This window comes from Epargyreus clarus, unplaced genomic scaffold (genome assembly GCF_041222505.1).
Source record: "Epargyreus clarus isolate Ecla_fem2 unplaced genomic scaffold, WU_Ecla_fem_2.2 ptg000006l, whole genome shotgun sequence".
Taxonomy (NCBI): Eukaryota; Metazoa; Arthropoda; class Insecta; order Lepidoptera; family Hesperiidae; genus Epargyreus; species Epargyreus clarus.
Window position 1 is genome coordinate 8,398,925 of NW_027332214.1, and position 144,179 is coordinate 8,543,103.

Sequence of the window (144,179 nt, forward strand, 5' to 3'; positions counted from 1 at the left end):
ATAACGACTAATACTAAAAATAAAAAAGCGTGAAAATAAATAGGAGTCACCGCCAGGGCCGGATTTAAGGGAGGACAACCGAGGGGGCAACCGGGGCGGCAGCCCCGAGGCCTCCACAAAAGAGGGGCCCCCGCAATAGAGACGTCGGATGTTTTTTTTTAAATTGCGACTAGTAAACACTAGTAAAAAAAATATTTTCCTTTGATATTTTTTTTCGCTGTTTTACCTTTATCTACAGTACTTTGTACAATTGAACACTAGAAGAATCTACCTGCGTTTCATAATAAAATATTTATTGAAAAAGTCAACAGAAAAAATTTTTCATTTTATTCGGAAAATAATTTGGGGCCAGGGGGCCTGCACTCCTTTGTTGCCCCAAGGCCTCTAGACCTCTAAATCCGGCCCTGGTCACCGCAAAGAAACCGCAATTTCTTGGAGATTTTTGTTTACCTATTCGAACTGTACGTACGCTACGGGTAGACAATTAAAATTTTTACGATCCATTTTCTTCTACGATAACAAAATTAAATATTAAAAATTTAATTAGCTTAATTTGAGAGTACGATAACCTCCGTTGCGAGTTCGAGTCGTTTGGTCAATTATTTGCGATAAAAGAATATAATTAAAACAAAGACAACGTATCAACGAAGCAACATATAAGGTCAGTGTCTATCAATATTAAATAAGGCTATCACTGGAATAAGTTAGACCGGTATGATGTCATATGGGAATTTTATAAATCTTGAGTTTCTTTTAAATATATGTTTCGTAGTCACCTTAGTCAGTGATTGTCGGTCGGCACTTGAAGACGATCGTGCATTTTCTCAACATCCTTTAATATTCATATAAAATGTATACCTTTATAGCATTAAGTGCGTTTTTGGTTACTATAGGCGTTACTTTAGTTCAGAGCCGTAAGTATTTTGATTTTGATTGTAATAAAAAATTAAGTATCTATATAAAATTATCTAAATAATTAACCCTTAAAAGGCAAGGTAATAGGTACCTATAATGTTTATTTATAAACAGCTTTAAGCGTTTTGTTTATAAATGTTTGTTTTTTTTATATAAAATGGTGTTATATACCTAAATAATGTAAATATCTCATATGTTTATACAGTTTTTTGGTTTAATTTGAACATTTTTGTTTTGTTCGTAATAACAGTTTTGTGAATAACATCAGATGTAATGTTCTTTGTTTATCGATACTAAATATAAATCTAATTAAAATTTACATCGTTGTATGTTCATCTTATAGTGTGTGAAATTGTATTAGTAATCGTGAGGTCAAAAACAATGAATATACTACGGTTATTAGACAACCTTATAAAATTCAAGGCCACATACGTAAATATATAGCAAATATATACCTACTCATACATACGATTTCTATACAAAATAATCTAAAAAATGCCGTATAATCACATTAAAATTTGCATTTATTACAATTTAATAACAAACTAAATATAAGTATGCATGATCTTCATTATCATCTCAGTTAATCAAAATGAACTGTGTGACCTGATCTTGTAGAGTTCGAGACGTGTAAAAATATTTATGTGTGGAACAAAAACTGGATTTCCCAGTACAACAGCTAAGAGGAAAATAATTGAATAAATTAAGTACCAACTCAACACGTATTGTATGCAGGCAACTTGTGGAGTTTTTAGATGAGAATTTTAACCTCTCGAAGTATACTTTAGGTGGTTATGTTAATTAAATTATTGTAAGAGGATAAAATTAAAGTAATTGATCAGTTGGTCTTTGCAGTGAAAAGACACAAAATTAAAAAATAGAGGTAGCGTTTTTATGCCGTTCATGTAATAAATGCTATCCACCTTATGGTGAATAGCACCCATGGACACCTTTATTCCAGCCCGAATAGATTTGGAGCTCTACCTACCCGTCCTACCTGAGGTCGGCCACAATTGCATTCCTGTGAGGACTAAGTAGGAATGTCTCGTGAATCCATTCCTTACCACACCATCCAAACCAAAACATAACACCGTTTGACACTATTATTATAACTATATATTATGTTATACTAGTTAGGTATAACAAGTTGTGGAACCACAAAGCATCGCATACTATCCCCCTGGACATAGTTCTCAGAGTAAAAAGCATCTGTCAATAGTCCACCACGTTGGCCAAGTGGGTTGGTAGACTTCACACACTTTTTGTTTAAAAATTCTCGGTCCTCTCTATCCTTACGATATTTTCATTCACTGTGTTAAGCAAGTGATATTTTTTTTTATTATATAAGAGTAGCAGACAAGCATGCACTCCATCTGATGTTATGTGGCTACTACCGCTCATGGACATCTGTAATCAACCCCAGATAGGATTAGATATTCCTACCTGAGGTCGGCACAGATGCGCCGCTACCCCTGAGGACTAAGCTGAAACGCCTCGGAAAAGTCTGTCTCCCTTACCACACCCTTCAAACCGGAACACAGCAGCGCCTAACACTGCTGTTATTAGGTAGAAGTAGGTGTGGCGGTGGTGCCGCCGGAGTCGAACCACCAAGGGTTCTACCACCTTAAACTTCGAAACTTCGAATTAAGTTCGAAAACTCAATTGCTTAGGTTTCGAACATGTCATACCCAAGTGGAAAGTAATTTCTGTCATCACTGCTTATAACTGAATCATCACATATTTAAAGATGATAGAACCCTTTGTGGTTCCACTCCGGTGGCACCACCGCCACACATATTTCTGTATAATAACAGCAGTGTTAAGCACTGCCATGTTCTAGTTTCAAGGGTGTGGTAAGGGAGAGATACTTTTCAGAGGTATTCCAGCTTAGTCCTCAGGGTTAGCGGCGCAACTGTGACCGACTTCAGGTAGGAATATCTAATCCTATCTGGGGTTGATCACAAATGTCCATGCAGCACTGGCCACTTACCATCAGGTGGACTACACGCTCGTCTGCTACTATGTTATACCTATAAAAAAACTTAATAACCTTTGTTTCTGTGGTTCTCAGAAGTATGCAGTGACTGCATGCATTACGACAAGTGCCCTCCAGCCCTCTACCTTGCAATAAATAAAAGAGACCAAGCCACGACACAGTTATTCAAACTTGCGTCATGTGGATTTGACCGAAGCACAAGACGAATAATACCAAAGGTGAGTATTATTGATCAATTCGCTTCCATACACGCTCAGTACAGTAATATCTCGAACTTACATGATTGGTGGGACCGAGTGATAACCGCGTAAGTCGAATTCGCGTAAGTCGGGGTATGCATGTATATACCATCGTATTGTATGGTTTCGAATGTTTTGTCTTTTTGTGATTGTGTTGACTTCGCGCAACAGATACACATGATTACATGAATAATTGTAGGGTTAGTAAATTTATTTTTTATAATATGGAATATCGGGACACACAAACCATAGGCGTATCGACGGGATTTGAAAATCGCGTAACTCCGAATTCGCGTAAGTCGGGGTAGCGTAAGTCGGGGTATTACTGTACTAATAAATCATTTAGCGCCTATCCCCAATCGTCCTATTAAACTGTTGCCTACCAAAAAAGGAAATTTAACAATTTCTGCCTACTAAAAATTTTCTTCGTAGGCAAATAAGTTAAAATAGTGAGATAGACAAAGCAGTTTAATAGGCAAAACATTAGATGGACTGAATATTATTAATAAAGGGTGCGTTATGTATGTATGTAATTTCGCTTGTGATCTTGCATACAAGGATCATCAGGTCATCAGATCAATCAGAATTATAAAAGGATAATTCTGATTTTTCTCGATCCTTATTGCTTATGAGCAATGTAGAACCTTTTTTTTTTTTTGTTAACGAGAGGGAAACCTTCAAAAGGTACCCGGTGCCGTGGGAGCGATACGGGGTTATGTGGGACTGTTACCGCACTAAAACCCTCCCGGTGGCCGTCCTCGGCGCTGCGTAGAGGACTCCGGGATCTCCAACGGAACGCAACCGGAGTCCTCTTAGCGCTGTGCCCCGTCGGGCTCCGCCCAGGTCAGCTTGATGCTCACCACACCGTCTGGTGTGCACGACGGTATGCGACCACACATACCGCCGTCCTTCCCGGGGTCGCTGGCCGGGCGGTTTGATCTCCCACTCTTGCCGTCCGCAACCCCGGAAGCCCCCTTTTAGTCACCTCTTACGACAGGCAGAGCAATGTAGAACCTGCCTGTCTAACATCTGTCAGGACGTTAAACACTATTCACCCACTCACACTCGCACAAGTCTATCAATTCGCACTTGGCCAGCGCGGTGGAGAAGACCGTACCCAACTGTGGTACAATAATGAGTTAACGATGACAATGTATTTAATACGATTCTACTAAACAGGTATGCTGCTCGAGATTCCCGTCAACAGAACAGAAAGTACCAGCAACCGGAACAACTGAAGATACTCGAATAGATAACCACCCAAACTTGAACCTTTTGGCTACTGCATGCGGGGATATCAAAGGCCCACGGATAGTTGGGGGCAAGAAAGCAGACCTATTCGAATATCCGTGGATGGCTCTCATCTCACACAATACCCGTAAGATATTTCTATAAAACCACGAAACTTATAGTATGTTTGATTTTCAATATTTTTATTCTTTTATATTATATGAGTAGGAAAGGTGCATGCTGTCCCTGTAGTCTCGGGACTAGAATAAGGCTACGGTATCCCCTGCCTGTCGTAAGAGGCGACTAAAAGGGGGCTTCTGGGGTTGCGGGTGGGAGGTCGAACCGTCCAGCAAGTAGCCCCGGGAAGGAGGACGGTGTGTGTGGCCGCATACCGTTGTAAACACCAGGTGTGTGGGAGGAGCGTAAACTGCTCGCCCAGGAAAGAACCCGATTGGGGTATCGGAGATCCCGGAGTTCCCCACCAAGCGATGAGGACGGCCGACCGGGGGGGTTTTAGTGCGGTAAGAATCCTACATAACCCGGCGTCGCTCCCACGTCGTCGGGTACCTTTTGATGGTTTTCCCCTCGTAAACAAAAAAAAAGGATAGGTGCAGTCCACCTGATGGTGAGTATCCACTACCGCTCATTAACATCTGTAGTCAACCCCAGATAAGATCATAGTCTTACCTAAGCTCGACCAGGTGCGTTGCTACCACTGAGGACTTTGGATCACCACGGATAGGAATGTCTCCCGTACCACAGCCAGTACCGCTGTTTATTGAGCAAAACGGCGGTGATGCCTCCAGAGTCCAACCATATTGTTGACTTCTTAAGGTAAAATAACTCCACAAATTATTGAATATTCATTTAACTTTAACGTTATTTAGCTAATTACTTACCTTATACTATCATTATTGGAAAACACGCCGGTTAACTTTATATGTAATTACTCACATATATGTATAATATAAACACTGTTTGTCCTTATTGTTGAATTTATGTAGTGACGCACAGGTTTTCCTTCAATGGATGAAAAATATAGCCCCTAAAGTCACATAAGGATACTTGCGCAAAATAGGTGTTCATGTTCACATATTATTCTATATTGTATAAGACTGGATTCAACTGACAAAACTTATTTATTACAAACTTTAATTTAACTTGCTTTGTTAGTCCTTTGTTTGTAAGGATGAATTTTTTCAACTCAATTTAAAAATTCTTAACCCAAACCGAAAAGTTGATTTTTTTATATACGTTTGGTTTGGATGGCAATGCACAGCTATACATTTTAAACATAATATGGCGGATAGCCCAAGATGGTGTAACATTATTTTTTTATCTACACCAAATAAGATAACATTCTCACCTGAGGCGGGGCACATATGCGCCGCAATCCCTGAGAGCTAAGCTGGAATGTCTCGGAAAAGTTATCTCTATTACCACATTTGAAACTAGAACACAGCAGTTGAACACTGCCGTTTTTATAATAATATAACTTTTTTGTACCCACGAAATGAAATAATAAACAAAGATACAAATTTACGACAATACCAAAGACGGCCTTATCGCTAAGCAGTGACTTCTTCCAGACAACCTTACGGTGGGGAGATAAAGTTGGGATGAATTAAAATAGTAGCGTGCAAATTAGAGTCCAGTTTCAAAACAACATCTTCAATTTACTCTCAATCTTTGGTAAGTTTGGGAGTAAATTGAAGATAAGATAGAACATACAACAATTACAGGAGAAGGAACAAAAAATATAAAGGAATTATAACCATTTTAAAATTAAAGAAAAGTAATGGAATATTCAAGCAATGAAACAGGGATGAAGACAAAGTAAGAGCTGTGGATAATGCGATTTAACGAGATTTTTGAAGGAATGGAATGATTGTGCATTACGTAAGGTATCTAGGTATCTTATATAAGTATACAATTCTTCCAGGTGATGGCTTTGCGTTCAAATGTGGAGGCAGTATAATCAACAAACGTTACGTCCTCACAGCGGCGCATTGTGTATATAATAAGAGCATCGCGGGAGTACGTGTTGGTGAATACAATATCGATGAAGAGTACGACTGTCAGGACGGCACCTGCACAAATTATATTCAGGTACTTATTTACCCGCGGAGGGTAATGTTTTTCGGTACATTTCATTCCCATGTAGGTATGTCTAATTCTTTAGTACGCGAACTAGAATAGAAGCGCGAACTAGAACAGTTAACACCACTATTATTAACCTGAAATAGATCTTCGCAGTTGAAACACAAAATGTTTCAACTGACTTCCTTCTTGAATTTGCTAACAGTACACATTACTTGTCTATATAAATAATAAATAAGTAGCAGATGAGCATCCAGTCAACCTGATGTTAAGTAGCAACTGCCGCCCATGGACATCTGCGATGGACCCTAGACAAGGGCAGATTTCCATCTAAGGTTAGCCTCAGGTGCATTGCTATTCCGGCGGGCTAAACTGAAATGCATCGGCAAATTATGTCTCCCTTGCCACACCCTTCAAATAGTTTCAAATAAAAGCGCTAAACATTGCTGTTATTAGACAGAGATAAGAGTGGGGGTGATGCCGTCGGAGTCATATCACAAAGGGGTTTATAGGCTTCTCTCAACATCAGTCCTGTATAATTAAGGTTCATAATTTCCTGATCTCGTCAAATTATTTATTTACTTTCAGGATGTTCCAGTAGAAAAAAGCATAGTACACAAAGATTATCACGGCTTGCCTAGAGTAGTCAATGATATTGCGCTGCTTCGAGTTGGTGTTCCTATTGAGTTTGGACACCGTAAGTATCACTCAAAGCGTATTCAGACCACAACTACGTAGTTATAGGTTTCATAAATCATTTAGCCTGAATGACTTGTTTATTGCCATTTTAAGTTCCGTACTCAAAGGGGTAGTGATAGCCTAATGGTTAAGAAACCTGGCCTCTCGATCGCGGGGTCCGAGGTTCAAATCTCAGGCACGCATCTCTGATTTGTCGAAGTTATTGGCATATTAGAAATTAAATAGCACTTACTAAACGGCGAAGGAAAATATCGTGAGGAAACCTGCTTACCTGAGAGATTTATAAAAAAAACTTAAAGGTATGTGAAATCTGTCAATACGCACTTGGCCTGCGCGGTAGACTATGGCCTAATCCTTCTCATTCTGAGAGGAGACCCATGCCCAGCAGTGGGGCAATAATAGGTTGATGATGTTGATGTTAATCGATCCAAAATGTTGTCAGTAGAAAGCGGGATGAAAATCTTTTGAATGAAAATCTGGAATGTCCAATAGCCTTAAGCTACTCACACACTTGCCGTAGAGGCAAACTAGGGTGTAAGGGTGTGGATGACCCTTAATTGCCTTCTTAATTGTGTTGTGTGTAGGCAATCTCCTAGATTTGCCCTACGGCAGGGTGGCAGTGACCACCCTTGGACCCTAGATTGCCCCTGCCGCCATAACTTAAGCTCCCACTGCTAAGCACGGGTCTAAGAGAAGACACGATGGAGAAGGATTATGCGAATTGGCACCCAGAATTCACATTTCCAGAACTTTTTTTAGTTCCAATAATTTTTCTTTTGTACGTCGTTTTACAGCAAACGTCGACCCTATCTGTTTGCCGAAAACAGCACAGTTACGCAGCAAGCCGCTGGCTAATGAGCAAGCTACTGTCACTGGCTGGGGGATCACTGAAAATGGAAGAGATTCTCCAATTCTCCTCGAGGTCTCCATCCCCATTAAAACTGCTGAAGAATGCAGCAGTTTATATAATAGGTACGTAGGTTTTGTTGGATTACCGAATTGGTAGATATGCATTTCAGATTGACTGGAGCGAATTAGAATACACTTAACCTGGTGTACTAAAGCCTAGCTTTAAATTACTACAGCAGCACCAGAATTTAAGCCTTGACTTGACGATTGTCAGATGAATAGAAAAAAGAATCTCACACAGACTTCCTAAAATTACGCTGTAAAAAATTTTAAATATTTCACCCAATAACATGTTTACTTGTCAAATTTTGGTACGGGCGTCCTCCCGGCTGACAGGAATTTAAGGACACAGTCCATCGCACTAACCAAGTGCAAATTATTCTCTACTTACCTCTAAGTACTCTTGTACAGCATTATAATAAGGGATAATTATTTTATGATATGCTAATAACGTTGATAAGTCAGACGTGCGCCTGGAAAGCTCAGATTCCGATTAATATGCAATTATATATGTATGTTTTAACTACTAGCCTAACATCGTCAATTCATTTAAATTTTTAGATACGCAAAACCTGGGGCACCGGACGCGACTGAAAACCAGTTATGCGCTGGAACGTACAACAAGGACTCTTGTAACGGCGATTCAGGCGGTCCGTTGATTCTTCCAGCGATGTATAACAATGTGAACAGATTCGTCCAATACGGCCTTGTTTCACATGGACCCGGCAGATGCGGATCAGACTTCCCAGGAGTGTACACTGACGTAACGAAGTTTATGGGCTGGATTCTAGACAATATGGAACCTTTATAAATGAAATATTTGCTTTTACACATGTGACGGTAATAAAAGAAACGTTTCAATTATGTGAGGTAAGTTAATTACTGCGTTCAAAAACTAAACTTTTTCGGTTAACGTAATAAAAACGAAATAAAGACTCTTTATATATTAATCTTTATTATTTCCTTTTTCCTTTATAATTATCCTTTCTATTATAATATATTTTATAGTAAGAATATGTATATTTGCTAAAGTATCGTTAAATTCAAAGTTAAATCAATCAGTCAAAATCAAATGAAAATTTGGTGGTACAGAACCCTTCGTGTGGGATACGCATTTGTCCAATTATTATAAGATTGGAGTAGCAAATGAGCACTTTACTTAATGGTAAGTGGCCACTTTCGTTTATGGACATATTTTTTTCGAGGGGGAAATCTTCGAAAGGTACTCGGTGCCGTGGGAGCGACATAGAGTTATGTGGGACTTTTACCGCACTAAACCCCCCTTGGTGGCCGTCCTCGGCGCTGCGTAAAGGACTCCGGGATCTCCAAGGGAACGCAACCGGAGTCCAGGTGAGCATGCTGCTCGCTACATCGTCTATTGTATACGACGGTATGCGGCCACACACATCGTCGCCCCGCAGCCCCTTTTAGTTGCCTTTTACGGCAGGCAGGGGATACTGTAGCCCTATTCTGGTCCCGGAACCACAGCGACGACGTTCATGGACATCTGTAAACCATGGAACGAGGGTTCTACTTGACCCAATCACAAATGCGTTGCTACTCCTGAGGACTAAGATAGTCGTTGATGAGTGTAAAAAGCAGTGATAACCAGTGGTTAAGAAACTTGGCCTCTCGATCGAGGGGTCCGAGGTTCAAATCCCAGGCACGCATCTCTGATTTCCGGTGTCGATTGACGTCATCGCGATGGTGCTGCCATCTATCGAAACTCATGCCGCGCTTCGTTTACGTCCAAACTAATGACCGTTTCCGACACATAAATAAGAACATAATATTATAAAAATAAGGCATCATGATAATAACACGAAATAATTAATTAAAATAATCCTATATAATACTAAAATAATTTAAACTGGTTTATAACACAAGGTATATTTAAGATTGTAGTAATAACCTAAATTGTGAGGAAATAAATTGGGGAAAAATATATATGGTCGTCAGATACCCATAAAATAATAATAAACAGTAGATAATTAGTGGCATTTAACTGAAAATAGGCATATATATGATATTATTAGAATCGGAGATAAATTAGGGGAAACATGACCATAAACCAGAACAATATTTAATGGTGCGGTATTATTACAACATTGACATATCCAACACGCTTTTCTATGAACAATAAGCCAATTCTAAAGAAACAATTCTCAATAACCACGCCACAGTTTTTAGACATCTGTCCCATCTGTCATTCCTGTTATCGTCATCGAGGTCGTCAACCATTTCTTCTTTCTATTCGGCCAGCTTAGCATCGTAGTGGTTATATTCTCTTTGCTTAGCATTTTAGACACAGTAGTGACATCTATGTAGTTTCCCATTTATAACACGGCCATCCTGACATTGTGGCGTTCTCGCATCTGTCTGCGCACAGCTGATTGTAGAGTTTTATAGACATAAATCTCTACTTTTTAAGTCTGAAAATAGAAAACGAAAAATAGAATACTCAGTTTTCCCACTGTAATGACTGTGTAGCATAGTTACTCACAATCGCGCAACTAGACATAAACCATAGGCACGACGTTAGCATAGTTTAGGTACATAGTACTGCAAATAAAAAACAAATTACCACATGACATAGGCACGTCGTTAGCATATCATGGGTTACCCACATGTGTATAAGAGACAAAATAAAAGTAAATTACCACATGACATAGGCACGTCGTTAGCATATCATGGGTTACCCACATGTGTATAAGAGACAAAATAAAAGTAAATTACCACATGACATAGGCACGTCGTTAGCATATCATGGGTTACCCACATGTGTATAAGAGACAAAATAAAAGTAAATGACCACATGACATAGGCACGTCGTTAGCTTATCATGTGTTAGCTAAATATGTATAACAGACGAAAAAAAATAAAAACAAATGACCACATGACACAGGCACGTCGTTCGCATATCATGGGTTACCCATATGTGTATAACATAGGCACTTCGTTAGCTTATTATACACATGGAGGAAAAATAAAAAATCTGCAGCGCCCGTCAGTTTTCACACCGGCTATTGGCCCTCGACAGCGCCCCCAATGCTGCAGCTTCTAGTGCAGCTCACAAGCATTGGGCAAGCTGCACCCGCAGCACATGGCAACGCTCAACAGCGTGTGACAGGGACCACTGCACTCGGCAGCGCAGCGCCCGCGCAGACCTGCAGCGGATAGTGCACATCCATCAGCGCACGTACAATTCGGCGTAGGCACCACATGCCAATGTGTCATATACCTGTACATTGAGAATAAATTATTACAACATGGTTTATGTACATTACACGAAAGTAGTGTGTAATAGGGAAATAGTGCAAGTCAGCTTACACAAGCTTCTTGGTTCGTCAGGCTCTTAACAAGTAGAAACTCATATGCCAAAATTTGATGGTTGGGCTACACATAGCACTGTATGTCATCGGTGTAATATAGTTGAATGCAGAGTAAAAAATAATAGTTTAAAAAAACTAAAAAAATACACTTTTTATAGAAAATCCATCTAAAAAATAGAAAACATTTTTTTTTAAATTTGAATTAAGAATAGTGTAAATAAGATAAAAATATTTTTTATTGTAAAAAAAGCGTGTCAAATCTTTCGAATCAGCATCAGCACCTTTGCTTAGCAGTGCAAAAATGAATATTGGGTCATTGTTTAACACAGCTGTATGAAGTGGTGTTTTACATTGGTGTTTATTTTTATTGTTAACGTGAAAATCCCAGAGGAGTTGTTGAATGACATCCGAATTGCCAATGCTAACTGCTTTCTTTCATAGTTTATACCATATCCCAGGTCCTCTATCTTGGATAAAAGTAATCACGGAAAAAGGATGATAGAGCATCTTTAAAAAACAGGCGCTGATGGCAATACTCAAGAGAAAAACGGTCAACTGCTTTATATCTAGCCATTTCAAAAGGACGTCGTCCAATCATCGATTTAATATTACAGCATGATGATGTTAATATCAAAAATAATTCTAGAATTTCTTCTCTTTGTGTTGCTGTTGCCTGCAGAGATTTTAAAACTGTTAGTAGTTTAATTAATTTTACAGCTCGAGTTAATAATATAAGTTGTGACTATGACGATGAGCTGAAATCATATATGTCTTTACATTTGGCAGCAAGAAATGGGAACAATGAAATAGTGGAAATCTTGTTAAAGGAAGGTGCAGATGTTGAAGTGCTGAATGAATAAGGGTGATGAGACACCGCTTCATGATGCTATTAACAACGGACGCGTCGAAGTTGAGGTCAGGTCAGGTCAGGTCAGGTCAGGTCAGGTCAGGTCAGGCCAGGCCAGGCCAGGCCAGGCCAGGCCAGGTCAGGCCAGGCCAGGTCAGGTCAGGTCAGGTCAGGTCAGGTCAGGTCAGGTCAGGTCAGGTCAGGTCAGGTCAGGTCAGGTCAGGTCAGGTAAGGTCCGGTCAGGACAGGTTAGGTTAGGTTAGGTGATCGGCGCGCCTGGTAGATTCCTTTATTGGTCTTACCGCAGACCTTCCGGGTCTCAGGAAAACAAAAATCGCTGATCCTGATTATCCTAGTAAGGATAACGGGTCAGAATGTTTAAAATATTGAATTGTCATCGGTCCTTAATAAGTATGCCAAATTTCGAGTTAATCCGACGTTTTGAAGGGGGTTAAAATCATGTTCAAAGATTCCGTTACATACTAACATACCAACATACATACGTCTGAAGCTAATAAAAGCGTATTAAAAAATACAAGTGAATGGTCATTTCCGTCGTGATGTTGAAAATGAAGTACAGTATACTCACTACTTTTGACCATGACAAGTACTGACAACACCCCTGTCAAAACTATAGTTTAGGTTTGACGCGTTGCATATCACAGACTTGCTGAAAGAGCCAATTCACAAATTTCGGACGTCACTACATATTGCATTTAACAATTAACGCTTTATAACTCACCAATCTCTCGTCGTTAAGTCAGAAACAAGGTAAGTTTTGAAAAACACCTATCTTTATCTAGAACCAACACGAGCTCGGCCGTACCTGACCAAAACTTATGTTTGCCAATGTACACAATTTAGATGTATAAAAACGAACAATTTAAATTTTACCAAAACTTGCAGTTGTCAAAATTGTACGAAACTTCCTTTCAAAGAGACCATCGAATAATAATATGACCGGTAGTTCATTGAAGTTTTGGTAGTAAGCCATGCCATCCATGTAAATGTTACATGGAGTAGTACGGCTCACTAAATAATGAGAATTAATGTTTACAGTTTCATCAAATTTAACAAAGAACAAGAATAGTAGAACGAACGATCATACTTTATTCATATAAATGACACACAGTACATGTTAAACTTTTTTTTTAACGATGCTGTGAAGTATTTTTAAATTCACAAGTTCAATAAATGAACCAAGAAACGAACGAGTTCAATTCAATTTAATTAATAATGAGAAAGAGTGGTTGCGAGGAAGCTGTGCTGTCACTTTGACCTTACAAAAGTATCTCAAAATTCCAACCCGTTAATAATTAATTTAGCGGCAGGCATTAAAAACATTTTACACAGAAAATCCCCATATGCAGGTTCAGAACTTAATAAAATAGCACTAGCAATAGTATAGCGCTATTATAGCAATTAAAATTAAATAGATGGTGAAGAATTTCGTTTTAACTTCTATGAAGATTCGACGATTGCATCATACATCATACATGGACGTTTTGACGTTTGGCGACATGGTAAATGTCCATAAAAACATGAGTACAAAAGCCCAACTCCAGCAACATACATTACAGGTTGTTCATAATGAAAACTATAGCGGAAACATAAAGACACCACTCTCCGCACCATGAATGGTGTATTTCCTCAACACTTGTCTTGAATTGCCATAATACCGGGGATCTCAACTCGAACCGCCCATGCAGCATAAATACTACCATCTGATGATGATCCACATGCTAGCTTGAAACGTTTAATATGTCGACTGAGCTTGTTACCTGCAAACATAACTAACCAAGCATACGAACTATAGAAGTTATTAAACATTATTTGGTGCAGCGGATTCAACAAAGGCTTTAACATCATCATAGCTCGGCCAATCCTGACCTTTACTTATGTCGGCAAGGTACAGAATTTCGGTGCATAACAATTATCGGATATTCATAAATCATTTTTAAGGTATTTGTAATTGACCATCTAAAAGTTAACTGGATAATTGTATTTTTGTAATTATTACATCTTTCGGGCGCGTTCACACGTGAAATGCATTATTTCGACGAATCCTTACAATTTTCACACACCACACACACAATAAACATGTTTGGACCAATAGCGGAAATATGAAAATGTTGATTTGATTTTACCGTGTTACCAATCCAATGAATGGCGTTATGTTACCATGGATGATGCCGCAGTAGAAAGCATATCCACTTTACCAGCAAATACATCTTACTTAAGTCTCAAGCGTCAGTGATCGCGTGACCGATTCAGACAAAGGCAGTATCATCCACGCCGGCGCAAGTCCACCCGTCGTCTCTCCGTTGAGCGGACCAATCTATCCTTGAGCATACGGCCACGATACCAGCTTCTCTGTTGGTCTCGACTTTGCCGATAAACGCGGTCTGAAATCTTTAAGGGGCGTGTGGGATAGAATCACGTGGATCCTATCCCACTTCTGATATTAGAATAGGAGATAAATTAGGGGAAACATGACCATAAACCAGAACAATATTTAATGGTGCGGTAATATTACAACATTGACATATCCAACACGCTTTTCTATAAACAATAAGCCAATTCTAAAGAAACAATTCTCAATAACCACGCCACAGCTTTTAGACATCTGTCCCATCTGTCATTCCTGTTATCGTCATCGAGGTCATCAACCATTTCTTCTTTCTATTCGGCCAGCTTAGCATCGTAGTGGTTATATTCTCTTTGCTTAGCATTTTAGACACAGTAGTGAAATCTATGTAGTTTCCCATTTATAACAATATATATAATCCAAAAGTTTCATTCAGTTATTACAAGTGTTGCTTTGAGGACGAGTGTGTGATATTTCATAGAAACGATGTATTCTCTTATAGCATTAAGTATACTAGTTTTAGTTATATCAGGAGGAGTCGAGGGCCGTAAGTTGTTCCTTATTTAACACGTTCCCAGCGGCACAGAATTTTCTGTACTTTCCATTAATGCGTTACGAGTTGTTTTAAACCTCGTCCTATACCCGACATTGTGGCGGCACGAGGCATATTAAGTCCCACCGCCCGAAGGAGACTAAAATCCTTTTTTTGGCGCCAAATAAGATAAAATGGACGGCTTTTGTCTTGATTATTATTAACAATGAGTTGATTAACCTAGATCTGCCGCCGCCCTTGGTCAAATTAGTTAGTTTAGATTCTATGGATCAAATAAAAAGTGGGGTCTAATGCACCTCGGACCGCACTGAAAAATGGCAGGTTTCGATATAATTTAGTGATGGAAAAATAAATATCGATTCATTGAAACATGTCAGACAATAAGGTTTTTTGCAAACAGTGCATTCCGTGAGATTTTTTTTTGTTTTTTTTGTCTGCCTCACGGCATGTCAAGAATGTGCGGAGTTTTTCGTAGCATCCGACACATCTCTTCTTCTTTGGACCCTTATCGAGATGATGTGCTTTCTTTGCAGTGGATTCTGAAAAGTAGGAGCGAGTAGATTAGGGTAAAGAGTATCGGAGTACTCGGTAACTATTTGCCTACGTTTCCTATATCAATAATGTACGACGCCACGGGAGTGACGCCGGGTTATTTGCTTATACCGCACTAAAACCCCCCCGGTAGCCGTCTTCGGCGTTTGGTGGAGAACTACGGGATCTCCAGCGGAACACAACCGGTATTTTACGTGCGAAATACATATACACATACACATAATTATGTATAATGCCTAATGTAATTTGTCACCAATCGATATTTGAATAGCGAAAATATATTTTACGTGCGAAAAACAAGCCATCAAAGTTAAATGATAAAAGGTTATCTTAGTTGCAAATTGTATTAAAAACAAACATTATCTAAAAAACCCAAGTGCTCATAACGCACATGTCAAAATATAATGAGGAAAATCATTTATTTTATAACAAATTATGACGTGTTTTGTTATGCAAGTGATGATATCATATAAATTATAGTTAATTAGTTGCATACCTTTGTTTTCCTGTTTCCTTGCCCTAAAGAGAAGCATATTCCAAGCCATGCTATAAAGTAAATTGTTTGATTAACGTTCGCACGACGAAGGTGTGGTAAGGGAGACAGACTTTTCCGAGGCGTTCCAGCTTAGTCCTCGGGGGTAGCGGCGCATCTGTGGCCGACCTCAGGTAGGTATATCTAATCCTATCTGGGGTTGCATGCTCGTCTGCTACTCTTATATTATAAAAAAAAGTGTGGGGATCGATGTCTCTGTAATCTCGGTACCATAATAGAACGGATTAACCTGCTTGTTGTAAGAGATGATTAAAAGACGGTCGTCGGGGTTGCAGGAAGCAAGAGTGACAGCCTCTGCCGCCTAGCCAGCAACCTCAGGAAAGACGACAATTATTGTGCCTGCATGGCATCAAATCAATAACGGTATTTAAAGGTATCATATTTAAAGGTGGTAGAACTCTCTATGGTTCAACTCCGGCGGCATCAACGAAAGACCTTTTCTGCCTAATAACAGCTGTGTTAAACGTTGCTGTGTTCCGGTTTGAAGGGTGCGGTACTTATTCCTCAGTGGTAGCGGCGCATCTGTGGCCGTAGGAATCTAATCTTATCTGGGAAAGATCACAGATGTCCATGGGTGGTAGTAGCCACTTACAATCAGGTGGACTGCATGCTCCTCTGCTACACTGACATTATAAAAATAATAAGAATAATAACACATGAATGAAGGTATGAGTGTAAAGCTCTCCAGGTCAGCGTCCGACATTGGCACCGCGTTCAGAGGACCGGTTGCTTTAAGATAAAAATGTCGAGGTCCTCTACTTAGCAATGAGGATTGCAACCGAGGCTTAACATAACCTTTTTTTTGTTATCGAGAAGACAGATTTATGTAGGATTCTAACCGCCGATCCGAACCGATTCTAACGAAAGGTCGATCACTATCACAGACCTGTACTGTGATCACTTACTTTACCTGAAGCTTACTTTACCTGAAGTTTTTAATTCTGGTATCAAGTCACGTCAAGACATGTCGCCACATGTTTCTGAATCACGCTATCAATGTTTTCTCTATGTCTTGTATGCAATGCAATGTCCGTAATCCATAAATGCAATATGCAAGGTCCGTACTGAGAATGTCAGATCACGACAACTTTCCAAGTATCACCTAGCCTAGGGGGAGAAAATCATGTTTTAGTCCCTTTGCGAAGAGGGTCTGAGATATATGATAAACGTGGCTGATATACTAAGTTTTTCGAAAACTGTGCTAAGGCAGCACCACTACACTAATTTGTACTGTAGAACAACAGAGACCAACGCTGCAGTGTTCTGATTTGAAGGGTTTTGGTAAGAGTATCCTTGTAAGTACCAACGGCGGCGGTGGCCACTTACCAACAGAAGGACTGCTCGTTTGGTACCTCTATGTAATATAGTGGTATGTTTGTTACCAAATTGAATAATGTTCAAAAATATTTTTTTAATAATTAAATAATGTTTGGTGCTGGTTATTATATCTAAGTTATCAGAACGGACCTTCAATATTGATTGATCCGGTCAATAAGAGGCATTAACTAGTATCAACTGACGATCGACATTGATCTAATTTCGAATCGATCGATCGATTGATGTGGGCCCACCCTTGCACGCCTTTGAGAACAATAGAACTGACCAAGATTTGCAGATATGTTTAATTATTTATTCCATAAATAAGTATATATATCTCGCCGCGTAAGCCGTTAAATAGCTGACATGTATCAGCCATTTTATCGCTGTCATGGTGTAATTTACGCGGAACAATGCCGATATGTGCAGTAAGGTGGTGCAAAAACACGAAATCGAAAAAAAACTGCGGAGAAATATCGTTTCATTCGTACATGCTCTAAAAACTACATTTTAATATTTTGTAATATTTTTCAAATACGAAAATAGACAATTTCAATTGTCAAAACTGGTTATATTTTCCTGTTAGGAGTGATTAATCTTTACTAATCTATGATTTATTCATACTTTATTGTAAATATAGGGGATATAAAAGGTGAACTTCTCGAATGTTCTCATCAAGTTACTTTCACAGTGTTCCGATTCGCTAATCTTATGTATAAAATGATCGTGTCACAATGTTAGTTACCGTACTCCTCCGAAACGGCCTTACCGATATTCACCAAATTTTATATGCATATTCAGCAGGTCTGAGAATCGGCTACTATCTATTTTTCATACCCCTAAGTGATAAAGGGTGAACCTTAACATTTTTTTATTTATAACACGTTTGCTGGGTCAACTAGTGACATAAGAAAAATATTGTAACTGACAAATTGACTTACTGTGTCTCCACAGGCCTTTACAAAAATTTATACATTTTTATTTTATGAATTCTTTTATTGTAAGAAAACTGTTTCTCACTCTGTGTTTAGGGTACCGTGCTCTTAAGGCTAAAAACGGAACCTTATTACTAAGCCTCCGCTGTCTGTCCGTCTGTCACAGGGCTCTATCTCAAGAGATAGAGCCCTGTGACAGACGGACAGAACGAAGTATCTATCTATTATGGTTCAAGAACCATAATAGATAGATACTTGAAAATTTCACAGAGTATGTATAACCGTGGCCACTATAACGACTAATACTAAAAATAAAAAAGCGTGAAAATAAATAGGAGTCACCGCCAGGGCCGGATTTAAGGGAGGACAACCGGAGGGGCAACCGGGGCGGCAGCCCCGGGGCCTCCACAAAAGAGGGGCCCCCGCAATAGAGACGTCGGATGTTTTTTCTAAATTCCGACTAGTAAACACTAGTAAAAAAAAATCTTTTCCTGTGATATTTTTTTCGCTGTTTTACCTTTATCTACAGTACTTTGTACAATTGAACACTAGAAGAATCTACCTGCGTTTCATAATAAAATATTTATTGAAAAACTCAACAGAAAATTTTTTTCATTTTATTCGGAAAATAATTTGGGGCCAGGGGGCCTGCACTCCTTTGTTGCCCCAAGGCCTCTAGACCTCTAAATCCGGCCCTGGTCACCGCAAAGAAACCGCAATTTCTTGGAGATTTTTGTTTATCTATTCGAACTGTCTACGCTACGGGTAGACAATTAAAATTTTCACGATCCATTTTCTTCTACGATAACAAAATTAAATATTAAAAATTTAATTAGCTTAATTTGAGAGTACGATAACCTCCGTTGCGAGTTCGAGTCGTTTGGTCAATTATTTGCGATAAAAGAATATAATTAAAACAAAGACAACGTATCAACGAAGCAACATATAAGGTCAGTGTCTATCAATATTAAATAAGGCTATCACTGGAATAAGTTAGACCGGTATGATGTCATATGGGAATTTTATAAATCTTGAGTTTCTTTTAAATATATATTTCGTAGTCACCTTAGTCAGTCATTGTCGGTCGGCACTTGAAGACGATCGTGCATTTTCTCAACATCCTTTAATATTCATATAAAATGTATACCTTTATAGCATTAAGTGCGTTTTTGGTTACTATAGGCGTTACTACAGTTCAGAGCCGTAAGTATTTTGATTTTGATTGTAATAAAAAATTATCTAAATAATTAACCCTTAAAAGGCAAGGTAATAGGTACCTATAGTGTTTATTTATAAACAGCTTTAAGCGTTTTGTTTATAAATGTTTGTTTTTTTATATAAAATGGTGTTATATACCTAAATAATGTAAATATCTCATATGTTTATACAGTTTTTTGGTTTAATTTGAACATTTTTGTTCTGTTCGTAATAACAGTTTTGTGAATAACATCAGATGTAATGTTCTTTGTTTATCGATACTAAATATAAATCTAATTAAAATTTACATCGTTGTATGTTCATCTTATAGTGTGTGAAATTGTATTAGTAATCGTGAGGTCAAAAACAATGAATATACTACGGTTATTAGACAACCTTATAAAATTCAAGGCCACATACGTAAATATATAGCAAATATATACCTACTCATACATACGATTTCTATACAAAATAATATAAAAAATGCCGTATAATCACATTAAAATTTGCATTTATTACAATTTAATAACAAACTAAATATAAGTATGCATGATCTTCATTATCATCTCAGTGAATCAAAATGAACTGTGTGACCTGATCTTGTAGAGTTCGAGACGTGTAAAAATATTTATGTGTGGGCCAAAAACTGGATTTCCCAGTACAACAGCTAAGAGGAAAATAATTGAATAAATTAAGTACCAACTCAACACGTATTGTATGCAGGCAACTTGTGGAGTTTTTAGATGAGAATTTTAACCTCTCGAAGTATACTTTAGGTGGTTATGTTAATTAAATTATTGTAAGAGGATAAAATTAAAGTAATTGATCAGTTGGTCTTTGCAGTGAAAAGACACAAAATTAAAAAATAGAGGTAGCGTTTTTATGCCGTTCATGTAATAAATGACATCTTCCTATCCACCTTATGGTGAATAGCATCCATGGACACCTTTATTCCAGCCCGAATAGATTTGAAGCTCTACCTACCCGTCCTACCTGAGGTCGGCCACAATTGCATTCCTGTGAGGACTAAGTAGGAATGTCTCGTGAATCCATTCCTTACCACACCATCCAAACCAAAACATAACACCGTTTGACACTATTATTATAACTATATATTATGTTATACTAGTTAGGTATAACAAGTTGTGGAACCACAAAGCATCGCATACTATCCCCCTGGACATAGTTCTCAGAGTAAAAAGCATCTGTCAATAGTCCACCACGTTGGCCAAGTGGGTTGGTAGACTTCACACACTTTTTGTTTAAAAATTCTCGGTCCTCTCTATCCTTACGATATTTTCATTCACTGTGTTAAGCAAGTGATATTTTTTTTTATTATATAAGAGAAGCAGACGAGCATGCACTCCATCTGATGTTATGTGGCTACTACCGCTCATGGACATCTGTAATCAACCCCAGATAGGATTAGATAATCCTACCTGAGGTCGGCACAGATGCGCCGCTACCCCTGAGGACTAAGCTGAAACGCCTCGGAAAAGTCTGTCTCCCTTACCACACCCTTCAAACCGGAACACAGCAGCGCCTAACACTGCTGTTATTAGGTAGAAGTAGGTGTGGCGGTGGTGCCGCCGGAGTCGAACCACCAAGGGTTCTACCACTTTAAACTTCGAATTAACTTGGAAAACTCAATTGCTTAGGTTTCGAACATGTGATACCCAAGTGGAGAGTAATTTCTGTCATCACTGCTTATAACTGAATCATCACATATTTTAAGATGATAGAACCCTTTGTGGTTCCACTCCGGTGGCACCACCGCCACACATATTTCTGTATAATAACAGCAGTGTTAAGCACTGCCATGTTCTAGTTTCAAGGGTGTGGTAAGGGAGAGATACTTTTCAGAGGTATTCCAGCTTAGTCCTCAGGGTTAGCGGCGCAACTGTGACCGACTTCAGGTAGGAATATCTAATCCTATCTGGGGTTGATCACAAATGTCCATGCAGCACTGGCCACTTACCATCAGGTGGACTGCACGCTCGTCTGCTACTATGTTATACCTATAAAAAAACTTAATAACCTTTGTTTCTGTGGTTCTCAGAAGTATGCAGTGACTGCATGAATTACGACAAGTGCCCTCCAGCCCTCTACCTTGCAATAAATAAAAGAGACCAAGCCACGACACAGTTATTCAAACTTGCGTCATGTGGATTTGACCGAAGCACAAGACGACCAATACCAAAGGTGAGTATTATTGATCAATTCGCTTCCATACACGCTCAGTACAGTAATATCTCGAACTTACATGATTGGTGGGACCGAGTGATAACCGCGTAAGTCGAATTCGCGTAAGTCGGGGTATGCATGTATATACCATCGTATTGTATGATTTCGAATGTTTTGTCTTCTTGTGATTGTGTTGACTTCGCGCAACAGATACACATGATTACATTAATAATTGTAGGGTTAGTAAGCTTATTTATTATAATATGGAATATCGGGACACACAAACCATAGGCGTATCGACGGGATTTGAAAATCGCGTAACTCCGAATTCGCGTAAGTCGGGGTAGCGTAAGTCGGGGTATTACTGTACTAATAAATCATTTAGCGCCTATCCCCAATCGTCCTATTAAACTGTTGCCTACCAAAAAAGGAAATTTAACAATTTCTGCCTACTAAAAATTTTCTTCGTAGGCAAATAAGTTAAAATAGTGAGATAGACAAAGCAGTTTAATAGGCAAAACATTAGATGGACTGATTATTATTAATAAAGGGTGTGTTATGTATATATGTAATTTCGCTTGTGATCTTGCATACAAGGATCATCAGGTCATCAGATCAATCAGAATTATAAAAGGATAATTCTGATTTTTCTCGATCCTTATTGCTTATGAGCAAAGTAGAACCTTTTTTTTTTTTAACGAGGGGGAAACCTTCAAAAGGTACCCGGTGCCGTGGGAGCGATACGGGGTTATGTGGGACTGTTACCGCACTAAAACCCTCCCGGTGGCCGCCCTCGGCGCTGCGTAGAGGACTCCGGGATCTCCAACGGAACGCAACCGGAGTCCTCTTAGCGCTGTGCCCCGTCGGGCTCCGCCCAGGTCAGCTTGATGCTCACCACACCGTCTGGTGTGCACGACGGTATGCGACCACACATACCGCCGTCCTTCCCGGGGTCGCTGGCCGGGCGGTTTGATCTGCCACTCTTGCCGTCCGCAACCCCGGAAGCCTCCTTTTAGTCACCTCTTACGACAGGCAGAGCAATGTAGAACCTGCCTGTCTAACATCTGTCAGGACGTTAAACACTATTCACCCACTCACACTCGCACAAGTCTATCAATTCGCACTTGGCCAGCGCGGTGGAGAAGACCGTACCCAACTGTGGTACAATAATGAGTTAACGATGACAATGTATTTAATACGATTCTACTAAACAGGTATGCTGCTCGAGATTCCCGTCAACAGAACAGAAAGTACCAGCAACCGGAACAACTGAAGATACTCGAATAGATAACCACCCAAACTTGAACCTTTTGGCTACTGCATGCGGGGATATCAAAGGCCCACGGATAGTTGGGGGCAAGAAAGCAGACCTATTCGAATATCCGTGGATGGCTCTCATCTCACACAATACCCGTAAGATATTTCTATAAAACCACGAAACTTATAGTATGTTTGATTTTCAATATTTTTATTCTTTTATATTATATGAGTAGGAAAGGTGCATGCTGTCCCTGTAGTCTCGGGACTAGAATAAGGCTACGGTATCCCCTGCCTGTCGTAAGAGGCGACTAAAAGGGGGCTTCTGGGGTTGCGGGTGGGAGGTCGAACCGTCCAGCAAGTAGCCCCGGGAAGGAGGACGGTGTGTGTGGCCGCATACCGTTGTAAACACCAGGTGTGTGGGAGGAGCGTAAACTGCTCGCCCAGGAAAGAACCCGATTGGGGTATCGGAGATCCCGGAGTTCCCCACCAAGCGATGAGGACGGCCGACCGGGGGGGTTTTAGTGCGGTAAGAATCCTACATAACCCGGCGTCGCTCCCACGTCGTCGGGTACCTTTTGATGGTTTTCCCCTCGTAAACAAAAAAAAAGGAAAGGTGCATGCAGTCCACCTGATGGTGAGTATCCACTACCGCTCATTAACATCTGTAGCCAACCCCAGATAAGATCATAGTCTCACCTAAGCTCGACCAGGTGCGTTGCTACCACTGAGGACTTTGGATCACCACGGATAGGAATGTCTCCCGTACCACAGCCAGTACCGCTGTTTATTGAGCAAAACGACGGTGATGCCTCCAGAGTCCAACCATATTGTTGACTTCTTAAGGTAAAATAACTCAACAAATTATTGAATATTCATTTAACTTTAACGTTATTTAGCTAATTACTTACCTTATACTATCATTATTGGAAAACACGCCGGTTAACTTTATATGTAATTACTCACATATATGTATAATATAAACACTGTTTGTCCTGATTGTTGAATTTATGTAGTGACGCACAGGTTTTCCTGCAATGGATGAAAAATATAGCCCCTAAAGTCACATAAGGATACTTGCGCAAAATAGGTGTTCATGTTCACATATTATTCTATATTGTATAAGACTGGATTCAACTGACAAAACTTATTTATTACAAACTTTAATTTAACTTGCTTTGTTAGTCCTTTGTTTGTAAGGATGAATTTTTTCAACTCAATTTAAAAATTCTTAACCCAAACCGAAAAGTTGATTTTTTTATATACGTTTGGTTTGGATGGCAATGCACAGCTATACATTTTAAACATAATATGGCGGATAGCCCAAGATGGTGTAACATTATTTTTTTATCTACACCAAATAAGATAACATTCTCACCTGAGGCGGGGCACATATGCGCCGCAATCCCTGAGAGCTAAGCTGGAATGTCTCGGAAAAGTTATCTCTATTACCACATTTGAAACTAGAACACAGCAGTTGAACACTGCCGTTTTTATAATAATATAACTTTTTTGTACCCACGAAATGAAATAATAAACAAAGATACAAATTTACGACAATACCAAAGACGGCCTTATCGCTAAGCAGTGACTTCTTCCAGACAACCTTACGGTGGGGAGATAAAGTTGGGATGAATTAAAATAGTAGCGTGCAAATTAGAGTCCAGTTTCAAAACAACATCTTCAATTTACTCTCAATCTTTGGTAAGTTTGGGAGTAAATTGAAGATAAGATAGAACATACAACAATTACAGGAGAAGGAACAAAACATATAAAGGAATTATAACCATTTTAAAATTAAAGAAAAGTAATGGAATATTCAAGCAATGAAACAGGGATGAAGACAAAGTAAGAGCTGTGGATAATGCGATTTAACGAGATTTTTGAAGGAATGGAATGATTGTGCATTACGTAAGGTATCTAGGTATCTTATATAAGTATACAATTCTTCCAGGTGATGGCTTTGCGTTCAAATGTGGAGGCAGTATAATCAACAAACGTTACGTCCTCACAGCGGCGCATTGTGTATATAATAAGAGCATCGCGGGAGTACGTGTTGGTGAATACAATATCGATGAAGAGTACGACTGTCAGGACGGCACCTGCACAAATTATATTCAGGTACTTATTTACCCGCGGAGGGTAATGTTTTTCGGTACATTTCATTCCCATGTAGGTATGTCTAATTCTTTAGTACGCGAACTAGAATAGAAGCGCGAACTAGAACAGTTAACACCACTATTATTAACCTGAAATAGATCTTCGCAGTTGAAACACAAAATGTTTCAACTGACTTCCTTCTTGAATTTGCTAACAGTACACATTACTTGTCTATATAAATAGTAAATAAGTAGCAGATGAGCATCCAGTCAACCTGATGTTAAGTAGCAACTGCCGCCCATGGACATCTGCGATGGACCCTAGACAAGGGCAGATTTCCATCTAAGGTTAGCCTCAGGTGCATTGCTATTCCGGCGGGCTAAACTGAAATGCATCGGCAAATTATGTCTCCCTTACCACACCCTTCAAATAGTTTCAAATAAAAGCGCTAAACATTGCTGTTATTAGACAGAGATAAGAGTGGGGGTGGTGCCGTCGGAGTCATATCACAAAGGGGTTTATAGGCTTCTCTCAACATCAGTCCTGTATAATTAAGGTTCATAATTTCCTGATCTCGTCAAATTATTTATTTACTTTTCGGATGTTCCAGTAGAAAAAAGCATAGTACACAAAGATTATCACGGCTTGCCTACAGTAGTCAATGATATTGCGCTGCTTCGAGTTGGTGTTCCTATTGAGTTTGGACACCGTAAGTATCACTCAAAGCGTATTCAGACCACAACTACGTAGTTATAGGTTTCATAAATCATTTAGCCTGAATGACTTGTTTATTGCCATTTTAAGTTCCGTACTCAAAGGGGTAGTGATAGCCTAATGGTTAAGAAACCTGGCCTCTCGATCGCGGGGTCCGAGGTTCAAATCTCAGGCACGCATCTCTGATTTGTCGAAGTTATTGGCATATTAGAAATTAAATATCACTTACTAAACGGCGAAGGAAAACATCGTGAGGAAACCTGCTTACCTGAGAGATTTATAAAAAAAACTTAAAGGTATGTGAAATCTGTCAATACGCACTTGGCCTGCGCGGTAGACTATGGCCTAATCCTTCTCATTCTGAGAGGAGACCCATGCCCAGCAGTGGGGCAATAATAGGTTGATGATGTTGATGTTAATCAATCCAAAATGTTGTCAGTAGAAAGCGGGATGAAAATCTTTTGAATGAAAATCTGGAATGTCCAATAGCCTTAAGCTACTCAAACACTTGCCGTAGAGGCAAACTAGGGTGTAAGGGTGTGGATGACCCTTAATTGCCTTCTTAATTGTGTTGTGTGTAGGCAATCTCCTAGATTTGCCCTACGGCAGGGTGGCAGTGACCACCCTTGGACCCTAGATTGCCCCTGCCGCCATAACTTAAGCTCCCACTGCTAAGCACTGGTCTAAGAGAAGACACGATGGAGAAGGATTATGCGAATTGGCACCCAGAATTCACTTTTCCAGAACTTTTTTTAGTTCCAATAATTTTGCTTTTGTACGTCGTTTTACAGCAAACGTCGACCCTATCTGTTTGCCGAAAACAGCACAGTTACGCAGCAAGCCGCTGGCTAATGAGCAAGCTACTGTCACTGGCTGGGGGATCACTGAAAATGGAACAGATTCTCCAATTCTCCTCGAGGTCTCCATCCCCATTAAAACTGCTGAAGAATGCAGCAGTTTATATAATATGTACGTAGGTTTTGTTGGATTACCGAATTGGTAGATATGTATTTCAGATCGACTGGAGCGAATTAGAATACACTTAACCTGGTGTACTAAAGCCTAGCTTAACAGCAGCACCAGAATTTAAGCCTTGACTTGACGATTGTCAAATGAATAGAAAAAAGAATCTCACACAGACTTCCTAAAAATACGCTGTAAAAAAATTTAAATATTTCACCCAATAACATGTTTACTTGTCAAATTTTGGTACGGGCGTCCTCCCGGCTGACAGGAATTTAAGGACACAGTCCATCGCACTAACCAAGTGCAAATTATTTTCTACTTACCTCTAAGTACTCTTGTACAGCATTATAATAAGTGATAATTATTTTATGATATGCTAATAACGTTGAAAAGTCAGACGTGCGCCTGGAAAGCTCAGATTCCGATTAATATGCAATTAAATGTTTTAACTACTAGCCTAACATCGTCAATTCATTTAAATTTTTAGATACGCAAAACCTGGGGAACCGGACGCGACTGAAAACCAGTTATGCGCTGGAACGTACAACAAGGACTCTTGTAACGGCGATTCAGGCGGTCCGTTGATTCTTCCAGCGACGTATAACAATGTGAACAGATTCGTCCAATACGGCCTTGTTTCACATGGACCCAACAGATGCGGATCAGACTTCCCAGGAGTGTACACTGACGTAACGAAGTTTATGGGCTGGATTCTAGACAATATGGAACCTTTATAAATGAAATATTTGCTTTTACACATGTGACGGTAATAAAAGAAACGTTTCAATTATGTGAGGTAAGTTAATTACTGCGTTCAAAAACTAAACTTTTTCGGTTAACGTAATAAAAACGAAATAAAGACTCTTTATATATTAATCTTTATTATTTCCTTTTTCCTTTATCATTATCCTTTCTATTATAATATATTTTATAGTAAGAATATGTATATTTGCCAAAGTATCGTTAAATTCAAAGTTAAATCAATCAGTCAAAATCAAATGAAAATTTGGTGGTACAGAACCCTTCGTGTGGGATACCCATTTGTCCAATTATAATAAGATTGGAGTAGCAAATGAGCACTTTACTTAATGGTAAGTGGCCACTTTCGTTCATGGACATCTTTTTTTCGAGGGGGAAATCTTCGAAAGGTACTCGGTGCCGTGGGAGCGACATAGAGTTATGTGGGACTTTTACCGCACTAAACCCCCCTTGGTGGCCGTCCTCGGCGCTGCGTAAAGGACTCCGGGATCTCCAAAGGAACGCAACCGGAGTCCAGGTGAGCATGCTGCTCGCTACATCGTCTATTGTATACGACGGTATGCGGCCACACACATCGTCGCCCCGCAGCCCCTTTTAGTTGCCTTTTACGGCAGGCAGGGGATACTGTAGCCCTATTCTGGTCCCGGAACCACAGCGACGACGTTCATGGACATCTGTAAACCATGGAACGAGGGTTCTACTTGACCCAATCACAAATGCGCTGCTACTCCTGAGGACTAAGATAGTCGTTGATGAGTGTAAAAAGCAGTGATAACCAGTGGTTAAGAAACTTGGCCTCTCGATCGAGGGGTCCGAGGTTCAAATCCCAGGCACGCATCTCTGATTTCCGGTGTCGATTGACGTCATCGCGATGGTGCTGCCATCTATCGAAACTCATGCCGCGCTTCGTTTACGTCCAAACTAATGACCGTTTCCGACACATAAATAAGAACATAATATTATAAAAATAACGCATCATGATAATAACACGAAATAATTAATTAAAATAATCCTATATAATACTACAATAATTTAAACTGGTTTATAACACAAGGTATATTTAATATTGTAGTAATAACCTAAATTGTGAGGAAATAAATTGGGGAAAAATATATATGGTCGTCAGATACTCATAAAATAATAATAAACAGTAGATAATTAGTGGCATTTAACTGAAAGTAGGCATATATATGATATTATTAGAATCGGAGATAAATTAGGGGAAACATGACCATAAACCAGAACAATATTTAATGGTGCGGTAATATTACAACATCGACATATCCAACACGCTTTTCTATAAACAATAATAACCACGCCACAGTTTTTAGACATCTGTCCCATCTGTCATTCCTGTTATCGTCATCGAGGTCATCAACCATTTCTTCTTTCTATTCGGCCAGCTTAGCATCGTAGTGGTTATATTCTCTTTGCTTAGCATTTTAGACACAGTAGTGACATCTATGTAGTTTCCCATTTATAACACGGCCATCCTGACATTGTGGCGTTCTCGCATCTGTCTGCGCACAGCTGATTGTAGAGTTTTATAGACATAAATCTCTACTTTTTAAGTCTGAAAATAGAAAACGAAAAATAGAATACTCAGTTTTCCCACTGTAATGACTGTGTAGCATAGTTACTCACAATCGCGCAACTAGACATAAACCATAGGCACGACGTTAGCATAGTTTAGGTACATAGTACTGCAAATAAAAAACAAATTACCACATAACATAGGCACGTCGTTAGCATATCATGGGTTACCCACATGTGTATAAGAGACAAAATAAAAGTAAATTACCACATGACATAGGCACGTCGTTAGCATATCATGGGTTACCCACATGTGTATAAGAGACAAAATAAAAGTAAATTACCACATGACATAGGCACGTCGTTAGCATATCATGGGTTACCCACATGTGTATAAGAGACAAAATAAAAGTAAATGACCACATGACATAGACACGTCGTTAGCTTATCATGTGTTAGCTAAATATGTATAACAGACGAAAAAAAATAAAAACAAATGACCACATGACATAGGCACGTCGTTCGCATATCATGGGTTACCCATATGTGTATAACATAGGCACTTCGTTAGCTTATTATACACATGGAGGAAAAATAAAAAATCTGCAGCGCCCGTCAGTTTTCACACCGGCTATTGGCCCTCGACAGCGCCCCCAATGCTGCAGCTTCTAGTGCAGCTCACAAGCATTGGGCAAGCTGCACCCGCAGCACATGGCAACGCTCAACAGCGTGTGACAGGGACCACTGCACTCGGCAGCGCAGCGCCCGCGCAGACCTGCAGCGGATAGTGCACATCCATCAGCGCACGTACAATTCGGCGTAGGCACCACATGCCAATGTGTCATATACCTGTACATTGAGAATAAATTATTACAACATGGTTTATGTACATTACACGAAAGTAGTGTGTAATAGGGAAATAGTGCAAGTCAGCTTACACAAGCTTCTTGGTTCGTCAGGCTCTTAACAGGTAGAAACTCATATGCCAAAATTTGATGGTTGGGCTACACATAGCACTGTATGTCATCGGTGTAATATAGTTGAATGCAGAGTAAAAAAATACAAGTGAATGGTCATTTCCGTCGTGATGTTGAAAATGAAGTACAGTATACTCACTACTTTTGACCATGACAAGTACTGACAACACCCCTGTCAAAACTATAGTTTAGGTTTGACGCGTTGCATATCACAGACTTGCTGAAAGAGCCAATTCACAAATTTCGGACGTCACTACATATTGCATTTAACAATTAACGCTTTATAACTCACCAATCTCTCGTCGTTAAGTCAGAAACAAGGTAAGTTTTGAAAAACACCTATCTTTATCTAGAACCAACACGAGCTCGGCCGTACCTGACCAAAACTTATGTTTGCCAATGTACACAATTTAGATGTATAAAAACGAACAATTTAAATTTTACCAAAACCTGCAGTTGTCAAAATTGTACGAAACTTCCTTTCAAACAGACCATCGAATAATAATATGACCGGTAGTTCATTGAAGTTTTGGTAGTAAGCCATGCCATCCATGTAAATGTTACATGGAGTAGTACGGCTCACTAAATAATGAGAATTAATGTTTACAGTTTCATCAAATTTAACAAAGAACAAGAATAGTAGAACGAACGATCATACTTTATTCATATAAATGACACACAGTACATGTTAAACTTTTTTTTTAACGATGCTGTGAAGTATTTTTAAATTCACAAGTTCAATAAATGAACCAAGAAACGAACGAGTTCAATTCAATTTAATTAATAATGAGAAAGAGTGGTTGCGAGGAAGCTGTGCTGTCACTTTGACCTTACAAAAGTATCTCAAAATTCCAACCCGTTAATAATTAATTTAGCGGCAGGCATTAAAAACATTTTACACAGAAAATCCCCATATGCAGGTTCAGAACTTAATAAAATAGCACTAGCAATAGTATAGCGCTATTATAGCAATTAAAATTAAATAGATGGTGAAGAATTTCGTTTTAACTTCTATGAAGATTCGACGATTGCATCATACATCATACATGGACGTTTTGACGTTTGGCGACATGGTAAATGTCCATAAAAACATGAGTACAAAAGCCCAACTCCAGCAACATACATTACAGGTTGTTCATAATGAAAACTATAGCGGAAACATAAAGACACCACTCTCCGCACCATGAATGGTGTATTTCCTCAACACTTGTCTTGAATTGCCATAATACCGGGGATCTCAACTCGAACCGCCCATGCAGCATAAATACTACCATCTGATGATGATCCACATGCTAGCTTGAAACGTTTAATATGTCGACTGAGCTTGTTACCTGCAAACATAACTAACCAAGCATACGAACTATAGAAGTTATTAAACATTATTTGGTGCAGCGGATTCAACAAAGGCTTTAACATCATCATAGCTCGGCCAATCCTGACCTTTACTTATGTCGGCAAGGTACAGAATTTCGGTGCATAACAATTATCGGATATTCATAAATCATTTTTAAGGTATTTGTAATTGACCATCTAAAAGTTAACTGGATAATTGTATTTTTGTAATTATTACATCTTTCGGGCGCGTTCACACGTGAAATGCATTATTTCGACGAATCCTTACAATTTTCACACACCACACACACAATAAACATGTTTGGACCAATAGCGGAAATATGAAAATGTTGATTTGATTTTACCGTGTTACCAATCCAATGAATGGCGTTATGTTACCATGGATGATGCCGCAGTAGAAAGCATATCCACTTTACCAGCAAATACATCTTACTTAAGTCTCAAGCGTCAGTGATCGCGTGACCGATTCAGACAAAGGCAGTATCATCCACGCCGGCGCAAGTCCACCCGTCGTCTCTCCGTTGAGCGGACCAATCTATCCTTGAGCATACGGCCACGATACCAGCTTCTCTGTTGGTCTCGACTTTGCCGATAAACGCGGTCTGAAATCTTTAAGGGGCGTGTGGGATAGAATCACGTGGATCCTATCCCACTTCTGATATTAGAATCGGAGATAAATTAGGGGAAACATGACCATAAACCAGAACAATATTTAATGGTGCGGTAATATTACAACATTGACATATCCAACACGCTTTTCTATAAACAATAAGCCAATTCTAAAGAAACAATTCTCAATAACCACGCCACAGTTTTTAGACATCTGTCCCATCTGTCATTCCTGTTATCGTCATCGAGGTCATCAACCATTTCTTCTTTCTATTCGGCCAGCTTAGCATCGTAGTGGTTATATTCTCTTTGCTTAGCATTTTAGACACAGTAGTGACATCTATGTAGTTTCCCATTTATAACAATATATATAATCCAAAAGTTTCATTCAGTTATTACAAGTGTTGCTTTGAGGACGAGTGTGTGATATTTCATAGAAACGATGTATTCTCTTATAGCATTAAGTATACTAGTTTTAGTTATATCAGGAGGAGTCGAGGGCCGTAAGTTGTTCCTTATTTAACACGTTCCCAGCGGCACGAGGCATATTAAGTCCCACCGCCCGAAGGAGACTAAAATCCTTTTTTTGGCGCCAAATAAGATAAAATGGACGGCTTGTGTCTTGATTATTATTAACAATGAGTTGATTAACCTAGATCTGCCGCCGCCCTTGGTCAAATTAGTTAGTTTAGATTCTATGGATCAAATAAAAAGTGGGGTCTAATGCACCTCGGACCGCACTGAAAAATGGCAGGTTTCGATATAATTTAGTGATGGAAAAATAAATATCGATTCATTGAAACATGTCAGACAATAAGGTTTTTTGCAAACAGTGCATTCCGTGAGATTTTTTTTTTGGTTTTTTTGTCTGCCTCACGGCATGTCAAGAATGTGCGGAGTTTTTCGTAGCATCCGACACATCTCTTCTTCTTTGGACCCTTATCGAGATGATGTGCTTTCTTTGCAGTGGATTCTGAAAAGTAGGAGCGAGTAGATTAGGGTAAAGAGTATCGGAGTACTCGGTAACTATTTGCCTACGTTTCCTATATCAATAATGTACGACGCCACGGGAGTGACGCCGGGTTATTTGCTTATACCGCACTAAAACCCTCCCGGTAGCCGTCTTCGGTGTTTGGTGGAGAACTACGGGATCTCCAGCGGAACACAACCGGTATTTTACGTGCGAAATACATATACACATACACATAATTATGTATAATGCCTAATGTAATTTGTCACCAATCGATATTTGAATAGCGAAAATATATTTTACGTGCGAAAAACAAGCCAACAAAGTTAAATGATAAAAGGTTATCTTAGTTGCAAATTGTATTAAAAACAAACATTATCTAAAAAACCCAAGTGCTCATAACGCACATGTCAAAATATAATGAGGAAAATCATTTATTTTATAACAAATTATGACGTGTTTTGTTATGCAAGTGATGATATCATATAAATTATAGCTAATTAGTTGCATACCTTTGTTTTCCTGTTTCCTTGCCCTAAAGAGAAGCATATTCCAAGCCATGCTATAAAGTAAATTGTTTGATTAACGTTCGCACGACGAAGGTGTGGTAAGGGAGACAGACTTTTCCGAGGCGTTCCAGCTTAGTCCTCGGGGGTAGCGGCGCATCTGTGGCCGACCTCAGGTAGGTATATCTAATCCTATCTGGGGTTGCATGCTCGTCTGCTACTCTTATATTATAAAAAAAAGTGTGGGGATCGATGTCTCTGTAATCTCGGTACCATAATAGAACGGATTAACCTGCTTGTTGTAAGAGGTGATTAAAAGACGGTCGTCGGGGTTGCAGGAAGCAAGAGTGACAGCCTCTGCCGCCTAGCCAGCAACCTCAGGAAAGACGACAGTTATTGTGCCTGCATGGCATCAAATCAATAACGGTATTTAAAGGTATCATATTTAAAGGTGGTAGAACTCTCTATGGTTCAACTCCGGCGGCATCAACGCAACACCTTTTCTGCCTAATAACAGCTGTGTTAACACGTTAGCTGCGGAACGCGGCTTAAAACACCTCGTCCATGTCTGGTCGTTATAGCGGTAAGAAAAAACTTTAACTTCTCTGTGGTGCGAGAGGCATAACTTCCGTCTGGTTCAGTGTAGGAGAGTGATAACTATATGTTTGTGATGTGCTACTGATTCCTAGTTCTATGGTACACCAACCTAATGTCGGGTTTGTTAGACCTCGTACCGCACTGAACAAATAATAATGCTAACACAGTGCGGAACGAGGTTGGGAACGCCTCGTTTCCCCACGCACCTCGTACCGCACCCCACGCTAGCTTCACGTGGTTAGTGTTGTGCAACGCAGTCGAGGCTGCGTAGCGACGAAGTAGGACCGCTGTCTTTATGTTGAAAATTATCATGTCGAAACGTTGCCGAAAAAAGTTGATCATGGAGGAAGATGAAGAAAAACCGGTTGAAAAATCTGAGCCAGAATCAGAATACAGGAAGATATTTCAAAAACAGGTAAGTGACAAATATACTCTGTCTAGGTGAAAGTCCAGTAGTGAGACTTGGCAGGCTAGGCGTATATCCGTATAGTAAGAAATTATATTATAGATAATTACGTTTCCTGTTATGGTTCAAACAAAAGTTAAGTAGCTACATTATTGATATAGGAAACGTAGGCAAAATCGTTACCGAGTATTCCGATTACTCTTTACCCTACTCTACTCGCTCCTACTTTTCAGAATCCACTGCAAAGAAAGCACATCATCTCGATAAGGGTCCAAAGAAGAAGAGATGTGTCGGATGCTACGAAAAACTCCGCACATTCTTGACATGTCGTGAGGCAGACAAAAAAACCAAAAAAAAAAATCTCACGGAATGCACTGTTTGCAAAAAACCTTATTGTCTGAAATGTTTCAATGAAAAACATCCATAACTTTTCCCCTTTTTGTATTCATTCTGTCCATAACGTTGATAAATAAAAACAATAAAATAAAATCGATATTTATTTTCCCATCACTAAATTATATGGAAACCTGCCATTTTTCAGTGCGGTCCGAGGTGCATTAGACCCACATTTTATTTTACCCATAGAATCTAAAGTAACGAATTTAACCAAGGGCGGCGGCAGTTTTAGGTTAATCAACTCATTGTTAATAATAATCAAGACAAAAGCCGTCGATTTTGTCTTATTTGGCGCCAAAAAAAGGATTTTAGTCTCCTTCGGGCGGTGGGATTTAACACGCCTCGTGCCGCCACAATGTCGGATATAGGACGAGGTTTAAAACAACTCGTAACGCAGTAATGGAAAGTACAGAAAAATCTGTGCCGCAGGGAACGTGTTAAACGTTGCTGTGTTCCGGTTTGAAGGGTGCGGTACTTATTCCTCAGTGGTAGCGGCGCATCTGTGGCCGTAGGAATCTAATCTTATCTGGGAAAGATCACAGATGTCCATGGGTGGTAGTAGCCACTTACAATCAGGTGGACTGCATGCTCCTCTGCTACTCTGATATTATAAAAATAATAAGAATAATAACACATGAATGAAGGTATGAGTGTAAAGCTCTCCAGGTCAGCGTCCGACATTGGCACCGCGTTCAGAGGACCGGTTGCCTTAAGATAAAAATGTCGAGGTCCTCTACTTAGCAATGAGGATTGCAACCGAGGCTTAACATAACCTTTTTTTTGTTATCGAGAAGACAGATTTATGTAGGATTCTAACCGCCGATCCGAACCGATTCTAACGAAAGGTCGATCACTATCACAGACCTGTACTGTGATCACTTACTTTAACCTGAAGTTTTTAATTCTGGTATCAAGTCACGTCAAGACATGTCGCCACATGTTTCTGAATCACGCTATCAATGTTTTCTCTATGTCTTGTATGCAATGCAATGTCCGTAATCCATAAATGCAATATGCAAGGTCCGTACTGAGAATATCAGATCACGACAACTTTCCAAGTACACCTAGCCTAGGGGGAGAAAATCATGTTTTAGTCCCTTTGGGAAGAGGGTCTGAGATATATGATAAACGTGGCTGATATACTAAGTTTTTCGAAAACTGTGCTAAGGCAGCACCACTACACTAATTTGTACTGTAGAACAACAGAGACCAACGCTGCAGTGTTCTGATTTGAAGGGTTTTGGTAAGAGTATCCTTGTAAGTACCAACGGCGGCGGTGGCCACTTACCAACAGAAGGACTGCTCGTTTGGTACCTCTATGTAATATAGTGGTATGTTTGTTACCAAATTGAATAATGTTCAAAAATATTTTTTTAATAATTAAATAATGTTTGGTGCTGGTTATTATATCTAAGTTATCAGAAGGGACCTTCAATATTGATTGATCCGGTCAATAAGAGGCATTAACTAGTATCAACTGACGATCGACATTGATCTAATTTCGAATCGATCGATCGATTGATGTGGGCCCACCCTTGCACGCCTTTGAGAACAATAGAACAGACCAAGATTTGCAGATATGTTTAATTATTTATTCCATAAAAGTTACATTTAATTATTTACAATATTAACGTAATAAAAAAAGTACAAAATAATATATGAAACAGGCTATAAAAATACTTATAATAAAATAGTTAAATATAATAAGCTTCATCCAAATTGTTGTCTCTTGGAAGAGTCCCCAAAACGCTGGCGACATTACCTCGCTGAATAGCAAAGCTAATTCTTTGCCCGAGGTAAACGCCAGCCCTTTGGTCGTGGGTGCACTCGATCAAACACCTTGAAAGGTGTTTTAAAAAGATCGAGCGTCAGAACCCCACGGCCCCATCGTCTCTACACCAAACGGCAGAAATATATAGTCTCGACTGAGACTAGCATATTTCTGCAGTTTGCGTATTTCCGCATCGGTAGCCACAACACCAGCTGCCCTAGAAGATAGTTGAAGATGGGATGGTGCCATTGTGTCGACACACGTAGCATCCCACACAAGACACCTCCCATTCTTCCAAGGAATTAAAGTCAAGCCGTCAGGCCTCTTACCATCGTCTCGTACAACACCGTTCGGCTCTAATTGTGCCGGTACGTTGACAGTAGCAAGAGCCCTGCGGATGACATCATTGAGGGCAGCATGGCGCGATTGGCGACCGGCGCTACGACGACAAGATAGGCCGTGGTGTCCCAAATGGTCTACCTGAACTCCACAAGGGCAACAATGTGGATGAATTAAAGGTAAACCTAGTCGCAAGCCGATAGCAATGGTAAATGATGTATTGTCTAACACTGACCCTAAGTTGTTGGACGGTGTTGCATGAAGCCAAAATCCTGATTCCTTAACAGAAACGGCCAGGAGACGAGCACGCTCAGCAGAACTGACACTTGAGTTTACCAATGAGGTGTGTGTTATTCTGCAAAGCGGCTCGTCCCAAAGCCTTTGCACATTCAGATCTACAGGTAGAGATACACCTGGGCAAGCTGAGTGCCAAGCATTCCTGGCTTCTTCACAGTACGAGATTTCTGTAAGACCTAATGAAGAATTCGTTATTTTTTGGAACAGATAACTCGTACCGTGCACAGAAGACAGGAATGCCGGTAAAGCAACGGATGTAGCTTTCCTGATACCAAGACCTCCAAAACGTATAGGTAAAGAGGCCTGGGACCAAGATCTATCATCCAAATTGCAATTCAATATGTTTGATAATATCCTCAAAATATGAGAATCCAATACTGACAGAGAATTTAAAAACTTCCATGCTGGGCAACATCTTAAAAAGTATGTAAATTTGGGAACAAAAATACAAGATCGAATAATGTGATAAGCCATGTGTATTTTAATATTGCCTAAACGTTCAGAAATTATATCAAATTTTGACAAGAGTTCGTCGAAAAAAGGTTGAATAGAATCTTCTAAAACGGGAGAACCGAGGAGGCGCAATGATTATTTTCCTACAATTTTTATATCAGATGACAAAGAAAAAAATTTTTGTAAAATCATTTCTCTGGCAGGAACAGATAATAATTCATTAATAAAAAGTTCACATTTCGAAAAATTCAACTCAAGACCAATTTTTTTTAAACCATATAATAGGAAGGTAAAATCATCAAAAACGGTAGTTGCATCGCCTCCTAAGGTCCCGTCATCCAGATACCACATGTTCAATTTTGAATTTAGTTTCGAAATAATGGGATGAATGGCTAGACTAAAAATGGCTGGCCCAAGTGGGTCTCCTTGTTGACATCCGACCGCAGACTCAATTAAGTTGTTCTTATATAAAAGATGGGTTGGAGTACCATAACACTGAAATAAAAATGGAAAAACTTCTGGGACAATTGTTTTAATTTCGTGGAGTAGAGTGCTGCGGTCCACAGAGTTAAATGCATTTTTAACGTCAACCGAGTTAAATGCATTGTTAATATAACATCACCAATAAATTTTAATATAATATAATATTAATAATATTAATATAATATTATATAATATAATTTTAATATAACATCACATTTCCATAAATAAGTATATATATATCTCGCCGCGTAAGCCGTTAAATAGCTGACATGTATCAGCCATTTTATCGCTGTCATGGTGTAATTTACGCGGAACAATGCCGATATGTGCAGTAAGGTGGTGCAAAAACACGAAATCGAAGAAAAACTGCGGAGAAATATCGTTTCATTCGTACATGCTCTAAAAACTACATTTTAATATTTTTTAATATTTTTCAAATACGAAAATAGACAATTTCAATTGTCAAAACTGGTTATATTTTCCTGTTAGGAGTGATTAATCTTTACTAATCTATGATTTATTCATACTTTATTGTAAATATAGGGGATATAAAAGGTGAACTTCTCGAATGTTCTCATCAAGTTACTTTCACAGTGTTCCGATTCGCTAATCTTATGTATAAAATGATCGTGTCACAATGTTAGTTACCGTACTCCTCCGAAACGGCCTTACCGATATTCACCAAATTTTATATGCATATTCAGCAGGTCTGAGAATCGGCTACTATGTATTTTTCATACCTCTAAGTGATAAAGGGTGAACCTTAACATTTTTTTATTTATAACACGTTTGCTGGGTCAACTAGTGACATAAGATAAATATTGTAACTGACAAATTGAGTTACTGTGTCTCTACAGGCTTCTACAAAAAAATATATTTTTTTATTTTATTAATTATTTTATTGTAATAAACTGTTTCTCACTGTGTGTTTAGGGTACCGTGCACAAAGGGTAAAAACGGAACCCTATTACTAAGCCTCCGCTGTCTGTCCGTCTGTCACAGGGCTCTATCTCAAGAGATAGAGCCCTGTGACAGACGGACAGAACGAAGTATCTATCTATTATGGTTCAAGAACCACAATAGATAGATACTTGAAAATTTCACAGAGTATGTATAACCGTGGCCACTATAACGACTAATACTAAAAATAAAAAAGCGTGAAAATAAATAGGAGTCACCGCCAGGGCCGGATTTAAGGGAGGACAACCGGAGGGGCAACCGGGGCGGCAGCCCCGGGGCCTCCACAAAAGAGGGGCCCCCGCAATAGAGACGTCGGATGTTTTTTTTTAAATTCCGACTAGTAAACACTAGTAAAAAAAAATCTTTTCCTGTGATATTTTTTTCGCTGTTTTACCTTTATCTACAGTACTTTGTACAATTGAACACTAGAAGAATCTACCTGCGTTTCATAATAAAATATTTATTGAAAAACTCAACAGAAAATTTTTTTCATTTTATTCGGAAAATAATTTGGGGCCAGGGGGCCTGCACTCCTTTGTAGCCCCAAGGCCTCTAGACCTCTAAATCCGGCCCTGGTCACCGCAAAGAAACCGCAATTTCTTGGAGATTTTTGTTTATCTATTCGAACTGTCTACGCTACGGGTAGACAATAAAAATTTTCACGATCCATTTTCTTCTACGATAACAAAATTAAATATTAAAAATTTAATTAGCTTAATTTGAGAGTACGATAACCTCCGTTGCGAGTTCGAGTCGTTTGGTCAATTATTTGCGATAAAAGAATATAATTAAAACAAAGACAACGTATCAACGAAGCAACATATAAGGTCAGTGTCTATCAATATTAAATAAGGCTATCACTGGAATAAGTTAGACCGGTATGATGTCATATGGGAATTTTATAAATCTTGAGTTTCTTTTAAATATATATTTCGTAGTCACCTTAGTCAGTCATTGTCGGTCGGCACTTGAAGACGATCGTGCATTTTCTCAACATCCTTTAATATTCATATAAAATGTATACCTTTATAGCATTAAGTGCGTTTTTGGTTACTATAGGCGTTACTACAGTTCAGAGCCGTAAGTATTTTGATTTTGATTGTAATAAAAAATTATCTAAATAATTAACCCTTAAAAGGCAAGGTAATAGGTACCTATAGTGTTTATTTATAAACAGCTTTAAGCGTTTTGTTTATAAATGTTTGTTTTTTTATATAAAATGGTGTTATATACCTAAATAATGTAAATATCTCATATGTTTATACAGTTTTTTGGTTTAATTTGAACATTTTTGTTCTGTTCGTAATAACAGTTTTGTGAATAACATCAGATGAAATGTTCTTTGTTTATCGATACTAAATATAAATCTAATTAAAATTTACATCGTTGTATGTTCATCTTATAGTGTGTGAAATTGTATTAGTAATCGTGAGGTCAAAAACAATGAATATACTACGGTTATTAGACAACCTTATAAAATTCAAGGCCACATACGTAAATATATAGCAAATATATACCTACTCATACATACGATTTCTATACAAAATAATATAAAAAATGCCGTATAATCACATTAAAATTTGCATTTATTACAATTTAATAACAAACTAAATATAAGTATGCATGATCTTCATTATCATCTCAGTGAATCAAAATGAACTGTGTGACCTGATCTTGTAGAGTTCGAGACGTGTAAAAATATTTATGTGTGGGCCAAAAACTGGATTTCCCAGTACAACAGCTAAGAGGAAAATAATTGAATAAATTAAGTACCAACTCAACACGTATTGTATGCAGGCAACTTGTGGAGTTTTTAGATGAGAATTTTAACCTCTCGAAGTATACTTTAGGTGGTTATGTTAATTAAATTATTGTAAGAGGATAAAATTAAAGTAATTGATCAGTTGGTCTTTGCAGTGAAAAGACACAAAATTAAAAAATAGAGGTAGCGTTTTTATGCCGTTCATGTAATAAATGACATCTTCCTATCCACCTTATGGTGAATAGCATCCATGGACACCTTTATTCCAGCCCGAATAGATTTGGAGCTCTACCTACCCGTCCTACCTGAGGTCGGCCACAATTGCATTCCTGTGAGGACTAAGTAGGAATGTCTCGTGAATTCATTCCTTACCACACCATCCAAACCAAAACATAACACCGTTTGACACTATTATTATAACTATATATTATGTTATACTAGTTAGGTATAACAAGTTGTGGAACCACAAAGCATCGCATACTATCCCCCTGGACATAGTTCTCAGAGTAAAAAGCATCTGTCAATAGTCCACCACGTTGGCCAAGTGGGTTGGTAGACTTCACACACTTTTTGTTTAAAAATTCTCGGTCCTCTCTATCCTTACGATATTTTCATTCACTGTGTTAAGCAAGTGATATTTTTTTTTATTATATAAGAGAAGCAGACGAGCATGCACTCCATCTGATGTTATGTGGCTACTACCGCTCATGGACATCTGTAATCAACCCCAGATAGGATTAGATATTCCTACCTGAGGTCGGCACAGATGCGCCGCTACCCCTGAGGACTAAGCTGAAACGCCTCGGAAAAGTATGTCTCCCTTACCACACCCTTCAAACCGGAACACAGCAGCGCCTAACACTGCTGTTATTAGGTAGAAGTAGGTGTGGCGGTGGTGCCGCCGGAGTCGAACCACCAAGGGTTCTACCACTTTAAACTTCGAATTAACTTGGAAAACTCAATTGCTTAGGTTTCGAACATGTGATACCCAAGTGGAGAGTAATTTCTGTCATCACTGCTTATAACTGAATCATCACATATTTTAAGATGATAGAACCCTTTGTGGTTCCACTCCGGTGGCACCACCGCCACACATATTTCTGTATAATAACAGCAGTGTTAAGCACTGCCATGTTCTAGTTTCAAGGGTGTGGTAAGGGAGAGATACTTTTCAGAGGTATTCCAGCTTAGTCCTCAGGGTTAGCGGCGCAACTGTGACCGACTTCAGGTAGGAATATCTAATCCTATCTGGGGTTGATCACAAATGTCCATGCAGCACTGGCCACTTACCATCAGGTGGACTGCACGCTCGTCTGCTACTATGTTATACCTATAAAAAAACTTAATAACCTTTGTTTCTGTGGTTCTCAGAAGTATGCAGTGACTGCATGAATTACGACAAGTGCCCTCCAGCCCTCTACCTTGCAATAAATAAAAGAGACCAAGCCACGACACAGTTATTCAAACTTGCGTCATGTGGATTTGACCGAAGCACAAGACGAATAATACCAAAGGTGAGTATTATTGATCAATTCGCTTCCATATACGCTCAGTACAGTAATATCTCGAACTTACATGATTGGTGGGACCGAGTGATAACCGCGTAAGTCGAATTCGCGTAAGTCGGGGTATGCATGTATATTATTGTATATACCATCGTATTGTATGATTTCGAATGTTTTGTCTTCTTGTGATTGTGTTGACTTCGCGCAACAGATACACATGATTACATGTATAATTGTAGGGTTAGTAAGCTTATTTTTTATAATATGGCATATCGGGACACACAAACCATAGGCGTATCGACGGGACTTGAAAATCGCGTAATCCGAATTCGCGCAAGTCGGGGTAGCGTAAGTCGGGGTATTACTGTACTAATAAATCATTTAGCGCCTATCCCCAATCGTCCTATTAAACTGTTGCCTACCAAAAAAGGAAATTTAACAATTTCTGCCTACTAAAAATTTTCTTCGAAGGCAAATAAGTTAAAATAGTGAGATAGACAAAGCAGTTTAATAGGCAAAACATTAGATGGACTGAATATTATTAATAAAGGGTGCGTTATGTATGTATGTAATTTCGCTTGTGATCTTGCATACAAGGATCATCAGGTCATCAGATCAATCAGAATTATAAAAGGATAATTCTGATTTTTCTCGATCCTTATTGCTTATGAGCAATGTAGAACCTTTTTTTTTTTTGTTAACGAGGGGGAAACCTTCAAAAGGTACCCGGTGCCGTGGGAGCGATACGGGGTTATGTGGGACTGTTACCGCACTAAAACCCTCCCGGTGGCCGTCCTCGGCGCTGCGTAGAGGACTCCGGGATCTCCAACGGAACGCAACCGGAGTCCTCTTAGCGCTGTGCCCCGTCGGGCTCCGCCCAGGTGAGCTTAATGCTCACCACACCGTCTGGGGTGCACGACGGTATGCGACCACACATACCACTGTCCTTCCCGGGGTCGCTGGCCGGGCGGTTTGATCTGCCACTCTTGCCGTCCGCAACCCCGGAAGCCCCCTTTTAGTCACCTCTTACGACAGGCAGAGCAATGTAGAACCTGCCTGTCTAACATCTGTCAGGACGTTAAACACTATTCACCCACTCACACTCGCACAAGTCTATCAATTCGCACTTGGCCAGCGCGGTGGAGAAGACCGTACCCAACTGTGGTACAATAATGAGTTAACGATGACAATGTATTTAATACGATTCTACTAAACAGGTATGCTGCTCGAGATTCCCGTCAACAGAACAGAAAGTACCAGCAACCGGAACAACTGAAGATACTCGAATAGATAACCACCCAAACTTGAACCTTTTGGCTACTGCATGCGGGGATATCAAAGGCCCACGGATAGTTGGGGGCAAGAAAGCAGACCTATTCGAATATCCGTGGATGGCTCTCATCTCACACAATACCCGTAAGATATTTCTATAAAACCACGAAACTTATAGTATGTTTGATTTTCAATATTTTTATTCTTTTATATTATATGAGTAGGAAAGGTGCATGCTGTCCCTGTAGTCTCGGGACTAGAATAAGGCTACGGTATCCCCTGCCTGTCGTAAGAGGCGACTAAAAGGGGGCTTCTGGGGTTGCGGGTGGTAGATCGAACCGTCCAGCAAGTAGCCCCGGGAAGGAGGACGGTGTGTGTGGCCGCATACCGTTGTAAACACCAGGTGTGTGGGAGGAGCGTAAACTGCTCCCCCAGGAAAGAACCCGATTGGGGTATCGGAGATCCCGGAGTTCCCCACCAAGCGATGAGGACGGCCGACCGGGGGGGTTTTAGTGCGGTAAAAATCCCACATAACCCGGCGTCGCTCCCACGTCGTCGGGTACCTTTTGATGGTTTCCCCCTCGTAAACAAAAAAAAGGAAAGGTGCATGCAGTCCACCTGATGGTGAGTATCCACTACCGCTCATAAACATCTGTAGCCAACCCCAGATAAGATCATAGTCTCACCTAAGCTCGACCAGGTGCGTTGCTACCACTGAGGACTTTGGATCACCACGGATAGGAATGTCTCCCGTACCACAGCCAGTACCGCTGTTTATTGAGCAAAACGACGGTGATGCCTCCAGAGTCCAACCATATTGTTGACTTCTTAAGGTAAAATAACTCAACAAATTATTGAATATTCATTTAACTTTAACGTTATTTAGCTAATTACTTACCTTATACTATCATTATTGGAAAACACGCCGGTTAACTTTATATGTAATTACTCACATATATGTATAATATAAACACTGTTTGTCCTGATTGTTGAATTTATGTAGTGACGCACAGGTTTTCCTGCAATGGATGAAAAATATAGCCCCTAAAGTCACATAAGGATACTTGCGCAAAATAGGTGTTCATGTTCACATATTATTCTATATTGTATAAGACTGGATTCAACTGACAAAACTTATTTATTACAAACTTTAATTTAACTTGCTTTGTTAGTCCTTTGTTTGTAAGGATGAATTTTTTCAACTCAATTTAAAAATTCTTAACCCAAACCGAAAAGTTGATTTTTTTATATACGTTTGGTTTGGATGACAATGCACAGCTATACATTTTAAACATAATATGGCGGATAGCCCAAGATGGTGTAACATTATTTTTTTATCTACACCAAATAAGATAACATTCTCACCTGAGGCGGGGCACATATGCGCCGCAATCCCTGAGAGCTAAGCTGGAATGTCTCGGAAAAGTTATCTCTATTACCACATTTGAAACTAGAACACAGCAGTTGAACACTGCCGTTTTTATAATAATATAACTTTTTTGTACCCACGAAATGAAATAATAAACAAAGATACAAATTTACGACAATACCAAAGACGGCCTTATCGCTAAGCAGTGACTTCTTCCAGACAACCTTACGGTGGGGAGATAAAGTTGGGATGAATTAAAATAGTAGCGTGCAAATTAGAGTCCAGTTTCAAAACAACATCTTCAATTTACTCTCAATCTTTGGTAAGTTTGGGAGTAAATTGAAGATAAGATAGAACATACAACAATTACAGGAGAAGGAACAAAACATATAAAGGAATTATAACCATTTTAAAATTAAAGAAAAGTAATGGAATATTCAAGCAATGAAACAGGGATGAAGACAAAGTAAGAGCTGTGGATAATGCGATTTAACGAGATTTTTGAAGGAATGGAATGATTGTGCATTACGTAAGGTATCTAGGTATCTTATATAAGTATACAATTCTTCCAGGTGATGGCTTTGCGTTCAAATGTGGAGGCAGTATAATCAACAAACGTTACGTCCTCACAGCGGCGCATTGTGTATATAATAAGAGCATCGCGGGAGTACGTGTTGGTGAATACAATATCGATGAAGAGTACGACTGTCAGGACGGCACCTGCACAAATTATATTCAGGTACTTATTTACCCGCGGAGGGTAATGTTTTGCGGTATATTTCATTCCCATGTAGGTATGTCTAATTCTTTAGTACGCGAACTAGAATAGAAGCGCGAACTAGAACAGTTAACACCACTATTATTAACCTGAAATAGATCTTCGCAGTTGAAACACAAAATGTTTCAACTGACTTCCTTCTTGAATTTGCTAACAGTACACATTACTTGTCTATATAAATAATAAATAAGTAGCAGATGAGCATCCAGTCAACCTGATGTTAAGTAGCAACTGCCGCCCATGGACATCTGCGATGGACCCTAGACAAGGGCAGATTTCCATCTAAGGTTAGCCTCAGGTGCATTGCTATTCCGGCGGGCTAAACTGAAATGCATCGGCAAATTATGTCTCCCTTGCCACACCCTTCAAATAGTTTCAAATAAAAGCGCTAAACATTGCTGTTATTAGACAGAGATAAGAGTGGGGGTGGTGCCGTCGGAGTCATATCACAAAGGGGTTTATAGGCTTCTCTCAACATCAGTCCTGTATAATTAAGGTTCATAATTTCCTGATCTCGTCAAATTATTTATTTACTTTCAGGATGTTCCAGTAGAAAAAAGCATAGTACACAAAGATTATCACGGCTTGCCTACAGTAGTCAATGATATTGCGCTGCTTCGAGTTGGTGTTCCTATTGAGTTTGGACACCGTAAGTATCACTCAAAGCGTATTCAGACCACAACTACGTAGTTATAGGTTTCATAAATCATTTAGCCTGAATGACTTGTTTATTGCCATTTTAAGTTCCGTACTCAAAGGGGTAGTGATAGCCTAATGGTTAAGAAACCTGGTCTCTCGATCGCGGGGTTCGAGGTTCAAATCTCAGGCACGCATCTCTGATTTGTCGAAGTTATTGGCATATTAGAAATTAAATATCACTTACTAAACGGCGAAGGAAAACATCGTGAGGAAACCTGCTTACCTGAGAGATTTATAAAAAAAACTTAAAGGTATGTGAAATCTGTCAATACGCACTTGGCCTGCGCGGTAGACTATGGCCTAATCCTTCTCATTCTGAGAGGAGACCCATGCCCAACAGTGGGGCAATAATAGGTTGATGATGTTGATGTTAATCAATCCAAAATGTTGTCAGTAGAAAGCGGGATGAAAATCTTTTGAATGAAAATCTGGAATGTCCAATAGCCTTAAGCTACTCACACACTTGCCGTAGAGGCAAACTAGGGTGTAAGGGTGTGGATGACCCTTAATTGCCTTCTTAATGGTGTTGTGTGTAGGCAATCTCCTAGATTTGCCCTACGGCAGGGTGGCAGTGACCACCCTTGGACCCTAGATTGCCCCTGCCGCCATAACTTAAGCTCCCACTGCTAAGCACGGGTCTAAGAGAAGACACGATGGAGAAGGATTATGCGAATTGGCACCCAGAATTCACATTTCCAGAACTTTTTTTAGTTCCAATAATTTTGCTTTTGTACGTCGTTTTACAGCAAACGTCGACCCTATCTGTTTGCCGAAAACAGCACAGTTACGCAGCAAGCCGCTGGCTAATGAGCAAGCTACTGTCACTGGCTGGGGGATCACTGAAAATGGAACAGATTCTCCAATTCTCCTCGAGGTCTCCATCCCCATTAAAACTGCTGAAGAATGCAGCAGTTTATATAATATGTACGTAGGTTTTGTTGGATTACCGAATTGGTAGATATGCATTTCAGATTGACTGGAGCGAATTAGAATACACTTAACCTGGTGTACTAAAGCCTAGCTTTAAATTACTATAGCAGCACCAGAATTTAAGCCTTGACTTGACGATTGTCAGATGAATAGAAAAAAGAATCTCACACAGACTTCCTAAAAATACGCTGTAAAATTTTTTTAAATATTTCACCCAATAACATGTTTACTTGTCAAATTTTGGTACGGGCGTCCTCCCGGCTGACAGGAATTTAAGGACACAGTCCATCGCACTAACCAAGTGCAAATTATTCTCTACTTACCTCTAAGTACTCTTGTACAGCATTATAATAAGTGATAATTATTTTATGATATGCTAATAACGTTGAAAAGTCAGACGTGCGCCTGGAAAGCTCAGATTCCGATTAATATGCAATTAAATGTTTTAACTACTAGCCTAACATCGTCAATTCATTTAAATTTTTAGATACGCACAACCTGGGGAACCGGACGCGACTGAAAACCAGTTATGCGCTGGAACGTACAACAAGGACTCTTGTAACGGCGATTCAGGCGGTCCGTTGATTCTTCCAGCGACGTATAACAATGTGAACAGATTCGTCCAATACGGCCTTGTTTCACATGGACCCGACAGATGCGGATCAGACTTCCCAGGAGTGTACACTGACGTAACGAAGTTTATGGGCTGGATTCTAGACAATATGGAACCTTTATAAATGAAATATTTGCTTTTACACATGTGACGGTAATAAAAGAAACGTTTCAATTATGTGAGGTAAGTTAATTACTGCGTTCAAAAACTAAACTTTTTCGGTTAACGTAATAAAAACGAAATAAAGACTCTTTATATATTAATCTTTATTATTTCCTTTTTCCTTTATCATTATCCTTTCTATTATAATATATTTTATAGTAAGAATATGTATATTTGCCAAAGTATCGTTAAATTCAAAGTTAAATCAATCAGTCAAAATCAAATGAAAATTTGGTGGTACAGAACCCTTCGTGTGGGATACGCATTTGTCCAATTATAATAAGATTGGAGTAGCAAATGAGCACTTTACTTAATGGTAAGTGGCCACTTTCGTTCATGGACATCTTTTTTCGAGGGGGAAATCTTCGAAAGGTACTCGGTGCCGTGGGAGCGACATAGAGTTATGTGGGACTTTTACCGCACTAAACCCCCCTTGGTGGCCGTCCTCGGCGCTGCGTAAAGGACTCCGGGATCTCCAAAGGAACGCAACCGGAGTCCAGGTGAGCATGCTGCTCGCTACATCGTCTATTGTATACGACGGTATGCGGCCACACACATCGTCGCCCCGCAGCCCCTTTTAGTTGCCTTTTACGGCAGGCAGGGGATACTGTAGCCCTATTCTGGTCCCGGAACCACAGCGACGACGTTCATGGACATCTGTAAACCATGGAACGAGGGTTCTACTTGACCCAATCACAAATGCGCTGCTACTCCTGAGGACTAAGATAGTCGTTGATGAGTGTAAAAAGCAGTGATAACCAGTGGTTAAGAAACTTGGCCTCTCGATCGAGGGGTCCGAGGTTCAAATCCCAGGCACGCATCTCTGATTTCCGGTGTCGATTGACGTCATCGCGATGGTGCTGCCATCTATCGAAACTCATGCCGCGCTTCGTATACGTCCAAACTAATGACCGTTTCCGACACATAAATAAGAACATAATATTATAAAAATAATACGCATAATAATACGCATCATGATAATAACACGAAATAATTAATTAAAATAATCCTATATAATACTAAAATAATTTAAACTGGTTTATAACACAAGGTATATTTAAGATTGTAGTAATAACCTAAATTATGAGGAAATAAATTGGGGAAAAATATATATGGTCGTCAGATACTCATAAAATAATAATAAACAGTAGATAATTAGTGGCATTTAACTAAAAGTAGGCATATATATGATATATATAATCCAAAAGTTTTATTCAGTTATTACAAGTGTTGCTTCGAGGACGAGTGTGTGATATTTCATAGAAACGATGTATTCTCTTATAGCATTAAGTATACTAGTTTTAGTTATATCAGGAGGAGTCGAGGGCCGTAAGTTGTTCCTTATTTAAGGATTGACAAAATTTTATATGAATATTATCTAAAGCAATAAGAAAAACGCTTACATTTATTTGTAAACTAAACAGCCTAATAAAAGGTTTTTTTATTTATTTTGTTTATAAACAGCCTAATCAGTATAATTAGTTTTAATAATTATTGGTTTTACCCGACAGCGTCAAAAGGAGGATAAAGTTACAATATTTTTATTTAGTTTCACATGTCCCGTTGTTTGTAATGATATCTTGCAGGCTAAATTTCACCCACTTCCCAGTATCCGATTGAGATGAAATTTGGCATTTTTTAATATTTGAACATGACGATAAAGCAGACGGGGTACATGACGGAAAGTAGTAACGTCGCCTATGGACATTTGCAACACCAGAGGAGTCGCCAATGCATCGCCGGCTTTGAAGGAGAGCTCTTTTTGCACCTTTTTTGAAGAGCCCCACATGTATCTTTATTACGCGTGACAACGCAATCATATAAATTTACTTTTGTTGTCAATCCAAAATGGCCGCCGTAACAAAATGTCGGCGTACATATTTCAAGACAACCCACAAGATTGACAAACAAAAAACATTTCAGGTGTTCTAAAGCTTTTTAATTTGTTATAATCAGTGTAACACGCTTTTATTAATAAAAAAAATGATATAAAACGCAAATATTTAATATATCGGGTTTAAATTATTTTTAACTTTTTATTTATTTTTTATTAACAAGTAATAAAATACATAAATATAAAAATATATACATGTACAGTGTACACACGTACATGTACATATACATACATATCTGTATATGTAGGTCAACTTAACAACATATTTACGTTTAGTAATCATGTAATCTCCCAATAAAATGTTACCTCTGTTTTTTATGATCCTTAGAAGAATGCAGTGACTGTATGAATTACGTTAAGTGTCCTGAAGCTGTTAGCCGTGCAGTGAATGAACGAAATAATATAACACTACAGTTATTCAGGGATACAGGGTGTGGATACGAAAGAGGAACCCGAATGCCAAAGGTGAGTATTATATTGTCCCACTGTCGAGCACGTGTCTCATTTCATTTCAGAATGAGGTTTGGCAATAATCCATCGTGTCTGATAGACTGCATACACCTTCGAGAACGTTGTTTTCTTCACCGTTATAGAATTAATTTCACATAGGCACATAACTTTGAATCCGAGCTGTGTATCACGGATTCGATCCTCGTACCCCCGTACTCAGAGGCAGAGCTTTTCCCTTCCAGTTGATAATATGTTTTTTTACATAAAAAAAATATAACGCAGCGGCATAAACATTATAAAGATATAGTAGTAGTAGGACTAGAAGTTTTGTCCCTGTAGTTCCGGGTCTACGGTAACCCCTGCCTGTCGTAAGAGGCGACTAAAAGGGGCTTTCAGGGTTACGGGCGGCAAGAGTGGGAGCTCGAACCGCCCGGCTAGCGACCCCGGGAAGGACGACGGCATGTGTGGTCGCATTCCGTCGTATACACCAGACGGTGTGGTGACATAAAGTCACCTGGGCGGAGCCCGACTGGGCAGTGCGCTGAGAGAACTCCGGTCGCGTTCCTTTGGAGATCCCGGAGTCCTCTACGCAGCGCCGAGGACGGCCACCGGGGGGGTTTTAGTGCGGTAAAAGTCCCACATAACCCCGTGTCGCTCCCACGGCACCGGGTACCTTTGAAGGTTTCCCCCTCGAGAAGAAAAAAAAAAAGGACTAGAAGTTTGGCGCGGACTCTACCATTATACATTTTCATATTAATTTATATTTTTTGCTATTTACGCTGACCGAAGTTTAGGTTTCGGACATGTATTAGCAAGAAATTGGCCGAACTTTAGCCGAGACATACGTTCGTGAACCCTCGGCTTGTGTTCGACTGTACCACAAAATAAAAACAAACAGAATTCATTCTCATGTATATATGTCGCTTCATATACCTACGTATGTAATCGCCCGAGTCCCACCGAGATAACGTGTCAGTGATCAGTATCTATGTGTGCGTTGGTCGAGCCCGCTTTGTATGAAGGTTAACTTGTGTTAGTTTTTATTTTGTGGCTGTACCTACTGAGGAATTTGCATCGCATTTCGTTTCCACTTGACATTCAGTAGACATTTTTTTCCAAACAACTTTTTATTTTATTCTAATGTACCTATTGGATCTGAATGTACCTATTGGATCTGATCTAATATTGGATCTGAGAAATATAATAGCTAGGCAACTTGCCCAAGCACTTTACTGTAAGTCTGTAAATATCTAAATTCCCTAGAATTATGTGCATTTTTATTCATAAAAATCTTTCGATTTCGGCCTGAACTTCTTAAAAACCTATTTCGGTCGGTCACTACTAAATATCAACGTATGAACAACGCAACTAAAACGATTTCATTAAACAGGTGTGCTGCTCGAAATTCCAACAAGAGGCGGAAGACATTCGAATATCTAATCACCCAAACTTGGGCCTTTTACCTAAACGCTGCGGTGAAATCAACGATCAACGTATCATTGGTGGGAAGCAAGCAGATCCATACGAATTCCCCTGGATGGCACTCATCGCACGTAGCCGTAAGATACAATTATGCACTACAATACAATTATGGTGATTGATCAAGATTTCGTTCTTGGTTTCGGCAAAATTTCGGCCAAAAATGATGTTTGGGTCAAAAATCGGCCGAACCTTTCAGTTGAACGAAAAAATCCAAATTAAGTAACTTGCCCGAACACTTCTACGAGAACGAAAATCTTTAAATTCTAGAGAATTGTGTAAAGTTTTATAAGTTTTCATAAAATCCGGCCCAAACTATGTCGGGAACCGAAGGTTTGTCTTCGGTTTCGGTCGGTCCCTAGTAATTATTTGGAAGAAAGAAAAAAAGAACGAAAGAAAATATTTATTTCGGCAAACGTCACAGTATGTACAAAGTAATGTAAATAAAAAAAAAAACGCGCGATTTGCATGCATAAGTTACTCAGTAAGTCCTCATCCGTGGACTGCCAGCTCATCGCTATCTTCAAATACATTAAAAGTCATTGCACTTCCAGTTCAAGGTCCACAGTTTACTTGTGGAGGCAGTATAATCAACGAACGTTACATACTCACAGCGGCCCATTGCGTGTTTCAAAGGAGGATTGAGGCAGTACGTATCGGTGAATACGAAATCAACCCAAAAAATGAACCGGATTGTTATATGGGTGCATGCGTGACACATAAGGTAATGCCTTCCTTTCCGTATATGTGCGTTTTTACAGTATTGAAGTAGCTAACAAACATGCAGTCCACCTGTTGGTACAGTTACAGTTACAGCCACCCATGGTCATCCGTAATGAATCACAGATAAAATTAAATTCCTACCCGAGGTACACACACATGGCCTCAGATACTTTGGTACCTCTTAGCACTAAGTTAGAACGCCTCGGATAAGTATGTGTCCGTTACCCTTCAAAGCGGAATACACCAGTGCTCAACAGTGCTGTTGTAAGCACATATTGGGTTGGCGGTGTCTCAAGAGAACTATACCTACAGAGTCCTACTAACTTCAAAAATGTGTACCTACTTGCCTACTTTGCTACCATGAAGATAATCACCATATATATAAGGATGAATATATATAAGGAACGCCGAAAAAATTTCAGTCTAAAAGGCTTATATTATTGCTTATTTATTTGTCATATAGTAAATTCCCAATGACAATTTAATTACTTCTACACAACTTAGCGCGATAACTGGATGCCATCTTTTACTTATTAAACTAAATTGTAGCCCAAAAACACAACAATTACGTTTTTTTTCATCACAGTGCCGGCGTCGCTCTGTTTAACGTATAAAAACAAAATTAAAAACGAACAGAAGGGAACAGAATCTCATGTATGTACTTCATTTCTTATACCTACGCTCGGCCAATGCGATAGGGTTGTATACTTTAACTGATGCACTCATACTCCAAATCCACACTTACCCGCATAGCAAAAAACGTATTCTACAATATTAAAACTTAGCAATTAACATAGTTTTACAATACAAATAGTTTTCACAACAAAAACAAAACACACAGGTTGAAGGTGGTACCACCTTTTATGGTTCGACCCCGGCGGCACCCCCGCCACACCTATTTCTGCCTATCTGGAGTTGATTACAGATGTCCATGTACTTGCAGTAGCACGTGTAGTAGCCACTTACCATCAGGTGGACTGCATGCTCGTTTGCTACTCCTATATTATAAAAAAAACTTTAAAACATATTCTTGTCATGATCACCAAAAATATCAACTCCTAGTGGCTCGGTTCAACAGCAAATACCAACTTACCTCTCTAAAGATTGGTAGATCAAAAAAGGAAAATTCACAGTTTAATGTTAAATTTAAACATCCGTGCACTGCACATTTACGGTATTTTTTTGTTGCTCCATTTCTTGCACAAAACAGTTCCAGACGCGTGTCAAAAGCGGACGTGTCAGCGGCGGATTGCCTTCTGTTAGTTTTTATTTTGTGGTATAAGTGTCAAAGTAGCTGATTTGTTTAAACTACAAAGAAACGCGCGGGAACTCCCCGCGTATAAGTCTCTAACCACTCTCAGGACCTTCTATGTTTAAATTCTTGTTACACATGCCTTTGTACTGTAATAAAAAATCGTGTCTCTATGCAGAAATCTTTTTTTAATACCTCACCTGATTCATTACATCGATAAAATGCGTTTACAATAAGAAAGTCAAAATGGCCAAATTGTTAATTTTGCCCATATACATGGGAGCCATCGTTATAATAATGACTTTTTTGTTTCATTTCAGGACTTTGAAGTAGAGTTATCAGTGGTTCACGAAGAGTATAACCAAATGCTTGTAACCAACGATATTGCACTGCTACGACTTACTGAACTCATGGACTTTCAGCAAGGTAAGTAACTCCGAAATCATCATATGAATTTCGAACTTAAGAGTGATCACTCGCAGAATCCAAGTCGACTAACCCAGGAGAGTCTTTGAAAGAATCAATAAAATAATATATTATAAAAAAAACGAAAAACCACGCTAACATCGCACAAGGAAGGAATCCTGACGATCCTGCTGAATAAGACAAAATTATTAAAATCGCGTAAATCGCTTCTTGAGAAGTGTTTAAAATTTTAAATTATTTGGACCATTCAAGGTATCTAGGTAAAAATTGAGTTCAAAGATTCAGGTCAAGCTAATAAAAGCGTGGCAATGAGCGCTATTCATTAAAAAATTCAGATGTCGCCTTGTGGTCTACAGGTTTAAGGCGAAAGCAAATTGAAAATGGAGCATTTAGTCTCCCTTCTCTATCTCATGGAGTCTTTGTAGCTGGTTGAGCTTTCAACGATTAATAACATCTCAGCGTAGATAGTGGCATGTATCACCCTTTATGCTTCTACACCTCGCGAAGAGGTGATATATATATTGGAATAAAATGTTTATGAATTGATTTGTGGAACCTCTATTACGCCCTTTTCTGCCGAAGCATTGAATGTTATAGTATCCTTACTGTAATGCTTAGGTAGACCTTACATATCTACACCGTGCCAAGCGGGTTTTCGTGCGTAGCGACGCACCCGCCCCTGACCTCAGGTAGGACTCTCATCTTATCTCCAGTTGGTTACAGAAACCCATGGGCGGCAGTTGTCACAGACCATCAGATCTGCCTTTATGATTTACGCGTAAGAAGACACCTGCAAAAGTCACAACCTTATAATTTTGTTTTTGTCTGCACAGATAACATATATCCTATTTGTCTACCGAAGACAGCACAACTACGTAATAAACCTTTAGCTTATCAAACGGCCACCGTTGCTGGGTGGGGGTTCACTGAAGCCTACATAAAATCTTCCATTCTGCTCAAGGTAGACATCCCCATTGTCACGGTTGAAGACTGCAGGAACTTTTATAACAGGTACGTGTATATTGTAGCAAATTTAAAGAAGTTAGCACTCTATTTCTGTCTTATAATTGCACTTAAGCGCTGCTGTATTCTGGTTTGAAGGGTGTTGTGAGGAAGACATGGTTTTACAAGGAGATTTTTTTTATAATATAGGAGTAGTAGAGAAGCATGCAGTCCACCTGACCACGCCTATTTCTGCCTAATAACAGCAGTGTTAGGCGCTGTTGTGTTCCGTTTTGAAGGATGTGGTAAAGGAGACATACTTTTCCGAGGCGTTCCAGCTTAGTCCTCAGGGGTAGTGGCGCATCTGTGGCCGAACTCAGGTAGAAATATCGAATCCTATCTGGGGTTGATTACAGATGTCCATGGGCGGCAGTAGTCACTTACCATCAGGCGGACTGTATACTTGTCTTCTACTCCTATATTATATAAAAAAAACATACATAAACAACCAGACCCAAAACAGATCATTCAGATATCTGTCTGACCGGGGATCGAACCTGGAACTCTCGGAGCGTCAGACCGGTGACCGCTCCGTATTGTGGGTCGTTAACGTTACCAACAACGAAGTTTTAACAGAAAAACAGATTTTTTTCCTGTTTACTCATGTTGAAAACGAAATATCCCTTCCGATAAATTAAATATTTTGATTATAATAAATAACTATATTCACAGGCACGAAGGCACTGATAAAAAATTGTGTGCTGGAACGATCGGCAAAGACTCTTGTGGCGGAGATTCAGGAGGTCCACTGATGGTTAAAGTAAGTGACAACAAAACCGTGAGAGTTATTCAATATGGTTTGGTTTCATCTGGACCTGTACGATGTGGATCAGGTGTTCCTGGACTATACACTGAGATCTCAAAATATATGGGGTGGATTTTAGATAATATTACCCCTTAATAATGTTCGAGATAGGGATATTATGGAGCACATTACTGAAAGTATCGGGTATTTGAAAATAAAATATATACGAAACCGTAACCAAATTCGATATCAAAAACTAATTCAAACCGAGTCGTAGTTTGTTTTTCGAATATTTTTGGAACTGGTTGGTCTGTGCATAGTTAAAATAAGACAGTATGCCAGAAGTAAATATCGGGGCGCGTTTTTAAATTACAAGTACATTCGAATCATTTTTTTTTCACTTACACGATTCCTTAAAAAAACAATATTTAGTAGGTATATTCGACAGTTTTCGTAACTGAAACTATCGAATAATCTGGAATAATTTCATAACCGTAGCTATCCAGAACCGAAATAATATTTCATATATCCATATGTGTTATAATATGCGAAATTTCATATCCATAACATCCCTAATTTGCATGTTACGACAACCTATTGTTTTTTTCCTTCTATAAACGAAGGCACTTCGTTTATAGAAGGAAAAAACAATCTCTGAATGTTATACTAAAAATAAGCTGTTTACGTAAATGTAAATACACACTCAATAAAGACTCTTTGTATATCAATGCTTCTTATTATTAACCCAAATGATTTTCTCTCAATTGAAACTTGTGAGCTTCATTCTCGATTAAAAAGCTAAATATTCGGGAGAATTGATTTTTTTCTAAAATAAAAATAGCCTACGTTACTCCTTAGGTATATCATCAGCTAACTACCAGAGAATGAGGTCAGAATCGTAAATCAAATAGTCAGACAGAAGACAAGCAGAAGAAAAACGGAATTTTCATTTTCTTTAACGATTAAAGTTAATTTGAATTTAAATTTAAAATTTGATACCTCAGATATCAGTTCAATAAATAAATAAGCCTCCATGTACCTATTTAAGGTTTAAGCGTGCAGTGCCCGTACACCATCAGGGTTATGTAGTTGAAGGTCAAATTACACATATCATAAGAGAATACCGCACTGAAACTTGAGCTTTAAATGTTTATAAGAATAAATCTAGATTTTTCTGTTTTTTTCCTCAACTGCAATATATTTTCCTTTTTCACGAAACAGACCCCCCGTGAAACTAGTCACACACAATGTCATAATTCGTCAAGTCCTTTGAATCACGTTGATGTGTCGCGTCATCGCGAAATAATCTCTGTACATACATGAATCCTACTAAGTATCCCTATTCCTTCTTGTAACCAAAACTGATTTGCATTACAATAATATGGTTTGTACATCAGATTACAATGTAAGTAGACTAAAATTTGTAAAGATACTGCGTGGTTTGGCTATAATATAGCGATAACTTAATGTAAGTTAAATAATAATAATAATATATACTTTATTGTACCCACAACATAAAATAATAAAGAAAACATACAAATATAACACAATACAATAGGCGGCCTTATCGCTAATCAGCGATGTCTTCCAGGCAACCTTAAGGTGAGGAGTAAAAGTAAGGATGAGTTAAAAATAGGTAGGGTGCAAATAAGAGTGCAGTTTTAAATAACAATAAAGTTAAGGAGTAAATTGATAATAGCATAGAACATACAATACAAAGGAGAAGGAAGATAAAAGTGAAAAAAGTAATAACAGTTTTAGGAAAAAGGAAAAGTAGCAGTAGTAGTTAAATGTATAGTGGAATTGCTTATCTTAAATAGTTCGCAGGAAAAGTCCGTGATAGCCGTGATATATATAATACGTTTATATGATGAAGTAAGTTAGTGTAGAATGTTAACTATAAAGTCAAAATAGTCAAGTCATAATTTACTAATTATTTAGATGCCTTTTTACTATTCTTATCATCATTGAAATTCAAAGTAGTAAGTTGTCTTTTAGACTAAATAATTTAGACATATAGTTTAAAAGTTATCACGATAAGAATGATTTGACTGCGGCTATATTAAAACACATGAACATGTGAACGTTAGTTACTATCAGTTGAAGGTATATTATTTCGGGTACATATTGGAATGTCATGTCATCAACGCGGCTGAAACCGCGGACACAACTAGTCATACATATGTATGTCTTTCCTTAGGGAAGTCTGATAAAATCCGAGTCATATTTAGTAAATAACATTGTACAACCGATATTAGGTATATTAACACGTTCACTGCAGATAGTTGATATTTTTTATAAGGATGGGACCATCATTTAATGAATGCAAAAAAAAAAATAACAAAAAATACAAGTGACTTTTATGTCACTACAAAGTAAAAACTAATTTAAATAAATGATAGTTTAGTACTCGTATATAGTTCTGAACTCGGCGCTCAATATAGATATTTCGTTGAATAACGAAGTAAACACCGTGTCCAATAAGTTCCATCAGAGTGAAAGAGTCTAAAGTTTTTCATTACATGTATGTGGTTAGGAACTTTAAATACTGTGAAAGCACTTAATGGCTCATTTATATGGTTTAGGTGGCAGGCACCTCTGCATCATCAGATCTAAGGAGTTGAAGGTTAAAATCTTCATCATATGACTCCGTCTAGTAACTTCATTACATACACATAAGCAACAAATGTATAACTTCTATACTTTAGAAGAGAGGCACCACTGCATCATCAGGGTTGAAGGTTGAAGGTCAAATTTTCCATCATATATCTTTGCTACTCAGGGACCTTATCGCATATTCGTAAGCTCCAAATGCCTAACTTCTATGGTTGAGGCAAGAGGCACCTCCGCATTATCAGGGTTGAAGGGTTGAAGATCGAATTTTCCATCATATATTTCTGCTTATCAACTTTATTAAATATTCGTATACTCCAAATGCATAACTTGTATGGTTTAGGCAAGAGGTACTTCTGCATCACCAGGGTTGAAGAGTTGAAGGTCGAATTTTCCATCATATCATGTCAATCCAGATACTCAATGTTCATTTAAGTTTCACGAGAATTGGGTGGGCAGAAGATAAGTTATCATAAAATATGTAAAAAGCAGGTAGTGATAATGAGTTCCACCCCATAACTCAAAGTTCTAATCATCAGATCATCATTATGTCAAGGTACGAAAGTACCGCAATAAAACACCCTTTCAAATGAAAAATAAAATTGAAATTGCTTAAGAAATATTCAAGTTATTCAAGTTTATAATAAATCCAGTTTTTCCAATTTTCCAGGAAAACGGGGACATTTCAAATTTCCACGAAATGGGACCCCTTGAAACGCAGCATCGCAAAAAAATCGTTGGATACACTTAAAATATATATATAAATGTCTAGAGTCTAAGATAACCTCTCTTCTTTGGGAAGTCGGTTAAAAAATATGTGAAAATAAATTATATTTCAATTGTAAAAGTTGGTTGAACTAGTAAGGTTCATGGCAGAAATTCAGACTAGCTAGGCAGCCGTGATCGGCTTCAGATAGGATCTGTTTTATATGGAGTAGCAGACGGGTATGCAGTCCACCTGATGGTAAGTGGCTACTGCCGCCCATGGACATCAACCCCAGATAAGATTCCTACCTGAAGCCAGCCACAGATGCGCCGCTACCCCTAAAGACTCAGTTGGAACGCCTCGGCAAAGTATGTCTCCCTTATCACACCCTTCAAACCAGAACACAGCAGCGCTTAACACTGCTGTTATTAGGTAGAAATAGGTGTGCTTAATAGGTAATCTACATAATGGTACGAATATGGACGAAAACTCTGAAACCCCGTCTTTTGATAAGCACAACAATAGCTGGCGGCTCAAACACCGACACCGACGCACCCGGCGGGGTCGTTTGTGGATGATACGCAGTGACGTGTTAAACTGAGAATTTAATTAACAGATAATTTGTTTACATAAAAATAGTCTATAAATTAAAATACTCGTACGTTAAACGCTTAGTTTGATTTACATTTTCACTGACTAACTACAGTAATTTGTCGTATTGGTAATATATATATTTGTTCAAAAAAATGGAAACTATTATAATAATAAGTTCATTATGTTTCGTCGGCGGTAAGTTTATGTTTTTATACATTTTTGGCCTATTATATTTTAGTAATTAATGTACAGACAGCTTCGTTAGTAAATGAGCAGATCAAAATTCCAAAAATACCTATACACTACTACTATTCAGCTACTTTTGACACTGTAGCGTTCATCTACTTTTGAAACTTTACGACGTTCATCTGATCATGGCGCTAGTTGCGTTTAGCTACTTTTGAACGCGTGTGTATATAGGTATTTTTGAAACCTTCATCTGTTCATCTACTTTTGGGACTGGCTGTATGTATGGCTCCTATACTCGTTTGTGTCGGAACAAGTTATTTATCTGTTAGCGCAGAATTTCTCATTAGTGTTATATTAGACTAGACTGTAATTAATGCGTGGGAGTGTGACCGGACCTCTACCCGCTAAAACCTCCGAAGACAATTCCAGCATCGCCACTGAAACGCAACCGGCGTCTCGAATCCGATGCCCCTTGCCCATTATCATCATCACCATCCACCCATTATTGTCTCTGCTGGGCACGGGTCTCTTCTCAGAATGAAAAGGATTAGGCCCTAGTCCACCGCGCTGGCCAAGTGCGAATTGGTAGACGTCACATACCTTTGAAAACTATTTTTTAAGATTTCTCAGATATGCAGGTTTCCTCACCATGTTTCCCTTCACCTTTTTAAACTCTAGGCTTTCACTCACTTGGCCAATGTTGGACAATGCCTGGGCAGTTGGAGCTTCCACTCATAGAGCTCATATGTTTATTATCGTGTTCCAAAGTATTTTTAGTCTGTAGATTGTGAATGTGAATTATTTTATTTAAAAGTTGAACGTTGTTTATAAACTGATAAAATTCATAAAGAAACGGGAACAGAAATAATCCATAACATTATTTTTAAATTACAAACAGATACCCACTTCCATTTTAATTGATATATAAAAAGCTAAAAGCTTTGTGCAATGTGATATTTTTTTAGATTCTTATAATCTACATAATTTCAGGCTTGTTAGTACAGTCTCTCTCTCTAGACTTAGAACATTTTCCGGAGTTGCGGGCGGTAAGAGTGGGAGCTCGAACCGTCCAGCAAGCGACCCTGAGAAACACGGCTGTATGTGTGGTCGCATATCGTTGTAAACACCAGGTGTGCGGCAAGAGCGTAAAGTGCTCCCCCAGGGCAGAGCCGATAGGGGCATCACGCTAGAAGGACTCCGGTGTTTCACCGGAGATCCCGGAGTTCTCCACCAAGCGTTAAAGACGGCCACCGGGGGGAATTTCCGTGCGGTACAAATCCCAAATAACCCGGCGTCGCATGCGACGCATGGTTTCCCCTCGTGAAAAGTAAAGCTAAGAGGATTGTTGAGTTTTTATTTAATTTCCTTGAATAATTATGTATGTTTTCAGGAACGTTGGCGTTAAAAAAATGCAGTGATTGTAAAAACTACGACGAGTGTCCAGCAATCAAAATCTTTAAAAGACGTGACGGAACGATACCATTAGATGATAACACAATCTTGTTAATAAGAAAGGAGATATGTGGCACAGACGAGATATCTGACACAAAACAGGTAATTAAGGGTATTATGGATATGATATTTCAGATCTGGATACGGTTAAGTACGGATCTATTAAATATATCGGTTTCAGAAACGGTTACGGATATGGAATTATATCGCATTAGCCGATAGTTTCGGATCATAAGTAATAAAATACAAATAGTTGATAATTTGATTTTACTTGTAAACTAACTGAACAACGCCGATGTACTCGGACGAATACTTTTCATAATAGTGTATTTTTATTTATAACATAGGAGTAGCAGACTAGCATGCAGTTCACCCGATGATAAGTGGCTACTGCCGCCCATGGACATCTGTAATAAAACCCAGATAGGATTAGATATTCCTTCCTAAGGTCGGCCATAGATGCGCTGCTACCGCTGAGGACTGAGCTGGAACGCCTCGGAAAAGTATGACTCCCTCACCACACCTTTTAAACCAGAACACTGCAGCGCTTAACACCTATGTTATTAGGCACAAAGGGTTCTACCACCTTCAGTATCCGTATGTGTCTAGACTCCGCCCTTATCCGAAATTATTCGAAACTTTTATATGGAATTCTGTTACGATTTCGGATATCCGGTAGTTTCGGTTACTGTACGGAGCTCCATAACATCCGTATCCACTATATTCCGTTCATTGCCTCGAGGGTTGCGTACATCTTTATTCTATATTCTTCACCAAAACACAGTTATAGCCTAGGGATTAAGAACCTTAGCGTGTCATGAAGAAGGTCCGAGGTTCAAATCCCAGGTACGCACCTCTGATTGTTAAAGTTATATATTACAAAGTAATTATCACTTGCTAAAACAGTGAAGGTAAACATCGTGTGGAAACCAGCGCGACTGAGAGATCGAAAAAAAATCAAAAACTCAGGGTGTGCGAAATCTACTAATTGCCCTTGGCCAGTGCAATTTACTGTGGTCTAAGCCCCTCAATCTGAAAGACCCGTGCCCTTCAGCCTTCAGACCAGAAAATAGCAACATTTATCCATTCCTACACTGGTACTATACTTAAGTGTTTCTTATTTATGAAACAGATTTGCTGCTCGAGTTTTGAAGACAACTTCATAAAAGTACACCCCAATTTGGAGCTTTTGCCCAAGAGATGTGGAAATTATGATGGCAACCGTATTATTGGTGGCAAAATAGCAGACATATTAGAATTCCCATGGATGGCACTCATTGCACCTGTTGACTGTAAGAATAAACATGCAACCCACATACATCAAACATACAATCTAACACGAAAATGACATATTTCACCACACCATAATACTTATTATCACGCTAATGTACCGTTTTAATCAAAATCTAAATATTACTATTATTACACAAATCAATATTCTTTTAGATAAAAGTAGGGGGTTTATGTGCGGGGGCAGCATAATCCAGAAACACTATATACTGACAGCAGGGCACTGTGTACATAATAAGATGATTGGGTTCGTACGTGTCGGTGAATACGACATGAATACGACAAAGGATTGCCAATTTGGTTACTGCGCAAACTATACTAAGGTACCATTTTTATTTATTGTTTTCTTTATTCTTGGGATGGCGATTACGAAAAAGATCGATTTTCAGCTAAAAAAGGGAGATAGCGAAAACAACGGTCATCAGAACCAAACAGGCACTGAAATACGTATCCGTCAACAAATAATGTCTACATCGCATTTGTTAATGTTCAATTAAATTCAAAAGATTGACTTTCGATTTTCCAGGATGTAAGATCGATTTACAGAATCGATCTATTACTGGAGTTCGATTAAAATACTCGATTTTTTGGGTCCAAAAGATCGATTCTTCGATTAATCTATCTCAGATCGCCGTCCCTTTATTAATTGTATTTCCCGTCTTTTGGAGTTTTTATTGGGACTACAACGGCACGGCAAGGCAACGACATCACAAACATAATATAAAAATAGATGAAGTTGTAAAACCTCTCAATCGAGGGGTCTGACATTCGAATTCCGGAAACGAACCTTTGATTTTTCAGAGTTATGTGCATATGATTATATAATTACAATTATAATTAAAATAAAATTATAATTAAAAACCATCATAGTTCAGGAAAGTTTTATTTCCTCCTTAAAATAGTAAAATATTCCGTCATACACAGTTAAACAGAATGGAATGGAATGGAATGGAATGGAATGGAATGGAATGGAATGGAATGGAATGGAATGGAATGGAATGGAATGGAATGGAATGGAATGGAATGGAATGGAATGGAATGGAATGGAATGGAATGGAATGGAATGGAATGGAATGGAATGGAATGGAATGGAATGGAATGGAATGGAATGGAATGGAATGGAATGGAATGGAATGGAATGGAATGGAATGGAATGGAATGGAATGGAATGGAATGGAATGGAATGGAATGGAATGGAATGGAATGGAATGGAATGGAATGGAATGGAATGGAATGGAATGGAATGGAATGGAATGGAATGGAATGGAATGGAATGGAATGGAATGGAATGGAATGGAATGGAATGGAATGGAATGGAATGGAATGGAATGGAATGGAATGGAATGGAATGGAATGGAATGGAATGGAATGGAATGGAATGGAATGGAATGGAATGGAATGGAATGGAATGGAATGGAATGGAATGGAATGGAATGGAATGGAATGGAATGGAATGGAATGGAATGGAATGGAATGGAATGGAATGGAATGGAATGGAATGCAATGGAATGGAATGGAATGGAATGGAATGGAATGGAATGCAATGGAATGGAATGGAATGGAATGGAATGGAATGGAATGGAATGGAATGGAATGGAATGGAATGGAATGGAATGGAATGGAATGGAATGGAATGGAATGCAATGGAATGGAATGGAATGGAATGGAATGGAATGGAATGGAATGGAATGCAATGCAATGGAATGCAATGGAATGGAATGGAATGGAATGCAATGCAATGGAATGCAATGGAATGGAATGGAATGGAATGGAATGGAATGCAATGCAATGGAATGCAATGGAATGGAATGGAATGGAATGGAATGGAATGCAATGCAATGGAATGGAATGGAATGCAATGCAATGGAATGCAATGGAATGGAATGGAATGGAATGGAATGCAATGCAATGCAATGCAATGCAATGCAATGCAATGCAATGCAACGCAACGCAATGCAATGCAAAGCAACGCAATGCAATGCAATGCAATGCAATGCAATGCAATGCAATGCAATGCAATGCAATGCAATGCAATGCAATGCAATGCAATGCAATGCAATGCAATGCAATGCAATGCAATGCAATGCAATGCAATGCAATGCAATGCAATGCAATGCAATGCAATGCAATGCAATGCAATGCAATGCAATGCAATGCAATGCAATGCAATGCAATGCAATGCAATGCAATGCAATGCAATGCAATGCAATGCAATGCAATGCAATGCAATGCAATGCAATGCAATGCAATGCAATGCAATGCAATGGAATAAAATTGCTCACTCCGACTTTGAGTTTTCGGCTTTCAGGCTTCTAAAGCCTACAGTAAAGGATCATATCTTAGCGCCATAAGTCGTCACTGGCTCGAATACTTTCAAATTCAGACAATGAGGAATTCGGGGTAAGAAAGCACTCCATATTTTTCCGCACTTAAACTAGCTGAGGTGGATTCTGCGAGTAACCCCATTCGCATAACAACAACCTATACGGGTGTGACATGGAGTCATAGGCATGATTCTTGCCTTGTCCCTATTGATTTTAAGACCCGTCCGTTGTGAATCATTTTAGATGTCACGTAGGTTTTAAGATGGTAAATCCATTGTGGTACGACTCCAGCGGTACCACAACCACACCTGCTCGTATTTCTACCTAATAACGGAAGTATTAAACGCTGCATTGTTCCGGTTTGAAGGGTGCGGTAAGGAAAACAAACATTTTAAAGGGTTCCAGCTTAGTTCTCAGGCGGGTAACGGTGCATCTGTTGCCTCAGGTAGGAATTTTATCCTATCTGAGATGGATTACAGCTACTCTATTACTATGTACGCGGACTAACATAAAGGTGGCTCTTTATACACAGTTTAAAATCTCGATGTACCTACAGTTGATCTGGCATCGCTGAAAACCTAGCACCGTGGAGGTTTAGATAATAGCACAATTATACTTCTCGGCCTACTACTCTATAGATGACTGCTAGTGGCGAGCTGCTGCGCTTTGTATCACACGTTAATTCGACGATCTCAGGTTTTGTAGCACTTGGTTAGCAGTCGTTAAACCTTGTTAGAGGCCTTATGGATAATGGATAAAACATTTGACATGGTTCGGCCACTAATCCGTACGTCTTTCCACGACACCGTATAGCAGAGTAGCATAGTATAATACGGTCCAGACCTTCTCCAGTTGCAAGAAGTGGGCAATGCCTAGAAATAAGAGTTAGAAAGGTTGAAGACATAGGATTCATAGTGTTTTCTCGAGTTCCCGGGAATTCCCGGGAAAATGTGGTCGGGAAATCCCGTGGGTCGGGAAAAAAATATGCCGGGAAAACAGAAACCCTACCCCAGATATTAAAAAAATCTGATGTTAATAATCCATTTAAAACTGAAAAAATAAATAAAGCGCATATTATAAATTAACTATTAAGCAAAACATCATGAAGAAAAGTGCATACATGAGAGATCAAAAAAGGTCCCAAACTTATTCGAAGTCTACCAATCCGTATTTGGCTTCTCATTCTATGAGGATGAGAATGGCGACTCAGTAATGGCGACTACATACATATAAGGTGGTAGAACCCTTTGTGGTTCGACTCAGGCGGCACCACCACCACACCTGTTTCAGCCTCATAACAGCAGTGGTAAGCGTTGCTGTTATGAGGCATATACTTTTCCGAGGCGTTCCAGCTTAGTCCTTAGGGGTAGCGGCGCATCTGTGGCCGACCTCAGGTATTAATATCTAATCCTATTTGGGGTTGATTACAGATGTCCATGGGCGGCAATAGCCACTTAAAATCAGGTGAACTGGAAGCTCGTCTGCTATTCCCATATTGTAAAAAAGACATACCTTGTGATTTGATTTCAGGACATTTCAGTAGAAAAAGTCCACGTTCACCCTGACTATGCCGGAATGCCTAACCTAGCCAACGACATTGCATTACTGCGTCTAGCCGAACCTATCGACCTAAATCAAGGTAAGTTTTTATACAAATGCAAAATCATACAAATACGATAGAAATATATGTAAAGCAAAATTGTTTTTTCTATATTTTTTTTTGGTTCGGTAGTTTTGGTTTGATGACAGTCAAAAAATTGACAAAAATTATAAAAAATCGTAGAAATTGAATAAGTAAATACTTATTTTCCATTCTTCTAACTATAGTCCGATTCAGAATTAGGTGTCCAAAATGTAAACAAAGGTGTTAACCTATCAAGAAAATATGTTTCAAATGGTAGTTTCTTATTTTTGACAATATTAAATTAATACAACGGTAATAAAATAATAATCTAAATAAATTTAAATCAATTCACATTTTCCAATATTTATATACCTCAATTTCATTTCATACAGTAATAATAATAAAAAACAAGACTTATGGTAGAAAATTAAATTGTGACAATGGTAACACAATCGGGATCCAAAACATTTTTTGTGCCGCCATTTTTAAGTTTCGTAGTTGATATTATTCATTTTCGTGATCGTGGTCGAACTCTAATGTTTTCTAGTTTTCATAGCGCGTTTTTTTTAATTGTGTGCAGTTATTCAGTTTTTGTTTTTTGTTGAGTTTGTGGGCACATACATTTTGGACACCTAATTATGAATCAGATTATAGTTATTTTTTGCAATTCTATTTAATGCACTGACATGCGAAATTATATGCACCACGGAAACCACTGAACTTTTGAGTGCTGAAATTTCACACATAAAATATCTTATAGCGTACATAAGCACTACAGGTAAAAAATAGAAGTTGGCAGATTGTTTTTAAACATCTTTTGAGTTTGAAGAAGGTACCTATTATGAAACTTTGTATTTGGCTTTCTCATCGATATATTACTAATAAAGACGTATTAGTAGTATATCTATGGGTTTTCTGGATAAAAATAATGAAACGCATATTTCACCGTTTTTGGAAATTCTACTTCGGCCTGATTTTTAATTAAATTACTTGTTTATTATTGTCTATACAGATAACATAGATGCTGTTTGTTTGCCAACTACACCAACATTGCGCCAACAATCATTGCTTAATGGAACGGCCTTCGTCGCTGGCTGGGGGTTGACTGAAAACAAAACTTCTTCGTCAATTTTGCTTAAGGCCAACCTTACTGTCAATTCGAATGACAATTGCCTAAAATTATATAACAGGTATGTATATTTAATTTATCAAGGGATCGTGTAAATGTGCCCTTAAAAGTACCGCTTACGCCCTAGCGCGGCGCTAGAACATGCGTTTGTTGTGGCCAGGCCTATCCTATATAGTTTCGGATTTGGCCCTGAAAACCCACATAAAAATCACCTTGTATATATGTGGGTTTTTGATTAATTCAATGATTATCTTCTTTTAGATTCCCAGCAGAAGGGCAACCGAAGTATACGGAAAATAAACTTTGTGCTGGAAGGACCGCAACGGGTACGTGCACAGGTGACTCAGGAGGCCCATTGATGCTTCCAAAATGGTTTAACAGGGGCTTTAAGTACGTCCAATATGGTATAATATCAGAAGGAAAGAGTGGATGTGGCTCGGACTTTCCAGAATTGTTTACAGACGTCACGAAATATATGTCCTGGATACTGAATACTATTGCCAAATAATAAATATACGGAATCCTATTACTAAGATTTTTATTTCATTATACGTTGTTTATGTACCATTCATCATCCACATATCGCCATCTATGAATGAATGATAGAATTACTTCAAAAATTATTTGATAAGATGACGTATGTATCGGTTGTTCTAAAGGATAAACTAGACAGCGTTGTTTCATACGAGGAAATATTGTGAGAAAGAATATAAGTGTTTTCTCTATTGGCGCGAACAGAGAATTGCTTGTCTGTTTATCGCAAGTCTGCGCTGGCTACCTGCGCGCAAATATAACTTACTCATAAACAATTCGATCTGCTTGTCCTGTGTATAGTCCGCGCCAAACTACTATTCCACTTCAAATATAGAAAAGGGTCGCGTCGCAATGGCAGATATCAGCGGGATGAAGACAGCGCGGGACCCTCCCGTCACCCGCTCGCTGCCCGCTCTCGCCTATTGGTACTTAGTTACGTTAGTGTGCTTTTACGTTACGCAACATATGCTAAATGAACCTGCACGCGACAACTTCAGAGCGGACTAGCAGTTTGGCGCGGACTATAGATTAAATAACGCCATTTAGACACTATATTTTCAAAATACATGTACTTATAGCTGTTATGGTATTAAATACTAAAAATACAGTTGATGATACAGAATCCTGCATGTGCCATTTCGTCTGGTACTTGGCCAATTATTATAGTTCAATAATCTTCATGTGCAATAAACATTTATTTTAAGGTATAAAAACCCGACGCGCAAAGGGTCCCGGGTTCGATCCCCGGCCAGACAGATGTCTAAATGATGAATTTAGATTTCTGTTTCTGGGTCTGGGTGTTTGTGTATTTGTCTATGTGTGTGTACATGGCACAGGGATGGCATGACACAGGGAATCCTAGTGTGGGGCTGTGAGTGTAGAAAGCGTTTATTTATTGTTTAAGGCGAAAGGATAGGCCAAACTACGACATAGACCTCTCTTTAAAGGCCTACTACTACTAGACGGATTGATCAAATTAAAAAATAAAATATACCTAATATGCATAATATAATAAACTTTAAATTTTAAGTTTAGTTTTATCATTATTATTTTTGATGGTTTTTAAGAAAAAAAATCTATTATATCGTCTATATATTTGCAGGAATTTGCTTACTGCTTCCAAAGGACTGAAGCGATTTAAATGTTTTTTTCACATTATTATAGACAATTTATTGCTTTATTAAATTTAAGTTCAAAGTTTTGCAAAATGACTACTTAAGTGCTATTAAATCAATAACACCATATTATTCTTTCGCCGCGACTGTCTCAGACGCGCGGGCCAGTCTTACCCAAGCGTTCGCACGGGGAGGTTGTGTCACATGTCAGCGCGCTCCGCTCTCTATACTTTGCGTCAAAGAGTAAACAGTTCAGACAGTGCATTTGGTACAAAGTTTGGACGTTTTTAATATAAATATTTTTATTAGCGTGCAAATAACTTTGTAAATATTTAGATTTTATTGTTTTAGTAAGTAGACACCTGATTATACATATTTTTATTAGTGTACAAACTCTTCGTAAATAGTTAATTATAATTAAATATTGTTGTAATTGCGAGTGGACTCTGAATATTTTTGAATATAAGATGCCACTCTAGATCAGCTAGCGAGACAACTGAATGTCCAAATTGCACCCTGTGGGCTTTTTGTAGACGAAGTAATTCAATTTCTTGGAACCACACCCGATGGCTTGATTGGGGTGGATACTTTTGTCGAAATTAAATGCCCTATAACAGCATACAATAAAAATGTCAGAGAAGCTGTAGAGAAAAAGAAAATACCGTTCTATAAAATTAATAAAGGAGAGATCGTTATAAACAAAACGCACGCTTGGTATTTTCAAATACAGGGACAATTGCATATAACCAAAAGATCAAAAGGTTTGCTTGCCATTTGGACGGGAGAGGATCGGCCTTTACAGACAGAATTGATTCCCAAAGACGATAATTTCTGGGCGAACGAAATGGAGGAAAAATTGTGCACATTTTATACAAAATGTCTACTTCCAGAACTGGTCGATCCCAGGTTCCCACGAAATATGAAAATAAGAGATCCCCAATACATTCAAAGCGCGATCGAAGAAAAAAAATATAAAGAAAAGCGAAAATATACGAGTACAGAAAATAACGATAAATCTGGCAAGCCAAAGAAAAAAACAAAAACTTGTAGGAAAAGAAAATGAAGTATATCTTATACGGAAGTCAAGCTCCAGTAAAAAAAACACAGAAGGAAAAAAAAGTACCTGTAAATTAAACTATTGTCATAATGTTGAAGAAAAAAAGATATATGGAAGTCAAACTCTAACCAAAGCAATACAGATGAATCTATGTATTTAGAATCTACGTTGGTTAGAGATTTAAAATTTACCGAGTTTTGATTGATTTAACGAAACTGCAGTGTTTCCGCAAAAAGAGAACTATCGTATTCATAGTGATTTGATGTGATTTTTATGCACAGCCGTGAAATCGGGTCATTTTCACGTTGTTTTCGATACTCATAATGAAGACAAGAACTTTCTGTTCGTTTAGTGAATTTAAGATTTTTATTTTAGCTTCGTGATGTTTCGTCGAATAGCTAGAACCCTTGTCATCATCCCTATAAAATGGAGAAAATGCCATTTTAACGTTAAAAATGTTAAAATAAACGATAGCTATAAAATGGTACTTTCAAGACTGTTTTTAAACGGTCAAACGAAACGTCCAATAAAGATGTTATTTCCACATTTCAGTTTTTTATTAGAATAAGCACAATAAAAAAGTGTACCTTTTAAAAAACGCATATGGCACATCTGTGGAACCGGTTCCTTTCACTCACTGTACAACCGGCTCCCGGTCACGTCACAGACATTTTTTGTATAATTTTTTGTATAATTTTTTTCACAAAATAAATTAAAATTTTCCTAATTTTAGTACTTATTTAAAGAAGTAGTTGGTTAGTAATGAAAATTAATGAAAGTATTGAAAATTTAAAAAAATCTCCATTTTCACTTTTACAACAATAACTATACTTACTAAACAATATTCTATTCAGGAAATAAGCACTGCAAATATTTGAAGTCTGCTTATATTCAATCGTTTTATGATGATAGAAGTCCATAGGTGACAAAAATGCTTCGAACGCATCTGTTTCAAATACTCTTTGACTTTCGGGGGAGTGCGCGTGCGCGTGAGGCAGTAATCGCTGGCCGCTTACTGTCTACAGTGGCGTGTTCGATTCTCAAGGACGTTGGGCTATCATTTCGCCTTAATATGAATTATTCACTTGCAACCTCTTGATATACACTTTAAAAATTAAAACTGTTAATGTTTTTAAAATTAAACTATATTGCTAATTGTACACAAATGTATATTTTATCATGTTGAATATCATGTTCTTATTATTTTATTATTCTCCTTGACATATCTTTTTTATGTGTATTAATTTATGTGTTATTATTTATTATGTTAAGTATTGTAATTTTGACAATTAATTATTGACATTCATTTGATTGATTTATATTTGAAAATTAGACGAGCTTACCTGTAAGCGAAGTCTGATTATAATTTTATGAATGGTGATCTGAAATATAATTGAGAATTACAATGTAGTATCCTTCTTCCCACTCGTCGGCATCGCGATTGTTTAGCCTTTTAAAAACAAAAAAGTTTTAAGACCACTGACACTGCGTATGACAGTGACACTATATTGACAGCTACCTCACTTAATTTAGAGTCTATCATTTCCAACTTAGTCTCCTTGATAAATATGCATGCTGTCTATATCTAGGAGACTCTTTTGTTCTTATTGTTGCAGTATGGGTTTTGATTTTGGGAGGGTGGGTAATTATATTTCAGATCACCATTCATAAAATTATAATCAGACTTCGCTTACAGGTAAGCTCGTCTAATTTTCAATTTTATTTCATGGTGATCTGAAATATAATTGAGAATTACAATGTAGATGTTTAGAGACAACTGCAACAGTGGAACATGTAATTAAATTAAAGATTTATTACCATACATATATATTATTATATGGATTTAATTACATTGCTGAATATTTATTCGTTCTGCATCATATGGATGAGATGTTGTGAAATCCATAGTGCTTAGTGAGATTTATTCTCAATAATAAAATATATATATAAAATATATATAAAAATACAACATGAAAATATCATATTAATAAGAATTTTTTCTCTTAATGAGGTATAATTATAAAATATACATAATTATTAGGATTGCTAACTGAATATTTACTCTTACTGTATAATATGGATGAAATGTTCTGAAACACATAGTACTAAGTGAGATTCCCTCTGAATCAGATGAAATAATATTCAGTGCAATAATAATGCAATATTTTGCTCTAAATATATTATTACTAAAATTGGCCAACAATAATAATAATAGTAATATTTCAATTTAGTCAGTATTAATGATTATTCAATTCAAGCTTTTGCACCTTGCAAAAAATAAATACATACAAGGTCGAAAATATGTTTTCTACCCTCCATAGTATGTCATAATTATGTGTAGAATTAATTACTTGGTCAATTTTATTGACACAAATAATACTATTTCCTTTGCTATGTAGCAATATATGTATAAATATGTTTCATATGTGATGTGCATTATATAATAATGTACTTTTATATAATACTATACTTATATGAACCAGTAGGTACATTGTATGTATTCCAATATTATTAAAATAGGAAGCCATCCCATGTTGAATATTTAGGAATTAATACCATTATTTATTGACAAATTATGATTGGGTATTTGATTTGATCTTGGGACGATATATGTCCCATGTGAGATAAATTTATATTTTATGTTGTAGGTATACCCGGTATAATATTGGGTGTTATACCTACTTTGTTTCTTTATATTAGTGTGCATGTTCAAGAGGGACATGATCATTCTTAGATCAATGAAACATTTTAGTTTTATATGACTTCCTGTTTTTGTAGGTATGTATCGGATTTGCAAAAGTTACTTATACTTTTTGCTGTACCATGCTTATGCATGCCCTCTGTAAAGTTACATATCTATATGGTTGGTTGGAAAGCTTATGATGCGTTTCCTTTTGAAATCCAATCTGACTTTCGATCTAACATCTTTTCCTAAAAATGTGTGTAACTATCAGTTATGTGTATGTATAAGTTGATATCAGTTTTCATAACAGTATTTATGTATATGATTATTTCAAACCCCATTCATGACTAGACCAGAAAAGCTTATCTTTACTCAAAAGTATTTGTGCTGAGCATTTCCAGGATTAATTCAGTTTTAATAAGTCAAATATTTTATAATTTCCGTGGGGTTCTGGCTTACTTAGCCTGTAATGATTACTAACACAACAGGTTCTAGTTACAGCTCTGCCAGTGATAAATTATAAAGTTATTACCCACATTTTTCTCCATCTTAATTCTTTAAGAAAAGGAAATTAGATAAATCTTCTATATATAATAATTATTTATATATATAATATAGTTTTCTTTGTTCCAGGTAAGATGTCTGCCATGTGTGTCCTATATAGTAATGTTAGAGTCCTATATAGTAACATTCATCACACATACCCCTAAGGAATTCCTATTAATTCTAGGGATGCTAGATTTACATTTGAGAATTGATTGGACATGCAGCTTACTTTCTTTGTTTTATGTTTTATAAGAGCATCTAGGTATACACGCTAGGCACAAAAAAACCCAAAGAAGATATCATATTAATGGCTGGCCATTCACATGATATAATAATATTGTTATTAATTTTATATCATTAATGTGTCACATATTACCATGGTGGACATTATTTACCCTTAGCCTAAGCTTCATTATGAAATGATAACAATTTCAGTTTTAGTGTAACTAACATAGACATTATAAAGACTTAAGTGCAATAGCAATTCTCATATTATGCTTGTCTTTATTCCAGGGTTAATGGGCTGCTGTGTTATTTGTTGACCTGATGACTGGTGTATAAATGTATGATGCATGTTTCTATATAAACCCGGTGTTGCTAAAGGAAATGTTTAAGCAACAATATAAATAATATATTATTATTTGATTGCATTTTGTAATGTTGGGAGTACCAGGCTTCTGTTGTAAAACATTACATAGGTACTACCAATCTTTAGTCAATTTTTTCATGATGATCAACCTCATATTTTAAGCAGTTATGTACAGTAAAAGTGAAAAATATGTGCAGATATTTAATAATTAACCATATGTTTGTGGACTGAACTTCCAAACCTTTAATTATTACTGTATTTATTCCTATTGAGTCACTGAAAGATAAGTGTAACCAAATCCAAAATGTTAATTTTGTATAAATTCTCACATTTGTACATAAAGTTCACTCTTGACATTCACATATTTGCATTTATGTCACATATGCCACATAAATAAGTAATACTAAACAAGGTTTTTGAATTATTTACAAGTATGGACATTTATTATTTAGCACATTTGTATTGTTATAGTATTGCAGGTATTGTTATAGTACCTGGCCTTAGAATAAATCATAAAGGTATTTGTGTCCAAAGACAACTCCAGACTTCTGGATTGATTTTATCACTGTAAACCAGTGTATTAAATAGATAATTTAAAAACTTCAATTCAAGTTACATCTATATATAATAGAGTTATATATATTATGTAAGCTCAATGACTTTAAGTAGGTACTCTGTACCAGTAGTTAAGTGGTGCATTATAGTTCTGATTGTACTCCTTGATACAAATCTCCTTAGAGTTATACCTTAATAATACGAGTATTTCCTGAAATCCGCAATATCTTGAAATACACCTAATCTGGATGTTAGGATATTCATATATACCTAGCCCAAAAGATATCAAATCAAACAGCTTTATATAGCTGGTAACTGATTAACTTTTATTATACATAATTTGTATATATGTGAGTAAGAGGTACTACAATATAACCCATGTAATATTGTTTACTTTGAGCCATGTATTTGCTTATAAAACAGCTGAAATTGAGTAGGAACTATAGAGTATCCATAACAAATCAATGAACTCTGCTCGATTGTGTTGAGGTATTAACACAGAATGCTACTATCAAAGCTAGGACTTCAGACGCTGGATCCAATATATGGGATACTTATATTATTCTTTCTTCATGTGACTACAAATATATTGGACAGATAAGTGTCAGTATCAATAAGCCGGAGTCTTGTTTGCTTAATCATTGTCCTCCTGAGGTGGTTCTTTTGAGAGAACATGCCTTCTGTTCTATATCAGGTTAACATGAAACAGTTGTCATGTATATACACCAGTGTGTATGTGATAATGTGAAGAGCACATCTATTACCATTTGAGATCGAGCATTGGATTAACTAGTATACAAAAATAATTTTGTCATCAATGTTGTAAGATTTTTATCTTGACGTCATATATTAAATTTTAATATCATATAACACAATTGATTTGTGTGGAACAACCAATCTCAACCAATTTAAAATTGGCAACGGGGTGCTGCATAAAACATTTATGTCACAAATGTCTATTTTAGACATTGTTTTCTGATAAGATAGCTAGTCTTCTATCATTTGTAATGCAGCTAAGTGACTTTCAATGTCTTCAGTATGATTCCGTTACATGAGCTCATGAGCATCATGCTGTGCAGTGAATCCTGATAAGATTCTTATATGCACGGGGTTATATTTGTTTTGGGTTAGCGCACCAGCAATGTGATGATTCCTATTTTCTGTTCTCCACCATGTATTACATATATTTTTATCGTGTGTATTGTGGTGGAGCATAAATGACCTATTATGACCTTTATAGGTAGCACTAGTTAAAGTTTTATTCTGAGAAGAGCATCAAAATGTACCAGGTTGATTTCCTCAGTTCTCATTGGAATATGTCATTCATCCAGTTGCTTCACACATACCTCCCAATTTTAGAGAACTCTGATGATATTATTGTATTCACTCGTTGTCCCAGTATGTTGACATAATATTTTCCATTTCTGTTAGGACACTGTTTTGTCATATAGTTACAAATATGTTTTGCTATTTGCATTAACTCCATGAATGATTCCTGAAATTATAGCTGGTTCTGAAAATTATTTTGTCAGAGTTGGTATAACAGGGTTGGCATAACCTTGTGTTGTAGCAGCTCTAGCTTGGTGCTTATAAATCATTCATGCTTTATACTGTGTATTGTTAGTGCAATAGCTAGTGATGGAAGCATTCGAGCCATTTGCCACATATAAATGTTAGCGCAGGTATCTCGTACTCAATGGCGAATGAGTGAAACGTTTAGTGTCAACAAAGTAACACTTGGAGTATCTCGTACTCGACGGTTCTGATGCTTTGTATATTCGACCACTTGCCACATAGAAATGTTAGCGCGAGTATCTCGTACTCAATGGCGAATGAGTGAACCGTTTAGTGTCAACAAAGTAAAACTAGGAGTATCTCGTACTCGACGGTTGTGACTCTTTGAATATTCGAACATCTGTCACATATAAATGTTAGGGCCAGCATCTCGTGCTTAATGGTGAACATGGGAACCATTTAGTGTCGACAAAGCGACGCCACGAGTATCTCGTACTCGGGTGGGTGGTACTCGTGGCTCGGGTGCATTTTATATTTGGACCATTAATTGCTAAATTATATGCATAAAAATGCAAGCATCTTACGGTTAATGGCGAATATGAGCACCGTTTGGTGTCTGTAACGTGCAAGAGCGAGATTGGCGTGCGTTAATAGTTTTGAAGTTGTAGATACGAGAAAGTTTTTCAAACAATATAGTTTCTTTCTAAGCATATGTTAGTTATTTAGGCATTTTTATAGTTGTGCACACATAACTGTAAAAAATGAATACATTATTTTCTTACATACCTGGAAAGTGATTTGTACATAACCTATGAACCGGTGATCCAATCCGAGGAATTGCTTCATAAATTCTTGCTACTGCGACCACAACTACGCGGACGTGATTCTTCATTCCTAGTTTCCATTTTTTCACTAGTTTTGCTTCACTATACACGTTTAACAAAACTTTGAAAAAATAATATCACGATGCCTTGGAAGCGCGAAAAAGAAGTGAGGTAGCTGTCAATATAGTGTCACTGTCATACGCAGTGTCAGTGGTCTTAAAACTTTTTTGTTTTTAAAAGGCTAAACAATCGCGATGCCGACGAGTGGGAAGAAGGATACTACATTGTAATTCTCAATTATATTTCAGATCACCATGAAATAAAATTCACGTATTGATATTATAGTTTGACATTTTATTGGACTTTTACATTATTATTATTCTTGCACTATTGTTTAATTTAATATATTTGATATTTAAGGATTTTTTTGACTAATTTGATTTTGAAGTTTTAAATACTTTTATTTTTTATGTATATTTATTTACTCACAATTAATTAAATTTACAAAATATAATCTATCTAACAATTTACAAACTATAAATCTATATACAATATATACAAAAAATATAATTTAAACAAAAAAGAAATATTAAAACTTAAAGAAATATAAAAAAAAAAATATAAAACAATGAGTCCAAATCACTGCCTCCCGGTAGAGTCCCAAGAATGCTGGCCGCGTTGCCACGTTGTATGGCCAAACTTATTCTTTGATTTGATTTTTGGATATAATTTGTATTTATTAACAATTAATGTTTAATATAATTATTCACATTTTAATTAATTTCACTACACTAACGCATTAGGTGGGCCTGTTATTTTAGATGTAAGTTTTGAGTGAATAAATAAATAAATAAATTATAATAAAGAAGCTTAAAATTTTGAAACGTGTTTTGTAAAACCCAATTGATTGACCCTTAAAGAAAGCCTGTAATTTTAAAAAGTATAACTAAAGTGAGTAGAAAATAATCATTTATTATATAAATTTTCCATATTATGTATTTAAGGTATATAAATTGGTTTTATAGCACTCTGTGACCTAAACCCGCATTTTAGCCACGCTTTTCCGTGTCCAAAGTAGCCGATTTTTACACTGTATTAATGTCAGTACAATACCCTCACAGTTGTAAAAATAGTACATTACAATACGAGAAGTTGTAAAAATAGTACATTACAATACATTACAATACGAGAATTTGAAAATTAACAGTGAGTAAGGACTATATTGTTTAAAGCAATAATTATGTTAATATTTTATTTTGCATGTATTTATAAATATTTTTGCCATTTTGTATATTCTAAGCAGTAGCATCAATGTAAGACTAACTGTTGAGCTGTATCGAATTTTATTGTTTGTTTTGACTGTGTACTTTCGCTACACACCAAAGTAGGACATATTTAAATTAGGAATCATTATCAAAATTAGCCATAATACTACTCCCGTAAAAACTTGATAAAGCGAAGTATTTGTTGTCGTACGGCATTCGAATTATCGAAAATTTGGATAATTGCGTTTATGAAGAAAAGCTATTTGATGCAATTGAGGAAGGCAATGGTTTTCGACCGTATGTTTGTACGTATGTATTTTTCATTTTTGTCAAACCTAAAAGACTTCACTAATATTGACATATGATATGTCGTTGTATTCATCTAAATTGCAGGGATAAAATAGGCTATATTTTTAAGCAATCGGGTTTTTGGTTTGTATTATAACTTTCTAGTTACGATTTGGCTGCTTTCTGGAATTTAAATGTATATATCACACACAACGTAGCTAATCTGCGGTTATTACAAAATGACTTGTTCACGTTTGGCGATACAAATAATTCGTACAACTGAGGTCCGGATAATCGATTTTGTATTGTATCACTATTATATATTATGTGATTGCTTATCATGTTTCTTTAACACGTTTAGGTGGAGATGCCACTAATTATTTTAAGATTTGTATTGTGGTGTAGGATTTGCCTTTATCTAAATATAGATAACTCAAAGGTGACTCACTGACACAGTGATCAACGCACAGCCCAAACCACTGGACGGGTCGGGCTGAAATTTGGCATGCAGATAGATGTTATGACGTAGGCATCCGCTATGAAACGATTTTAATAAATTCTACCCCCAAGGGGATAAAATAGGGGATAAAAATCGTAACGCGAGCGAAGCCGCGGGCAAAAGCTCGTCACGAATAAAAGAATAGGCCAACTGAAAACTTGTTAACACAAAAATCTACTAGATACAAATTACTAAATTTTCTAAATCAAGACTTCTGAACGCGCCACAGCCCTGCGCACGCGATCGGGTGCGGGGAAGCGGTGCGGGGCGCACCTTCCTCCGCCCCCCTCACCAAGACGACGGAGGCGGGAGCTCTTTTATACTCGAGCGACCAGCCAGTCCCTTAAAAACGTTCAAAGCGACCGCACGCTATTACTCTGTAAATTTTCAGTTAACGTTATACCAGCTTAAACACAGTATACATCTTTTATTTCGGGGCAGTTACCCCTAGCTCAGGGAGATAGGGACTGCACACCACCAACTTCTTCACATCAAATTTCAATGGTTTTGGTTGTGTCACATTTTTATTGGTTTTTTAATTCATAATTTTTAGTTTCAATCATTTATAAGTTTCAAAATAATTATCATATTTTTTCATATTACTTCACAAACATAAGCGGGTTTATGTCACACGAGCTATAAAATAGTATACGATACTTGTGACATAAGTAGCCTATTATGTGCACGGCGTTTAGCACCCTCGCTGCGCTCGGGCGCTAACTTCACCCCGTGCAAAAATAAGCTACTTTGGCCACGCGTATCTTAATGTACTAATTTTGGACGTATTTATAAATGTTTTTGCCATTGTGTATATGTTATAGTCAAAGTCCGATACACAATCTCGTCGCGGAAGGACTGGTTTATCCTAGGTTTGGCCAAAGCCATCAGGCAATCCCCGAAATACATTTCAATTTCGCCCTTTGCCTGAAGAATTTTTCGTCAAACCCAGGAGCTCCTAACTTTTCAGTCAAACGTCGAAAGTAAATTATTCTGTTTCGGTTTTGGCCTAGTCAATCCTAGAAGCGACTGCAAAACTCGGTCAAACGTTGATCTGAACATGTTTAAACAGGTTCATAATGTCTCTCGCGGTGTTCCGACCGATTGTTTTGTCATTTCATGTTCGTTCATTGAGCGTGCGGGCGTGTAATTGTGTAAAATTGAAGATGAGTGAGGTTAGGTTAGGTTAGGTTAGGTTAGGTTAGGTTAGGTTTTTTTAAATTATTAAAACAATAAACATCAAAATTTTAAAAATGTTATTTTTTTATACCTAATCTTACAAACTAACCTCCGTATATTCCAAAGCATTTATTTATTTATTTTATACTTTATTGCACATCGTACAAAAGGTGGGCCTAATGCCACACGGCATTCTCTCAAAGCATCTCAAATATAAAAGTGAAAATCACGTAAGCTGACCAATCAGGTGTCAGAACTGGCAGAGTTAAGCGGTTCTTAAGACTTGAAAGCTGCTTAAATGATAAAATGCTTCCAAATATACGAAGATAAGACACTTCATACCTATATCGGAGTTTGACTCGTCAAACCCCGATTTAATAAAATTGTGTTTTGACGTTTGCCTGACCAAATTAGTCTCTCCCAGGTTTGACGAAAACTGTTTAGTCAAAGGCCGAAAATTTACATTTGTTTGGGCTTTGACTAAGTCATTCAGTCTGACCTGAGGATTGACCAGTCCAACCTAGGAGCGCCGGAGCTTCGGAGTTTGCCTATAACATATATACTAAGCAATAGCATCAATATAAGACTAACTGTTGGGCTTTATCGAGTTTTATTGTTTGTTTTGACTGTGTATTTTCGCTACACACCATAGTAGTCGTGTCACATTTTTATCGTTTTTTTTAGTTCATAATTTTTAGTTTCAATCATTTATAAGTTTCAAAATAATTATCATATTTTTTCATATTATTTCACAAGTACCTATAAGCGGGTTTATGTCACACGAGCTATAAAATAGTATACGATACTTGTGACATAAGTAGCCTATTATATGCACGGCGTTTAGCATATTACTATTTATTAAGATAGAAGTAGTAAATGAAAATTAAATCCACCTGATGGTAAGGGGAAATGTCCTCCATGGGCATCTATAATCAACTCGAAACAAAATTGAGTTTTATAGCCGATTCTCGGGAGGTGGAGATCAACCCCCATAAACACCCAACCTGGCTACTGCTGTGATCTCGGTCACTGCTAAGATTTGGGGGAGAGGGTGTTGATTCACCAAATTCCTATGGTTCTAATCCCAAATTCTTCAACAAGACGTAGGAGGAGTAGCAGACGAGCATGCAGTCCACCTGATGGAAGGTGGCTATTGCCGCCCATGGACATATGTAATCAACCCCAGATAGGATTACATATTACTACCTGAGGCCACAGATGCGCCGCTACCCCTGAGGACTAAGCTGGAACGCCTCGGAAAAGTCTGTCTCCCTTACCACACCCTTCAAAACGGAACACAGCAGCGCCTAACATTGCTGTTATCAGGTAGAAATAGGCGTGGCGGAGGTGCCGCCGGAGTCGAACCACAAAGGGTTCTACCACCTTCAAAATAAAATAAAAGAAAAATCAAAAAATAGTCAATCATATATTATTCTAAATAAGTAATTTATTTAATTAAATCTTTATTAAGACAATCACATGCTGACTTACTTACTGAATTATACTTCTTATCTTCTTCACGCCTCAACAGTGCGACCTCGCTTTCGAGTACCAGGAATTTCAAATGAGATGTATACCAGGTAATTTTCTCTTTTTAATTAAAAAAGGAGGTTTTTCAATTCGACCGTATATATGTTGTTTTTTGTTTGTTCGCGGGTATCTTCGTCGTTTTTGAACCGATTTTGATGAACTTTTTTGTTGGAAAAAAGATATTTACAAGATGGTCCCATTATAAGGAAATCAGGAAATCAATCATATTGGACGCTGTTATCCAACGAAATATACTGAACGCCAACTTCAGAACTATGTACTAAACCAACATTTGTTTCAATCATTTCTTACTTTGTAGTGGACATGGAAGTCGGCTGTATTTTTTTTGATAACTTCTTCATACTATATGACTCCGCCAACGACATAAAAAGACGTAATCGTTAAAATAAGTTAAACAAGGAAAAATTTTTCATTATTCACCTCAATTCTGTGAAAAAACAATATCATATTTTGATTAGTAAAGTAATAAAACGTATAAAAGATCAAATGTTATCACTATGACTAGTTAGATATAATTATTCATTTATATATATAATGATTATTCAATTTCAAACTTGACCAACAAAAATGAAACTGGTATTTACATAAACATTTTAATGCACGTCATTATTATGTATAGCTGATAACAAAACAATTTTATTTAGATAGCCTCCATTCGTTTCCAGCTAATCGAATTGGGAGCAATAGTTCAAGTGACGATAAACTAAAATAAAAATTACCGCAAAAGTAAATGTTATCATCTTTCCTTATGAATTTACGTAAATTATATTTACGTACGTAATTAAGGATTTAAATTCATAAGAAAAGGATTGATACCATATACACGTGCAGCGATTTTTTACTCTAAATATAATTTGCGTTACATAAATAGTATTATATACAGGGTGAATTTTTCAAATAGGCCTTCAGGGCCAAATCCGAAACTATAAGTATTAGCGAAAAATGCTGAAAGGTGTTCAGGCTTTTCCTTTAGTTTGTTATTTATCATTACTTCCCAGAATTTGATTATAAATTCATCCTGTATATACGTTCAATTACAAGGCAGTGAGATATCTTTACTAATCTATGTTTAATTGGCCAAATAGAAGTCGAACTCGCACACTTAGGTTTCCGTGCTGCTAAATTTTAATTTATTTTTTTATCTTTATTCGTTATTCTAACGACCATAGAAGTTAATGCTTTGTGAAAATTCCAATTGTCTACTTATTTCCCGCAGAGCTCAGTACCCTTGGTGTGAGTTTTTACGTTTTGACTAAAATGGCTGTATTTGTTTTTGTTTACGCATTTCCCATATATTTCCAATACGTTCTGATACAGTCCGCTAGGGGCGCTGATTGGAAATGTATGGGCAACTACGTATACAAATGCTAAAACAGTCATTTTTGTAAAAACGTAAAAACTTATACTAAGGGTGCAGATACAGGTCTGTGGCCGTTTCCGTTCAATAGATAAAGCGAAAAACTTTGAAAAATAGCAGTTCCTTGTATGGCAACCCCAATTATTTTCAAACCGTTATTCATACTCTAGAAATTCAAATGTCTATGTATTACATACATATATTTTACCGCTTTAACTTACCTACAGAAAAATAAAAAGTAGCACAAACCCTATAATATATTATATATCTTATTAAGGTTCCGTAAAAGGGTAAAAACGTAACCCTATTACTAAGACTTCGCCGTCTGTCCGTCAGTCACAGGGCTCTATCTCTGACACCGTAATAGATAGACACGTGAATTTTTTCAGAGGATGCATAAAGGTGACCGCTATAACAACAAATAGGTACCAAAAATAAAATAAAGTTGAATATTACAGGGGGTCTCCATACAACAAACCGGTATTTTTCGTCATTTCGCGATCTAACTGTTAAAAAGTACTAGAACGATAGTTGAAATGTTTACAATTCGTTTACTACTATAACTGATATTATAATAAATACAAATAAGAACGATAAAACATATTTTGATATGGTTATTTTATAAAAATAAGTAAGATATAATGAATGTGGTAGTACGGAAGCTACCATGTGCGAGTTCGACTCGTACTTGGCGAATTATTTACTATATTTCTTTGTAATAATTACATTGAATAATTACTTTTATAAGTAATGATATTTCGCCACCTTGAAATTGAATGAAGCCACTAAAAGGCTGATTTGTCAGCTATTTGTCATGTGTTTTTTTTAATTCTTGACAAATAAAAAACATTTTAGAGGAAATTTACGAATAAATAAGTAATACTGCGTAATTTACATAGTAAATAAATAAGTATTTCATATATTTTAGGGACATTTCAGCACGGAGACTTGACGAAACTCTTTTACGCAACTATTTCAATTCTCAAAACTGGTTACATTTTCTTGTTAGGAGTGAGTATTACTAATCTATGATTGAATACTACTCTTTCTAGTGGAAAACGCGACGTACTACGAAGTATCCGTATGGCGCATGTCGACATCAAATGCTTCGTTGCTCTTAGAACGTCGTGGGTCCATGGGTTACGGGACCAGCCAGCCGTTGGCGCAAGGCGGCGGGAGTCCCTGGCTCGTGAGAGGTCCCCTGGGAAGACTAAAAGCTGGTGATGAGGCAGGAGCCTCCGCTTGCAACAGATACGGATGCTCCAGAGCTCTTCTCTTGAGGCCAACGGAAAATTTACTGGAAATTGCATCACCACCTTGGTGGCATTGTAAGTATAGTTTTCCATTTTTTCAATACTATAGAAACTCAGTACCGTTTTGGTCAAAATGTAGTAGTAGTGATAGCCTAGTGGTTAAAAAACTCGGCCTCTCGGTCGAGGGGTCCGAGGTTCAAATCCCAGGCACGAACCTCTGATTTTTCAAAGTTTTGTGCGTATTAGAAATTAATGATCACTTGCTAAACGGTGAAGGAAAACATCGTGAGGAAACCTGCATACATGAAAGATTTATAAAAAAAATGTCAAATGTAAGTGAAGTCTACCAATACGCACTTGGCCAGCGTCGTGGACTATGGCCTAATCCTTCTCATTATGAGAGGAGACCCGTGCCCAGCAGTGAGACAGTAATGGGTTGATGATGATTTGTCAAAATAGAACAAAGTGTTTTTATAGTACAGACTACTATAAACGTAGCAAATGGGCCTGCAGTCCTGGTAGTAAAAAACAACTGCCGGCCAGAAACATCTGTAATCACTCGTATATAAGGCTAGTCTTACCTGGGGTCGGCATAAATTTGTTTCTATCCTCAAGGGCTAATTTGAAAGAAAATAAGTATGTCTTTCACTACACCTTTAAACCAGAAGACAGTAGCGCTTAACATCAGGCAGAAATAGGTGGCAGCGATGCCTACGGAGTCGAACCACAAAGTGTTTAACCACCTTTAGAGATTTGAAATGTTTAAAACAGGGCTGCCCTTAAGCCACATAAAAGTTTTTAATCTTTCAACTGAGAAGCAGAAAACAGAAGTTTTCTGATAGAAAATCTAGTCACTCTGCATCCGTGTAATTAATCGTCGCTTGCGCTTCGTATACCTTGCATTTAACAAAACTAACCACATTGTAAATCTTTAGTAATGTGAAAATAACATTTAAGATTATGATAAAATATTTGTATGCACGCCGAATATTGTACTTAATTGTAAGATTAGATAAGTTCTTGATAATTCTTTTGAGAATAAAGATTCGAATTTAAACCCAAACCGAAACCGAAAATCCCATCATAAGAGGACCAGCAGTCAATCTGCAATTATATTATTAATATTTTAAAATCTTGTCGTTTCAGTCCTCCTGGAAAAAGACGTGGGTATCTCCGTCGGCGCAGTGGTCCTGGTGGCGGTGTTCCTGATCTCCACAACGCTGGTAAGTGGTCACTGCCGCCCACGGACATCTGTAATCAACCCCAGATAGGATTAGATATTCCTACCTGAGGTCGGCTACAGACGTGCCGCTACCACTGAGGACTAAGCTGGAACGCCTCGGAAAAGTATGTCTCCCTTACCACGCCCTTCAAACCAAAACACAGCAGCGCTTAACGCAATTTGTCACATAACATTATTTCCCAGAATTTGATCCTTATGAGCGACACTATCAGATAGTGGAACAATATAAAGAGTGTATTTTTTTCAAAATGAACTCGTTCATTTCCCGGCTAAGGAAAAACTTAATTTAAAAAACTAATACTGCAGTTTTAGTTTTTATCAAAATCGGCCCGTAACTCCTTTCAGCATTTTTCGCTAATCCTTATAGTTTCTGATTTAGTCATGAAGGCCTATTTGAAAAATTCACCCTGTATATCGTAATCTTGCAGAGCACAAAGTCCACGCGTCTTGCAGCATCAGATCGTGTAGCAGCGGGTACTCGGACGGCTCCGGGGAGTCCGCGCCCGCAGTGGACCGCCGCCGCAAGCCGCGCCCCACCTGGGACACCTGGGACCCGCCGCCGCCAGACGTCACCCTAACCTTACACAGAGAGAGCGAAGTTTGAAGGCTATTGGGCTCATTTGTAGCGTGATCTTGTGCAGTGATAGCCTAGTGGTTAAAAAACTCGGCTTCTCGAGGGTCCGAGGTTCATCTGGGACACCTGGGACCCGCCGCCGCCAGACGTTACCCTAACCTTACACAGAGAGAGCGAAGTTTGAAGGCTATTGGGCTCATTTGTAGCGTGATCTTGTGCAGTGATAGCCTAGTGGTTAAGAAACTCGGCTTCTCGAGGATCCGAGGTTCATCTGGGACACCTGGGACCCGCCGCCGCCAGACGTCACCCTAACCTTACACAGAGAAAGCGAAGTTTGAAGGCTGTTGGGCTCACTTGTATCGTGATCTTGTGCAGTGATAGCCTAGTGAGAAAGTCGGCCTCTCGAGGGGTCCGAGGTTCCAATCCAGGCACCCCTGATTTTTCAAAAATTATGTGCGTATTAGAAATTAATTATCACTTGCTTAAACGGTGAAGGAAAATCGTGAGGAAACCTGCATACCTGAGAGATTTATAATAAAAAAAAAATGTCAAAGGTATGTAAAGTCTACCAATACGCACTTGGCCTGCGCGGTGGACTATGGCTTAATCCTTCTCATTAAAGGAACTAACTCGTAGAGGAGATTACACATACATTATATAATATATACATATAACTCATCGAGATGACTGTCTAACTAAATGAGTAGTGTTGCTGTGATAAAGATCAACGCAAAGGGAAACCGCTGAACTTTAGAGTGCTGGAATTTTACTCATAGGTTCTTTATATAGCGTAAATGAGCAATACGAGGATAAAATAGCGATTTTGAATAGAGATTTTGACCCAGATACCTACTATGAAACTTTGTATTTGGCTTTCTGGATAAAAATGACAAAAAAACCTATTTCTCTGTTTTTGGAAATTCTACTTCAGCTTTACTAGTGCAGTCGGGTTTTTTGATTTTTAATTAATTACTTGTTAAAGCTTGAATTCTGTCAAAAATAAGGAAGAATAGGTACTATCTATTTTGAGCAGAATAATCTTGACTTAACTTAGTTAACTTGGTTTAGTTTAAATTTAAATTTCCATTACTTCGTATGTTTTCAAGTATGAAACTTAGGGAAAAAGCCTTTATTATTGCGCTCTTTAAATTCTTGTGAGGTAGCCATACTAACAAAGTGTGAGTCATTATAACAAAGTCTATTAATTTATATTTTGTGGATGGGTAACAATATAATTCCTTCACCATAATAAGGAAAACATATTCGTATTTGTGTCTGACTAAGTAAACCACTGATAATTCAGGCATTTAATGTAACAATAATAATATAATTTAAAGTAAACCACAGATAATTCAGGCATTTAATGTAACAATAATGATATAATTTTGCATATGAAAGAACCCTTGTCGTTCAACCGCGGCGGCACCAGTGCGACACCTATTTCTACAATAACAGCACTGTTAAGTGCAGCAGAATACATTCTGGTTTGAAGGGTGTGGTAAGGCAGACTACTTTTCCAAGGCGTCCCAGCTTAGTCCTCAGGAATAGCGGCGCATCTGTGGCGCGTAGGAATCTAATCCTATCTGGGACTGATTACTGATGTCCATGGTCGGCAGTCGCCACTTACTGTTAGGTCACTGCATGATCGTCTGCTACTCCAATATTATTAAAAAAAAACATCTCAATAAAGAACAATATATTTTTTACAATAGCAATGGATTACATATTCAATACAGCTATATCTCATTTGTTGCAATTATATTCGCGCTGAGTGTGTTATCATCCATTTAGGTTCAATAATGAGGTCCATATAAATAAAGCATAAACGCTATTATAACATATAAAGCAGTACCTACGTAAATGTTAAATTGAAAACGATAAGTTTAGTCTTAACTGGGAGGTCTTGGGAAGCGTCCGTTATTCCTGTTGCAAATAATTATCACAGATAATGTTTACGGCAACATTATTATTAAGTTTCCTAGCAGTTATCACGCAAGTAACGTGTGCAAGTGAGTATATAAATTTATTACCCACGCTTTTTATCTGCAATCTTTTAATCTGCTATGAATTATAATAATTATTTATATTTCTTTAATTAAATTAATTATATTTACAAGTTCTAACTATAGATATATAGGGTCTTTCATTAAACGTTTCCTGTCTCTATAATGAAATAGAACAAACAAAAATATTAATAAAAGTCATCACTAAAAATGGTGAAAAGAAATTTTAACAAAAAAAAATACAACCGACTTCACAATGTAAAAAATAAGTCACAAAGTAAAAAATAATTGAAATAAATGTTGGTTTAGTACCAGCTTTTTCCTCAGGGATAGCGGCGCATCTGTGGCCCATCTCAGTTAGGAATATCCAAACCTATCTGGGATTGATTACAGATGTCCATGGGCGGCAGTAGCTACTTACCATCAGGTGGCCTGCGTGCTCGTCTGCTACTCCTATATTATAAAAAAAGCCTCTTAGAAAAATAAAACATAGAAGTCGGTTGTATTTTTTTGTTAATTTTTTTTTTCCTTTTGTGTACGAAACCCTCAAAAGCAAAAGCTACATTAATCTGTTTCACCTATAGCTGATTGCAGTAATGACGACTGTATGCTGTTCTATAAGTGCCCGGAAGCAGTGAAGATGGCAAGTAAAAAGGATCAGGAAACGCCAAAGTTAATTCGACGGGCATACTGCGGAATGCAAAACCGAGTCATCAAGGTTTGTTCATACCAATATTACGCATTTTTATATATAATATAGGACGTAGCCGACGAGAATGCTGTTCACCTGATGGTAAGTGGCTGCTGCCGCCTATGGACATCTGTAATCAACCCCAGATAGGATTAGATATTCCTACCTGAGGGCGGCCATAGATACGTCGCTACTTCCTGAGGACTAAGCTAGAACGCTTCGGAAAAGTATGTCTTCCTTCCCTTTAAACCAGAAGACAGCAGTGTTTAAAACTATTGTTATAAGGTAGAAATAGGTGTGGCGGTGGGGCCGCCGGAGTCGAAACACAAAGGGTTCTACAACCTTCAGGTACTAACGTAACACTTATTTCTAACGAATGACAACAGTCTTAAACGCTGATGTGTTGTTTGACAATGTTTAGTCAAGAAGAAGCACATACGAGTCATTTTAACCACGCTGTTTGTCCACCGACCACCGCTACCGAGCCGATACCGATAGTTAATGACAAACAATTAATGACAAACTGCCTTAAACCTCAGGGGTAGCAATGCATATATGGCCGATCTTTGTTGGGACTCTTTTTCTATCTGCGGTATTACTGATGCTCCTGGACAGTAGTGACCCTTTATCATTAGGTGGACTACATGCTCGTAGGTGCATGCCTGCAATTCTAACCACGGACCACTCGATCGAGATGTCAAGTTTTACTATAATTCGCCAAGTACGAGTCGAATTCGCACATGGAGGCTTCCGTACCACCAAATATTCATTATTTTATTAATTTTATTATTTTCAACAATACTTAGTTATATAACACAATAATAGATGGCGTTGGGGTGACGATGGGACGACGATTATACGTAATCAACGTATAATAAAATTAAAATAACTGTATTAAAAAATATTTTATGTCTCTTATTTGTATTTACTATAATGCCAGTTTTAGTATTAAACGGATTGTAAAAATTTCAACCGTCTTCCTAGTACGGTTTAACAGTTAGATCGAAAAATGCCGAAAAGAACCGGTTTGTTGTATGGAGACATCCTTTAATATTCAACTTTATTTTATTTTTAGTATTTGTTGTTATAGCGGCCACCGTTATGCATCTTCTGTAAAAAATCTGTTACGGTTCCGGAGATATAGCCATGTGACAGACGGACAGACAGCGAAGTCTTAGTAATAGGGTTCCGTTTTTACCCTTTGGGTATGGAACCCTAATAAGCCCATCATTGCTTGCCATACACTTTTATATTAATACTTCTGTAATATAAACAAATAGTTTGCAATCTCAACTTAACTTTCATTTTTTTCCAGGTATGTTGTTCATTATTCAAAACAGAAAAGCCCGTGGACTTTTCTAGCCGGATAGAAGTAGGTGAAGAGCCAGTTGCGCCAGTTACGCCAGCCACGACAATCACGCCAGTTACGACATTTACGCCAGTTACGACAGTTAAGCCAATTACGCCAATTCCAGCGAACAAAGATCACCCAAATTTGCGTCTCTTGCCAGATTCCTGTGGGGACATTTACGAATGGCGTATAACTGTGGGAAGAATACCCAACATGCACGAATATCCTTGGATGGCACTCATTGGCTACTACACTGGTAAGTAGTCTATCTTCTTCTGATATATAAAATTCTCGTGTCACAGTGTTAGTTACCGTGCTCCTCCGAAACAGCTTTACCGATTTTCACCAAATTTTATATGCCTATTCAGTAGGTCTGAGAATCGACTTTTATCTATTTTTCATACCCCTAAAGGATAAGGGTTGTTCACCCGTAACATTTTTTTTTTTAATATTTAAACTTTTTTTTTGTTTTTATTTTTTTTATAATGTGGCATTAAAAATACATACAATCCTAAATTTTTACCCTTTTATCACCAATCCCTATTTTTAACCGACTTCCAAAGAAAGAGAGGTTATCTATTCGTCGCGTATATTTTTTTGGTGTTTTTATATATGCGCTGCTGTGTTCCGGTTTGAAGGGTGTGGTAAGGGACAGACAGACTTTTCCGAGGCGTTCCAGCTTAGTCCGCAGGGGTAGCGGCGCATCTGTGACCGACCTCAGGTAGGAATATCGAATCCTATCTGGGGTTGATTACATAATATGTCCATGGGCAGCAGTAGCCACTTACCATCAGGTGGACTGCATGCTCGGAGTAGTAGTAGGAGTTTCTGCTACTCCGAGCATGCAGTCCACCTCATGGTAAGTGGATACTCCTATATTATAAAAAAATGTTAATATAAGATGTCGCTTCCTTTACTGTTTTGGATGGTTTTTCTCACTTCTCAAATATATTTTCAGATTACGGCACTCAATTTCAATGTTCGGGTTCAGTGATCAACTCCCGCTACATACTCACAGCTGCTCACTGCGTGGTCAATTTGAGGGTGGCCGGGGTTCGTATCGGCGAATATGACATGCGTTATGAGGAAGACTGTGACGGCAATGTTTGTGAAAGCTATATTCAGGTAAATGTGATGAATAATATGTACCAAATAAATCATCCAGCGTCAGTGGTACAGTGGCCTTGTGGTTAAGGAACTCGGCTTGATCGAAGGGTTTGATGTTCTAATCCCAGGCACCTCTGATTTATGATTATTTGAGTTATGTACTTATTATAAATTAATTATCACTTAATAAACGGACGGAATAAGGTGTGATGACTACTTTAGTCATAAAAATTTAGGTGACTAGAATAGTTAATTCGTATATATTCTTGGCCCTTTTTAAATTTAGCCCCTTGCTAAACTAACGCCAGCCTAATTTAACGAATTGGACTTTTCTGTGGTGTACTTTTCGATTTTATGCCAAGATGTATTGTACTACCTGGGTAGTACCTGGGTGTATTGTAGTACCTGCGGTTCAAACTTCGATCACTAATAAGAACTAGATACACAATCAGCGACAAAAAAATGGCGCGACGAAAAGAGCACCCAAATAGACATTTGGGTGCGCTTTTAGGTTAGTAGTGTTTGAACGTTCGGAGAATAAACATGCCTCAGTGCTCGTTCAAAACTGCAAAAATCACACGTCTAGTACGCTAACAAATGATGGAATATCGTATTTTCGGTAAGTATTATTATTATAAGTAGGTAATTGCTATCACTCAATTATAAATACTGCTATTTCGTTCTAAAAATATTTATTTTTAAGTTTTAAAAATTATCAACAAAAATCAACAGAATGTATAAACCATTTAAATTGTAAAGTCTGTTACTAAACGTACAATTCTTACTATTGCAAGCCCACTTGATTTGTTCGGGTTACATGGTGACTCTGTTCTAACTTGAATGGAGACGCTATTGTTTTATATTTTTTTCTTTAATTTAATTTTTTTTTTCTTTTTTTATGTTATATAAAAATATTTGTTTTGTATAATAATTAAACATAGGCAATGAGTAAATAGTAAATGAGTGAAATTAAATTATTAAGTAAATTATTATTTAATATATTTTATGATGTCTTTTCATCCAACTGCCGCGACAATAGTCATAGAATTATTATAATAAAGTCTATTGTCGAAAGATACACTAAAATAAGATTGCTTAACATAGCCAAAAAAGATACGGAAAAAAAATAAAAATACATCGAAAAGACTGTTTTCCAATAAACTCACTTTATTCAAGGGAATTAATGGCATCCTGTTGATTCCATATTTTTATTTTTACTCGATTGCCAAGGAAGGGTTATGTTTTTTGCACGTATCTTGTATGTATCTTTATAAGCGGACTTTAGCTGCACTGCATTTTATTCCCTCGGCTGGGCGAATTTCGACAGTTAAGGTGTCATTATATTCGTCTCAAATATCCAAATGTCCTTAGATAGGTGTTGGAAAAAACTCTAAATTTAAGAAGAAATATACAACGGATTTCTGTCACTACAAAGTAAGCAAGTAATTTAATTAAAATAATCAAAAACCCGACTGCACTATAAAGGCTGAAGTAGAATTTTCAAAAACAGTGAAATAGGCGTTTCATCATTTTTTAGCAAGAAAGCCAAAAAAAAGTTTTATAATAGGTATCTGCTTCAAAAACAAAAGATGTTCAAACAATATTATCCTATTTTATCTTCGTAGGGCTCATTTACGCTATATAAAGAACCTATGTGTAAAATTCCAGCACGCTAAAGATCCGCGGTTTCCCTTTACGTTGGTGTCTGGCGCAGCAACTTACGCATTTAGTCAGACAGTCACCTCGATGTGTTATACATATGTATATATCATATAATATGTGTGTAATCACCTTTTAATTTCCTTTATTTTGATACCCCACTCCATAGTTTTGGTTAACTTTTTTTAAAACGTGTTACTATTTCGGAAAAACATCCACCATTTACGATTTATAGAATATATAACTTCAGTAATTCAAAGTTCTAGTAATTATTTTATATCGATAGGGGTAGAATTTCATTATTTTTATCCAACAAGCCAGATACAAAATTTCATAGTGTTTGCGTCAAAATTGACGGTTGTTCAAATTAACTTTTAACCCTTATTTTGCCCTCTATGGGTTTGATTTTTCGGAAAGGGATAAATAGGTGTGTCTTTATTCCTATCCAGAAAGCCAAATACTAAATTTTACAGTAGTTGCTTCAAAATTAAAGGATTTGAAAAAAACTGTCATCCCCTGTTTTACCCTCTTAAGGGTAGAATTTCCAAAAGGCCTTTCTTAGTACTTATTTACGCTATATAGCGAACCCATGTGCAAAATTTCAGAACTCTAAATTAAGCGGTTTTGGCTGTACGTTGATTTCTGAAAAATGAAAAAATCATTTAGTCAGTCAATCAGTAAGTCACCTTGCTATTTTATATATATACAAATTATATGTTTTTATAATCTCCGTTTAATTTCCTTTCATTTGATATCATACTCGATAGGTTCGGTTAACTTTTTTTGAAATATTACTATTTCGCGCCAAAAATCCGCCATCTTGATTTTTTTTCTAACACCTATCTAAGGACACTCGGGTCATTGAGACGAATATAATGACACCTTAATTGTCGACATTCATCCAGCCGTTTGTTAGATCCGATCAAATAAATAAAGACAAACATACAAGATACACGCGAAAAATATAACCCTTCTTTGGCAGTCAGGTAAAAATAATTGAAATAAATGTTGATTTACTACTTATTTATTTAGTCGTGGGCAATATATTTCGTTGGATAACGGCGTAAACAGCTTGTTGATTTTTTAATTAAATTACTTGTATTTGGTTATATTTTAATTTTAAACTTATTATATTTTTATTATAATAAATTGTGACTGCATATTACTTACTTTCATTGATAAATTATTATTATGTTCATTAAAATTAATTACTTCGACCTACTAAAAATAAAAGTAATGACAGTTCGTCTCCACTAATTCCTTGTCCAAGTGACAAACCACGGTCGTCAATTTTTTTTTCTTTGTTTTTAGCGTCAATTTGACGCCACTTTTTAAGTTCATTTTTGTATGGGATTGTGTATCTAGTTCTTATTAGTGATCGAAGGGTTCAAATAATAAATATGAGATTGTAAACCTTCCATCGACTCCAGTCAGTCTTACTTCAGCAGCGGCGAAAGACGGACGTGTCAAAGCGCACGAATAAGTGGATTCCTTGAGTTCCAACCTCCGTGGCCTAAGCCCAAGACATAAAAACAGGGCCGGATTTAAGGAAGGGCAACCGGGGCGGCAGCCCCTAGGCCTCCACAAAAGAGGGGCCCCCACAATAGAGACGTCGGATTTTTTTTTAAATTCCGACTAGTAAACACTAGTAAGAAAAATATATCTTTTCCTTTGATATTTTTTCCCCTGTTTTACCTTTATCTACAGTACTTTGTACAAACACGAATACCGCTTTTGAATCTGAATCTTACCTGCGTTTCACAATAAAATATTTGTCGGGGACACCTTTTGATAATTGTGAAATGATAGAAGTTTTATACTAAATTAAGTTTATTGCGTGATAATATGATTTGATATGATGTTTGAATGATAGTGTGAGTACACTCGCGAAATTGTCTTGTTTTGTACGCGTCACGTAGTGCACTGAATGTTTCCACGATTGGCGTAAATGCGTGGTCAGCGATGTGCGGTCAAAGACCGTACATACTCCCGGGCGAGAGAAATGAGATGAGATGAGATGGATGATGTGATCTAACCAAATACAAGATGATTGGCAAACAAAATTGTATGATTAATAAACTTAGCAGTCCCTAGACGGTTCACTTAAAACGGTTTTCCTAATTACGGGTGAAGTCGATCGTTCGATATGAATGTCTTGGACTTCTCTAATGTCGGTGCACGCACTCCCGCACTGATCACTAACACTAACACAAGCACCCGAGGAGACACCAGCAGCAGCAGCTGCAGCAGGCGACGGCGCAAAGACGCGGCTTCGCCGCAGCCTTCGCAACGCGGCGGCGATACACGCTACGCACGCCAACCCGATGATCACGTAAATGGCCGTGTAGTATGTACGTCGTGGCTAGAGACTCTATCGGACAGCACCACCACAGATTTAAGATGGTCAATCTGCTTTCCAATCTCGACCAGTTGTGTGTGATTGATAGTTGTCGTGTCATTTACTTTATCTAACGGTACAGAAATATTGTTGATATGATTTATCCCCCCGGCTTCTGGCCATTGGATATCAGATGAAATGTTGATGCTACTGCTTCTCGGGTTATGGGTGTATATGGTGAGGTCATCGGCTTTCATTATGCAATCTTTACCTAAGGTTAAAATACCGGCACGATTAAGTTTCACATTAGAAATATGATGCTCACACAACAATCGTAATGAACAATCATTACAGCAGAAATATAAGTACTTAGGTATTAATTGTATGCAAGTTTGTCCACTTGTTTTTGCATTCGGTTTCGGCTGTTTCACACCTATTATTTTTATCTTTTATGCACAGCTTATCTTCGAATCTCATATTATAAAATGGTTTATGTACGTGGCACAGGTACAAATGTTGATGATGGAGGCAGGCTTCTATTTCTATTCCAGATAACGGCACGTAAATATCCTTTTTCAGACTGACTGCAAAATAGTCAGATATGGGAATTACGCTTCTCATTTGGTCACCCACTTGCACTGGTACTGAGTGAACCTGGTATAGCTCAAAAATATTCCTGAGGGTGAGAGGTATACGAATTTCAAATAATAAAAATTGTTGTGTCATTTTTGTCCGACTTCGAAGTAAGGGATAGATGTGCTGACTGTCTTGAATGTTTTCTATGGGAAGAGATAAATCCTTACCTAGATGAGAAGTAATAATGCTAAGTTGTTCTTGAAGCTGCTTCGGATTCATCAGGTGAGTATTTATTTGACCATTGTGTACATCTGTGACTGTATCTAATAAGATGTTTTGTATGTTTTGCAGGTTATTTAACATATTACTGGCTGTTATCGCTGATAGGATGAAATCACTAATTTGTTGCATATACATAATTTCTTGTTTAACTGAATTGGTCTGTGTTTGCATGTTGACAATATGTTGGATAATTATTTTGTACTGGCTATTTATTGCAGCTTCTGTCCTCTTCAATACATTGTTTTCGGCTTCAATGATTGAAGTCTGATTCCTGAATAATGACAACAGGTGTTTTTCATTGTCCTTTATGAGTGTTATGTCATTCTGATACTGTTCTGCGAAATGTTGATCCAATACTCCGAACAGGCTGTTGGCGAGGTAGCCGACTCCGTTGATAAAGCCACGCTTACGTCTCAGATGCTGACCCATCAACACGTCATTATAGTATTCGAGTTCAGCGCCCCCGTGACGTAGCTGGGTGAGGATCACGTTGCAATGTGTGTTCTGTATTGTATTGTTGCAACTCTTTTCTAAATAATCGACATATTTATTAAACGTTTTTATGCCTTGCCAATAAGGTCGAGTGTTGTAATAAGCTACTAGTTTCCAGTCATCTCTTATGATTTGCATGTTTGATAGTTTCTCAAAATACAGAGCCTGGTTATTATTAAATTGAGTGTTGTTTAATTGATTGGTACATTGTCCTGATGCAACCAAACAGAAAAATAATAATGTAGATATGAATGTATGAAATATATTTAACGGTTTGCGACGTCTCCTTGATCGCGTCTTCTTCTGCTCTGTGTATTTTTGTCCTTGTGTGTTTCCCTGGTCTTGTTTGCTGCCTTCGGTTAAGAGTGATATTTTGGTAATGGGTCGCTTAATCACTCCCGTTTATGTTTTAAGAGTAACGACACGCACGTAACCATCTTTTCCTGGGTGCAGTTCGATCACTCTGCCGAGAGCCCACTTTCCCGCGGGTAGATTTGCATCATGTATGACCACGATGTCATCAATTTGCAAATTCTCTCTTTTGTTCTGCCACTTACTTCTGGAGTTCAATTGAGTGGGATATTCCATTTTCCACCTTTTTTATACATCTGTAAATATTTTTTGTGTTAGCTGCCATCTTTTCTTTTCGTCGTTCTCAGTTTCTATGATGTGTAGTGTAGGTCCACTGGAGAGAAAGTGCGATGGGGTGAGAATTGACAGATCTTCTGGATTCTCGGTTAGGGTGCACAGCGGTCTTGAATTGAGGCAACCTTCAAGCTGGGCGAGTAAGGTTGAGAATTCTTAGTACGTAAGTTTTTGCTCTCCAATAACTCGACGTAAATGATATTTTAAACTCTTGACCGCTGCCTCCCACAGCCCTCCTGCACTAGGCCATGATGGTGCGTTAAAATGCCATTCAACATTCATGTCACTTAGTTCTTGGAGTAACGCCGGGTCCAGAAGCTGTTGTATGTCAATGAAGCTCTTCTGTAGTGTTCTTGAAGCTCCGACGAAGTTGGTTCCATTATCGGAGTAAATGTGACGTGGTGCCCCGCGTCTCGATGCCATCCTTCGCAACGCGGCCAAAAATGCGGAGGAACTCAAGTTCAAAACCAGCTCCAGATGTACTGCTTTAGTAGCCATGCAGACGAATACGGCTATGTACCCTTTGGATGTTTTCACCCCTCTACCCTTGTTGCTCTTAACATCAACAAAACCGGTAAAATCTACACCGGTGTGATAAAAGGGTCGCGAAGGGTTGCACCTCGCGAATGGCAAATCTCCCATAAGTTGATCATGCTTTGATGGACTATGACGTCTGCATGTTGTACATGTGCGTAATCTCTTCTTTATGGCACGGATACCTCCTAGTATCCAATAGTTTTGTCGGATGTGTGATAAAGTCAACCGTGACCCACCGTGAAATGTTGATTTGTGTGAGTGATCAATTATAATATCTGTAAGGTGGGTATTGGCTGGAATAATTTGTGGATGTTTCATGTCTTCACTGATATAAGCATTCCCCAGACGACCTCCAACTCTCATAACTCCATTTTTGTCTAAAAATGGATTAAGGCATATGAGAGAGCTCTTTGAATGTACCTTTTCATTTTTCTGTAACTGAAGTATTTCCTCCGAGAAATACATCTTTTGCAAATGAATGATAAGTTTCACTTTGGCGCCTTTTAATTCGTCTGTAGTAAGATACGGCAACGTGACACGCGCACGTGACACAAAACGCCGAACCCATGCAATGATTCTTACTAAACGCATAAAAGAGCTATGTTTATTTATTAAGTTTTCAATGAAATTGTCTTTTATGTCATAGGTAATAGCGTTTACATTTTTGTTGGACTTTAATTCATGGTCGGTTGAATAAATCGGAATTTGTTTTACTTTTGTATGGTCGTAATTACGCAACCAATCTGGGCCATTCCACCATAACGAGTGATCTTGTAACTGTGATGCTAAAATTCCTCGACTGGCACAGTCTGCTGGATTGTCAGATGATTTTACATACCTCCAGCATCCTAGCTGCATCACATCTGTAATCTGGCGGACCCGATTGGACACGAAAGGCTTCCACCGACTTGGCTCACCTTGAATCCATCCTAGAACTGCTGTAGAATCCACCCATCCATAAGTACTAATGTTGTGTCCTTTAAGGCTGTTCTGAACTTTTATCATTAATTTTGAAAGAAGATGGGCTCCACATAACTCCAGGCGTGGTAAGGATATATTTTTGTTCTGAGGGGCTATTCTTGATTTAGCGGCAACGAGAATAATGGATGTATTATTGCTGTGAATATTATGTGTCTTACAATAAATGACGCATGCTTATGCTTTAGTCGATGAGTCACAGAACCCATGCAACTCTACGTCACATTGTTGGGTGCAGTTGAGCCATCGAGGTAAGTGAAGGTTATTTAAGAGTTCTAACTCTTATCTGATGTTCCGCCATTCCTCCTTGATGTCTTCGGTTAACCTATCATCCCAGTTAAGATTCAAGGTCCAAACCTTTTGAAATAGGAGTTTTAATTTTGTGGTTACAGGACATAACCACCCCAAAAGGTCAAATATCTTTGATATGTCTGAAAGCAGAGTCCGTTTCGTTAGCGTAGATGATGTATTGATGTTAAATTGGAACTTTAATTCATCGTTTACAGGATCCCAACGAAGTCCTAGAGTTTTGCTTGATTCTGTGTGCTTGAAGTCAAATGTGTGATCCTGAGACTCGTTGACACCCTGAAGCAGTTCTAATTTGTTAGAAGTCCACTTACGTAAGTTGAAGCCACCTGATTTCAAAATTTTGATAAGATCTTCTTGTAGTTTTTTAGCTGAATTGAGATCAAACGCCCCACTTACTAAGTCGTCCATATAAAAATCTTCTTGGAGCACCGTCTGGACTGGGCTGTGTGTGTAGTTACACCCTTCATCTATTGCCAGTTGTTTGAGTGTCATCATGGCTAAGAAAGGTGCTGATTTTGTACCATAAGTGACAGTTGTTAATCGGTACTCCTGCAGAGCTTGGTCAGGGTTGTCTCTCCAGATGATTTTTTGATATGATTGATCTTCTTCATGTACGAGAATTTGCCTAAACATTTTTTCAATGTCCGCCGTATAAGCAAATTTGTATTGACGCCACTTCATGATTAAAATCATTAAGTCCTTTTGTAAATTGGGACCTCTTTTCATGACGTCATTGAGGCTGAGCCCTATGGATGTTTTTGATGAAGCATTGAAAACTACTCTTAAAGCTGTGCTCTTTGAATCATCCCTCAACACGCAGTGGTGTGGTAAATAGCAACCGTGTACCGAATTGTATTCACATTTTTGCATATGCCCTAAATCATGATATTCATTAATAAATAATTTATATTTTTCTGCTATGTTTCGCTTCCTATCAAATTTGCGTTCTAATTGCTTGAATTGTGCAATGGCTGTTGATTTAGAGTTCCCTAGGTTTGATTGAAAATCCGATTTAAATGGAATGCGAACTACATATCTACCATTATTTTGACGAGTTGTTGTTGACTGATAATATTGCATGCATTCTAGGTCTTCAGAGGACATGTCATTGTTGTCTGAAATATCCTCGGTTGACCAAAACCTTTTCAACTCGTCAATGTTATTAATAACCACATTACATTGGAGAGTTGTGACATTGCCACACAAAATCCAACCTAATTGTGTTTGCTGTGCTACAGGTGTATTATTTTATGCCATTTAAAATAATTTTGGAATAAACATCGGCTCCTAATAAAAGATCAACCGAACGACTCAAATTAAAGTCGGGGTCTGCAAGTTGTATGCTATTTAAATGCGGCCATGAAGGTTTTTCGAATGTTTTATTTGGTAAATTATTAATTAAGTTACGCATGATATAAGCTTCGACTAATAAATCGTAATCGCTATGAATGGAAGTGCAGTTAATTGTAATTAAACCCCTACAGCTGTTTTGCGACGATCCTACTCCGAATACGACACCATTACAATGCCTTCTCGGATGACCTAACTGTTGCGCGGCTCTTTCAGAAATAAGTGAGGTTTGCGAACCCTGGTCAATGAGGGCCCTCATAGTCTTAAAGGAGCCATCTGCGGCTCGTATCTTAACGAGAGCAGTAGCTAGAAGGATTTCTGAAAGATCGGTTTTTGACACGTGATTATTAGAACTAGACGGAACGTTATTATCATTTTCACTGGAACGTGATGGTTTTGGTGTTTTTTGTTCAAACTTACTCGTATTAATATTAGAAAATGAGTCATGTAACAACGTATTATGGCCCAAGTTACATACACGGCATCTTTTGTCAGACGTGCAATTTTTACCACTGTGGTTTACTGAACAATTTCGACATAAATTTATTTTAGATATCGTGTTTCTTTTCTGATCAGCGTTTTGTACTAAAAATGATTTGCAATAAAATATTCCATGTTCATTTTTACAAAGCGGGCATTTCGTTGATGTTGAATATTGGGTCTTATTACTGTAATAATTAATGAATGGTTTATTTTGAGTGTTAGAATTTGAATGATTATTAACGAATTGATAATTAGGCATTTTATGTTTATTTAGCGAATCTCGGTCACGTTGATATTCCACGTGCGGTTGGAATTTCATTTTGTCAGCTTTTCGGCGCGAAGTTTCTAGCGAAGTAAATTTCGCCTCCAAATAATCTAGGAAATCCTTTAACATAGGAATTTCACGTGGGTTTTTGAGTGATTCTATATAGTCACTATGAGTTTCAGCGTCCAGCTTCTGGGCCAGCAGGTGAATGATGAGCGGATCCCAGTTTGCTATTTCGACGCCGAGGTTTTTGATTGCGTGAAGGCACTCGTTAGTGGTGTCATGTATCTTTTTAATACTTGCCGCAGATTGATATTGCATAACGGGTACATTCAATAATGTATTAATGTGTGCCGTGATCGTTCAGAATCTCCCAACAAGCGTCATAATTTTCTGAACTGATAGTCAAATGTTGAATGAGTTTTTCGGCGTCACCTTTCACTTTACTCTTCAAGAACTGCATCTTTTGAGCGTTAGAAAGAGAAGGATTATCATGTATTGCTTCAATAAATAAATCCTTGAATGATGACTATTGTTGGTAGCTGCCGCCGAAAGAAGGAATTTCTATATGAGGTGTTGATTTTTCGCGATGTGAAACTGACCACATCTTAGCGTTGAGTGATTTCTTCAGGTCGTTGAATGTTTTTTCGTGAGTCGAGAACGCTTCCTCATAGTCCGCATTTACTCCACTCAGTTCACTATCAATCTCCCAGTGCAAGGAGTCGATAACTGACCATCTTGACTGAAGTGATCTTAGCGCATCTTCGTATTCCCATTGATGTTTTAGAGAATCGATGTCTATGTTTGAAACCGTGCGTGAAAAGGCCCTAAATTGTGAAACTTGTTTACGCAGCAGGTCTTCGGATTTGCTGTTGGTTCCTTGCGACCTACTGCTGGATGTGGACGGAACCGTAAATTTTGCCGGTTGTACCGGTGTCGCAGGCCTACTATATTTTTGAATAAAATCTTTGGTTGATTGATAAAATTCCCCAGTCTTTTCATAAAGACCATTAATAAAGTAAGAGTGACCTCTGTCACCAAACCCACACATTTTAATATGGTTGGATTGGAACTCCTGCCAATAAGCGTCCAGAGTCTCTAGCCGGCGCTTAATGTAATCGGAGTCTTGCGCTCCTCTCCATCCTTCTTGAAGTTCACAAGGAGCTGTTCTATAGCTCCCTTCAATTGGACTTGGGTAGCATAGATGTCTTCCATTGTGTGTGACATGATTGAATTATAAAAGATAAAAAGACCTTACTTGAATTCTTCAGGAAAGGAATATGTGTGATTCACCCAACTCCGGAGACCCGATGAGTGATGATGATGATGATGTAGTGCTAGTCCGGTAAGCGGGGTACGGAGTACACAGTTCAATACAAGAGATTGTCACTTGATAAAGTCACTGCAGACACACGCGAAAGATCCCGCTTTCCGAAGCTCGAAGGACCATAAAGATGTCGGCGACACCTTTTGATAATTGTGAAATGATAGAAGTTTTATACTAAATTAAGTTTATTGCGTGATAATATGATTTGATATGATGTTTGAATGATAGTGTGAGTACACTCGCGAAATTGTCTTGTTTTGTACGCGTCACGTAGTGCACTGAATGTTTCCACGATTGGCGTAAATGCGTGGTCAGCGATGTGCGGTCAAAGACCGTACAATATTCATTGAAAAACTCAACTGAAAAAGTTGTTCATTTTATTCGGAAAATTATTTGGCCAGGGGGCCTCCACTCCTTTGTTGCCCCAAGGCCTCTAGAACTCTAAATCCGGCTCTACATAAAACGTTCCTTTTCTTCCTTTAAAATACAAATAGCAGTATCTATCTATCTCCGATACAAATTTATAACAGTAACAACCTGAGACTTCTAAATCCCTAGCAACTAATTAAAATCTTAATTACAGGATATACAACAGGAAGAAATCATCTACCACCAGGCTTATAAAGGCTCTCCGGATTATGCTGACGATATTGCGTTGATTCGGCTTAAACATGATATCAACTTTGACCGCAGTAAGACAATTTTGAATTTGAATAAGTACTTATATCTATTATAATTTTGGAATCTGGTAGAACCAATGTAGTTCAACCGTTACCAATACCACATCTTTGTCTAACGTGAGTGACGTCTGAGTCTCGCTAGAAAGGTATTCAGCCTAATAACAGCAGTATTACACGCTGCTGCGTTCTGCTTTAAAGGTTGTGTAAGGGAGACAGACTTTTCCGAGGCATTCCAGATTAGTACTCAGGGGTAGCGGCGCAACTGTGGCAGACATCCGATAGGGGCATACACAGGATGTCCCGTAAGTACCACGACAAACTTTGGGAGAACATAGGTTAGGGTCTGACCTCTCAGAGAAAAAAAAATACCTTAATAAAAGTGTCACCGTTTTTGCACTATCAATTGTTTTAGATTTTTTGAGAAATTAAGCCCTCTTCATCTTCTTTCGTCAACTGCGTGTACAAATTTGGTGATGCAGTGTTTATTTTTTCTGTTAAATACTATCAGATAGTTGGTCTATCATATTGAAATGTAAATTGGTTAAAAGATAGAAAGGAACCACAAAAAAAATGGGGATATTTTTAGATTTTATTTTTTTTACTATTTTTCCCTCAAATCTGACACGTCGCGGTGCAAAAAAAAGTACTGGACTATAAGTGTACATTGCTCAAAAAATATGTCCAGTTAATAGAAATTTCAAAAATAAAAAATCGATCATTACGTTTTAGTTGGTTTCAGTCCCTTTCATGCAAAAACGGCCTTAACTTTTTTTTTTCAACTTTAAATAGTAAGTGTGGTACCTTTTTGAAATCTCTATTAACTGGACATATTTTTTGTGCAATGTAGATTTATAGTCCAGTACATTTTGTTTTCACCGCGACGAGTCAAAGTTGAGGGAAAAATAGTAAAAAAAATAATCTAAAAATATCCCTATTTTTTTCATAGTTCCTTTACATCTTTTAACCAATTTACATTTCAATATGATAGACCAACTATCTAATAGTATTTAACAGAAAAAAATAAACGCTGCATCACCAAATTTGTACACGCAGTTAATGAACCAAAATGAAGAGGGCTGAATTTATCAAAAAATCTAAAACAATTGATAGTGCAAAAACGGTGACACTTTTACCAAGGTAATTTTTTTTCTCTGAGAGGTCAGACCCTCACCTATGTTCTCCCCAAGTTTGTCGTGGTACTTACGGGCCACACTGTATATCTTATGTGGGGTTGTTTCCATAGGCGGCAGTAGCCACTTACCACCAGGTGGACTATATGCTCATCGCTTACTTATAAAGTATTTCTCGAGTTGTATATATAACACGATAATTTTGAGAGGAGACATTAATGCATCGTCTATGATCATGGGAATAAATATAGTTTTAAGGACGTTCCAAGGTTAAAATTACCGCATGTTGGTCAAAAAAAACAAACCGAGTTCTTTTTTACTTTGCTAATAAGTTCCAGCCTAAAGTTTTCCTGTTAATGATGATCATACATAACATATAAATTTTCAGGAAACGCACAAGCAGTTTGCTTACCAGTGTCTAAGGAACTGCGCGAAGCGTCTATAGTAAACAAAATGGCTACGGTTACCGGTTGGGGACTAACCGAACACAATACTGTATCTTCCATTCTCCGCAAAGTTATTATTCCAGTCAATTCACCAGACGTTTGCGCAGGTTTCTACAGGTGCGTTTGTATCTTTGTTATCTTTACATTCCGAATATCCGACTCCTCAGGGGCATCTAAGCATCTGTGATCGATTTCAGTGACAACATTCATGACTTCAATCCTATATCGCAGGGGTCAGCAACCTGTACACCTGCAAACCTGATCTTTTATAGGCCTCCCGGCCCCTCCTACATATTATATAGAAACTATTATTTATCGACAACTTATCTACCCATAAATGCGGTCCAACATTACCTGATTACTATCAGACCCTTGCTACCAGAAAGGTTGCCGACTGTTGCTATAACCGATTGATTACAAATCTCTATGAGCGGCAATATTCATCAAGTAACTTGTTCATCGCCAGTAACATCTTACCATATGTAGTCGTTTACTTCATGAATTTTATAAAAACAACCTTGCAAATTAACGTATTGAAATAACAATAATATCTTAATATTCTAGAGGAGACTTCAATGAAAATTCCACACGATTCTGCGCTGGGAACGAACATAAGGACTCTTGCCGCGGTGACTCCGGTGGACCACTAATTCTGGAGAATTTTTATAGAGGCTTGATCAGGTACGTCCAGTTTGGAATCGTATCAAATGGTGGCTCGGCGCCACCATGTGGACGAACTCCTGGAATTTACACCGATGTCAGAAAATATATGGACTGGATTCTGGATACCATTAAGGAATAATTAATAACAATAACGTTTATTTACGAAAACAAGGACTACAGCAAACATAAGAACAAATCAGTTACATAACATAATAATAAATATTAAACGCTTTCTACACTCACAACCCCACACTAGGATTAGGTCTGGCCGGGAATCGAACCCGGAACCCTTTGTATGTGAGGCCGGTATGTTGTTCGCCGCTTATATAAAATACATTTATAACAAAAACGTAGAGAAAATTGTGACTTATAAATATACAATTTTACGGATAATGTATTGCATACCGTTCTGCAGGCCAAGGCTGAAGTTGTTGCAAGGAGGTGTAGTCATACAATTTGCTATGACGACGCGATACATTTCTATATTCAGAGCGGACTCGCAGTTTTACGCGGACTATACACTAGTAGACTACACTGATTTTCAGTCCGCTCTCAGTATTGAGACAAATTTATGATTATTAATAAATTTAAATGATTGCAATATGTAAATTTTATGATAGAAATTACTTATAAGATAATCTTTTCTTGTAATAGCTCAAACTATTATGCTACTTTTGGTGTGTTAAGGGAGATATGGAACCCTCCGTATGCAAGGTCAACTCGCACATAGCAATTTTTTTTTATACCCAAAATGGTTATTAATCTAATATTTCATAAATTACTACATTAATCTGTGTATTTTTTTACATACCAAAGATTAAATGAATCGATTTCTAGTTTAGAAATTGTTACATATAGATATTTGGTACGCGAAACATTGGATAGATTGGTTATAGATAACCGGTGTTAGCTATTGGCCATTATAATAAAGTTTTCTCGTAGTCGGTTTGAGTGATCACGTATTATCATTATGGTCTGTAAATAAATAAGTAAAAATTATTACCTATTGTTTTATTTAGACGCCCTAATATGTAAACCATATCGGATTTATAGAATACAATACAATACAGTATTTTTATATTTAAAATAGTAAGGGTACTGATTGTACCAGAGATCAAAATAATAATAATGTTTTAATCTTGTTTGAAATTTCCACCCCTGAGGGGTTAAAATTGGCGTTGCTGAAAGTTTTTGCACCTATTTCTGCCTGCTAAGTAAAGTAAGTATAATGTTTAGTGCTGTTATGTTCCAGTTTGAAGTGTTTTTGGTAAGAATGACATACTTATCCCAGGAATTCCAACTTAGTTCTCGTCAATAGCGACACGTTTGTGTTCGACCTCAGAAATCTAATCTCATATGGTGATGTTTTCAGATGTAAATGGGCCGCCTGGTCCACTTATCATGTAGGTGGACTGCAAGCTCGTTTGTAATAAAAAATAGATTGCACTATTAACCGGGCTTTGCTTTATTGAAGCTCACAGTGCAGAATATAATCTTTTAATTCTTCAATATTATAAAAAAGCTGGCTGACCCAGCAAACGTTATTTTACCATATAAATAAAAAAATGTTAAAGGTCAACAACCCTTATCACTTAGGGGTATGAAAAATAGTAGCCGATTGTTAGACCTACTGAATATGCATGTAAAATTTGGTGAAAATCGGTAAAGCCGTTTCGGAGGAGTACGGTAAGTAACATTGTGACCCGAGAATTTTATATATAAGATAAAAAACAAAATAATAAAAGAAAGATTGAAAGTTGTCATATACAGATAGACTTTATTACCTCTTGGAAATAATTTTATGGATAACGCGTTTCGTTTATGCCTCCTGTTCATGTAACCTGCTGCTAAAGAATGAAATGTCTTGATAAAAAAATAAGTTGTTCGCTATAATCAGAACATTACATATCAATAATAAATACCTTTTTTTTTTTTTTTTTCTTCTCGAGGGGGAACCCCACACCACGTAGTGTTTACGACGGTATGCGACCACACATACCGCCGTCCTTCCCGGGGTCGCTTGCTGGACGGTTCGAGCTCCCACTCTTGCCGTCCGCAACCCCGGAAGCCCCCTTTTAGTCGCCTCCTACGACAGGCAGGGGATACCGTAGCCCTATTCTAGTCCCGGAACTACAGGGACACAATAATAAATACCTACCAATCAGTTTTAGGTTGAGTTACCTACCAATCAAAAAAGAGATAGTAAGTGGCAAAGGTGGCCTATTTAAATATAAGAGTATGTACGTATTTATCCACGCAATCGCACAATATGAACAACATATGGCACGTCCAGGAAAAACCCATGTAAGTTACAATTGGTCTGATAACTTCTTACACAAGACTAACTAAGAGATTTGATTATTACTACGCTTTTATTAGATTGACTTTTACCTATATGTGTGTGTCTACATAGTTATGTATGTATGTAACGGAATTTTTGAACTATTTTACCCACTTTAAACGGTCAATTATTATTAAATATTCAAAATTTTTTAACAATTGTCAAGAACCGATGACAATGCACGATTAATAATTTTGTCCCATTGTCCGTATCAGGATCCTCAGGATTAACGATTGGTGTGGACTAAATCATATTTGAATAGCCAAGTGACGCGGTTATCAATCCACAAAGTTCATCACTGAATCGCTAGATGGCGTTATGGGGATAAAGTTCATGGCAAAGTTACTAGACAATTATTAATGTTGAGTTTGTTTGATTAACTTTAATTTATTTTATATTGAAATGCTCATTTTAACATCTGATAAAGCTCTTTTCTTTATCTGAAGATATTGTTAAGATTTCTTGTTACAAATATTAACCTGAAAATAAAAATCGAAGGGATCCGCAGAGGAGAAACCCATTTAACGGCATGTGTTCGGCTTATTTTTCGAATAATTGTTGTTGACACTTGAATTTTGTACAAAATGTGTAACTTTAAATGTAATAACAAGAAATAATAAACTTAAATAAAGTTATAAATATTGGAGGTCACGTACACTACAAGAAGTAGGTATTTTCCGCGTTTTCCTTGTAATGGCTCCATCTTAATATTGACCATACATAATCTATAACAATGGCACGAATCCCTTTATGTGCGTTTGTTACCCTTCATGTGTCTTAGACTGGATTTTACCACACATAACCACACATGACAATAATTTTATACGTTTCCTTATGTACCAATAGTGTGAGTCACATATTTTTCAAGTTCTAATTTGCAAAGACTTTAGCGGGAATACCAATTTGTGTTGATCTATTCGAATTATGAAGGCTTACTTATACGAATGGAATTAATATTCTACTGATAGCCTACTGGTTATCTGTTTATATTATAATACATACGAAGTCAAACGGAGATCCCTTTCAGTCGTACTCAGACTTCGGAGGAAGTCACTGTCACTGTAATTATATGTTCGGACAATGTTGAATTATATATTGTTAATAAGTGTCATAACGGGAACTGTGCTGGGAGAACTAGTTCCGAGTAAGTATACGTTCCATATATGTATATATTCTTGGAAATCCACCTCTTTCAACAACAGGTCTTCACAATGTTATAATTATTATTATACTTTACCTATTTGTTTCTTCGTAACTGAATGGTTTATTGATGGTGTTTAATAACATTATTTGTGAGGATACCGTGAGAATAATAAATCATTTACATTATTTTGTTTTCGACGAAATAAATCAGTGTTTTATATTATAATATTACAATATTTCCTTATAAGTACTTCCTTATATACACATTACGTATATTTTCCTCAAAACCATTAGGTATAAGTATTATGTTATACAAGGGATAGAAGAGCACTAATTTACTTGATCGAAGTTAAAGAGCCCTTTAGGTGTTACTAAAACATTTTATTACTACCGATGTGTCACAGATAAATATACCGATCGTGCTATAGTCCGAAAAACTTTCCTGTCCGTGTGGTAGGGGCGCCACTGGTCATTAATGTTGCCAGTTTGCTAATTTAACCAACACATTTATCAAAGTAATGCATATAAGAATTTCTAATAATAATGTTAAAATTATTTATTCCATTGACAAATAACGTAATCTTTTAAGATCGCAATTATATTGAATAAACCGAATATTTTATTAAATTAACGTGATGAGTGCCACATATATGCATATATATACACAAAATAAAAGCACAACACTCATACTTAGAACAGAAATCTAATTTCATCATTCTGGTATCTGTCTGGCCTGGGATCGAACCCGAAACCCACTATGTATCAGACCGGTATGGTCACCATACCATGCATTGATGGATGAATCCTAAGCTTTCAATAACGAACGCACTACTACTAAATACTATAATACCTATACTATAGTCTGATTCATAATTAGGTGTCCAAAATGTAAACAAAGGTGTTGTCCTATCAAGAAAATATGTTTCAAATGGTAGTTTCTTATTTTTGACAATATTAAATTAATACAACAATAATAAAATAATAATCTAAATAAATTAAGATCAATTCAAATTTTCTAATATTTATATTACCTCAATTTCGTTCCATACAGTAATAATAATAAAAAACAAGGTTTATGGTAGAAAATTAAAATGTGATAATGGTAACACAATCGGAACCTTAGACATTTCTTGTGCAGTCATTTTTAAGTTTCGTAGCTGATGTTATTCATTTTCGTGATTGTAATCAAACTCGAATGTATTATCGTTTTCATAGCGCGTTTGTTAAATTGTGAATAATTGTAAAGTTTTATATTTTTTGTTGAGTTTGTTAAAGTTTTTGTTTCTTGTTAATTTTTGACAGTGACATTTGTTTGTTTACATTTTGGACACCTAATTATGAATCAGACTATAGTTCTATTTCTTTATTTTCTCGATGACAGATCGACGCTCATGTAATTTTGTGTTGTTTACGTTAAAATGTCACACAGATAATACTGTACTTCATGGACATATGCTACACATAATGATTACTATAGGGACTATATATATAAACGAAACACGATAATAGACCCTTTTTTACAAAATGTTATTTATCTCACGGCTTAAGCTTTGTTGTATTTGTCTTTGTTCAAAATACATATAATGAATATATGCGATCGATATCATCGCTTATTTGGTCACAACACTACAAAGAACTGTCATCGAGAAAATAAAGAAATGGAAATAGTATAATTAATACTTTATTTCAGGGATATGCGATGAATGTGTGCCAGTACTCGAATGTGAGGATGCCTTAAAATTTATGAACACGTCAAATGACGAAACAACACAAAAGTTGAGGCAGGCATACTGCGGACTAAAAGATATGAAGATAATGGTAATGTTACTTATTAAGAACCGGTCGGAGACCGGGCTTTCCCACACGATAAATAACGTGCACAGGGAATAATTATACTATTAATCTTAAAGATTGCCCAAGTTCAAGTTGAACTGTACACCTATTTCTACCTAATAACAGCAGTGATAGGCGCTGCTGTGTTCTGTTTTGAAGGGTGTGGTAAGGGAGACAGACTTTTCCGAGGCGTTCCAGTTTTGTCCTCAGGGCTAGCGGCGCATCTGTGGCCGACCTCGGGTAGGAACATCTAATCCTATCTGTGGTTGATTACAGATGTCCATGGGCGGCAGTAACCACTTACCATCAGATGGACTGCACGCTCGTCTGCTACTCCTATATTATAAAAAAAAAACTGGCCCGGGGGTGCCGTAAAACTAATTCTCATGTTTTAAATTTTTTATTATCTATTCGTTATTATTCCATCCATTGATGTACATGCACTGAAAAAAATTGAACTGTCTACTTATTACGGAAACTTAAAAGTATTTTTTGTTATAGCGGTAATCAAGTATCGATTTATTACGGTTTAGGTGATAGAGCCCTGTGACAGGCGGACAGACAGCGGAGGCTTAATAATAGGTCTCCGTTTTTACCTTTTAAGTACGGAACCCTAAAAAGTTGCTGTTCATTGGGTTATATGAGCAAGCAGGACGCCTTGCTCTCTGTCACACTTACCGGTCTTATTGAGTCATAGTGACGCACCACTGTTTTACTTTTATCGAAAACATGTAAATCCCTTATTGGATAAGGTCAAATGCAATTTGTTCCTTCAAGTGCACTTCCATATGCTGCTTTCAATGTAGTATATTCAATATAGCATTATTGTCCTACTGCTGGGCTCGGGTCTCCTCTCAGAATGAGAAGAATTATTAGTAATAGGTGTGAATTGGTAGACTTTGATTATTGACATATTTATTGATATTTTATATTGTAATTAAATATTGCAATGCGTTTTATTACATACGAATTTAATGAATAATTGTACTTTAACTGTGACTAATCTTTTAAATTAATATAATAATGATTTGTATGTACCTATAAATTGAATGCCTTGACATGTGGAATTTGGCGGACCTATTCTATTACCGTCGATCATTTGTACCTACTCATTTTCAGGCAATATATTATTTTATTTGAATTTGAAACATTGTTATGAAAACTTTTTTTTAAGATTTCTCAAATATGAAGGTTTCCTCACGATATTTTCCTTACGTTTAAAAGCAAGTGATAATTAATTTCTAATAGTATATAAAGTACACATAAAAGAATATTCAAATAGCTTATAACCACTAAGCATTATTAATAAATTATCCCAGTGTAGATATTATTAAATTCTAATAGTTGTAATACTTGTATCTAGGAAAGATCAGATGTCAAAATACTTTACGAAGCATATTTAAACAGATTATATCCACTAAGCATAATTAATAAGTTATTCGAGCGATTAATTTCATGAACAACATCATTCTTATAGGAATCGGTAAGAGTTATTGATCAGTAAGGCACGCACGCGAGCCCTAGTGCCCTTTCAACCGATCTTTTATGCTTGGGCAAAAACTTCTTAAGATGTTTATTTTTTATAATATAGGAGTAGCAAACGAGCATGCAGTCCACCTGATGGTAAGTCGCTACTGCCGCACATGGACATCTGTAATCAACCCCAGATATTATTAGATATTCGTACCTAAATCGGCCACAAATGTTCCGCTATTCCTGAGACCTAAGATGGAACGCCTCGACAAAAGTATGTCTCTTACACCCTTCACACCAGAACACAACAGCGTTTAACACTGCTATTAAGAGGCAGAAATAGGTGTGGCGGTGGTGCCACCGGAGTCGAACTTAAGATTACTTAGTCACACGGTTTTTTTACACAGATATGCTGTTCTGACTTTAAGCCTCAAGAACGGGAGCACCCGAACTTACGTCTACTACCAACATTTTGCGGGGTCAGCTACTATTCACGACTTTTAGGAGGACTTGGCATATCCTTATACGAATTGCCTTGGATGGCGCTTATCAGTCTCGAAATAAGTATGTACCAATTTAGACCTATAATGTCGTCGTCAACTACTTCTGAGCACGGGTTTCCTCTCAGAATGGGGTTAGGCTATAGTCCGAGGTAGGTTAGTTCGATTTTTTTAAAGATATCTTAGGTATGTAGGTTTCCTCACGATGTTTTCCTTTACAATACTCTTGAAACCTTTTTATATAATATAGAATCGCAGACGTGCATGCAGTCCACGTAATGGTAAGTGGCTACTGTCGTGGACTTCTACAATTAACCCCAGATAGGGTTGGATATTCCTACCGAAGGTCAGCCACTGATGCGCCGCTACTCCTAAGGACTAAGCTGGAATAGCTCGTTAAAGTGTGTCTCCCTTACACCCTTCAACTCAGAAGAGCAGCGCTTAACACTGCTGTTATTATACAGAAATTGGTGTGGCGGAGGTGCCGCCGGGGTGGTACCACAGAGAGTTCTACCATAAAACTTAACCTAACTAAATAACATAACCTAATCTTTTTTTTTTCGTGGGGAAACCCATCATGGGTTCCTCTCAGCGGGGGTAGCAGAGAGGATATGCCGGACTCCTACCGGCTAAAACCCCACGGTGTTCCTCTGCACGCCCTTTGACGGGACTGCGGGTACGCTAAAAGCATTCGTCCGCGGTCCCGACGGCGCCTGCCCACAACATAACCTAATCTAACTTAACCTAACCTTTTTTTTTTTCTTAATGAGGGGGAAACCTTCAAAAGGTACCCGACGACGTGGGAGCGACGCCGGGTTATGTGGGATTCTTACCGCACTAAACCCCCCCCGGTGGCCGTCCTCAACGCTTGTTGGAGAACTCCGGGATCTCCGACGGAACGCAACCGGAGTCCTCCAAGCGCGATGCCCCGATCGGGCTCTGCCCTGGGGGAGCAGTTTTCGCTCCTCCCGCACCATTTGGTGTACACGACGCTATGCGACCACACATACCGCCGTCCTTCCCGGGATCGCTTACTGGACGGCTAGAGCTCCCACTCTTGCCGCCCGCAACCCCGGAAGCCCCCTTTTAGTCGCCTCTTACGACAGACAGGAGTTACCGTAGCCCTATTCTAGTCCCGGAACTACAGGGACAAACTTAACCTAACCTAACTAAAGTTTCTATTTTCAGATGGCAGCTTACAATTTCGGTGTGCCGGGACCGTCATAAATTCACGCTACGTACTCACAGCTGCTTCTTGTGTTATGAATAATGAAATAGCCGGTGTCCGTATTGGTGAATACAATTTAGAACAGGAATATGATTGCGTAGGCGATGTTTGTGAAAATCATATTCAGGTAAGCGATCGGTGTTGTCATTTGACAGCAGTAACTAAAGCATCTTACATACTTTGATAATGAAACATAACTTACGTCCTTTAAATGTTTACCCGATGTATTACCTACCCAAAATCGACATTCAACATTTCCTGTGTACAAGACATTGTCCCATGCGATGGACTGACCAGATCAAGAATTGAAGGTGGTGGTGGTGAACCCTTTGTGGTTCGACTCCGGCGGCACCACCGCCACACCTATTTCTACCTTATAACAGCAATGTTAGGCGCTGCTGTGTTCCGGTTTGAAGGGTGTGGTAAGGGAGACAGACTTTTCCGAGGCCTTCCAGCTTAGTCCCCAGGGGTAGCAGCGCATCTGTGGCCGGCCTCATGTAGAAATATCTAATCCTATCTGGGGTTGATTACAGATGTCCATGGGCGGCAGTAGCCACTTACCATCAGGCGGACTGCATGCTCGTCTGCTACTCCATATAATAAAAAATCACTAGTCTGTACTACACGAAAGGTTTCAAAGTATTTCTTCCCCTATCATAACCCTAATCTTTACACTTATATGATTGGTTTATACATTATAAATATTACAGGATAAACGAGTGGAAGAGGCAATTGTCCACAAAGACTACAAAGGGCCACCTAACTTCGAACACAATATTGCCTTGTTACGTGTCCAGGAACCAATCGATTTTTCATTTAGTAAGCACTGTTAGCCATATTTAATCAATATTTAGCCATTGTTTAAATTTAACATAACACTGTGTGAACAGATCTTAAACGGTATATGCTACCCTAATATACTTGGGGTGGAAAATGTTGGAAATTTGAAGGTGGTGAAGAAGTCGTTGTGGTTCGACTCCGGCGGCACCACGGCCACATCTATTTCTGCCTCACAACAGCAGTGTTAAGCGCTGCTATGTTATGGTTTGTAAGGGTGTGGTAAGGGAGACATACTTTTCAAGGCGTTCCAGTTTAGTCCTCAGGATCTGGGGCGCATCTGTGGTCGACCTCAGGTAGGAATATCTAGTACTATCTGGGGTATAAGTGCGTATGAAGTTAGAAAAGGGAATATGAAACGATGAGGTAGTTTATTCCACAAGGAAACAGAAAAATTAGAAAGTAGTAGAAAAGAAATTTAAATAGATAGACCTTTATTTGGTTCTGGTTCAATGTTCTTACCCAACTCTTCGTGCAAAGGGATTTTTTACCGAGCATATATAACTAAGTATATGTGTCTCATTATGAGAGGAGACCCGTGCCCAGCAGTGGGACAGTAATGGGTTGATGATGATGATGATGATGATGTGTGTCTCATTCTTTGTCACGCCCTATAGCCCAAACAATTGTCTTATTTTAATATTTAAGGTTTCGTTAGATACGTCTAAATTGTGGAATTAAAATAGGCTGTATTTTTATACAATGGGGCTTATTCTTTTTCTTTTCTTTTTAAAGTTAGAATTGTAACTTTTATTAACTGATAAATATTTACAATTATAATTAAACTTACAGAAAATTAAAAATAATAATTTAACTATAAATATAAAATCACTTACTTACAAAATTTACTTATACTATACAAAAATATAAAAAATACAAAAACACTACCATAATAAATTGTCGCCATCACTGTCTTTGGCCAAGGTTCCCAAGACGCTTACTTTACGTGGGGCTTATTGTTTTATAATTATGTCTATTTCATTCACAGAAAATGCAGGGCCAATTTGCTTACCGTGGACCAAAGAACAAATTTCTGGATCGATAGGAAATAAGCTAGCAACAATAGCTGGATGGGGTCTATTTGGAAGTAATGAAGGAGTTTCAATCATTCGGAAAGCGATGGTCCCTGTTCTCGAAGATTGCTTTGGGTAAAATACAGTTTACAGTGGAAATTATAGTTCAACCAGGAAACTATCTTCAACATATAATTAGAGTGACGCACTTTTTGCATTTCGGTAGAGGGGTATGGATGCCTTGCCAACGATTCTTGTATCGACTTTCATATTTTATCCCTGTTCTCATAGATAAGTATAGATATCTCACCGCCTTTTAATTGAAGGAAGCCATTAAATGGCTCAAACAGCTGATAAATGTGTCAGCCATTTAAGGGCTGTCATGGTGTAATTTACGCGGAACAATGCCGACATGCGCAGTTTTAAGTACTGCAAAAACACGAAATCGAAGAAGAAAAAGCGGAGAAATATCGTTTCATTCGTAAATGATCTACAAACTACATTTTTTAAATATTTTTCAAACACGAAAAAAATTTCAATTGTCAAAACTGTTTACATTATCTTGTAAAGAGTGTAATCATTACTAATCTATGTCTGTTGTATATAGAATTGGGTGACAGTATCTCTTCCTTATAACATTTATTCCTACCATTCCTTATAACTGTTGTATTCTGAGTTAGTGTGTAGTAAGGTACCTTACTCAAAGGAATTCTACTGGCCGGTTTCTGAAGTCATTTTGCCGATAGTTTATGTATTTATTAACACTATCGGTTTGATATTTTTTTTAAAACTGTTTCCGAACATTAATTAGTCTTTAAGGTTATATGCTTTTGTGGCCAACCTTATATAAGACCAATCTTATTAGTTTGATATCAGATGTCCATGGGCGACATTAGGCACATACCATTATTACTGCCCGTTATATAATAAGAACATATATTTTAAGGAACGTTCCTGAGAATTCCACACAACTCTGCACTGAAAACAAAAATAATGAGACTTGTGTCGGCGATGGCGGCGGCCCGCTTATGATTGATACCACGGATGGACGCATCCAGAGGTTCGTCCAATACGGGATCTTGTCCCATGGTCCTGTACCATGTGGCTCAAATTCCCCAGAAGTATATACCGATGTCAGGAAATACATGAACTGGATTCTAAATAATATTAAGGAATAATCAATTGAGATTTGGAGTATAAGAATATTTACATTAAGATACATTTAAAATATATAATTTTACATTATAAAATTTATGTTGTAACTTGCTTTCTACAGAGGTAAATTCAAATAAATGATATTATGTACGAGTTTAGAAGTTTTAATATACTTATACTACTTCCATACCCGCTTTGTTCGATCACAGTGTGATGTAAATCACAAGAAAGTTGGGAGAGCCTGTATGGTTCGACAGGGGACGCATATTATACCAGCCATTCTCATTTCTAGCACTAAGCAAATAAGTTTTCGATAGAAAGTATTGACGGGAACCACCGCCACACACCTACATCACTACATATTATAAAACAAAGTCTCTTCCTGCTGCGGTCCCCATGTGCGCTCAGATCTTTTTAAAGTGCCTGACGGATGTTGATGCAGCTTTTTTTAATAGACAGAATGATTCACGAGGAAGGTTTATATGTATATAATACATGCATAACAAAGTTGAAAAACAAATTTTTACAGATTTCGTAAATAAACATATTTTTGGGCTTTGCAAACGTTGGCTGAACCCTACGAGTAGAAATACTGTTCTACAGTATTGTAGACCTTAAAATATGTCTACAAATGAGCTCGCGATAGCATACGTCTATCTTTGTTGCGTACTCCACAATAACTGTTTTTATGATTTAAAAAGAAGACAAAATTAATGTCATATTAAAATGGTTTGAATAGATACCAAATAGTAATCCTTATTAGGCAGAAATACGGTGGTGCCGGCGGAGTCTAACCACAAAGGTGCCACCTTCAAGAAGCTACTAAAAAAATAGAAATTTATTTTATTCTCTCCGTGAGAAGAGCGGGCGGGTTGCTAGTAAAAAATAAAAAATAAAAATAAAGTTGAACAATTCGTCACACCTATTCCTGCTTAAGGCAGGGTTAAGCGTTGTTGCCGTTTAGTTTGATGGTAGTACATACATAGAAACTTGTAATTCGACTCCGGAGGCACCACCGGCACACCTATTTTTGTCCAATAACAGCAGTGTTAAGCCTTGCTGTGTTCCGCATTGAAAGGTATGGTAAGGGAATGACACGTATACGAAGCTTTCCAGTTTAATGCTCAGAATAGCTCAGAATATATGATCTCAGGTAGGACTAAACCCATCTGGGGTTAGTTAGAGATGTCGATGTCGGCAGATACCACCATCGACTGTCTTATAACAGCAGAGTTAAGCCCTGCTTTGTTCTTGCTTGAAGGTTGTGGTAAGAGAGAAATACTTTTCCGTGACAATACAACTTAGTCCTCAAAAATAGCGATGCTTCTTTGACTGACGAATTCTTCACTAGCCACTTACCACGTGAACTCACGTGGACTTTATGCTCATCTACTACTCCTATATTAAAAAAAAAACACCTATAAAGAACCAATTTATAGTTCCATCGTTTCACTGGCTCAACAAACTGAATATGACCTTGAAATAAGGACAAAATAACTTGTTCTTATTTGCACGATTTTGGTGCACTAGCCGTCAGTTTGTTTTTTATTATGATCCAACTGACTGATAAAGATATCAGTTTATCAGTCAGAATATTCTACGGATCGCCGTACGTACTGTACTCGAACAAGCAAGATCTGTTCTCGTCAACTCCACTATTTTTAAAGCATTAACCAGTAAAAGGTGCTTAGTACTCAATTAAATTGTGTAACTTTTGTGCTCCGTGGAAAAACCTATCTAATAGTGAAAACCGTTTCTCGAAATTCGCACTGAGGACTAAGCTGGAACGCCTCGGAAAAGTCTGTCTCCCTTGCCACACCCTTCAAACCGGAACACAGCAGCGCCTAACACTGCTGTTATTAGGTAGAAATAGGTGTGGCGGTGGTGCCGCCGGAGTCGAACCACAAAGGTTCTACCACCTTCAAACATATACATAGGGTTTTTTTTGTTCAGATAATGTTGCTCCAATTTGCTTGCCGACAACGAATGAGCTACGCGCCGTGTCCATAGCCAACAAAATGGGTACGATTGCTGGATGGGGATTAATGAGTAACAAGAACGAAGTTTCGTTCCCCATGAAAGCCGTGGTTCCTGTTCTTAATGATACATCCGAATGCTTTCATTATGGCGTCAGGTATGTGTTGATTACAATGATAATAGTTCTAAGAGCTCCAGTCTGTTTAGAAGTAACAAACGAGTCAAATTATGTCGATTATAAGAATCTAAAAAAATATCACATTGCACAAAGCTTTTAGCTTTTTATATATCAATTAAAATGGAAGTGGGTATCTGTTTGTAATTTAAAAATAATGTTATGGATTATTTCTGTTCCCGTTTCTTTATGTATTTTATCAGTTTATAAACAACGTTCAACTTTTAAATAAAATAATTCACATTCACAATCTACAGACTAAAAATACTTTGGAACACGATAATAAACATATGAGCTCTATGAGTGGAAGCTCCAACTGCCCAGGCATTGTCAAACATTGGCCAAGTGAGTGAAAGCCTAGAGTTTAAGAAGGTGAAGGGAAACATGGTGAGGAAACCTGCATATCTGAGAAATCTTAAAAAATAGTTTTCAAAGGTATGTGACGTCTACCAATTCGCACTTGGCCAGCGCGGTGGACTAGGGCCTAATCCTTTTCATTCTGAGAAGAAACCCGTGCCCAGCAGAGACAATAATGGGTGGATGGTGATGATGGGCAAGGGACATCGGATTCGGGACGCCAGTTGCGTTTCAGTGGCGATGCTGGAATTGTCTTCGGAGGTTTTAGCGGGTAGAGGTCCGGTCACACTCCCACGCATTAATTACAGTCTAGTCTAATATAACACTAATGAGAAATTCTACGCTAACAGATAAATAACTTGTTCCGACACAAACGAGTATAGGAGCCATACATACAGCCAGCCCCAAAAGTAGATGAACAGATGAAGGTTTCAAAAATACCTATAAACACACGCGTTCAAAAGTAGCTAAACGCAACTAGCGCCATGATCAGATGAACGTCGTAAAGTTTCAAAAGTAGATGAACGCTACAGTGTCAAAAGTAGCTGAATAGTAGTAGTGTATAGGTATTTTTGGAATTTTGATCTGCTCATTTACTAACGAAGCTGTCTGTACATTAATTACTAAAATATAATAGGCCAAAAATGTATAAAAACATAAACTTACCGCCGACGAAACATAATGAACTTATTATTATAATAGTTTTCATTTTTTTTGAACAAATATATATATTACCAATACGACAAATTACTGTAGTTAGTCAGTGAAAATGTAAATCAAACTAAGCGTTTAACGTACGAGTATTTTAATTTATAGACTATTTTTATGTAAACAAATTATCTGTTAATTAAATTCTCAGTTTAACACGTCACTGCGTATCATCCACAAACGACCCCGCCGGGTGCGTCGGTGTCGGTGTTTGAGCCGCCAGCTATTGTTGTGCTTATCAAAAGACGGGGTTTCAGAGTTTTCGTCCATATTCGTACCATTATGTAGATTACCTATTAAGCACACCTATTTCTACCTAATAACAGCAGTGTTAAGCGCTGCTGTGTTCTGGTTTGAAGGGTATGATAAGGGAGACATACTTTGCCGAGGCGTTCCAACTGAGTCCTCAGGGGTAGCGGCGCATCTGTGGCCGGCGTCAGGTAGGAATCTTATCTGGGGTTGATTACAGATGTCCATGGGCGGCAGTAGCCACTTACCATCAGGTGGACTGCATGGCCGTCTGCTACTCCATATAAAACAGATCCTATCTGAAGCCGATCACGGCTGCCTAGCTAGTCTGAATTTCTGCATAAACCTTACTAGTTCAACCAACTTTTAAAATTGAAATATAATTTATTTTCACATATTTTTAACCGACTTCCCAAACAAGAGAGGTTATCTTAGACTCTAGACATTTATATATATATTTTATGTGTATCCAACGATTTTTTCGCGATGCTGCGTTTCAAGGGGTCCCATTTCGTGGAAATTTGAAATGTCCCCCAGTTTTCCTGGAAAATTGGAAAAACTGGATTTATTATAAACTTGAATAACTTGAATATTTCTTAAGCAATTTCAATTTTATTTTTCATTTGAAAGGGTGTTTTATTGCGGTACTTTCGTACCTTGACATAATGATGATCTGATGATTAGAACTTTGAGTTATGGGGTGGAACTCATTATCACTACCTGCTTTTTACATATTTTATGATAACTTATCTTCTGCCCACCCAATTCTCGTGAAACTTAAATGAACATTGAGTATCTGGATTGACATGATATGATGGAAAATTCGACCTTCAACTCTTCAACCCTGGTGATGCAGAAGTGCCTCTTGCCTAAACCATACAAGATATGCATTTGGAGTATACGAATATTTAATAAGGTTGATAAGCAGAGATATATGATGGAAAATTCGATCTTCAACCCTTCAACCCTGATAACGCAGAGGTGCCTCTTGCCTCAACCATAGAAGTTAGGCATTTGGAGCTTACGAATATGCGATAAGGTCCCTGAGTAGCAAAGTTATATGATGGAAAATTTGACCTTCAACCTTCAACCCTGATGATGCAGTGGTGCCTCCCTTCTAAAGTATAGAAGTTATACATTTGTTGCTTATGTGTATGTAATGAAGTTACTAGACGGAGTCATATGATGAAGATTTTAACCTTCAACTCCTTAGATCTGATGATGCAGAGGTGCCTGCCACCTAAAACATATAAATGAGCCATTAAGTGCTTTCACAGTATTTAAAGTTCCTAACCACATACAGTTAATGAAAAACTTTAGACTCTTTCACTCTGATGGAACTTATTGGACACGGTGTTTATTTCGTTATTCAACGAAATATCTATATTGAGCGCCGAGTTCAGAACTATATACTAAACTATCATTTATTTAAATTAGTTTTTACTTTGTAGTGACATAAAAGTCACTTGTATTTTTTGTTTTTTTTTTGCATTCATTAAATGATGGTCCCATCCTTATAAAAAATATCAACTATCTGCAGTGAACGTGTTAATATACCTAATATCGGTTGTCCAATGTTATTTACTAAATATGACTCGGATTTTATCAGACTTCCCTAAGGAAAGACATACATATGTATGACTAGTTGTGTCCGCGGTTTCAGCCGCGTTAAAAAATAACATGACATTCCAATATGTACCCGAAATACTATACCTTCAACTGATAGTAACTAACGTTCACATGTTCATGTGTTTTAATATAGCCGCAGTCAAATCATTCTTATCGTGATAACTTTTAAACTATATGTCTAAATTATTTAGTCTAAAAGACAAATTACTACTTTGAATTTCAATGATGATAAGAATAGTAAAAAGGCATGTAAATAATTAGTAAATTATGACTTGACTATTTTGACTTTATAGTCAACATTCTACACTAACTTACTTCATCATATAAACATATTATATATATCACGGCTATCACGGACTTTTCCTGCGAACTATTTAAGATAAGCAATTTCACTATACATTTAACTACTACTGCTACTTTTCCTTTTTCCTATAACTGTTATTACTTTTTTCACTTTTATCTTACTTCTCCTTTGTATTGTATGTTCTATGCTATTATCAATTTACTCCTTAACTTTATTGTCATTTAAAACTGCACTCTTATTTGCACCCTACCTATTTTTAACTCATCCTTACTTTTACTCCTCACCTTAAGGTTGCCTGGAAGACATCGCTGATTAGCGATAAGGCCGCCTATTGTATTGTTTTATATTTGTATGTTTTCTTTATTATTTTATGTTGTGGGTACAATAAAGTATATATTATTATTATTATTTAACTTACATTAAGTTATCGCTATATTATAGCCAAACCACGCAGAATCTTTACAAATTTTAGTCTACTTACATTGTAATCTGATGTACAAACCATATTATTGTAATGCAAATCAGTTTTTGTTACAAGAAGGAATAGGGATAGTAGAATAGGATTACTTAGTAGGATTCATGTAGGTACAGAGATTATTTCGCGATGACGCGACACATCAACGTGATTCAAAGGACTTGACAAATGATGACATTGTGTGTGACTAGTTTCACGGGGGGTCTGTTTCGTGAAAAAGGAAAATATATTGCAGTTGAGGAAAAAACAGAAAAATCTAGATTTATTCTTATAAACATTTAAAGCTCAAGTTTCAGTGCGGTATTCTCTTATGATATGTGTAATTGGACCTTCAACTACACAACCCTGATGGCGTACGGGTACTGCACGCTTAAACCTTAAATAGGTACATGGAGGCTTATTTATTTATTGAACTGATATCTGAGGTATCAAATTTTAAATTTAAATTCAAATAAACTTTAATCGTTAAAGAAAATGAAAATTCCGTTTTTCTTCTGCTTGTCTTCTGTCTGACTATTTGATTTACGATTCTGACCTCATTCTCTGGTAGTTGAGCTGATGATATACCTAAGGAGTAACGTAGGCTATTTTTATTTTAGAAAAAAATCAATTCTCCCGAATATTTAGCTTTTTAATCGAGAATGAAGCTCACAAGTTTCAATTGAGAGAAAATCATTTGGGTTAATAATAAGAAGCATTGATATACAAAGAGTCTTTATTGAGTGTGTATTTACATTTATGTAAACAGCTTATTTTTAGTATAACATTCAGAGATTGTTTTTTTACTTCTATAAACGAAGTGCCTTCTGGTTGTCGTAACATGCAAATTAGTTACATGTCGTAACATGCAAGATGTTATGGATATGAAATTTCGTATATTATATATAACACATATGGATATATGAAATATTATTTCGGTTCTGGATAGCTACGGTTATGAAATTATTCCAGATTATTCGATAGTTTCAGTTACGAAAACTGTCGAATATACCTACTAAATATTGTTTTTTTAAGGAATCGTGTAAGTGAAAAAAAAAATATGATTCGAATGTACTTGTAATTTAAAAACGCGCCCCGATATTTACTTCTGGCATACTGTCTTATTTTAACTATGCACAGACCAACCAGTTCCAAAAATATTCGAAAAACAAACTACGACTCGGTTTGAATTAGTTTTTGATATCGAATTTGGTTACGGTTTCGTATATATTTTATTTTCAAATACCCGATACTTTCAGTAATGTGCTCCATAATATCCCTTTCTCGAACATTATTAAGGGGTAATATTATCTAAAATCCACCCCATATATTTTGAGATCTCAGTGTATAGTCCAGGAACACCTGATCCACATCGTACAGGTCCAGATGAAACCAAACCATATTGAATAACTCTCACGGTTTTGTTGTCACTTACTTTAACCATCAGTGGACCTCCTGAATCTCCGCCACAAGAGTCTTTGCCGGTCGTTCCAGCACACAATTTTTTATCAGTGACGTTGTAATCGCCTTCGTGCCTGTGAATATAGTTATTTATTATAATCAAAATATTTAATTTATCGGAAGGGATATTTCGTTTTCAACATGAGTAAACAGGAAAAAAATCTGTTTTTCTGTTAAAACTTCGTTGTTGGTAACGTTAACGACCCACAATACGGAGCGGTCACCGGTCTGACGCTCCGAGAGTTCCAGGTTCGATCCCCGGTCAGACAGATATCTGAATGATCTGTTTTGGGTCTCGTTGTTTGTGTATGTTTTTTATATAATATAGGAGTAGAAGACTAGTATACAGTCCGCCTGATGGTAAGTGACTACTGCCGCCCATAGACATCTGTAATCAACCCCAGATAGGATTCGATATTTCTACCTGAGTTCGGCCACAGATGCGCCACTACCCCTGAGGACTAAGCTGAAACGCCTCGGAAAAGTATGTCTCCTTTACCACATCCTTCAAAACGGAACACAACAGCGCCTAACACTGCTGTTATTAGGCAGAAATAGGCGTGGTCAGGTGGACTGCATGCTTCTCTACTACTCCTATATTATAAAAAAAAAATCTCCTTGTAAAACCATGGCTTCCTCACAAAACCCTTCAAACCAGAATACAGCAGCGCTTAAGTGCAATTATAAGACAGAAATAGAGTGCTAACTTCTTTAAATTTGCTACAATATACACGTACCTGTTATAAAAGTTCCTGCAGTCTTCAACCGTGACAATGGGGATGTCTACCTTGAGCAGAATGGAAAATGGTATGTAGTCTTCAGTGAACCCCCACCCAGCAACGGTGGCCCTTTGATGAGCTAAAGGTTTATTACGTAGTTGTGCTGTCTTCGGTAGACAAATAGGATATATGTTATCTGTGCAGACAAAAACAAAATTATAAAGTTGTGACTTTTGCAGGTGACTTCTTACGCGTAAATCATAAAGGCAGATCTGATGGTCTGTGACAAATGCCGCCCATGGGTTTCTGTAACCAACTGTAGATAAGATGAGAGTCCTACCTGAGGTCAGGGGCAGGTGCGTCGCTACGCACGATAACCCGCTTGGCACGGTTTAGATATGTAAGGTCTACCTAAGCATTACAGTAAGGATACTATAACAGAAAAGGGCGTAATAGAGGTTCCACAAATCAATTCATAAACATTTTATTCCAATATATATATATTACCTCTTCGCGAGGTGTAGAAGCATAAAGGGTGATACATGCCACTATCTACGCTGAGATGTTATTAATCGTTGAAAGCTCAACCAGCTAAAAAGACTCCATGAGATGGAGAAGGGAGACTAAATGCTCCATTTTCAATTTGCTTTCGCCTCAAACCTGTAGACCTCAAGGCGACATCTGAATTTTTTAATGAATAGCGCTCATTGCCACGCTTTTATTAGCTTGACCTGAATCTTTGAACTCAATTTTTACCTAGATACCTTGAATGGTCCAAATAATTTAAAATTTTAAACACTTCTCAAGAAGCGATTTACGCGATTTTAATAATTTTGTCTTATTCAGCAGGATCGTCAGGATTCCTTCCTTGTGCGATGTTAGCGTGGTTTTTCGTTTTTTAATTATAATTATTTTATTGATTCTTTCAAAGACTCTCCTGGGTTAGTCGACTTGGATTCTGCGAGTCATCACTCTTAAGTTCGAAATTCATATGATGATTTCGGAGTTACTTACCTTGCTGAAAGTCCATGAGTTCAGTAAGTCGTAGCAGTGCAATATCGTTGGTTCCAAGCATTTGGTTATACTCTTCGTGAACCACTGATAACTCTACTTCAAAGTCCTGAAATGAAACAAAAAAGTCATTATTATAACGATGGCTCCCATGTATATGGGCAAAATTAACAATTTGACCATTTTGACTTTCTTATTGTAAACGCATTTTATCGATGTGATAAAATGAATCAGGTGAGGTATTAAAAAAAGATTTCTGCATAGAAACACGATTTTTTATTACAGTACAAAGGCATGTGTAACAAGAATTTAAACATAGAAGGTCCTGAGAGTGGTTAGAGACTTATACGCGGGGAGTTCCCGCGCGTTTCTTTGTAGTTTAAACAAATCAGCTACTTTGACACTTATACCACAAAATAAAAACTAACAGAAGGCAATCCGCCGCTGACACGTCCGCTTCTGACACGCGTCTGGAACTGTTTTGTGCAAGAAATGGAGCAACAAAAAAATACCGTAAATGTGCAGTGCACGGATGTTTAAATTTAACATTAAACTGTGAATTTTCCTTTTTTGATCTACCAATTTTTAGAGAGGTAAGTTGGTATTTCCTGTTGAACCGAGCCACTAGGAGTTGATATTTTTGGTGATCATGACAAGAATATGTTTTAAAGTTTTTTTTATAATATAGGAGTAGCAAACGAGCATGCAGTCCACCTGATGGTAAGTGGCTACTACACGTGCTACTGCAAGTACATGGACATCTGTAATCAACTCCAGATAGGCAGAAATAGGTGTGGCGGGGGTGCCGCCGGGGTCGAACCATAAAAGGTGGTACCACCTTCAACCTGTGTGTTTTGTTTTAGTTGTGAAAACTATTTGTATTGTAAAAGTATGTTAATTGCTAAGTTTAAATATTGTAGAATACGTTTTTTGCTATGCGGGTAAGTGTGGATTTGGAGTATGAGTGCATCAGTTAAAGTATACAACCCTAGCGCATTGGCCGAGCGTAGGTATAAGAAATGAAGTACATACATGAGATTCTGTTCCCTTCTGTTCGTTTTTAATTTTGTGCTTATACGTTAAACAGAGCGACGCCGGCACTGTGATGAAAAAAAAAACGTAATTGTTGTGTTTTTGGGCTACAATTTAATTTAATAAGTAAAAGATGGCATCCAGTTATCGCGCTAAGTTGTGTAGAAGTAATTAATTTGTCATTGGGAATTTACTATATGACAAATGAATAAGCAATAATATAAGCCTTTTAGACTGAAATTTTTTCGGCGTTCCTTATATATATTCATCCTTATATATATGGTGATTATCTTCATGGTAGCAAAGTAGGCAAGTGGGTACACATTTTTGAAGTTAGTAGGACTCTGTAGGTATAGTTCTCTTGAGACACCGCCAACCCAATATGTGCTTACAACAGCACTGTTGAGCACTGGTGTATTCCGCTTTGAAGGGTAACGGACACATACTTATCCGAGGCGTTCTAACTTAGTCCTAAGAGGTACCAAAGTATCTGAGGCCATGTGTGTGTACCTCGGGTAGGAATTTAATTTTATCTGTGGTTCATTACGGATGACCATGGGTGGCTGTAACTGTAACTGTACCAACAGGTGGACTGCATGTTTGTTAGCTACTTCAATACTGTAAAAACGCACATATACGGAAAGGAAGGCATTACCTTATGTGTCACGCATTCATCCATAATACAATCCGCTTCATTTGTTGGTTTGATTTCGTATTCACCGATACGTACTGCCTCAATCCTCCTTTGAAACACGCAATGGGCCGCTGTGAGTATGTAACGTTCGTTGATTATACTGCCTCCACAAGTAAACTCTGGACCTTGAACTGGAAGTGCAATGACTTTTAATGTATTTGAAGATAGCGATGAGCTGGCAGTCCACGGATGAGGACTTACTGAGTAACTTATGCATGCAAATCGCGCGTTTTTTTTTATTTACATTACTTTGTACATACTGTGACGTTTACCGAAATAAATATTTTCTTTCGTTCTTTTTTTCTTTCTTCCAAATAATTACTAGGGACCGACCGAAACCGAAGACAAACCTTCGGTTCCCGACATAGTTTGGGCCGGATTTTATGAAAACTTATAAAACTTTACACAATTCTCTAGAATTTAAAGTGTTTGGGCAAGTTACTTAATTTGGATTTTTTCGTTCAACTGAAAGGTTCGGCCGATTTTTGACCCAAACATCATTTTTGGCCGAAATTTTGCCGAAACCAAGAACGAAATCTTGATCAATCACCATAATTGTATCTTACGGCTACGTGCGATGAGTGCCATCCAGGGGAATTCGAATGGATCTGCTTGCTTCCCACCAATGATACGGTGCTCTTCGATTTCACCGCAGCGTTTAGGTAAAAGGTCCAAGTTTGGGTGATTAGATATTCGAATGTCTTCCGCCTCTTGTTGGAATTTCGAGCAGCACACCTGTTTAATGAAATCGTTTTAGTTGCGTTGTTCATACGTTGATATTTAGTAGTGACCGACCGAAATAGGTTTTTAAGAAGTTCAGGCCGAAATCGAAAGATTTTTATGAATACAAATGCACATAATTCTAGGGAATTTAGATATTTACAGACTTACAGTAAAGTGCTTGGGCAAGTTGCCTAGCTATTATATTTCTCAGATCCAGTATTAGATCAGATCCAATAGGTACATTCAGATCCAATAGGTACATTAGAATAAAATAAAAAGTTGTTTGGAAAAAAATGTCTACTGAATGTCAAGTGGAAACGAAATGCGATGCAAATTCCTCAGTAGGTACAGCCACAAAATAAAAACTAACACAAGTTAACCTTCATACAAAGCGGGCTCGACCAACGCACACATAGATACTGATCACTGACACGTTATCTCGGTGGGACTCGGGCGATTACATACGTAGGTATATGAAGCGACATATATACATGAGATTGAATTCTGTTTGTTTTTATTTTGTGGTACAGTCGAACACAAGCCGAGGGTTCATGAACGTCACGTAAACAAAATTTTTAGTAGGCAGAAATTGTTAAATTTCCTTTTTTGGAAGGCAACAGTTTAATAGGACGATTGGGGATAGACGCTAAATGATTTATTAGTGCAGTAATACCCCGACTTACGCTACCCCGACTTACGCGAATTCGGAGTTACGCGATTTTCAAATCCCGCCGATACGCCTATGGTTTGTGTGTCCCGATATTCCATATTATAAAAAATAAGCTTACTAACCCTACAATTATTCATGTAATCATGTGTATCTGTTGCGCGAAGTCAACACAATCACAAGAAGACAAAACATTCGAAATCATACAATACGATGGTATATACATGCATACCCCGACTTACGCGAATTCGACTTACGCGGTTATCACTCGGTCCCACCAATCATGTAAGTTAGAGATATTACTGTACCGAGCGTGTATGGAAGCGAATTGATCAATAATACTCACCTTTGGTATTGGTCGTCTTGTGCTTCGGTCAAATCCACATGACGCAAGTTTGAATAACTGTGTCGTGGCTTGGTCTTTTTTATTTATTGCAAGGTAGAGGGCTGGAGGGCACTTGTCGTAATTCATGCAGTCACTGCATACTTCTGAGAACCACAGAAAAAAAGGTTATTAAGTTTTTTTATAGGTATAACATAGTAGCAGACGAGCGTGCAGTCCACCTGATGGTAAGTGGCCAGTGCTGCATGGACATTTGTGATCAACCCCAGATAGGATTAGATATTCCTACCTGAAGTCGGTCACAGTTGCGCCGCTAACCCTGAGGACTAAGCTGGAATACCTCTGAAAAGTATCTCTCCCTTACCACACCCTTGAAACTAGAACATGGCAGTGCTTAACACTGCTGTTATTATACGGAAATATGTGTGGCGGTGGTGCCACCGGAGTGGAACCACAAAGGGTTCTATCATCTTTAAATATGTGATGATTCAGTTATAAGCAGTGATGACAGAAATTACTCTCCACTTGGGTATCACATGTTCGAAACCTAAGCAATTGAGTTTTCGAAGTTAATTCGAAGTTTCGAAGTTTAAGGTGGTAGAACCCTTGGTGGTTCGACTCCGGCGGCACCACCGCCACACATATTACATAAATATTTTTACACGTCTCGAACTCTACAAGATCTGGTCACACAGTTCATTTTGATTCACTGAGATGATAATGAAGATCATGCATACTTATATTTAGTTTGTTATTAAATTGTAATAAATGCAAATTTTAATGTGATTATACGGCATTTTTTAGATTATTTTGTATAGAAATCGTATGTATGAGTAGGTATATATTTGCTATATATTTACGTATGTGGCCTTGAATTTTATAAGGTTGTCTAATAATCGTAGTATATTCATTGTTTTTGACCTCACGATTACTAATACAATTTCACACACTATAAGATGAACATACAACGATGTAAATTTTAATTAGATTTATATTTAGTATCGATAAACAAAGAACATTACATCTGATGTTATTCACAAAACTGTTATTACGAACAAAACAAAAATGTTCAAATTAAACCAAGAAACTGTATAAACATATGAGATATTTACATTATTTAGGTATATAACACCATTTTATATAAAAAAACAAACATTTATAAACAAAACACTTAAAGCTGTTTATAAATAAACACTATAGGTACCTATTACCTTGCCTTTTAAGGGTTAATTATTTAGATAATTTTATATAGATACTTAATTTTTTATTATAATCAAAATCAAAATACTTACGGCTCTGAACTAAAGTAACGCCTATAGTAACCAAAAACGCACTTAATGCTATAAAGGTATACATTTTATATGAATATTAAAGGATGTTGAGAAAATGCACGGTCGTTTTCAAGTGTCGACCGACAATGACTGACTAAGGTGACTACGAAATATATATTTAAAAGAAACTCAAGATTTATAAAATTCCCATATGACATCATACCGGTCTAACTTATTCCAGTGATATGACGACCCGCGTGGCGGAGCGGTCACCATACCGGTCTGACGCGCAAAGTGTCCCGGGTTCGATCCCCGGCCAGACTGATATCTAAATGATGAATTTAGATTTCTATTTCTGGGTCTGGGTGTTTGTGTATTTGTCTATGTGTGTCCATGGCACCCACGACACAGGGAATCCTAGTGTGGGGCTGTGAGTGTAGAAAGCGTTTTTAGCGTTTAGTGATACCCTTATTTAATATTGATAGACCCTGACCTTATATGTTGCTTCGTTGATACGTTGTCTTTGTTTTAATTATATTCTTTTATCGCAAATAATTGACCAAACGACTCGAACTCGCAACGGAGGTTATCGTACTCTCAAATTAAGCTAATTAATTTTTTATATTTAATTTTGTTTCTTTGCGGTGACCAGGGCCGGATTTAGAGGTCTAGGCCTTGGGGCAACAAAGGAGTGGAGGCCCCCTGGCCCCAAATTATTTTCCGAATAAAATGAACAATTTTTTCTGTTGAGTTTTTCAATAAATATTTTATTATGAAACGCAGGTAGATTCTTCTAGTGTTCAATTGTACAAAGTACCTACTGTAGATAAAGGTAAAACAGCGAAAAAAATATCACAGGAAAATATTTTTTTTTACTAGTGTTTATTAGTGTTTACTAGTCGGAATTAAAAAAAACATCCGACGTCTCTATTGCGGGGGCCCCTCTTTTGTGGAGGCCTCGGGGCTGCCGCCCCGGTTGCCCCCCCGGTTGTCCTCCCTTAAATCCGGCCCTGGCGGTGACTCCTATTTATTTTCACGCTTTTTTATTTTTAGTATTAGTCGTTATAGTGGCCACGGTTATACATACTCTGTGAAATTTTCAAGTATCTATCTATTATGGTTCTTGAACCATAATAGATAGATACTTCGTTCTGTCCGTCTGTCACAGGGCTCTATCGCTTGAGATAGAGCCCTGTGACAGACGGACAGACAGCGGAGGCTTAGTAATAGGGTTCCGTTATTACCCTTTGTGCACGGTACCCTAAACACCCAGTGAGAAACAGTTTATTACAATAAAATAATTAATAAAATAAAAAAATATATTTTTTTGTAGAAGCCTGTAGAGACACAGTAAGTCAATTTGTCAGTTACAATATTTTTCTTATGTCACTAGCTGACCCAGCAAACGTGTTATAAATAAAAAAATGTTAAGGTTCACCCTTTATCACTTAGGGGTATGAAAAATAGATAGTAGCCGATTCTCAGACCTGCTGAATATGCATATAAAATTTGGTGAATATCGGTAAGGCCGTTTCGGAGGAGTACGGTAACTAACATTGTGACACGATCATTTTATACATAAGATTAGCGAATCGGAACACTGTGAAAGTAACTTGATGAGAACATTCGAGAAGTTCACCTTTTATATCCCCTATATTTACAATAAAGTATGAATAAATCATAGATTAGTAAAGATTAATCACTCCTAACAGGAAAATATAACCAGTTTTGACAATTGAAATTGTCTATTTTCGTATTTGAAAAATATTAAAATGTAGTTTTTAGAGCATGTACGAATGAAACGATATTTCTCCGCAGTTTTTCTTCGATTTCGTGTTTTTGCACCACCTTACTGCACATATCGGCATTGTTCCGCGTAAATTACACCATGACAGCGATAAAATGGCTGATACATGTCAGCTATTTAACGGCTTACGCGGCGAGATATATATACTTATTTATGGAATAAATAATTAAACATATCTACAAATCTTGGTCAGTTCTATTGTTCTCAAAGGCGTGCAAGGGTGGGCCCACATCAATCGATCGATCGATTCGAAATTAGATCAATGTCGATCGTCAGTTGATACTAGTTAATGCCTCTTATTGACCGGATCAATCAATATTGAAGGTCCGTTCTGATAACTTAGATATAATAACCAGCACCAAACATTATTTAATTATTAAAAAAATATTTTTGAACATTATTCAATTTGGTAACAAACATACCACTATATTACATAGAGGTACCAAACGAGCAGTCCTTCTGTTGGTAAGTGGCCACCGCCGCCGTTGGTACTTACAAGGATACTCTTACCAAAACCCTTCAAATCAGAACACTGCAGCGTTGGTCTCTGTTGTTCTACAGTACAAATTAGTGTAGTGGTGCTGCCTCAGCACAGTTTTCGAAAAACTTAGTATATCAGCCACGTTTATCATATATCTCAGACCCTCTTCGCAAAGGGACTAAAACATGATTTTCTCCCCCTAGGCTAGGTGATACTTGGAAAGTTGTCGTGATCTGACATTCTCAGTACGGACCTTGCATATTGCATTTATGGATTACGGACATTGCATTGCATACAAGACATAGAGAAAACATTTATAGCGTGATTCAGAAACATGTGGCGACATGTCTTAACGTGACTTGATACCAGAATTAAAAACTTCAGGTTAAAGTAAGTGATCACAGTACAGGTCTGTGATAGTGATCGACCTTTCGTTAGAATCGGTTCGGATCGGCGGTTAGAATCCTTCTTCTTAATAACAAAAAAAAGGTTATGTTAGAGGAAAGTGACCAAATATGGAATACCATTTTGTTTATTACACATAATTTGCCCAAACGTTACAAATAAAAAACATTTTGTAGTCGTTAATAATAACCATATACGAGTAAAAACGCTTTATTTTGTAACAAGTTTTGGTTACATTGACTAATTTAAAATAAAATAAAAATAAAAACTAAATAATGATAATGGTATCTAAATATTATTGTTTTATTGTTTTAATTCCTAATTTTATTATTATTGTTCCTATCGTATTCTATATTGTTTTTTTAATTGTCAATCATTTTATTTAATGTTTAGTACGTAGTTATCAGAATGTAGTTTACACCTGTAATTGAGGTGACACTTAGATTTAAGTTCAACGTGATATGTCTAGACAATGTATAAGTGTTCACTTTGTTGGTGTAACCCAATGATAAATAAATAAATAAATAAATAAATAAATAAATAAATATGGAATAGGTACCCCATATATGGAATACTATAAACACTATGAAAATTTAATTCAAATGTTTGAACCACTCAGTAAATATGTTCATTTGGATCCATCCTGACGGTTGTCCAATGCCAACAGTCCAATGCCTCTCATTAGCTGATCACTCATATTCTTGCGAAGGAATATAATAAAGGGAGGTAGGTACAAAATGACCAGTAGCGTGCATAGCAACAACAATTGTCATTAATCTAATATTCCATCGTCAAAATGTAATCTGCCAAAATATTTTCGAGAGTTGTCCCTAAAACAGTTTTCCTCCTAAGTGTAGTAGCTGCGGCTTCTTCTGGCGATAGTTCGTTTTTCTGGCCAAACCAAAGTGTTTTGCAGCTCTCAAATAACCCATTTTTTTCTCTGCATTTCAATCTTTCGTTTCCTGTTTGAGTTGACGCCAGCTATTCTCATGAAAAATAGAAAAATACTTTTAATTTATAATTAACACAATCGTCTCTAATCAGCTGATACTTAAAGGAACCAATTATGGGGTATTCCATAATTGGATGCCATGATTTGTCCATATTAGGATTTTCCAACAACTTAAAACTGACATTTATATTTTTATATTTGATAAGTTAATACAATGAAATACCGCTAAAACCCACAAAAGAACATCTAATCAATGTCTAGAAGTTATAACAACAATACTGTGTGCACTTTTTATGAGAAAAATACTTGTTTTTTACATACCTTAGAAAGTTATGCGGCACCGACAAAACAAAACACTGCTACTGTGACGAAAGGGCTCGCTCGACTGACATGTTACGACCCTGTATCCACGATGTGGACACGTAGAGAGAGACGAACACTGTTTACTACGTATGTCACTTTCCGTTTGATAGAAATGCCTGTATTCCATATTAGGGATACTATTCCATATTTGGTAACGTTCCTCTAAGCCTCGGTTGCAATCCTCATTGCTAAGTAGAGGACCTCGACATTTTTATCTTAAAGCAACCGGTCCTCTGAACGCGGTGCCAATGTCGGACGCTGACCTGGAGAGCTTTACACTCATACCTTCATTCATGTGTTATTATTCTTATTATTTTTATAATATAAGAGTAGCAGAGGAGCATGCAGTCCACCTGATTGTAAGTGGCTACTACCACCCATGGACATCTGTGATCTTTCCCAGATAAGATTAGATTCCTACGGCCACAGATGCGCCGCTACCACTGAGGAATAAGTACCGCACCCTTCAAACCGGAACACAGTGTTCGAGTGTTCGAGGTTCAAATCCCAGGCACTTCTGATTTCTCAATGCTATGTGCCTATTACTAATTTATACATCACTTGCTTAAACGGTTAAGGTAAACATTGTGGTGAAACCTGTACGAAAAAAATCTCAAGGGTGTGTGAACTGTGAAGTCAATTCGCACTTAGCCAGAAAGGTGGACCCCCCGATAGGAGACACGTGCCCAGCAGTGGGCAGTAATGATTGACAATTCCGACTTCTAAAATACATATATTTAATTGGTTTCTGTCATTATTCTGTTTCACGATATTTTATTATTGAATTGCCACAAATTTTTACAATCAATTGTCATCTTATACTAACATATACTTATTAAAATGCTATGTAATTAACACATTAGATAGAAATTAGGACACTTATGAAGTTTAATGTTCAGTTTATATACATCCTTTATACTTTTATCAGACTAGAATTTGAGTTTGATTCAAACGGAATGGTTAAGTTAATGAAGTATTTTACAAAAAGACAAATATTGTAGTACAGTGTACGTTGAAGTTAACGTCTTTTTAGATAGTTGATTCTATGTATAAATGGGACTATAAAGTGATATTCAGTCAGAATAAAACTTCCTCGTAACAGCCCACTACCAATATTTTAATCGTATTATACACCATCTTTCCTTCCGCATAGGACGAGTACATGCAAAAAAATAAGACACTCGAATAACAGGACGGACCGCGTGGCGGCACGGTCACCATACCGGTTTGAAGCACAAAAGGTTCCGGGTTTAATCCCTGGCCTTACCATGACTTTTCAAAACATCCCACAATTTTACGTTACATTAACTCCATTATTCTGTTCCGTTTCAGTAGACTGAGTAAATGTAACAATAAGTAAGTACTCAAGTCTTTTTATCTGCCTCACATGTTCGCAAAAAAGAGAGACATTATTAGACATTTAAAGTTTCGTTACTGACACTATAGTTCTGATACAATCCGCTAGGGGTTCTGATTGGAATTTGTATGGGCAAATACGTAAACAAATACCAAAACATTCATATTTTTGTCAAAAGGTAAAAACTCATGGTAAGGGTACAGACAGACATCTAAAAATAATTTGAAAATGACGTGTTCTGGCATTTGTGGCTAACTTCAATTAAGATTGATCTGACAGAGATAATCTCAGGGTTATTAAGGTCGATTACAGATATCCATGGGTAATAGGCACTTACCATGAGGTGGACTGCGTGTTTGTTTGTGTCAAGCATAGATCAGTAAAGATTACTCACTCCTAATAAGAAAATTTAACCAGTTTGACAATTGAAATTGTCACTGTCATCTATTTTCGTATTTGAAAAGTATAAAAGAATGTAGTTTTTAGATAATTTACGAATGAAACGATATTTCTCCGCACTTTTTCTTCGATTTTGTGTTATTGCACCACTACACTGCGCATGTCGGCATTGTTCCGCGTAAATTACACCATGACAGTCATTTAATGGCTGACAGAATTGTTAGCCGTTTAAGCCATTTAATGGCTTTCTTCAATTACAAGGCGGTGAGATATCTATACTTATCTATGGTGTCAAGTATCAACAGGGTAAATTCACGGTACGACGGCAAATGGTCAGTTATTAGCGGGCTGTTACGATAATTATAGTTATATTGTACTTATATTGTAATAATTATATTGTAACTTTATAATTATAACCTTATAAAACTGACTGTACGTAGAAACTATTGTTTGATATGGTCTAGAATCCACGGCATGAACGCAGCTACAGCGGTATACACCGAGGGGACTTCGACTCCACAATTTCGACGGCCCTGTGACACAATTCCGTACTGGATATACTTGGAAATATTATTTAATGTCTTTTCCAATAGGAGAGCACCTCCTGAGTCACCGCTGCATGTATCTTTCTTGTCGGTCCCGGCGCAAAACTGTGTGGATCCCGTTTTTTCATCGCTTGGTTCCAGAATTCTGCAAATAGGCATAGAGATATTAATAACATAGACATTGGCTAAGTGTGAATCAGACTCGCACACGGTGGTTCCGTTCCACCAAATTTTTAATGTTTTTTTTTAAATTTTAAATATTTGTTGTCATAGCAGCGTGAATATATTGTGAAAGTTGAAACTGTCTATCTATTACCAATCAATAGATAAAGCGAAAAGTGCCAAAACATAGGTTTCTTGTATGACAACCTCTTTTTTTTTTTCAAAGATTTTTTCTATTTTTATTTTTTATTAGTTTGTTGTTATAGCGGCCACAATTTTACATGTACTGTGAAAATTTCAAGTGTTACTATTACGGTTCCAGAGATAGTGTCCTGTGACAGACAGACAGATGGACAGGCTGGGACAAAACAGTTAATTTTTTTCACTTCTATTTCTTAACATTCTTTGTTTTAATCTTGTATGATAGCTTGATTATATTGATGATATTTAATTTAATAATTAAAAATCCCAAATATTTCTATAATGCTTATGGTAGAGTTTGAATGTCAGGTGAAAACTTGTATGAAATCGATCATTGGGATCCAACCATACCTGCTGTAAAAATTAATGCACTCCTCTTCAGGCTGAACAGGGAGAGAGACTTTCAAGAGTACCGAAGATTCTTTAAGGTTTTCTGTGAGGCCCCACCCAGCGACCGTTGTTATTTTATTTGCAATGGATTCTTTCCGGAGCTCCTTTGTTGTCGGCAAGCAAATTGGTTGAGCGTTTTCTGAACAAAAGGAAAAAGCAAAGTATTTTAATTTTTCCTTGGTTAATATGTTAAACACTTATTGTATTCTTAAATTGAAGTTTCCGTGTTTGTTAGAAGTACCTAATACTTTTGATGATCGGTCAGTCAGTCAGTGAGTGAGTGACAAAATTTAGATTTTTGACAAGTTGTAACATTGAAACTACTGGTTCAAATTGAATGAAATTTGAAATAGCTTCTAAAAATTCAGGCTTCTAGCTTTACCTACAACGAAGTTAAAGGGGGTTGAAAATGGCCTGAATTGCGTCGAGAAAATAATGGTACGGCCATGCCAATTTTTTTTTTCGACTTAGCGGAGGCACGGCCCTGCCCCCAGATACAAATCAAATCAATTGTGAATAAGGTGATCAATTGTGATTTGTGAATAAGGTATATGTAGATATTAGATGTCAAAACTGTTTTGTACAATCGCTTATTCTGCCACTGAGTGGCTTATGATATATACAGAATATCAAACTTTGATTTTCACTGTATAGAAACGAATGATCCATCGATAGCTTCAAAGAATGTTTTAGTAAAAAATACAAATCCAAGATATTTCCTTACTATATGTCAAGTCAATAGGTGTCGCAAGACGTATTAATCCGATGTCGTAGGCGTATCTCGGATATCCCACATACTTCTCGTGATAAACTGCCGACTCCACTGGTATATCCTGCAATATAAAATTCATGTAAATGTAAGGCATAGATTAATAAATGTTACAGATGTAACCAAATTTGACAATTGAAATTGTCACTGTCATTAGATCATTTAAGAATGAAACGATATTTCTCGGAACTTTTTCTTCGATTTTTTGTTTTTGCACCACTTAAATGCGCATGTCGGCATTGTTCCGCGTATTTACACCATGACAGCCATTAAGCCATTAAAAAGCTGACAGAATTGTCAGATATTTAAGCCATTTAATGGCTTCCTTCAAATACAAGGGGTGAGATATCTGTACTTATCTATGCTGTAAGGTGGTAGAACTCTTTCTGGTTCGGTTCCTAAGGGCCCATTGCCACACCTATTTCTGCCGCATAACAGCAATGTTCTGGCTTGAAGGATGTGTTGGGCATATTTATTTGGTATTCTTAAGTCGGGGTAAAGCAACGCATAACTCGGGTGGGAATTTAATTTTATCTGAGGTTGATTACAGATGAGAAGCAGTGATAGCTTAGTGGTTAAGAAACTCGGCCTCTCGATCAAATGGTCCGAGGTTCAAATCCCAGGCACGCACCTCTGATTTTTCAAAGTTATTTGCGTATTAGAAATTAATTATCACTTGCTAAACGGTGAGATTTATAAAAAAATCGCAAAGGTATGTGAATCCTACCAATACGCACTTGGCCAGCGCGGTGGACTACGGCCTAATCCTTCTCATTATGAGAGGAGACCCGTGCCCAGCAGTGGGACAGTAATGGGTAGTTGTTGATTACAGATATCCATGCAGTAGCCCGCTTCACGTTCCATTATTATCTACAACATTTAAAAACGCAATATTTTTGCAATATATTTCTTCTCTTCATTTGTTATTGATTTTTTTATGCGTGTTTCTTATGACTGGGTTTTTCATTACAAGGGTATGTCAGTAAACAACACAATTTACCTATTTTAATAATTAAGCATATCAAGAAATACGGGCCAAGAAAAGGTCACCAGATAAAGTTGTGTAAACAAAATGGGGCAATATTGCACATTACTGACTTAGCAACATATATTTTACTAGCTGACCCGGAAAACGTCGTGTTGCCATATAAATAAAAAATTGTTAAGGGTGAACAACCCTTATCACTGGGTATGAAAAGTAGATAGTAGCCGATTCTCAGACCTACTGAATATGCATATTAAATTTGGTGAAAATCGGTAAAGCCGTTTCGGAGGAGTACGGTAACTAACATTGTGACACGAGAATTTTATATATAAGATAATATTCTAGAAGGAAGTGAGTGTGCTGTTCTTCTAATGGTAAGCGACCACTACCGCCATTAAGATCTGCAAACAACTTTATATAGAACAGTGGGTGTAGAACAATCCACGATGTGCTGTCTACTACTGAGGATGGTCGTGTCATTGGTATGTCAGCATTTACATAATTTGCCTTATACGTATACTTCTACACGCTAGAAGTAGACGTGGCGGTGGTACCTCAGTCGAACTATATTTTGAAGACTATAAATTTTTTGATTTTGATGACCTCACGCACATTTGCTTTTTGACGTGTAACAATTAACAGTAACTGGAGTATCAGTTTTATTGCTAAGTAATTATCTACTGCGAACATCAGCGCTAAGTTCGAGTCCATCATAGAGAAGATCCTGCGACGGTCAATGAAAGACGAAATGGTTTAACTCCGGCAGAACCATCGCCACTCCTATTTCTCCATAATAACAGCAGTGTTAAGCGCTACTGCGTTCTGGTTTGAAGGGAGTGGTAAAGGAGATATACTTTTCTGAGGCGTTCCAGCTTAGTCCTCAGGGGTAGCGGTGCACCTGTGCCCCACCTCAGGTTTTTTTTATAATATAGGAGTAGCAGACGAGCATGCAGTTCATCTGGTGATAAGTGGCTACTGTCATCTGTAATTAACCCCAGATTAGATATTCCTACATGAGGTCGGCGACAGATGCGTCGCTACCCCTGAGGTCTAAGCTAGAATGCCTCGGAATAGTCTGTCTCCCTTACCACACCCTTTAAAACGGAACACAGCAGCGCCTAACACTGGTTTTATTAGGTAGAAATAGGTGTGGCGGTGGTGCCGCCGGTCGAACGATAAAGGGTTCTACCACCTTCAAACTGCCACTTCCATATTATATATATGTAAAAAAATAAAACACGTACTTGAATGTGTGATTCACAAACAGGACCGCCGGTGTATGCTGGTAGGCAGTCATACTCATAACGCAGGTCAAATTCTCCAATGCGGACGCCGACGATTTCCTTGTCTGCGATACAATGTGCTGCCGTCAATATGTAGCGGGAGTTGATCACGCTTCCTGCACATCTAAATGCAATTTCATCGTCTGGAAACATTTGTTTTATTTTTTGTAACACGTAAATTACAATTTAAGCGTATTTCGGGTTCTGACTGTACCTGGCTGTGCTGTCTTTTGATCTATGTATGTAGATTAGGGTGGCCCGGAAAAAGGTTTTTTGCGTCTTCTGTTAAATATGGTGATTTATCATGTTTAAAGCTTTTAAAGCTTTTTTTCAGAGCTCGCGCAAGATATTTTATTCGTCAAAAATATCTGCTTCTAAAGGTCGCTAGAAAACATTTTAGGTACCCACCTTATAAATATTTATATAATTTATAAAGATATTTCTTACCAAATCGGTGCGAAATCAAGGCCATCCAAGGGAATTCATAAAGAGATGCCAATTTTCCACCAACAATCCGATCTCCGTTGATATCGCCGCAATCTTTAGGCAGCAAGTTGATGTTCGGGTGATTTTCTACCGCATCTTGAGTGACATCTGGGAAGGTGGAGCAGCATACCTGTAATTAAATAGTTTAAATTATTACATAGGCGCCTATATCAACTAATTGTTATGTAGGTTATTATACTAACTGATTGATGATTTTTTTTTAGTTGGTAAACCAACATAACCCAATATCGCTCTCACGGCAATGGGTATCCTTTGAAGGTTCCCTTCTCGACACCACAAAAAGGTCTTCTTAATCTTCTATATATACGAATTTGTTTTTTGGCGAAATAAGTGTGGTAACAGTATCTGGGTATCCGAAACAGTCGAATGTATCAGTCAAGTCGAGTCGAGAAAAAGTCTCAAAGGTGTGTGAAGTCTACCAATGCGCACTTGGCATGCGCGGCGGACTATGGTCTCTCTCACTCTGAGACGAGACCCGTGCCCAGCAGTGGGTCATGTAATGGGTTGATGGTGATGATGATCAGTCTGGTCGAATCATTCGGTCGAGTCGAATCGAGTAGAGTCCGAAACAGTTGAGTCGAATCATCATCTATAGTCGCAGACCTGACAGTTATTATTCGCAAGTACCTATGCAAATAAGGAACAGGTATTTCATTCCCGTGATTATAGATTATAGTGTAGTCATATCAAGCTGACAAAGATGTATTAATTGTTATATTCAAAAAGACATTAGGAAAATCACAAAATGATTTTAAGCGCCAAATCTTTGTTGTCGCATATCAAAAATCATTATTTTGAAAGAAAGAAAGAAACCATTTATTTTACATGCTATACAAGTTACAGCAAATAACTAAAAAACAAAAGTAAATAACAGAAAAAGGAGAAAAATTTCTAGCGTCGAAGTCGCTAAATTTGTTGAAGAGGAACTACTGATGGACAATTCATTGTGTGTGACTTGTGATTATTGTGTGTGACTCACCATCGTACCTAGACCGTTGAATCCACAGAAAGCTTCTCTTAACTTCCGCACATTATCAGGGTTGTGAGGATGCAGGTAGTTGGCTGCTGACGGACACTTCGTTATACTAATGCAGTCTGGACATCCTTCTGAAAGGTTCAGGGCTTTTTATTTCATTTGAACCAATAAAATATTCGCAAGGTGTTAGAACATCTTCTGGTTCTAGTCCGGTGATAATACCACACTATAGTGCCTTATAATAGCAGCATTAAGCTGTTTTTCGGTATGTAAAGTAAGGGAGTTATATTAACTAAGCTCTCAGGGGTAGCGACGCATCTGTCATCTAATCTTATCTGGGTTTATAGATGTCTATGGGCGGTAGTAGCCACTTACCGTAGGACAGCATACTTATTTTCTACTTCACACATGAATACACGTGCTCACACAAACACCCACACACGCGTGCACGCACACACACACGCACACACACACACACACACACACACACACACACACATACACACACATATAGACATACCGGACACATAAAATAATGATATTTTTTAAGTGTCTCATTCTAAGTGATGTAATAGTCTTATGAGAAATAAAGATTCTTAAACCTAACCTATATAAAAATAAAATAAAACATCTTTTTATAAGATTGAAGTAGCAAATGAGGATGCAGTCCCCCTGATTGTAAGAGATCAAAAAATGATTGACATCCAAATCCGTAACCAACTTCATAAAAACAAGAGATTCTAACATGTGCCGGTTACAGATGCTTAGCCATTCCTGATGATTAATATGGTCGTCATTTTTCCACCGACACAATAACTGGTTTACCCTCGAAATCGTGCGAGAATATTAGGTACATTTATTACCTTTTAAGAACATTAATAATTGGCCAAGTGCAAGGTGAACCTGGCGGGTTCCTTCACCAACATTTTTATTTTTAGTATTTGTTATTATAGGTACCATTGAAGTACCTACATGCATTAAGATTGAACTGTCTACATCTTACGGTTCAT

At 37.6% G+C, this 144,179-nt stretch overlaps 9 protein-coding genes and 3 long non-coding RNA genes across 21 annotated transcripts in view; 9 read left to right on the forward strand and 3 right to left on the reverse strand.

Moving 5' to 3' along the window:
• Positions 1 to 757: 757 nt before the first annotated feature.
• On the forward strand, positions 758 to 9,038 carry LOC140742899 (CLIP domain-containing serine protease HP8-like). Its single transcript, XM_073073961.1, has 7 exons — positions 758 to 914; positions 2,987 to 3,129; positions 4,330 to 4,528; positions 6,323 to 6,489; positions 7,069 to 7,177; positions 7,974 to 8,151; positions 8,650 to 9,038. Exons 1-7 carry the CDS (start codon positions 851 to 853, stop codon positions 8,897 to 8,899), a joined length of 1,110 nt encoding a protein of 369 aa, XP_072930062.1. The 5' UTR covers positions 758 to 850; the 3' UTR covers positions 8,900 to 9,038.
• Positions 9,039 to 12,298: 3,260 nt separating this feature from the next.
• Positions 12,299 to 12,800, forward strand: LOC140742901 (uncharacterized). Its single transcript, XR_012102309.1, has 3 exons — positions 12,299 to 12,345; positions 12,416 to 12,430; positions 12,521 to 12,800. It is a non-coding gene; the product is annotated as an uncharacterized LOC140742901 (long non-coding RNA).
• A 6,790-nt stretch (positions 12,801 to 19,590) lies between these two features.
• On the forward strand, positions 19,591 to 27,839 carry LOC140742900 (phenoloxidase-activating enzyme 1-like). Its single transcript, XM_073073962.1, has 6 exons — positions 19,591 to 19,748; positions 21,802 to 21,944; positions 23,141 to 23,339; positions 25,138 to 25,992; positions 26,789 to 26,966; positions 27,451 to 27,839. Exons 1-4 carry the CDS (start codon positions 19,685 to 19,687, stop codon positions 25,392 to 25,394), a joined length of 663 nt encoding a protein of 220 aa, XP_072930063.1. The 5' UTR covers positions 19,591 to 19,684; the 3' UTR covers positions 25,395 to 25,992; positions 26,789 to 26,966; positions 27,451 to 27,839.
• A 12,455-nt stretch (positions 27,840 to 40,294) lies between these two features.
• LOC140742903 (CLIP domain-containing serine protease HP8-like) lies at positions 40,295 to 48,563 on the forward strand. Its single transcript, XM_073073965.1, has 7 exons — positions 40,295 to 40,452; positions 42,506 to 42,648; positions 43,857 to 44,055; positions 45,853 to 46,019; positions 46,599 to 46,707; positions 47,504 to 47,681; positions 48,175 to 48,563. The coding sequence occupies exons 1-7, from the start codon at positions 40,389 to 40,391 to the stop codon at positions 48,422 to 48,424; spliced, it is 1,110 nt and encodes a 369-aa protein (XP_072930066.1). The 5' UTR covers positions 40,295 to 40,388; the 3' UTR covers positions 48,425 to 48,563.
• Positions 48,564 to 48,713: 150 nt separating this feature from the next.
• Positions 48,714 to 69,602, forward strand: LOC140742904 (CLIP domain-containing serine protease HP8-like). 6 transcript variants are annotated; one of them, XM_073073970.1, is made up of 8 exons: positions 48,714 to 49,791; positions 50,685 to 50,821; positions 52,197 to 52,365; positions 52,840 to 53,009; positions 54,581 to 54,686; positions 55,520 to 55,697; positions 56,361 to 56,448; positions 61,926 to 62,235. In XM_073073970.1, the coding sequence occupies exons 1-8, from the start codon at positions 49,731 to 49,733 to the stop codon at positions 61,938 to 61,940; spliced, it is 924 nt and encodes a 307-aa protein (XP_072930071.1). In that variant the 5' UTR covers positions 48,714 to 49,730; the 3' UTR covers positions 61,941 to 62,235. The 6 variants fall into 6 exon arrangements, with proteins under 6 accessions (XP_072930071.1, XP_072930069.1, XP_072930070.1 ...); XM_073073968.1 differs by lacking the exon at positions 61,926 to 62,235 and adding an exon at positions 59,019 to 59,139; XM_073073969.1 differs by lacking the exon at positions 61,926 to 62,235 and adding an exon at positions 57,292 to 57,405.
• A 3,091-nt stretch (positions 69,603 to 72,693) lies between these two features.
• On the forward strand, positions 72,694 to 75,275 carry LOC140742907 (uncharacterized). Its single transcript, XR_012102310.1, has 2 exons — positions 72,694 to 72,756; positions 74,377 to 75,275. It is a non-coding gene; the product is annotated as an uncharacterized LOC140742907 (long non-coding RNA).
• Positions 75,276 to 82,448: 7,173 nt separating this feature from the next.
• On the forward strand, positions 82,449 to 86,499 carry LOC140742906 (uncharacterized). Its single transcript, XM_073073976.1, has 3 exons — positions 82,449 to 82,580; positions 84,961 to 85,236; positions 86,308 to 86,499. The coding sequence occupies exons 1-3, from the start codon at positions 82,565 to 82,567 to the stop codon at positions 86,430 to 86,432; spliced, it is 417 nt and encodes a 138-aa protein (XP_072930077.1). The 5' UTR covers positions 82,449 to 82,564; the 3' UTR covers positions 86,433 to 86,499.
• Positions 86,500 to 88,824: 2,325 nt separating this feature from the next.
• On the forward strand, positions 88,825 to 107,289 carry LOC140742902 (venom protease-like). Its single transcript, XM_073073963.1, has 7 exons — positions 88,825 to 88,987; positions 89,566 to 89,699; positions 90,988 to 91,279; positions 91,982 to 92,148; positions 103,955 to 104,063; positions 105,570 to 105,744; positions 106,192 to 107,289. The coding sequence occupies exons 1-7, from the start codon at positions 88,927 to 88,929 to the stop codon at positions 106,427 to 106,429; spliced, it is 1,176 nt and encodes a 391-aa protein (XP_072930064.1). The 5' UTR covers positions 88,825 to 88,926; the 3' UTR covers positions 106,430 to 107,289.
• Positions 93,603 to 94,738, reverse strand: LOC140742908 (uncharacterized). Its single transcript, XR_012102311.1, has 2 exons — positions 94,629 to 94,738; positions 93,603 to 94,583 (listed from the first exon to the last, which is right to left on the reverse strand). It is a non-coding gene; the product is annotated as an uncharacterized LOC140742908 (long non-coding RNA).
• A 2,332-nt stretch (positions 107,290 to 109,621) lies between the features above and the next one.
• On the forward strand, positions 109,622 to 117,967 carry LOC140742905 (CLIP domain-containing serine protease HP8-like). Of its 4 annotated transcripts, none has more exons than XM_073073973.1 (7): positions 109,622 to 109,775; positions 111,465 to 111,592; positions 113,488 to 113,644; positions 114,769 to 114,935; positions 115,519 to 115,627; positions 116,634 to 116,793; positions 117,605 to 117,967. In XM_073073973.1, exons 1-7 carry the CDS (start codon positions 109,712 to 109,714, stop codon positions 117,834 to 117,836), a joined length of 1,017 nt encoding a protein of 338 aa, XP_072930074.1. In that variant the 5' UTR covers positions 109,622 to 109,711; the 3' UTR covers positions 117,837 to 117,967. The 4 variants fall into 4 exon arrangements, with proteins under 4 accessions (XP_072930074.1, XP_072930073.1, XP_072930076.1 ...); XM_073073972.1 differs by lacking the exon at positions 109,622 to 109,775 and adding an exon at positions 110,600 to 111,004; XM_073073975.1 differs by lacking the exon at positions 109,622 to 109,775 and adding an exon at positions 110,996 to 111,014.
• A 6,417-nt stretch (positions 117,968 to 124,384) lies between these two features.
• Positions 124,385 to 136,162, reverse strand: LOC140742910 (CLIP domain-containing serine protease HP8-like). 2 transcript variants are annotated; one of them, XM_073073979.1, is made up of 7 exons: positions 135,554 to 136,162; positions 130,320 to 130,462; positions 129,150 to 129,318; positions 128,545 to 128,714; positions 126,861 to 126,966; positions 125,865 to 126,042; positions 124,385 to 125,201 (listed from the first exon to the last, which is right to left on the reverse strand). In XM_073073979.1, exons 2-7 carry the CDS (start codon positions 130,443 to 130,445, stop codon positions 124,961 to 124,963), a joined length of 990 nt encoding a protein of 329 aa, XP_072930080.1. In that variant the 5' UTR covers positions 130,446 to 130,462; positions 135,554 to 136,162; the 3' UTR covers positions 124,385 to 124,960. The 2 variants fall into 2 exon arrangements, with proteins under 2 accessions (XP_072930080.1, XP_072930079.1); XM_073073978.1 differs by lacking the exon at positions 135,554 to 136,162 and adding an exon at positions 131,609 to 131,847.
• A 146-nt stretch (positions 136,163 to 136,308) lies between these two features.
• The window catches only part of LOC140742909 (CLIP domain-containing serine protease HP8-like), a 9,691-nt gene continuing 1,820 nt past the window's right edge, over positions 136,309 to 144,179 (reverse strand). Inside the window, exons 2-7 of the mRNA XM_073073977.1 lie at positions 143,173 to 143,300; positions 142,134 to 142,302; positions 141,648 to 141,829; positions 139,374 to 139,482; positions 138,611 to 138,788; positions 136,309 to 138,041 (exon numbers count right to left, since the gene is read on the reverse strand). Of these exons, the coding sequence (XP_072930078.1) occupies positions 137,795 to 138,041; positions 138,611 to 138,788; positions 139,374 to 139,482; positions 141,648 to 141,829; positions 142,134 to 142,302; positions 143,173 to 143,300 (1,013 nt within the window). The 3' untranslated portion in view covers positions 136,309 to 137,794. The remainder of the gene's footprint in view (positions 138,042 to 138,610; positions 138,789 to 139,373; positions 139,483 to 141,647; positions 141,830 to 142,133; positions 142,303 to 143,172; positions 143,301 to 144,179) is intronic.

What these genes read in the sequence shown, in the direction of transcription:
- LOC140742899 (XM_073073961.1), top strand. Translation starts at nt 851, where the DNA reads ATGTATACCTTTATAGCATTAAGTGCGTTTTTGGTTACTATAGGCGTT. An exon ending in CGTTACTTTAGTTCAGAGCC is followed by an intron (nt 915 to 2,986) that starts GTAAGTATTTTG and finishes TGTGGTTCTCAG; the next exon opens with AAGTATGCAGTGACTGCATG. An exon ending in TCTCATCTCACACAATACCC is followed by an intron (nt 4,529 to 6,322) that starts GTAAGATATTTC and finishes CAATTCTTCCAG; the next exon opens with GTGATGGCTTTGCGTTCAAA.
- LOC140742900 (XM_073073962.1), top strand. Translation starts at nt 19,685, where the DNA reads ATGTATACCTTTATAGCATTAAGTGCGTTTTTGGTTACTATAGGCGTT. An exon ending in CAAGACGACCAATACCAAAG is followed by an intron (nt 21,945 to 23,140) that starts GTGAGTATTATT and finishes TCTACTAAACAG; the next exon opens with GTATGCTGCTCGAGATTCCC. An exon ending in TCTCATCTCACACAATACCC is followed by an intron (nt 23,340 to 25,137) that starts GTAAGATATTTC and finishes CAATTCTTCCAG; the next exon opens with GTGATGGCTTTGCGTTCAAA.
- LOC140742903 (XM_073073965.1), top strand. Translation starts at nt 40,389, where the DNA reads ATGTATACCTTTATAGCATTAAGTGCGTTTTTGGTTACTATAGGCGTT. An exon ending in CGTTACTACAGTTCAGAGCC is followed by an intron (nt 40,453 to 42,505) that starts GTAAGTATTTTG and finishes TGTGGTTCTCAG; the next exon opens with AAGTATGCAGTGACTGCATG. An exon ending in TCCTATTGAGTTTGGACACC is followed by an intron (nt 46,708 to 47,503) that starts GTAAGTATCACT and finishes GTCGTTTTACAG; the next exon opens with CAAACGTCGACCCTATCTGT.
- LOC140742904 (XM_073073966.1), top strand. Translation starts at nt 60,499, where the DNA reads ATGGAAACTATTATAATAATAAGTTCATTATGTTTCGTCGGCG. An exon ending in ACTCATTGCACCTGTTGACT is followed by an intron (nt 63,280 to 63,433) that starts GTAAGAATAAAC and finishes ATATTCTTTTAG; the next exon opens with ATAAAAGTAGGGGGTTTATG. An exon ending in ACCTATCGACCTAAATCAAG is followed by an intron (nt 67,241 to 68,237) that starts GTAAGTTTTTAT and finishes TTGTCTATACAG; the next exon opens with ATAACATAGATGCTGTTTGT.
- LOC140742906 (XM_073073976.1), top strand. An exon ending in ATCACCACCTTGGTGGCATT is followed by an intron (nt 85,237 to 86,307) that starts GTAAGTATAGTT and finishes TTGTCGTTTCAG; the next exon opens with TCCTCCTGGAAAAAGACGTG.
- LOC140742902 (XM_073073963.1), top strand. Translation starts at nt 88,927, where the DNA reads ATGTTTACGGCAACATTATTATTAAGTTTCCTAGCAGTTATCACGCAA. An exon ending in CACGCAAGTAACGTGTGCAA is followed by an intron (nt 88,988 to 89,565) that starts GTGAGTATATAA and finishes TTTCACCTATAG; the next exon opens with CTGATTGCAGTAATGACGAC. An exon ending in ACTCATTGGCTACTACACTG is followed by an intron (nt 91,280 to 91,981) that starts GTAAGTAGTCTA and finishes ATATATTTTCAG; the next exon opens with ATTACGGCACTCAATTTCAA.
- LOC140742905 (XM_073073972.1), top strand. Translation starts at nt 110,935, where the DNA reads ATGTTATTCATTTTCGTGATTGTAATCAAACTCGAATGTATTATCGTT. An exon ending in CATAGCGCGTTTGTTAAATT is followed by an intron (nt 111,005 to 111,464) that starts GTGAATAATTGT and finishes ACTTTATTTCAG; the next exon opens with GGATATGCGATGAATGTGTG. An exon ending in TTTGTGAAAATCATATTCAG is followed by an intron (nt 114,936 to 115,518) that starts GTAAGCGATCGG and finishes TAAATATTACAG; the next exon opens with GATAAACGAGTGGAAGAGGC.
- LOC140742910 (XM_073073978.1), bottom strand. Translation starts at nt 131,672, where the DNA reads ATGTATACCTTTATAGCATTAAGTGCGTTTTTGGTTACTATAGGCGTT. An exon ending in CGTTACTTTAGTTCAGAGCC is followed by an intron (nt 130,463 to 131,608) that starts GTAAGTATTTTG and finishes TGTGGTTCTCAG; the next exon opens with AAGTATGCAGTGACTGCATG. An exon ending in ATGAATGCGTGACACATAAG is followed by an intron (nt 126,967 to 128,544) that starts GTAATGCCTTCC and finishes GTTTCATTTCAG; the next exon opens with GACTTTGAAGTAGAGTTATC.